We start from the raw sequence: 132,242 nt of genomic DNA, 5'->3' as shown, positions 1-132,242 counted from the left end.
GCAATTAATTTGTAGGTCATATTGAGGTTGTTGGTGATTACAATGTCAATCACATTGCAGTTTATAAAACTGCCCAAAGTATAAAGACCCAGCAGTTTTTTTAAGATCAACATCATCAGACTTGGCCACTGAACCTTTGTAACAATAAGTACAACTAGTAGCTTTCTGGAAGACAATGATAACTGAACATAGATGAAAATAAAATGGTTCAATTATAGTTGCGACAGATTTCTATTTGAGCTAAATGTCCGGGGTGCAGAGAAAGGATTACATAACATTGCATGGTCAAATATAAGAGAAATGTTTGCTGTGTTACAGCTAGGCCAGGGGAGGAATGAACATACCAACAAAGCCGCACCAGAAACATCAGAAAAGCTGCAATCTGCTGTGTGGACCACTGAACGTGCATGCTCCTGGATCAGGCAACTCAGAATGATTGATCTCCGTATCATCAAGCTCGTCTCCTGTTCACGTGTCACCCGGAGCTTCAACTCAGATACAAGTTGCTTCTCATTGCTGAGACACTGCTTAATTGAAACCATCAGACAGTCAGTCACACAATCGATCGATCATCAAAATTTAAGTTAGGAAAAAAACAAGCCAATCGATATAAACAAAAAATTAAACAGGAGCAGGATATAAAAACCGGTGGTTTGGTAAAGGGGCACGCAGGAGGTTTACTTACAGTCTCAGCGAGAGCAGATATGCTCGTGTCCGTAGTAACTGCGTGCACATTGCGACGGTGATACTCTTCAAGGTATGTGATATAGACAGAAAAAGACACGGAAGTCGCCTTTGGTAGCAGTCTGTCCCATCCCCATAATTTCTCCAAGAGATCTTTCCGAACAAGTAAATAAAAAAAATACACAACAAGAGGCAAGATGATTATTGAAGTTTGTCGAACAAATCCATATAGTACATAGGGAAATCTAACAAGTAATAATAATCAGTACAATAGCGAGTAGGGTAAAGGCAAGGCAACGTATGTATAACAGCAAGAAATCGGTTCCCTTCAATAATGAAGGACTAACGAATGATAACCAGCTATGGATCCTAAACTTTACCATGGTACTTGACAATCTTTGGCTTCGGCATAAAGTACTCCTCTTCCTCCATCTGCATCTGTTTCTCCATCTCCATCTGTTTGATGAGACAACTAAAATACTTCCTTTCTGACTCTTCTTTGCTGCGTTCCACCACATCCTCTTTCCTGGGCTTCGCCACGACCAGCTCGTTGAGACGCCCCGCTGAAGGGGAGTCGTGGGGCTCCATGGTCGTGGCCTGGGTCCAAATTTGCGGCGCCTCCCGGATGCAAATACGACCCCGATCTGATCTAGGGTTTCCTATACCGATGTTAAATGCAGGAACGAAAGGGGGAACGGAGACGGGGGAGGGAGGGGGATATACAGATTTTTCTTTCAGCTGTCAACCGTCGTCAAGAAGGGTTTAGGTCCAAATGCTAACAGATTGGTAGCTCGGTGGAAAAAAGAAGTAAGGGAGGGGGTTAAATCGAAACCAACGGTAATTGCTTCCCCCACCCTTCGAGCTGCGGCGGCGACGGTGGCTGCTGTGGACGCGGTAGCAGGCGGCCGCATACCTTGCGGCGGTCGACGACGGGCGGGTGGCATCGACGGCGCGGGTCGTGGTGTACTTCCTGGCCACGATGGTGACCACGGCGGTGTGGGTGGTGGTGATACTGCGGCTCCTACCGTGGTCATGCGAGCGCATCCGCCAGAGCAACATCTAGGACGCATGCTGGTATCGTCTGCACGATCCACGATGGCTTCTTAATTTGGTTCCCCTTGTTCATCCCATTTATAGTAATTTAAGCAACGTTTATCTTTCAACATCTTCCTAAAGGGCTCGTTAAGCTACTTATAGCAAAAACGTTGGCTGTATGCACCGACAGAGTTTCGGTCCTGTATTTTCTTGAGGTTTGTTCAGTTCCATGACATCTTTTGATGGCCAGTTCTATATTACTAGTACAATACAGTATTTTATTTCTTCCAAAAATAATATAGCTTCATAGCGAGTGCATATTCTAGTTCTAGTCATACAGACCGGCGTGCACGTATGGTAAGTTAGGAAACCGTCTGAAGTAACTAAACTTGTGGCCACATTTTTTTTTAATTGGGGCAGCTGTGGATCCCAATCAAGGTTGAAGGCTAGCTTTGAGCACCTCAAGACGAGGGGAATCTTCATCTGCAACCACGCATCGCCGCTGGACATCTTCCTCGTCATGCGGCTCGCTCCCACCGGCACCGTCGGCAACGCCAAAAAGGTCAGCCAGCCAGGATTGATTGGTATCCTGTTAGTCCCATGAATGATTTGGGCAAGCCTCGTCTGCGGGGAGGAACAGCACACTCACCGTGAAGGTCCTGCCGCCGATCAGGACCGACATGTGTTTCGATTCCAACCCATTACACAGGCGCAGTACCACTCTGTTTGCCAAGAATTGTACAACAGTAGATGCCCTATACAATCGAAAGGAGAACAGCAGTGAATGCCAGACCAAAATTGTTCTAGTGTCGAACATGGTTGCGTTCGGCAGTCCCGTTAAGCTCTGTGCACGGAGCTCTACTTGATCCAACTGAGGACCAAGCATTCCTTTAAACACCAACAATTCTATGACTTGTACACAGGTCAAATCAAATGTGGGAATATATCAGCTTACTGCTTCAGCAAACTAATCGCAATGTTTCTGCTTAACCATCGACTCCCTTTCCCACTGGAACAGGCCAGATTTTTCAACATCATCTAGTGACAGTACCGGAAATTCCGGCAGGGAGGCACTGAAGGCATTAGAAAATAGGATCAGGAGGCTTCGGCACGCCTGCTCCTCTTCCAAGCGCTCCATCTCCGTGCGCGGCGCAGCAGGATCCTTCCAGGGTTGATAGTAATGCCTGAAGATGAATAAACATTATTAAATTCTGCAACATACAGACGTCCAGCGCTTGTGTCATCATCAGAGAAGCGTATAAAAATTGAATAGTCTACATTCAGAGCCCATACCATCTCCATGAAGGATTAGATTCAGCAGGACACCGTATCTTTAAGCAAAGCATTTCAATCTTTCCATGGTTGTCGGCCAGGTGCTTGTTCACTGCTTCAACAAGGTAAAAGGAAAAAAATTGAATGAGATGCCTCGTTACTCCAGCAAGGAGACAACAAGAGCACAAAGACAGCCTACAGTTTATAGACTAATTTAGGTTCATCCAATCTCTTTGTGATCAGCATTAGAATGCAGCAAAGTCAGAAGTGTACCTTGCTTACTGGATCTGTCAAGAAGCAACAAGCAAAGAGCCATCACAACTGATGGCAAAGAATCACTGTTCTTTTGCACATGGTCTTGAAGGTATAATATAATGACAGCTAGCGTATCATTCGCACTGCAACTTTCTACCGTTTCAACCCTTTCATATGCATCGTTCAAGAAAGAATGAAGAGTTCCAAGACTGCTGGTGCTCCGTGCAAGATCTCCACTCTTTCCATGAGAGATGCTGGATATCCTCCCAAGTATTACAGAAGCCACTAACAAGCGCAAAAGCTTTGAAAGTGGAGACTCATTTATTGGTGACTCTTTTGAGGATATTTCCAACATAGACCTTTGGTTAGAGTACAACCAGAAGATGTTTGAAGTTGCCCAAGAAACAACCATTGATATTCTTGACTTATCCTGTCAAACAAAACAAAGATTTACATAACATCCCATATAATCCTTGGGCAGAAAAAACAACTGCTCGGTAATTTGTACGCATAGATAAGATTACATTTTTCATGATGCTACAGATACCTAATCATTATCTATATAAAACTTAAACATTCATGATATGTATACAAATAATTATAAATCTACGGAATTTCAAGCAGATCAATATTACAAAAAAAAAGGAACATAAGGATTACACAGTTTTAGATAATCAAAACAAATTAACAATGCTAAAAACGTGCTTTTAGTGGCTAGTGAATTAAAGGCAGTACACGAATAAAGTACCATTTCAGATAAAATTGGCATAGGACCATTCATAAGAATGGCATCGATACCAAGTTCCATTGTAAGCTTATGCTCTGCACTTCTTGAGCTGCCAACGGTAGCTTGGCACAGATTAAATACACCATGGAGGGACAAGGTAAAATGCGGTTGGTATATCTTCCTTTTCATAGACAACCTCATTGTTGATGTAATCACACTAAGCACTGAAGTCAACAAGGGAACATTTCCTTTCAATAATTTGGCATTGTTAATTAGAAGGACACAAAGGTCTGCTGATATCACCGAGAGTTGCTCAAGGGCAGATTCTTGGAGCCAATCTGTAATTAGTCTTGATGATATCAAATCATTGACTACCTAAAGAAAGCAAATCAAGTTACAGATTAATGATTTAAAAATGGCTTCGCAAATCTGCCCCAAACCAAATACCTTCAAAGCTAGAAAAACTTAAATTATACACAAGTAATGTCTCCAGACCACAATAAGATGTCTGACAACAGATGGAAGATTTATGACACACCTAGGAAGTCATGATGTTGCAGAAAAGCCATACACAAGAACAAGTCACTCGATCATTTTTATCCAAGGTACTTCTAGCATTCAGATGAAAAACACAACAATTGACAACAATAACACAGTTGTGCCAAACCTATCCCTTCATAAATATAATAATCAAAGAAAATGTGGGTTTCAGCAACTGTTTGCTATATAAAAACTGCTCAGAATTTTACTAGAATAGTTTGATTGCAACGTAGCTAACTGTCTCAAAAGACAAAAGCATAACAAACCAAAAAGAAACCTAATATGGAGCTGAAATGATTAAATCATAAATTTGGTAAAAAAAGATTAATGTCCATTAATCAATTAATAAGGAGGTTGCTAATATTCCATCTGTTCCAACTCTAATATGATGAATTACCCACAAGGGTGTTTATATAACATTAGCATAGTGAGTTTGACTAAATGCAGAAAATTTACCAAAATAACAGATCAATATGTCCTATATGATACATCAAACAGTACCTAAAGCAGTGTTCTGCATAAATAAAATGATAGTGTAATCCCAATGAAAAACAAGGTGAGATTCCGCGGTCGACTAGGCGCTGGGCGGAGGCCTCCAGTGGGGCCTAGGGGGTGAGGCGGACATCTAGGCGGCAGCCCGTGGTGGCGGCGGAGGCCAGGACGGGCGGTGCGGAGGCCAGGGACGGGCGGCAGCTGAATCAGGGACGTCGGTGGCGGAGGAAGCAGGGGCGGCCGCAGGTGCGCAGAGGAGGAGGCAGGGGACGGAGACCCGCAGCGGCGGCGGAGGCCGGGATGGCGGGGGAGGCAGGGGCGATGCAGGGGCGAGCGGCGGGGTCGAACGAGGGGAGGGGAGGTGTCGGGGTCGGACAGATAAGGTGGGAGGTGGGGATAAGTGGGCCGTTGAGATAGTTGGGCTGCTTTCATGGGTCTTTCTTTTCAACTCAAGGCCCACCAGTTTCCTGTTTCTCCTTTTCTTAGAGTATATGGCAACTATGAACAATTTGTATCAACTATCAACTATGAACTAAGCATGAACATCACTTTTGTATCAACTAAGGAATGTCTATTGGACCTTTTCTCTTTTTATAAAATTCACTCGGCTACTATATTTATGTAATTTATTCAGCTATATATGCTGAAATACAAAAAAGGCAAATTGCCTAGAAAACACCTAGGCGCGCGGCGATGGGTCACCGACTAGCGCCTAAAAAAACATTGTATAATCCTCATGTTCATCAACAGAACTTTCATGGAACAATTAATGGATTGCCAGTTGCAGTGAAGACTCATGCAAAAAGATGACAGATCATGTGTTTTATCCCCCCCCCCCTCCCTTTCTGAAGGGGCTTGCAGTAGAGCAGAAAATAATTTATTATCAGTGTTTTACCTCCAACGTTAACTCAGTTACTCTAGAACAGGAGCTTTCAGCACCATCGGATCCTTCAATTGAAATAACAGAGGATAACCACAACAGAAGGCCAGACTCCTTCGCTAGATGATGAGCTAGAACTGGCAGCTTGACACACTTCTTCAACATCTACAATGCAAAGCAAGCATATCAAATGGAAATAAATGTTCGAATATCTAAGCAGATGCCAGATCCCAGGAACTCAAATTCAAATTCACTAAAAAACTACAGAATTTACCTTAAGGACTAAAACCTTCGATTCAGAATCTGAAACAGGTGAAGAACAGAACGCAAGAGCAAGCTCTAAGACTCTTCCTCTCTTGTATATTTTGGCATCATCAGCTAGGTTTGATCCAGCAGATAGTAACCGAAGCATCCACAAACGTTCAGCTTTAAAATGAACTGAACTACTCTGCAACAAGGTTGGAAATAACGGAATGCTCTGCAAAAAAAAAAGAAAGAAAGATCATATACTAAAATACCATACTGTTCAATACACACTCCAAGATAGTTCATATATGCAAATAAAGAAAAGAAGAGTTACCTGCAGACTGGCAGAGGTGGAATGCATTAAAAAATTGCTAATGGCAGTGAATTGAGCATGTGAGCTATCCAGTAGCGTCAAAGATGCTTCTGCGGCAAAAACAGTAATAATGGAAGGTATCCTCTGCCACTGTTCGGATATCCCATTTTGAAGATATGTCAAAAGGAGCTGAAGCTGCCACGTTTCCTTGCTTCTCTGAGAAGTCTGTAAATATGTGAAAATAGCTTTAAATATATTTTTCATGTAAGGATAACAGATACAGAATACTATACAAGCGCCTTTTGCACTCAAACTGCTCCTAGAATGTTAATAAGAATAAATGTTTTGACATCATACAAATCAAATAAGCATAAAAGCAATTACATGTGAACAACATTAACCAACAAAGAAAATGTAAACTATGAATGGAATTTTAACAATACTGATACTAGCATGTAACCGTTATTACGAATGCTAGAATTTGAAACATACAGATACAAGCATGTAGATTAGCCAATAATACGTTCACTGCGTGAAGCTAATTTGTCACATACAAAATCTAACACAAGCAGATAGGAATAGTTGATAAGCAAATAAACCAATCAAGACAACAGGTAAAATTTCGAGATTAATGAAATAGCATGTACCTCAAGGGATTTTTTAAATGCTCCTAGGCATTCATAGCCCAACATCCTCAATTCTTGATCAGGAGATGCTATACTAACAAGTGTTATTGCAAGCAGCCCTAATCGAGCAAATTCGGCAGGCTCAATGTAACCCATGAGAAGGGTATGAATTGAGAACCGCAAGATAAAAATGGGATCATAAATCTGAACTGCATCCATTCTTTGAGACGTTTCCTGCCAACCAGAATCAGATTGAGGAAGGCAAATGAACGAGATTCAAATAACATTATTGTGAAAGCACAAAATCTAGAACGACGCCCAAAGTTCAGTTGACACTATTATTTTACAAAATTACCTCGAAGCTATCAGTAAAGTTCTCCCGTTGAAGCTGTTCCAGGGAGAAAGCAGAAGCCCTTGAAGACCTTTTATAGCAATATAGCAAAGCTGTCTTTGCACAGAGCTTGGAATCAACGGGTATGTTCTCCCGAAAGAGTGCCCTTCTTCTTTCAGTAATTTCTGCATTCTCTATGTTCTGTGTATCTGATCTTGAAAAATCAAGTTTCAGTTCTTCTCTGAATTTCAGAGCTGCAGATCCCCACAGGTGGTCCACTTCAGTAATGGTTCTGCACTCAGTTGATTCTATCTCATTCATAAGATGAAGTATCTCCAAATCTGTTTCACTAAGAGTTGCATCATAAATAGACAAAAGCAAGAAAACCAATTCTCTTGATTCCCTCAATTGGCTATTGTTCTGTTGCCGGCTCTTAATATCATACAGTACCCTTAGTAATCTGATGATTTCAACTCTTCCCTTTTCTTTGGTACAAAGTTGTGGTTTGTTTTCTTCCATGAAAGAAGAATCAACTAATTTCAAAATACTTGGAGCTGGCTGTAGCATCCCCCCTGAAGGGTTACAAGCAGATGGATATTCAGAAACTTCATTGCATGTTATTGTTGACATAAAATTGTAGTGACCCAGTATAAGTTCAATAATTTCATCAGCAGAGAACTTTGCTTGTGAGAGCACAACAAGAATAGATCGAATTGCTTTTATTGCGACAGGATCATTGAATCTATGCAGTAGGGATGATCTGATGAATTGACTAAGGAATGGTATTGACTTCAACTGGTTTAGATGATTTTGAATCTCTGAAGATAGTTCGATGATATTCTTGAGAATTACATATTCCAGAAAACGGATGACCTTTTGTTCCTTAGCAGAGTGTGATAAGATATTGTCACTTGAAGGGAGATTCATGAATATTTTATCCATAGTTCTGACCAATATGCTAATGAAATTGAGCTTTGCTTTGTGCAATCTCTTGGACTCCCTCTCCGAAGCTACTTCACTGGACAATGATTTTCTAGGAGGAGATAACAACAACCTAATTAGTGATATCTTCGCAAACAGTTCATTAGTAACCTTCACAATACGCTTGCATGAAGTCGGATTAATATCGTTAACATCAGAATCTAATAGCTCAGATGACTCTGGAAAAATTGAACCAACTATGTCCAAGCGTTCCTTCCTCGACATTTCTTTTGAAGAAAAGTAGTGGTGCAACATCATAACTGATTTCCCCAAGAGAGTGCCACTGAAATAAATCATTATATCTTTAACTGGTGTGGGTATAAAGTCACTAAAATCTTCCTCAAAAATGCTCCTGGTAACAAAGCTTTTCCAGCTTGAAAACCCTTTATCACATAATAGGAGTTCAGAATAAAAGATTGAAACTGGCTCAAGGAATTCGGCACACCGCCCATTGTCATCACTGTGACACTTCAAGCATGATAAAGCAGCAGGCAATAGAAGTATAGCACCATCTTCTTGAGGCCATGAAGCATTAGAATCAGAATCCTTGACTTGCAGAAGAGAATTGTCTTTTTTAAAAGTTTCCAATAATATCTTGCCAAAAAGGTTCATATGCATAGGACTTGCTTCCAAAAGCAACAGTAAGGCTTTTGCTTTAACCTTAGATGCGGGAAAGATACAGTGATGAAGAACATCAATGGGAGTATTGATGACCAATGTAGATAGTATCATATGGAACGCAATATAGTCGGTGCTCCATCCTGCATATCTTTCTGTGTGATGGATACGACCCAGCATCTTCAGCAAGCAATGATCAGCAAATTCAAGATTCCATTTAGTAGCAAAATGAAGAACAATGTGATAAGCTTGCTGAATGGTGGTGACATGAATCTCCAAGTTCCATAATAGATAGGATTCTGATCTCTGACCAGTTTTTTGTAGACAACGGCACAGCATTTCCATGGCGACATCAGTAATATATAGACACATCAAAGCAGCAGGAACAAAAGCAGGTGAACAACTGGAGCTGCAATCCGCCAATTTTGTGAACATCCAATTTGCAAGGTCCAGGAGTTTGACAGGAGAAACGAATTTTGACAGTGCACGAACCATGTAGAAATTTGGCAAAAGCAGTCCAAAGTTTACTTTGCCCATGCAGAGCTCAAACTTCTCCTTGAACAACAACAGTATGTTCTCCAGCAGAAGATTTGGAGCAGCAAACAGTGACTCGTGGGATGGGCAATCATCTCTAGAGTAGTTAGCTTCAAAGCTACCAACCATTAGTAAAAGGTCATACGATTTACCCAAAAGCTTTAGAACAAAACGATCTAAAAGGTGCAGATTTTCCTTTGAAAAAACAACCAAAGCCTCTTCCAGATGTTCCAAACTCCCATCTGATAAATTCTGGCAATTGGATAAAGAGCATGACAAAGACAAGGCAATAATAGGATGGTGAATAACAAAATCAACAATGTCTTGAATATGTTGAACTGGATAGGGCAGGTCTGCAGATTTTGACTGTGTGTCAGCAGCCAAAACTTGAATATGCTCAAATACTCTATCAACAAGAGCAAAGCACAAATTGCATAGCTGTTCAAGAACATTTGAAGACTTAATAGTATATGACGATAGCAGGTGATGACTCCAGAACAAGATGACTCTCAGATACAAGGTAACCTCACTGAATGTACATTCAGACAGCTTAACTTGAAGAAGTCTTAGAAGTGCATCCTTATGTGCTTCCCTGATTTCATCTGACACAGAAAATGCAAGGCTCAATACTGAAGGTAACAGTGCACAGAAGGGACTGACAATTAAAAATGTACTCAGCGGAGCTGATTCCGTAGAAACAGAGAGGTTTCTCCATTTGTCCTCAACAGTGTTTACATGGTCAGCATTCATATCATCCTTAAACAGTCTGATGCCGCTGAAGAATATATCTGGCCAACAACTAGCAACTTTAGCTAGATAATCATGTTGCAGAAAAAGAACCGACGACAAGAAAGCAAGATGACATGGAAAATGTGTTTTCACAACATCAAGAAGATCTGGAAAGTCACTGATAATATCTTTTGGAGGTGCACACATGATTGAAAATAAGAATGCAGTAGCCACATCATCCGGCGAACTAGTTTGTTCTTGATTCAACATTTCTTCAACATTTCTAGATACAGAGCACAGCGAGTTACCACCAAACTCAGAAGAATGTACCAGAGTGGTGAACAGACTATGAGTGTGTTGGTTAGAAATTCTCCTCAACAAATGCAGCATAGTTATTAATGGCCTCCATTCAGCAAGATAAATCGAAGAGTTCATTTCTTCAGATGAAAATTTATCAAATCTCTCATTTAGAACAGCACCTATAAGATCAGATAATAAATGCACGTCTGCCTGTTACAATTATCGCATTAGTCAATTCATCATGCAAATCCGTAAAATGTCATAGTATAGGTATGTCCAATATACCTGAGACTGCATAATAAGGTGGATCGTGTTGCACACATACAATGAAATTGTGGACTTCTCATGTAATTTCATACTTCCAGACTCAAGTAGCCTAAGGCATTTCTGAAGAACACAAATAATAAGAGGGCTGAAAGCTGGAGTGCCTACAAACCACAACGGAAAAGATTGAGCATATATATGAAGCTAAATCTCATAAGACAACATTTATAGCAGAACGGACAAGAATGAGAGGCATGAACAAGATGACACGGTGATTAAAAGTAAAAAAAAACTTGTAAAGTGTTTATAATAAGAAAATGTCATGGAGTGGTTTTAGGACGAACCGCATAAATCTAAATCCAAATCCAAAAGAAGAAAACAACTGCAATTAAATAAATGCTAACATGGCATAAGCATATCAACAAACATGTTGTTGAAATGGTCAGATGATAAGATGGAAGGACACACCCTCTAAAAACTTGGCAGCCTGACAGAACTACTAGGTTTCAGGTGATGTGCAAGTTTTTTTTAAAAAGTCAACTGCCTATTCTTGACATTCCATTTTGCATTACTGTTCTAAAGCATGAGTATCAGGTGGTGTAGTTGATATGATGGAACATGACAAGCTAACTAGCTTAGCTTGAACATACATTTGACATAATATAATGAAAGAGTAACTACAGATCTATTAACATTATGAAGAAAGTAATACCTTCAAACTGGCCTGATTTAGAGATAAGTTTGCGTGTGTGCTCTTGGTATTTGTACAAGTTGTTACCAACTACTGAAATAGCATCACAGAGGAAAGGAATCACAATGTATGACAATTTATTAGGTGCTCCAACTAATTGGTTCTCTCTTATACACCATTTGGCCTCATAACCAGGCAAGAAAACCAACCATGCATCAATCTCCGTGAAGTTCTGATCAAACGCACCAGAACTTGCCATAGCAGCTTTAACTAAAATGTATGCTTGATCACGGATGTTCTTAATCTGTGAATCCAACATGATGTAAAACAAAGGTTGTAGATACCTGTACATTGATTCCGGAACTCTTTCTAGGTCCCAACATCCTCCAGATTGGCCTGAATACTCGAGTAAAAGAGATAACAGGGACTGTTGCTCATCCTTGGATAGATCCAACGGGTTAGGTGGTATAATCCTAAAGAAGTCATATGATCCATCAAAAGAGCTGGGCATCACCCTCTGAAAAAAAATTAGATGATGAGAACGTTAAGGCTATAAACTGCCAATGAATCCCATCAATTAAAGAAGTGCACAAAACAAATATTCAGGTCAATTTCAGAGGAAATACATTCAGAACATGCAAATAAAAGGGCAAGTGCAAGCAAAGCATAATTGAATTTAGCTGCACCTTACCAAATAAAACCTGAGAACATCCAGCAACTTTGAGTGGAAGACATCTTCTACAACTTTTGCATCTTTCATCTTTGGATCTTGTTTATCTAAGCCCCATATCTCACAAAAGGTGGTTGTGTGATCTTGTTTGGACTCCAGGTCTTGGTCTTCAGATGTGTCCTTACCCTGCTCAGCATCAATCCCACCAATAATAATATCATCAACCTCACTGGAAGCATTGCATCTTCGTTTCTTTTGAGGAGGCTCAGAAAATTGAGCATTTTTCTTTTGTATACTCTGAGAGGAATTTTGATGCTTCTGACTGGCAGAAGAGAGTAACTTGAGAAGGACTTGAGGATCAGGCATAGCTCCATGAACTTCATCTTGGATGTATTCTCTTAGAGATGCCCACCTCTTGATCTGCGTTTCATCTCCCTGGTGAACCTCATCAACTAAGGATGCATCTGCAGCATCAGAACAGCTTAATACTGGGAAATCATCTATTTTGATGGTTACTTTCGTTGAGCCAATGAATTCTAAGTTTGCTCTCCCTCTTGATACCATTACATTGATTGCTTCAATAATATAGCATAACAGGTTAACTGACTCAAAAACAAGCCTCAGTGAACCATGCTTCACAAGATCATCAGAATGCAGCAATCCCCTATTTATCACTGCCCGGGAGCACACATTGGGCACGATGCACTTCAAGACTACTTGAACTTCTTCATCATCTACAGACACCAGACCATGTGAATTGGATGAAAGAGTATGAACGATGCTATCACATTTTGCTGAAGCTATAACATCAGCTGCAAGGGAGATGGCTGCAAACCTGCAAATAATAATTAGATCGACACGACAATATTGTACTATAAAAAGAATAAACATATAAATGCTCAGAAGAACTAACCAAGAAGGAGATGACCGTGGTTCAATATTGTAAGGGAATTCATTCATGTATGCCGAACAAAGAGAAACCCTCTTACTCACAATGGCCAGCAACAAACTTTTGTGGTGAGCAACCTCAGCAGCTTTCAACTTTTTCATGAGATCCAGCAAGCGTTTCTCATTACCTCTCAAGTTTGCTCCTGGCATTAATCCATTTTTTGGATCAGTGCACACCATGACCAATACCTCATGAGCAATGTCAGCCGCTTCCCCTGCATCCAGATTCCCTGAAATCAAGCTCAGCTGCTCCAATGTGGCACTTCCAAAGAGGACACTCCTGAGCCCTGGTGGGACGAGTGACTCCTCTACCAGGACATTATCTCGCAGAGTTGAGAGGACATACATGACAGTCTCGGCATCATCATTCCCGATTCCACGAAGCACCCCTGAGTATACCTCCTTCTGTTGAAGGATCCATCTTAGCAGCCTTGGGTTCCCAACCTCTAGAAATGACATGGCAAACCCAACAAATGACCGCCTTGTGGACCCAAATTCAGCACCCTTCCGCCGATTCCCTCCATCCCTGCTCCCTTTCTTCTTCATTGTCCCTGCTAGCTGTGGCAAAATAGCCATCTTAAAATCAAATCTCTCAGCAACCTCCGAAGCCAAACCCCCACCACGCCTGACGATTGCAGCCAGCAAATCCAACGCAGCATTCTGCCGCCGGAACTCTCCGCTGTTCAGCTCCATATACACATCCCCCATATTCTCCTTGTCCTCCAGAATCATCCTCGCAACACCATCCAAACTCTTCTTAACAGAACCATGTCGCTTCAGCCTACCATCAGGGTGGCCCAGGACTGTCGCAAAGAGTGAAAGTATGTACGCCATGCCCGGCTTCTCCCGGTGGAGCCGCCACGCCTCGACCAGCTCCCCAAGCTGCGGCGACTGCTGCACGTACTCCCGTAGCACCTCCTCACCGGATTCACCATCCAGTAGCTCAATGAACTCCTTGGATGCATCTGAGTAGATTTTTACCTCCAAGGTGTGGAGATTCTTGAGGATGTGCACCAACCTCACCTTGTGGGAAACTGCAAACGGCTGAGTCCAGGCATCCATCCCCACCCTCACTAGAAAATTTTGCTCCCGCTTGGGCTCCACTGCAGAGGAGGCCATACCGTCGCCCATGGGGTTTTAGCTCAGTTTTCTGCCAAATTAACTGCACCACAATCCAATGGTGTCAACTGAAATAGATTTTGCGTGCGTTGAATAAGAAGAAGAACCTGAAAAAAAAAGTGAGTTAGGGTTTATCACCAATAGGTAACAAAAGAAATCAATCCCCAAGTCCTAGCGCGGACGGAACTCCAATCCACGCCAAATCAATACCAGTAGGGGAGCGGAGAGCGGAGGAAGACGGAAAAGAAGAGGAGGAGGGATGAATTTCTTCGCCGCGGCTCGCGTGCTTCGGTGGAAGCCTGGAAGGAAGCCGGCGGCGGTTTCGGCTTACCTTTCGAAGCGCGGCGAAGCGGAGGCCGGAGGCCGCCGAGGAGAAGGGGCTAGTAGGGTTTGGCGGTCGGGGACAACGAAGCCGCCTGGACCCCGTTTGATTTGCCGTCGGGTCAGGAACGCTGCTGCTCGGCTTGCTTGACCCCGCCCGAGCTGGGACGATGGGTGGGATGATTATGGAAGTTGGGCCGCATTGGTCTTGGGCTCTTTGCCCACTGCCAGGGTGCAGGTCGCCAGGTCCCTCCGCGCGCCTTGGCGAGGAACAAGGCCGGCGAGACGGCGTAGTGGAACAAGGCCAGCGAGACGGCGAGACGGCGCCTTGGCGAGGAACCGAAGAAGCAGTCGAGGCAGGACATGACGACTCCGTCGTCAGGCCTGACCAGGTGGCCACATCGCTGGCGCTGGCAGGGAGGATCCCCTGCCGCCGCCGATGAGGTGGAGGAGCTGAAGAGGAAGGAATCCAAGAAGGTGCCCGTGCCAATCTCGTGGCCGGCAGCTCTGGTGAAATGGATGACCATCTCGTCCCCTACATAGATCCCTGTCAGATCCCTCAAGCAGCAGCAGCAGAGGCGATTGGAAAGGAGGCAGGCATGATTACCGTGGTGGGCGTAGAGGTAGGCGGCCCGCCATGAGTAGATGTGATCCCCGGCGACGAGGTCCTCCCGATCCACGCGGTTGGACAGCAACCCCGCCGCCATCGAAATTCTGAGCTGAATCTGAATGCAAGCAATCTGATTGTGATTGGCCTTAATCCCCCAACCCAAAGAAAGCAATCGCTTGCGTGCTCTTGCTTAGCGGTGAAGGCGGAATCACTGATGGATGCCAAGCAAGGTACCCACCCAAGGAAGGGCCTCAAGTTTGGTTTTCCCTCTCAATTCCAACTGAAGATTACTTTGCATTCGTTTTTGAATTCATGTAAAAAAAATTGAAAGCGTTTTTTCCTTTTTAGGGGGAATTGGCAAGCATTCTTTTTTTTTCATTAGGGTAATTGACAGGCATTCTACAGCACCGACAACATGAACAAAACAAGCATAACAAAACCCATGCACAGCGTGCAAGTTTGTTCCTACACCTCCAAACCTTACAAAACCAGTAACCAGAACATCATTTCATCATCCATCTATCCAAAGCATTAGGAGGATTTCACCAGAGCCCGTAGGCGCTGAAGTGCTTCACCCTGAACTTCCACTCTCCCTTGGCTGCGTCAAAGGACACGAACTCCGCGCCCTGCTCCTCCGCCTTCATCATCAGCATGCCCCTGTACCTCTCCACCCGCGGACCCTCTCGGTACTGCTCCCCGGTCTTCTTGTTCATGCATTTGATGTTCAAAAGAGTCACCTCCGCAGCCTTGTTCAGCCCCTCACCCACCGGGGGCTTCTTGCTGTCATCCTTGTACACGATCACCTCCCGGTTGTTGAACTCCACGATTGACTCCAGATCCAGGCCCATCACGTCTGTCTCCCCCAGGAACTTGATGCTGCCATAGCCATGGCGCCCCACAACAAAGTCTTTCACCCGACTGCAGTAGCCTGGCTCACCACGTTCTTTGGCAGCAAGCTCCTCCAGACTAGGCTCCGTGAAGTAATCTTCCTGCGGGAGCTTAGGCAACAACCTCTCAACTGAAGTACCCTTCCCATTCCCATGATGCCTGGGTTCATGCTGCTGGCCATTTTCCACCAGAGGACTGCCGCTTGGTGACTTGACAGTCTTATCACGCCCACTTTCAGTGGATGTATCTGCACAAGTTTACCAAATCAGCTGAATATGTCCTGAAATTTGCCCTTGCTAGGGACAAATCTAATACAGAATAAAAAAAAATCTAGTATGGTAATGACGCGATTTACCTTCATATTTGTCCAAATCAGTTGGATCCTTTGGAACCGATTGCCTGTTAATTGCACTCCGCGAAGGCCACTGCTCAATTGGACGGATTATCAGATTCCTCGGGTTCTCTCTAGGGATGAAAAAAGCATCCGCTTTTGGTGTTGCTGGAGATTCCTCATCGTCAGCAAAGAATGGAACCTACAGGGGTGAAAAGGAAACTCAGCACCACACTCAATGTGTTCTTAATGGCATTCACAAGCTCCATGAATAAATCACATAAAAGATCATTACCTTGCCATCTGATATTGGATTATATTTTCTTGGCAGCAATTTTATCCTTCTCTGTGACAAATGCCTGGGAACCGCCATGGACAATGTTCTAGTCGGAAGAGGCTTCTCAGCAACCTACAAACCACCAAAATGTTGCAATCACACAAACTCATAGCACCCTTAGTACCAAACATTTCCAATGCACAACAACCATCTTGCTACTGTAGCTTCCATCCGCTCTACGAAAACAGTTAGAAAAGCTGGGGGGCGGTGACTAACCGGCAGACTTGATATTCCATATTGAACTGAAGGAGAAGATCCGCCATTCCCAATGGACATCTGAGGCATTGCTGGAAGTGTCCCAAATGGATTTGAAACAGAAGCAGGCTGCATGACCATATTGGACTGGCTAGGAGATCTGTTTCAAAATGCAACAGGATACATTGAGTTAAAATAAATAATGTATTACGTCAGGAGAAAAACAGTCGTGTGTTGCAGAAACTCATTTGCAAATTCTGAGGGTAATTATGTCCAAGTTAAAACCATGTTCCTAGACTACAGATAAAATAACAATATAGCAGTTCCAAGTAATCACATATAAGCTAGTTGCTCAAAGAACCATTCAAGAACTTTTCTTCTTTGCCTACACCGTCCATCTCCACATTAGACTGATCGCAACATAATTCCTTCCCCTTATTGTATGTAATAAGTGTTTTCAACCATCAAGACGAAATTATTAAAAAAAGGAAAAAGAACATCATGCACATTGAGAAGTAGCAAAAGATCATACTGTTGTCCAATGAGGGCCTGATTAGCAGTGTTGGAAAAACCAGGGAAACCACCTGTAGAAGCTGCAGTATCCATGAAGGCATGCATTTGCGCAAAATTAAGAAGCCCAGATTAGTTTTCGAAGATAGGGATTATAAACAGAAGTGAACAATTTGCATACAAAATACTGACCTGGTTGAGTTGGAGGTTGGAAGGAGAATGTGTTTGGAGTTTGAACAGGGGCAGATGTCTGAAATGTTGGCTTGATAAGAAGCAAAAATGAACTTGTTAGACATTAAAAAGAAGAACTAAATATGATAAAAAAAATTATATAGTCAATAATATGGAAAAAGAAAAAAAACAAGAGATGCTCACCGTTGAAAAAAGTGAAGGTCCGCTGCCAAACAGACTGCCAGGTGGTGTGCTAAATAGGTTTCCAGAGGAGAAAGCTGGTGTACTTGATGGCTGTTGTGCAAATGCTGGAGCAGATTGAAATAGTGGGGCCGATTGAGTGTTAGCCAATGACGAGACAGTGCCGAATGGATTTGGATTATTCGTCGTTGATGTGCCAAACAACGATGATGAAGCAAAAGGAGTGGTATTTGCAAACAAAGATGGTGAGCTACTTGCTTGAAATGGGGAAACACCTGTCTGTCCGAACATTGTGGTACTAGTGGACGATGTGAATGGGCTCGAACTTGCAACTGTACTGTTAAACGAGTTGAATGGTGAAGCACTAGTTGAAACAGGCTTAGGAGCAAATGGATTGTTTGTTGGAATTGTGTTTGGGGTAGACTGGTTAAATACATTGTTTGTTGGAGCAAAAGCATTCTGTTGTGTACTTAATGATGGAAAGATAGGAGCCGCTGATGGAGTTCCAGAAGGGTTTGGTCCACCTGTGAGTCCAAATATTAAGAATGTTACACACATTTTACAAGAACAAGTCACATAGAGTCATGGACCAAACAAATCTAGCAACAATATAAGAAACAATTAATAAATGGAGTACCGAACGGAAGCATGTTTCATTAGTTGTATTCAGGCTTCAAGCTGTAGCATAAGCCAGGGCAAAACGATTACTGCCTCCATTCATTTTTAGTAGGTGTATTAGGATTTTAAAAAATATTTTACTGGTATACTTTGGCCATCAAATTCTCTTACAAATTTATCATTAACAAAATCAATGTCATAGTAAAAGATCTTTGAAATAGAAATTTATTCATACAACTTCTATGCACTAAGCATGCATGTAATTTGACTAATAAACTTATGAAGTTTGACTTTTAAAATCCAAATATGCTTATTAATTCCAAACGGAGGGAGTACTTGGTTACTACAGTTCATACAAAAACAAGCATCCTAAAAGAATACATGGAATTAAAGATATGGTTTAGAAGAAGGTTTGCAAATCAAGTAAAATCCTCAATTCTCAAATCATTCCTCACCCTTGTCTCCACGCTGGTAGTCTTCCCACCTCAATTCTTCATGACTCTTGTCTTTGTATTCAGGCATCGCAGATATGGAATCAAGTTTTGCAGCAGGTTGAGTAGCACTGGTAGCACCGTCAACATCTGGTGTTTGAGCATAAGGTTTTATTCTGGTTCCTCCAGCTTGATTACCAAATTGTGCTTGCCCAAAAGCTGGTGCTGCTGTCTGTGAGCCTGAAAGTTAAAGTGGACAAACAATTGATAAGAAGGATAAAAGATGACATGACCAGCGTAAAAACAGTGAAAAAGAAAGATCTGCAGTCGAATAGGACTGCTGAAGTAAGAAAAGACCATATAGTCAGTAAATTCTCGATTGCTACATCATATGGAATCAAAGACAACAATTGATTGATCATATATTACAGCTAAGAAACAACGCGAATATCCAATGGGAAAACCTACCAAATGCTGGAGTCTGCACACCAAAAGGTGATGTTGTTCCAAAGGGAGAACTACCAGAGGAAACTGCTGTTTGTGCAAAAGATGGTGAAGAACCAAAACTGAATGCATTGGTTGATGTGCCGAATGAAGGTGTGCTCGAAGATCCAAAACCTGGAGCAGTACCACCCACACCAAATGCTGTGCTCCCTGAAGTTCCAAAACCAGGAGTAGATGAACCAAATGCCGGGGTGCTAGAAGCACCAAATAAAGATGTTGATGTTGAACCAAATGCTGGGGTAGTTGCGGTGCCAAAGGCCGGTGTACTCGTTCCAAAGGCTGGCGCAGTTGCACCAAATGCCGTCGTAGTTGTGGTACCGAATGCCGGCGGAGTTGATGCGCCAAAAGTGCTGCTGCCAAATGTCGGTTGTGTTTGCTGGAACGTGCTACCAAAAGGACTTGACTGGCTAGGTGATGATCCAAAACCCCCAAAACTTTGCTTTTGTCCGAATAAAGATCCTACAATATGAGGAGAGCCAAGCGTGACAAAGACATCATATATGCATCACTGTTGGTCTAAAGAATAACAGATCCATGAATTGACATAATTTAGCTTGAGTAGCTATCTAGAACAATTGTAGAATGCAGTATCAGAAACTAATGAAAAAAAATAAAGAAATCTTGCGAGGCATGGGAAACACCGCAATAATGGAAGGTGATGTTTCCAGTGTAAGGGCTTTATAGCTTTGAAAATCTAGGAAAATCAGCACGGTGACTCCGCACGAAAGGAGACAATCAGCGAATGCATAATACATACCAGAGCCAAAGGTAGAGGATGTAGCACCAAAGGCAGGGGCGGGCGATGCACCGAACGCCGGAGTGCTCCCGAATGGAGAGGAGGACGGGGTGCCAAACGTGGGAGTGGATTGCTGCTGACCAAAGGCACCAGTGGATGTAGTGCCAAATGTGGGAGTGGACTGCTGCTGGCCAAAGGCACCAGTGGATGCAGTGCCAAAAGGCGAGCCTCCAGTCTGTGCCCCGAAAGCTGTGGTTGGGCTGCCAAACGGTTTTGGCGCAAAGGGGTTGTTAGCAGCAGGTGTAGCCTGGCCGAATCCCTGCTGGGTTCCAAATGAGTTCTGGCCAAATGGGCTGGTGGATGACTGCCCAAATGCTGCAATGAAGATAGCACACATGAGAGATGAGAAGATAAACAATCAAGAGGTACAACATTGCAAAAAATATACTCTCTAACCACATTTAAGGTATTGCATTGTATGAGCAAGCTTTATCATTAATAAAAAAAAAAAGGACTAGCATTGAGGCATTGGCTTGTTTGCAAGGTCCATTCGTTTGCTTATATACTGAAGAAAGAAGGAAAAGGAGAGTCCGGTGTGGACGAAATCCGGTTCCATATTTAGCACAGTATAAGTAGAAGTAGTGGAAGGATTAGCTTAGGAATTTACATGGATCGTTGCAAGTACGACTGCAAACCACCCAAGATCCTACCTGATCGGAATCGGGGCAGCAAGCCAAACCCTAGCGTGGGCAGGCATCCATCAACCCACCAGAGATATGAGTGGAAAGCGCAATAGAGCAAGCAATACGTACATATGCTAGGAGAATATAGAGGATTTAAAAGCGAAGGAGCAAAGCAAGCCGACAGAATCCAACCAATGTGATGGAATCGACAAGAATAGGAGGGGATGATGAGAGGGAAGAAGGCGGGGGTGCTTACGGTTGGTGGAGCCGAACATGGCTGCTGCTGAGCTGATGATGTTGATGATGCTTCTTCTCGCCCCTCGATCACCGGAGGCGGCGGCGGCGGCGTGCCCTCTTCTCGTTTATAGATGCACAATTGGCTATTTCTTGAAAGTTAGAACAACCAAGGGTACTAGTAGTGTCTAACAGAGAAGAGTGAGGAAAATCAAACTGTCATCACACATAATAGCACATTTCAGATTATGCCAAAGCAAGAACTAATTTAATGCAGCATTCCTTCAACTTGGTTAGAGAACCATAACTTCACGACCAAAAGAATGACACTATCCTAGCAACTAAGCAAGGTATTACTCATAACACCAGTTGAGTACAGTGCAGGAACATAGTTAGCTAGTTGCAAAAACATACCTTTATAGGAATGCAGCAGCACCTTGACTGAGATCCTGACGTGGAATTGAGAGACTTGTACCTGATGGAAAAATGTTCATGTTCAGTGGTGTTTAACAGTTTGTACATCTAGTGCTAGTGCTAGTCCAGAAGACTAGAACTATGTTCCTTTTCATTGTTGCAGGAGCTCATCTGAGGTGGCAAGAAGTGCGAGCATGCATGCTTAGTAGCAGCAGCAGCAGAACACGCAAATCATGAGAACAGCCTCATCTACGAACAGCCCAAAAGCACCACTGCAATTCCCAGATCTAGGACCTAGAATCCCCCACAAATCGCACGAGCACCACAATCTAAGCAGCAGAACCTATCAGATCTACACAAAATTCAACCTAAGCATGAGTCCTAACCATCGGGCCTATCAAACTAGAGGAGGGTGGGAGAAAGACCGCCATACCTAAGCCTTGCCGTATTCTTGGAGAGCTCGGCCGCCGGGTTCGCATTTGATTCGTCCTGCTTCTTGGAGAGCTCGGACCGCCGCCACCGGTCGTGGAGGAGACCGGAATTGGCGTGGCGGCGGCGTGGGTGATGCGTGGTGGCGCCGTGGACGAGGGGTGGGGTGGCGTGGGCGAGGCGAAGGCGTGGCTGGTCGTGACGGCGGTGCACGAGGCGGAGGTGTGGCGGCGGGGGAAGGGAGGTGAGGGCCGGGAGAAGATCAGAAGACGAGGGGAGGGAGTCTAGGCGCTAGGCGGTGCGGCCGTGCGGGGGGAGAAGAAGAACAGGCCGTGCGGCCGTGAGGATGGAGGTGCCGAGGGCATAGGCCAACAGGGAAACTGCTCTAATTAGGACCGGCAGCAGTGCCATATTATCGAATTACGAACAAATTAGATTTAATAAATTTGAATTAGCTGTACAATTAGTTTTATAATTAATTTACGTTTAATTCTTGGATGTGATATGACTAATTTTAGTCCGGCCAACTTGTAGCAACAATAGTTCAAGACCCTTTTAGCCAGCCAATGAGAGGCTCAAGTTTTCTACCCGCCAATCAAAGGTTGACAGCAAGAACATGGCATACCAACAGCCCAATCAGAGATAGACACCACCTTGGGGAGAGAGAGAGCAGTAACTATAAGGCTTTCAGTACAAGGCTGAGGAGAGAGAGCGAGCATTCCCCCACCAAGCTAAGGGACTTTGGCAATAGGGTGTTAAAATTTAACACCCGTCACATCAGATGTTTAGATGCTAATTAGGAGTATTAAATATAGAGTAATTACAAAACTAATTGCACAGATGGAGTGTAATTCGCGAGACGAATCTATTAAGCCTAATTAGTCCATGATTTGACAATGTGGTGCTACAGTAGCCATTTGCTAATGATGGATTAATTAGGCTTAATAGATTCGTCTCACGAATTAGCACAGGATTCTGCAATTAGTTTTATAATTAGCTCATATTTAGTTCTCCTAATTAGCATCCGAACATCCGATGTGACACCGTATCCAAACACCCCTTTGTTAAGCTCCTTGTTCCTTCGTGCAGCAGAGCACAAGAAGAACCACTTTAGAAGCACCCAAACCTTGCTTATGACTTATGAGGGACCCCCAGTAACCCCACGGCAGCATCATGGTCAGTGCCTCAGTGGAGCCAGTTAAGAGGAGTTCAAGTAAAGAGCAGGCTATTCAAGAACAAGAACCATTCAAGCAGCCAAGACCTAGGAAGGGCAAGGACTAGCGTGGGAGAAATGCAAGTCAAAAACTGCAGTTGAAACCCCATCAAGCTTAAGGTAAAGTTCAAATGCACAGCTTAAAACAACCTTGCTTCAATGAACTAAGGGGGCGTTTGGATCTTTAGTCCGGACTAAAATTTATGTCACATCGAATGTTCGGAGCTAATTAGGAGGACTAAACATGAGCTAATTATAAAACTAATTACACAGATGGAGGCTAATTCACGAGATGAATCTATTAAGTCCAATTAATCCATCATTAGCACATATTTACTGTAGCATCACATTGTCAAATCATGGACTAATTAGGTTTAATAGTTTCGTCTCGCTAATTAGAGTGCAATTAGTTTTGTAATTAGTCTATATTTAATACTCCTAATTGATGTGACAGAAATTTTAGGAGTGACTAAAGAAACAAACAACCCCTAAAATCATAGAACACCTGCCATTAGAGATTGATGTCTTTACTTAGCTATCACTACTGGCACAGCATGTCAGAAATAGGATAAGGTAATGTATTTTCCCAAGAACGTAGATGTTCTAGTTGTTTCACATTGCAAATTACTTACAAATATACACAATAATGCTAAGGCTCAGGCTAAAGCAGTAGCTTGAGTAACATCTGAATACTACAGTATTCAGGTTGTAGCCTTAGATTTCATACTAATTTAATTAACAAGGAAGATGCAAGAATAGGAGTACTCACTACAGGTTGTAGATGGAGAGCACTGCACAGCTAGCTCACGAGAGCTGCATCCACAAGATCCGGCACCGACGTACAGCTAGAACCCCAGCCTCCACACGCACCTCTTGAGTCCCCTCACAGCACTACAGATCGCCGGCCACGGCACCATGGCCAAGCAGTTCGCCGGCAGCGGCCCATCCTGCACAAGCTGCTAGGGTGAGGTGATAATCACAACAGAGGAAGAAATCGAAGGAGAAATGGAGTAATAGCAACTAGAGACCTTGGAGAATCACATTGGAGTAGTAATGATCGGAGAACCCCAGCCATCACCATGGATTTAGTGTAGCTTGCTTGAGCGCTGTAGGTAGCAGGGAAGGGACAAAGAAACAGAGGAGCAGGGAGTTGAGCGTGTGTGCCTGTTGGCCTGCTCGTACTGGTACTAGTGCTTAGTAAGCGGAGAGAAGCTACTAATCGTGTTGGTCCTTGTTTACTTGGGAAGTTGGGAGGTGCCAAATTGGCATTTTGCCATAAATGCGACACTGTAGCGTTTCGTTTGTATTTGTGAATTATTGTCTAAATATTGACTAATTAGGCTCAAAAGATTCGTCTCGCAAAGTACAACAAAACTGTGCAATTAGTTTTTGATTTCGTCTACATTTAGTACTCCATGCATGTACCGCAAGTTTGATGTGATGGGGAATCTTCTTTTTGCATAGTGTCAAAGTTAGGAGTTTTGTGGGAAGTAAACAAGGGCTTAGTCCAACTAGCTTGCGTGTTACGCTTAAATGGTTAGGGATATTAGTTTACTAACTTCTCTTAAACAAAGATATACTTTTTTAAACAATTCATTTCTTATTTGGGATTAAAAGAACTAATGAGGTATATCTTTGACCATAGGACGACCATACTGCCACACATATAAAACTTAGGCAGAGACACAATATATAGCTTGTTTTGCTTTTTAATTAAATCCATGTATACATGTTAATTTACTGAATTTTGGAGCATGGTGAAAAGCATTCCAGAGATGAACATTTTCAAGGAAGTCAAGGCAAGTCATGTAAATATAATGATTTCTCTTTGAAAAGTATTTCTAAAAGAAACCTAATGAGATGATGGTTGGGATGGATAAGGGTGGATGGATGATAGTTGAACATGGTGTGTAGGGAGGGCTCATGGAAAGTGAAGATGACTAGGTGCTCATACTCCCAAGCTGAAACATCAACAGTATTTTTTTAAAAAAAATTCCTATGTTGTTTCCTAACCTTGCGCAAATCATACCACTGTTTACACCTCTTAACTTTTGTTGGAGCATTTGTTGTCTGTCGAAGCGTTGCAGGGTTTAGGGTTTATAGATGCTCCACCAAGTGGGCCCAACAAATCTTCGTGAACGACGGGCCCATATGTGGTGCATGGAAAGCAACGGAGCTAGATTCAGCCAAGGCCCACCATATCATGGCGTGGCCCACCGGTGGTGAGTTTTCGATTTGGACCCTTCCCCAAGAATAAATAATAACAAAAAAAAGCAGACAAGAGGAGAAGAAGAGAAACGGCGGAAGGCGACCGACTGTCCTGGTGTGGTGGGCCCCGCATCGCATTGAAAAGTCCCATTCAGTTCGATTCGGTCCTTCCTTCCTTCTTCGTCCCCCCGACAGAACTCGTCGCCGCCGCCGCCGCCCTGCCGCCGCCGGGGAGATCTCGCTCTCCTGGATTTCCCTCCCCTCTCGCAGCCCGGTCTAGGGTTTCGCGCGGGTCCTGCGCCAGGTATTTCTTCTTCTCCGATGCATAGCCCATTCCGTTCGTTTCCTTCCCTCCCGTTGTCTTGTATTTGGGAGGGGGATTGTTTGACCTCCTTACACGAGATCTCATTCTCACCTCTCTCTCATTCGTCTGCTGAGCGAAGAGGGAGGGAGGGAGGGAGGTAGGGAGCGATGACGTGGTTCCGCGCCGCCTCGGGCGCTGCCCGCCTCGCCCTCCGCCGCAGCCTCGCCACCCGCGCGCCGACAGCCGCCGCCGCCACCCGATGCGCCCGCGGCTTCCACTCCACCGCCCTGCGGCCTCGCTCCGCCGCCCCCGCGCCCCGGGCCGTCCCGCTCTCCCGCCTCTCCGATAGCTTCCTCGACGGCACCAGCAGCGTCTACCTCGAGGAGCTCCAGCGCGCCTGGGAGGTCGACCCCTCCTCCGTCGACGAGTCCTGGGACAACTTCTTCCGCAACTTCGTCGCCCAGGCCTCCCCCTCCGCCGGCGTCTCCGGCCAGACCATCCAGGAGAGCATGCAGCTCCTCCTCCTCGTCAGGGCCTACCAGGTCAACGGCCACATGATGGCCAAGCTCGACCCCCTCGGCCTCGACGACCGTGCCGTCCCCGAGGACCTCCACCTCGGCCTCTACGGCTTCACCGACGCCGACCTCGACAGGGAGTTCTTCCTCGGCGTCTGGAGGATGTCCGGCTTCCTCTCCGAGAACCGCCCTGTCCTCACCCTCCGCGAGATCCTCAGCAAGCTCCAGCAGGCCTACTGCGGCCCCATCGGCTACGAGTACATGCACATCCCCGACAGGGACAAGTGCAACTGGCTCAGGGAAAAAATCGAGACCGCCAAGCCCAGGGACTATGACAAGGAACGTCGCCTCGTCATGCTCGACAGGCTCATCTGGAGCACGCAGTTCGAGAACTTCCTCGCCACCAAGTGGGCCACCGCCAAGAGGTTTGGCCTTGAGGGTGGTGAGACACTCATCCCTGGCATGAAGGAGATGTTCGATAGGGCTGCTGACCTCGGCGTCGAGAACATCGTCATTGGGATGCCGCACAGGGGGAGGCTCAATGTCCTTGGTAACGTCGTCCGCAAGCCATTGTCTCAGATATTCAGCGAGTTCACTGGCGGCACAAGGCCTGTTGAAGGTGAGGATGGGCTCTACACTGGAACTGGTGATGTCAAGTACCACCTGGGTACCTCTTATGACCGCCCAACTCGTGGTGGCAAGAGGATTCACTTGTCTTTGGTCGCCAATCCCAGTCATCTGGAAGCTGTTGATCCTGTTGTCATTGGCAAGACGCGTGCCAAGCAATTCTACTCCAATGATGCCGACAGGACAAAGAACATGGGTATTCTGATACACGGAGATGGTAGCTTTGCTGGCCAGGGTGTGGTCTATGAGACGCTCCATCTAAGTGCTCTCCCAAACTACACTACTGGTGGAACCATACATATTGTTGTTAACAACCAAGTCGCCTTTACGACTGATCCAAGAGCTGGCAGGTCCTCCCAGTACTGCACAGATGTTGCCAAAGCCCTGAATGCTCCTATATTCCATGTAAATGGTGATGATTTAGAGGCTGTTGTCCGTGTATGTGAGCTTGCAGCTGAGTGGCGCCAGACTTTTCACTCAGATGTCGTCGTCGATCTAATCTGCTACCGCCGTTTTGGGCATAACGAAATCGATGAACCCTCCTTCACACAGCCAAAGATGTATCAGGTAACCCTACTACTACTAGTTCAGATTTTTTTTTCTCATAGCCATTTTCCCATATGTAGTTTACAGCTCTTGTTCGGTTTTTTTTAGCTCACGTGCATCTTTTTTCTGTTAACTCCGTATTCTTATGCTTTTTCTTAGACGAAAACTAGATAGTCTTTAAGCTGGTCGTGTAGAAGGTTAAGCTGGTCGTGTAGAAGGTTACTAAATATGTTCTCTATCTTCCTCCCCTCCCTTTTAAATATGCTTTGTTTCTTAGCGCTTTGCTTGACCCTGGTGAGAATTGTCTGTGACAGGTCATTAAGAACCATCCCAGTTCATTGAAGCTTTATGAGCAGAAACTGCTAGGAACAGGTGAAGTCTCGAAAGAAGATGTCCAGAGGATCCATGACAAGGTGAACCGAATCTTGAATGAAGAGTTTACAAAGAGCAAAGACTATGTTCCCAACAAGAGGGATTGGCTCTCTGCTTATTGGACTGGCTTTAAGTCGCCAGAGCAAATATCGCGTGTTCGGAACACTGGGTAACAGCAATCTCTCTGTTGATTTTACTTTTTATGGTCTTTTATTTTAACTATTGGATGTTGAAAATGCCTTCTATGCAGGGTCAAGCCGGAGATACTGAAACGTGTAGGACAAGCAATTACTACACTGCCTGAAAACTTCAGGCCACACAGAGCAGTGAAGAAGATTTTTGAGCTGCGTGCAGCTATGATTGAGAGTGGTGAAGGAATTGATTGGGCTGTTGCAGAAGCCCTAGCCTTTGCAACACTTATAGTGGAAGGCAATCATGTTAGGCTAAGTGGACAGGATGTGGAAAGAGGAACTTTCAGCCACCGGCATGCAGTTCTGCATGACCAGGATACTGGAGCGAAGTACTGCCCACTTGACCATGTTGCAATGAATCAAAGTGAGGAGCTGTTTACTGTAAGTAACAGGTAAGTTTACTTATGGATCCGCCAAATTTCTAGTCATATTTCGGTCAGAAGGGTAGTTCTCCTTATGTTATGTATTACTCTGTTTGCAGTTCGCTTTCAGAATTTGCTGTCCTTGGGTTTGAATTGGGTTACTCCATGGAGAACCCTAATTCATTGGTTCTTTGGGAAGCACAATTTGGTGACTTTGCCAATGGCGCGCAAGTGATGTTTGACCAGTTTCTGAGCAGTGGAGAGGCAAAATGGTTGCGCCAAACTGGCCTTGTTGTTCTGCTTCCTCATGGTTATGATGGCCAAGGCCCTGAACATTCCAGTTCTCGTTTGGAGCGCTTCCTTCAGGTAACTCACAGCTGCAATATTTGTTTATTTGTTAGTGTTATTTAGCACATCAGCAGCAAGGAGGCCCTTTTTTTGCATCCTTGCTCTACCATCAATTATCTAACATGAGATAATTGGTTTTATCCGAATTATTTAAAATATATTATTCAATTTTTTTTGTCCGGATCCAAACAAATCTTCTTTTGTTTGGCAAAGTGCTATGCGAGTATACAGCTACAAATTCTTCTCTGTGAGATATTTGTTTTTTATTCAAACCATTTGAAAAGAAATTATGCTTTTTTAATGCATCTGTAGAATTCTTTTTTGTGTGGCAGCCAATAATCATGTCATGTATGTGTACATAGATTCGGTACATTTCCTTTTGGTTATGATCCAGACCTTCTGCTGGGCTGGGAATGTTTGGACCAGAACTTGAACTTGGTTGCTTACATGAAACTGGTAATTCTTTTGCACCAGATGAGTGATGATAATCCTTTTGTCATACCTGAGATGGAACCGACACTTCGCAAGCAGATCCAAGAGTGTAACTGGCAAGTTGTGAATGTGACAACTCCTGCAAATTATTTCCACGTGTTGCGTCGTCAGGTCAGCTTACCTCAATGTGCAGTTTTGTTTTTCTGATCCTAGCATTGTGATGCCATTTTGCTCACATGAATCATTCTTTCAATTCTCGCCTACTGTTTGTGGTTGGGATGCTCTAGATACATAGGGAGTTCCGGAAGCCACTGATTGTAACAGCTCCCAAGAACCTGCTTCGGCACAAGGATTGCAAGTCCAATCTTTCTGAGTTTGATGATGTTGAAGGCCATCTAGGATTTGATAAGCAGGGAACACGTTTCAAGCGGCTGATAAAGGACCGCAACGATCACAAGCAAGTCGAGGAGGGTATCAACCGTCTTATATTATGTTCTGGGAAAGTAAGTATGCCTGTTTCAATGTCAAATCAAGCAAATTACTGGTCCAGGAAATATTGAACCAATTGCTGCATTGTAGGTTTACTATGAACTTGACGAAGAGCGTAAAAAGTCAGAGCGCAGTGACATTGCAATTTGCAGGGTTGAGCAACTTTGCCCATTCCCGTACGACCTTATCCAAAGAGAGCTCAAGAGATATCCAAGTACGTGAGCTTTAATCTCGAGTGTTTAATGTTTCATTTTAATAGTTTGCCTAAACCATAGTATTTTTTTCCTAATTTCCTAAGCTGTTGCGACGCATTGATAATTCTGGACACATTTTGAATGTCATGTTTGCACGGTGTAGATGCGGAGATTGTGTGGTGCCAGGAGGAGCCCATGAACATGGGTGCATACAGCTACATCTCTCCTCGGCTGTATACTGCCATGAAGGCTCTCGGGCGGGGTTCATTTGAAGATATCAAGTACGTCGGCAGAGCACCTTCAGCTGCTACAGCCACTGGCTTCCTGTCGGTTCATGTGCAGGAGCAATCAGAGCTAGTAAAGAAGGCACTTCAGCCGGAGCCGATCAAATTCCCCTGATGAGATGCAGATCTTCACTTCTTAGTACAAACTATATCGAAATAACAGGACCCTAACATGCCTGTTTGCAGGAGGCTCAACATACCGAACCTGCATTTTGAAAGTTTTGCCATGTACGAGCGTTTTCTTTTTCTGTTCCAGTTTTGTGGCTTTTGTGCTCTTTGGAAATAATGACACATTATCAAGACATGAAGCCGTGTGAAACTGGTCATTCAACTTTGCTTTCATTCATAGTGGCTTTGTTCGCGCAGGTGTTTCCATGTCATTGAACTTTTATGCATTATGATGTTTTGGGGATTTTATCGCATGGCATTCGCATGCATGTCTCATGAAGCAATTTGCATCCACTGTCTTAACTACAAAAAAACAAAGGAAATCTAGCGCGACTTTCATTGGGCCGCGAAAACCACATTAGGCCCAATGACGCTCGCCCGTTTGTCATCATCAACCGCCATGCCCAGGCCCAGCCCACCGGCCTGCACCCATTCGTCGTTTCGCATCGCCATCGCCGCCATGCCGCCGCTAGCCGCCGCCGACGCTTTCCTCGTTCTCGAGTTCATCGCCGGCAACCGCCGCATCCCCCACGCCGTATTCACCGCCATCCTCGGCTCCCTACCCTCCTCGTCGCCCCGCACCTCCCCGCGCCTCCGCAAAGCCCTAGTGCTCCGCGCCCTCCACGCCGCCCTCCACCCTGAAGACACCTCCTGCTCCTTCACACTCCTCCGCAAGGCGCGGAGGGTCCTCGCCGACCCCGACGCCGCCGCCTGCTTCCCCTACCAGCTCTCTCTCGCAGAAAACGAACAAGAGGACGGGGCTAGGGCCGCGGTGGCCGATCTCAAGCGCCTCCTCGACCATGAGTGGGCCAATCTCCCACCCTCCACGCTCGAGCTCGCCGCCGACCGGCTCGCCGGACACAGGTCCCTCCACGCGTGGGCCGCCGCGGACCATGCCAATCGTACAAAGCTTCGCCTGCTCGGTACCTCCAAAAAAGAAAAATCTTGCATAATCCATTATCCTAGTCTTTTTTCTCTCGAAACAATTACCATGTTTATCTTTCCAGTTGTTGTTTTGAGTAAGTACTACCTAAGAATGAATTAATGAAATTTGTGGTTACTTCATGCAGTAGGGGAGTCCACAGAGCGTGAGATTTTAGCCAAGCTTATGCAAGATGATAACGCAAACAATGCTAATGAAGCTGATGTTGCTCAACGAAACCATGAGGCTGATCCTTCGAAGAAAAGCAGTGAAGCTGGCTGTGCTCAAGAAGGTACGGCTGAGCATCAAAATGCGTTGATAGGAGGAGCACAGGGTGTCCAACTTCCGGAGAAGTCTGTCCCTGCGTCTAAAAAGCGCAGTCTTATGGAGAGACATCCCAATGCAAGTACTTATGAGGTAATTCATTGTGCTTTTATTCTTGTTATGAAGGTTACATGTCACCGCCTACATATTAGATGACGCCAATCAATCCCTTATAGAAGTATCCATCTTCTAGTAACTTCAATTGCAGCTTAGCTTGCCAGCTTTGATTACCAATGTTTCCACACAAGGTTGCCTTTTTGGTTTCAGTATGTTTATGTGTATCTCTTGGTACAAATGCATCTATTTATGCATGAGGTGTTTGTTCTCTGTATGTATTTCTGGCAGACTGTTAGGGTAATCTTATTGCCCTCAACACATATTTCTTCTATATGTTTGTGCAGTATGGTGATGATATTTTGCCATCTTTTTGGGTGCAGTGGGATGGCTTGGATGACTCTAATGATGACAGGCCATTAGGGAAGCGTGAGTTACCCCCTTTCGAGAGGAAACCACATCCTTCCCCTACATGTGCACATAAGGTCAGAAAGAAGTGGATTGAGATAGAGGAAAAAACCTTGCTGGAAGGGGTTGAGAAGTGAGTAATATTTTCTGTCTTACTGTCTTAACATTTTGTTCCAACTTCAGTAAAGTGACCTTGTACCCTAATTTTGGTATTGTGACGCAAAGGTATGGCAAAGGCAATTGGAAAGATATCAAAATGGCATACCCTGTCATCTTTGAAGAGAGATCAACGGTATGCATTCTGGCTGGCATTCCATTTCTGGCCTTGGACGAAGACTTGGGATTGAATTTTTTTAGTCTGATGTGCAGATCGATCTGAAGGACAAGTTCAGAAATATGGAAAGACTCTCGGCTTGAGGCCTGGTGGTGCTGTGCTTCTGCTCTGCTCTGTAGATACTAGTGTAATAATTAGATCAACCTAGGAGGAGCTAGGTGATTTTTCATTAAGAAGAAGAAATATGCATCCAAATTTAAGCTAGAGGGGATTCGAACCTGGGTGGTTAGAGTGCACGACCACCCCTCTCATCCTAACCAGTTGAGCTAGGCACTTCCTATACTACTGTAGTAGGAAGTAAGGTGCGTGCAGACGTTTTGATTTTGTGTTGTATATGGAGTGCCTGGCCTGGAGGGTATGCACTATGCAGGAGAGGAGATTCAGTGTCCAAAGGAAAGACTCAGGTCCCGTTTTCTTCCACTGACTTATTTTTAGCACCCGTCACATCGAATATTTAGATACTAATTAGGAGTATTAAACGTAGACTATTTACAAAACCCATTACATAAGACGAATCTAAACGGCCAAATTTAAGCTAGAGGGGATTCGAACCTGGGTGGTTAGAGTGCACGACCACCCCTCTCATCCTAACCAGTTGAGCTAGGCACTTCCTATACTACTGTAGTAGGAAGTAAGGTGCGTGCAGACGTTTTGTTTTTGTGTTGTATATGGAGTGCCTGGCCTGGAGGGTATGCACTATGCAGGAGAGGAGATTCAGTGTCCAAAGGAAAGACTCAGGTCCCGTTTTCTTCCACTGACTTATTTTTAGCACCCGTCACATCGAATGTTTAGATACTAATTAGGAGTATTAAACGTAGACTATTTAGAAAACCCATTACATAAGACGAATCTAAACGGCGAGACGAATCTATTAAGCCTAATTGGTCCATGATTTGACAATGTATTGCTACAGTAAATATTTGCTAATGATGGATTAATTAGGCTTAATAGATTCGCCTCGCTGTTTAGCCTCCACTTATGTAATTGGTTTTGTAAATAGTCTACGTTTAATACTCCTAATTAGTATCTACATTCGATGTGACACGTGCTAAAAATAAGACAGTGGAAGAAAATGCCCCCTCAGTTTTCCAAATGCATATGAAGAATCTCGAGGACTGGGCATCTTCTCTCATCTCTCCACATGACCTCTCCTCTCTCCGGATTCTTTTAGAGTTGATTTTGAATCGCACCAGGTGTTCTCTCTTTGGAGAAGCAGCATCGATGGTGCCAAGTATGTTTGGTTGTCTTGCCTAACCTGCCTACTAACCTTGCTTGGCAAGACGAACCTTGCTAGTTGCTCTCTCTAAAAAAAGAAATAACATAGTTGCTTGCCCTCTAACCTTTTGTCTAAATTTAAACCAAGCAACGCAACCAAACACGCTTGTTTGCCGTTTTAACCTTGTTTGCCCTTACAATTTGTGGCTCAAGTCATCTGCCCTTATACCCCCACAACAAGCAAGGGCGAAGCTAACAGTTTTGAACAGGCCTTCCTCTTCCTATGGCGTATTGCGACACACAGCTTGTCATCAAGAATAAAAACACAAAGTAGATAGAGGCGCCCTATATGTTATAGATTTGATGAGGATGGAGGGGCATTGTTTTTTCAAGTAAGTTTATGACAAAAGTAAGGAGGGTTGCTCAAATGGAGAAGATTGGTTTAACGCAGGAGACACGATTAGAGCCCCAAGCTTAATGTACGCAAAATCGTAGCGCACACTTAGCTAAGCATGGAGTCAATATGCGGAATGGCACTTTTAAAATTTGGTTAGGCCATTTCCGTGAGTTTGTCATCGCAATGGAATACAAATATGTTCATTTCCTTTTTTTAAAAAAAAATAAAATGCACCGGAGGTCCCTAAATTATTTCAACTTCTCGTCTGGGCCAATGAAATTTCGAAGTGATCAACTAAGTCCTTTTAACTTTTCAGTCTGTTCATTCTAAGAGTCCTTTTGTTAAGCTGTGAAAGTGCTTTTGCTTCCAAGAAGCTAAACCAAAGGGGTGAGCTTCTAAACCCCTACTTCCACAAAAGCAGCTTTTTTGTAGTTCATTCTCCACAGCCCCCCTCGTGGTGCTTTTTTCGGCTATGAGGGCGGATGTTTCACGGAAATTACCCGCAATGACACCGTTTATGGGCGTACCTGTTCGTGTTTCTTCCGCCTGACGCCTTCTGTCGCTCCCCGCCCGACGCCTCCTCTCGCTCCCCGCCCGACGCCTCCCGCTAGGTTCCGCCGCACTTGCCCTCTGGCAGCGGCGCCCCTCATCTGCCTCCCCTTAAGCCAGCGGCGGCGCTCCACCCACCGAATCGAGCAACAACAGCCCTCATCGTCCTCCCCTCGGGCCCACAGCGGTGCCCCTCATCCACCTCCCCTGAAGCCGGCGGCGACGCTCCTCCTCCTCCTCCTCCCCTCGAGCCCGCGGCGATGCTCGTCGTCCACCTCCCCTGAAGCCGGCGGCAACGCCCCTCCTCCGCCTCCCCTCGAGCCGGCGGCCACGAAATCGAGCCGACGGAGCCCCTCCACCACCTCCTCTACACGCCGGACACCTTACCCTTCCCGATCTGGTGCTAAGGTAATATGTCATGGTAATGCAGTACTTGTCTCGCAAAAATAACCAACGCTAACCTGAAATGCATTGATCCTAACTGAGAAGTTTGAAGTTTCGAATCTTAATATTTTGTATAAGTCAGTGGCAATGAACAAACTGATATTCGGCATGTTGAATTATTGCCAAGGATAAAAGAATAAATGACTGACAGACTGATGCTATGCTTCGTATACGAAGTTAAGGAACCAGCAAATGTTTTGGACAGCTAAAGAAACAACTAGTTTTGTGTCAATAACCAAAATGAGGTGCATAGGCATGTTCAAGACATAGTGTTTTGTTTCTGATCTATACTGCGAAATTATCGTATGTGTATGTGTGTTGATAAATTGGTGGATGCATGACAAATTGGAGGAGGCATGATTATTGATATTGTTATGATTGTGAATTGAATGGATTTTTTTCTTTATTCAAGAATGACTGATAAGGCAGATTGGTGTGATGCCAATGTGAGGCATTTCATTGACATATGCAAAGGAGAGAGAAGCTGGGAATAGGCCCTTGGAAATGTTCACTAGAGCTGATTGGAAAAATCTAGTAACTAAGTACGAAGAAAAAACTGAGCTGAAGCAAATAAAGAAACAATTGAAGAATAAGTTGGATGGAAAAACAGAGTTCAAGAATTCTGCCACTGGTCTTGGATGGAATGAGGCAAAGCAAACTGTTGACTGCTCCAACGAATGGTGGGATGAACACCTAAGAACTGTGTACTGTCCTTTTTTCATTTATCATTTTGCATTTTGAGTATACGGGCTGATTTGTTAACTTTATCCATTTAATTTCAGAGATGCAACAATCCTGATAAAGGTATCAAATGCAATTATGTTAGGTTCAAAAAACAAGGACCGAAGTACCTTGATGATCTTAATATGTTGTTTGATAAGATACATGTTAGCGGGGCAAGTGCATCCTGGAGATATTTCCTCCGATGACTCAAGTGATGAGGATGTGGGTGAGATACAAAAAACTCCAGATAATGATGATGTCAAGTTGGCTGCTTTCAAAAAAATCGAAACTAGGAAAAAAAGAAACGAAAGGACTCCTCTACTGCTATTTACGAAAAGGATGAGAAGAGCCCATTATTTCGATTGTACAAGAACGAACACATGTTTGAAGATAGAAACTGTAGCAGAGAAGATCTCTACAAGTATTGAAGCATCATCTGCACCTCCAACCAGCCAAGTCCCTAGCATTGCAGAGGCTATGAAGATGGTTAAAAATTGTGGGGTGCAAGAGAAAACACCTCTAATGCATACAACCACCTTTCTGATTATCAAGCCTGAATTTAGGGAGATCTTTAGCATGCTGGAAACAAATGAAGGAAGGTTTAACTTGCTTGAGAGGGAGCATACAAAGGAGTTGATGAGGCGCATGTAGAAGCTTTCAGTTATTTATTTTAGTGTTATGTTGTGAGAATCATTTATTTTCTTGAGAACAATTTGAAATAATGTTGCCTGTAAACAATATTTTCTTTAGTTATTGCTTCCATGTTGAGAACTATTTATTTGCTTCCATGTTCAGAACTGTTGCTATCCACATTACTATAATTTGGTTGTGCCATTGTGGTCCACAATGGTTATGTCCATGTTTTGATTGCTATTACTGTCCATGTTTTGATTTATCACGTATCTTATATAGATGGATGGCAACATGGATGATTTGGTAAAAAATGGATAAAAGGGACTACTGCTTCTTGCTGAACTTTCACAGCAGGCTGCCATTACTAATGAAATGGGTTACCAATACACTGAGCGGTATTTGCACAAAGGAGATTATAGGGAAACACTAGAAACTGGACTTCAATGGGTTATGAGGTGCATGGGTTGTCCGAGGTACTTCTATAAGATGTTTCGAATGAGCACTGATGTTTTCATGGTACTGCATGACTTGCTAATCTCGAACTACGGCTTAACATCAACTAATAATGTATCATCAATGGAGTCATTAGCAATGTTCTTGTAGATCGTTGGAGGACACAAATTATTTTCACAAGCTGAAAATCATTTTACCCGGTCACTCTGGATAGTTCACACTAAATTTCATGACATACAATATACTAGAGTTTCGACTTCGTAATGGGCGTGCTCCTCATGGGAAGTATGAGGTGTTCAATTTCTTGCATTCATCTTTTCGAAATGTCATTGAGCGAGCTTTCGGGATCTTGAAGCAGAAGTGGTGTATTTTGAAGGGCATTCCAAGTTTTCCTACTCGTACTTAGAAGCAAATAATTCTAGCTTGTATGGCATTGCATAATTTTATTCGTGATAGCAATTTGCAAGACAAGTTGTTCGATAGATGTGATGGTGATGAGGAGTACCTAGTACAACACAGTGCCACGACAGAAACATAAAAAGATGACAATGTAGGTGGAGAGAATGAGGATACTATTCGCAGTAGGATAACCGATGCTTTGGTCAGTGCGAGAGGGAGATAGTTATGTTGAGGAAGGACATCATTACGTGAGCCATATGTCTTTTGTAATATTCTATAATTTTATTTACATGGATCATATGTCAACGGTGAATGCAAATCTTTAAGAAAATTACGTTTCCCTAATTTGCATGCGAATTAGTGAATAAAACGGTATTTTACAATAAATTTGAATATGAGCAGTCTCCTGGTAGCTCAATAGCATTACAGACATTTCTTATTAAATCTACAGTTTCACAGACATTCTAACCAAACAGCTTTCAACTTTCTCACAGCTCACAGCCCACAGCAGCTTTTCTCATAGTCACAACCTAACAAACAGACCTCAAGTCAACTTCACCTAAGGTCCAATTATAGACATAGACTTACACTTGGAATGAATCACTTGGGGGGGGGGGATCGCATCGCATCTCATGGCTGGAAAATCCAACGGTTCGGAAGGGTTCGCTTTCCCATCCCTCTCCCTTGTCTTCTTCCTCCTCCCTCTTGCGGTTGCGGCCACAGCCCACTGACAGCAGCAGCAGCAGCGAGTAGCCAAGCAAGCCACCCCTCCGGCCTTCCCTGCGACTGCGAGATTGCTCGGCTGCACGCGAGATGCGGGGGCACACTCGCCGCCGCGGTAGATCGCAGGGGAGCGACGACCACGGGCCCCATCCCAGTGTTGTCGCCGATCCCCATCTCGCTAACGGTATGTGAGTACACACGACATCTCTCCTCTCTCTTCCAGTGTTAGCCTAGGTTTAGCCGTTTAGGTTTGTTTCCTAGCTCCAGAGCTCCTGGAATGGATTTCCCTTTCCTTTCTTCCAGCCTTCGATCTGATTTGATTGTGAGTACACACGAAGAAGAGGAATTCGTTGCGGAGCTCGTTGCTTGCTCTGGATTTCATATCTCTTCGAGTCCCCGTGTTTTTTATCATTTGCTCACTTTTTTTCCGGGGAGGGAGGCATTGAGTTCACAAGAACAGGGAAAGCATGGGCTTCTTGCCTCTGGTGGTTGTCCAGGTTTCCCCTGTGTTGTCCAAAAAAAAAAAAGTTGGCCTTTTTCGTTCCCCTTTTCTGTTTTCTTCTTTTCCGTATGTAAACTCTATTTGCTTTCTCCTCATGGAAGAAATGTAGTGTCCCCTTTGAGTTGAATTTCCTTGTTCGTGGCATTTCTTGCTCCAGGCTAATACAGCGTGCATGACCACCTTAGCTCTAGAGACAGAGTCATATGCTTTGGATTCTTGTGCCGGGCTTCTTGGTCCAAACTTAAACTATCCCTGAAAGACGGATCGCGCAAAGCAAGCCTCGTTTCTAGGAACATGGCACCCTTTTTAAGGTCAAATGCTGGTACAGAATATGTCACGTTGCACTCCTCACATGTTGATTAAGCACCACGAAGGTTCACACACAAGGAGGCTTATTCTAATCACTAAATAAAGTTGAGTCATATACTCATATTAGCAGTTTCAAGTGATAGTTTACTGGTTGGGGTTGATTTACATTGTTTGAGGTACTAAATTAATAGCAAACGTTCAGTTTGTCTGGTTCCTCGTGTCGGATCCAAGTTTGTACTATGTGCTGCTGTTTGTATCTGTTGGATGGCTGTAGATAGGCTCTATCTTGGATATATTGAGCACATTATTGCTCCCCTGCAGTGATTGACTATGTTTTCCATTAACTTGGTATGTGCTGAGTGCAACGTTTGTCTAATTATCTATATGCAAGTGTTCCACTTCCATATAGTTCGAGGACGAAACTAAATTCCTTTGTCCCTGTTCTTTAATATCTCCTTTGATGGTGAAATTAGTTCCGTGTGAAGTTCCTCCATAATACTTACTCAGTGCGTTGTTCTTTTTGCCACTCTGAACTATGACCCACAGTATATTTATTCTGTATCTTAATCTTTGATTCAGATATTGGATCGTCTAGGAAACAAGGAACACCCAGAATACTTTCAGATTCATTGGTGAGTGGTGCATTCTTATCTTCAAAGCCTCCAATACTTCTATCCTATGGATTGTAGCTTGCACAAAGTCCCAAAGTTTAAGAAGATAGCCGTTGGCAAAGCGCCGGAGCTAGTTAGTATTAAACTTTGTTAAGCACGTTTTCTATTCAATCTTGCTTACACAGCATGTCATGAACCAGGCCAACTTATATAGAGTGTAGGTTTTAGGCAAATGCTTTGTAGTCGCTGCATTCTTTCTGTTGTTGACGTTATGCCTTATTGAATGTGCCTTGCCATTTCAAGGGCGAAACTAATAGCTTCAGATGTGTGGTTTTGTTGTTCTGTCAGTTTGGTGGGGACAGGCTTTGTTCATCCAAAGGAGTGGGTAGCACCCCAATGAAAATGCTGATAGATGATGAAGTCTCAGGAGATGTCAGGCATGCATCTCCAGGTATAGTAGGAAGGCTTATGGGCCTTGATACAATGCCTTCATTTGGAGCCCGTAGCCACAGTACGCATAGTGGGATCTGTCCACAGTTCATGTCTCCTGGGAGTTCTTGTGACAAAAATGGTTTCTCTGGAGATGTTCCACATAAGAGTAGCACTGTTGAGATTCCGGAATTCAAAGATGTTTTCGAAGTTATGGAGGCTGCAAGGATGAAGACTCAGAGCCTAAGTTCTGGATGCACAAACATCTGTTCTGGACTAGACAAGGTTAACAGTGCTGACATGAATTTTGTGAGGCAGAAATTTATGGATGCAAAGCATCTCTCAACCAAGGAATCTCTCCAGAGATCAAAAGAGTTTGATGGTGCACTTGAGGCATTGGTATCAAATAAAGATCTTTTGTTGGAATTTCTTCAGAAATCCAACCATGTTCCCATGAAAAACTGTACTGATCTTAGTTCTCCATTCTCTGCTGTAAACCATATTACAGTGTTGAAACCATCAAGAAGACTTAAGTTTGTTGATGCAGATATTATCAATCCACAAGAAGATACTAAAAGGTGTTGCCGTGCACCAAAAGGAGTGAAGCATCCTCCAAGGAATCCTTGTGCTGACCATTCTAGTCAACCTCCTGAAGAGGACGCTAGTTCTTTCAGACAGAAATTTTCAAGGTCAAGCTTCAAGGAAAGGATTGACACAGAAGGTTCTCCCACCTGCATAGTTGTCTTGAAGCCATGCCTCGACAAAACTGAAAACGTGGAAGGAGCGTATCCACTAACATATGAAATGTTTCAGTCTGGTTGCAGAAAGCCCAGAGCACCCCTTAATTATGGCAATGCTGCTCCAAGTCGACATACAGAAGAATACATGTATCAGATGTCAACAGGAAAATGTGATGTGTTAGGCCGTGGTGGGAAAGGGTCAATAGAAATTGCCCGTGAGGTTACAAAAGAAATGAGGAGAGCTGTCAGGGGAGGCATAGGTGGAAACCGGAGATTCAGTCCAGATATTGGGCCATTTAACGGGGATGCACAGGCATCTTTATCATTGTCCATGGCAAACCTAAAGAGTTCAGAGGAATATCGAAGATCAAATTGTTGCCATGATGCTTGGGATGGTCCCAACTCTGGTTATTCCCCAACATATTCAACTAAAACATCGATTAGGAAGGAAGCAAAAAGACACCTATCTGATAGATGGAAGATGGCTCACCAATATCAGCACCCGTCACAAGATGCTAATTCATTCAGTACACTAGGGGACATGCTTGCCCTCTCTGACAAAGAGGTATCAAAATTTACTTCAGGGTCACTAACTTGCTGCAAATGCCCAAAGAGAGAGTTGCATAGGGATGGAATGCCGGGGTCATGCAGTTATCCTCTTGGTATCAGCAGCAATGATGGTTGGAAAGATGAGAGTGTGCCCAATACGACAAGGTTGAAGTCTCTTTCTTCTTCATGCATCAGCCGGAAGAGTCTGAAGATGACCAGCAGAAAAGAAAATTCTACGCTTAGTGAGTTCTCTGTACTCAAAGACATTGTCAAAGTGGCAGATGAGCTAGTTCATGGAAGACCAATGAGGTCACTGGTCAGATCATCAACGCATCACTGCGATGAAAGTGATGTGCCATCACTGGGTGAAGATGAAAGTATGGTAACTGAGTGTGAGATACATGCAAATTTAGAAGAACCAGCTTGCAGTGTTGCTGTGCCAGATTCATCTGAAGAGAGACTTGTACAGCCTGCAAATTCTAAACATATTTTAAGCGCACAATGCTATTTGGATAGCAGCTGCATGGTTCCAGAATGGCAAGATGAGGCCCAGGCTTCTGTTGCAGGGAACCTGGTGATGCATCAAGAGCCAACATGGGTGCTAGATGATCATATTGCTTCCTCTAGCCCCAGCAACTCTGCAAATGAGGTACTTCAACTTCATTCTACTCACTTTGTACTGAACATGCTTAAACAGTCTATTAAAAACAGTTTTACATGATTTTCATGAGGTGCAATTTATGTTAATTCTGTAAGAACCCTTGCATGGTAGTATTAAAGTTTCATATTTGTCTGTGAATCTATCCTGTTGTTTTTTTCTAAAAAAGTTGAGTGATTTATGGCCTGATGATTCTGCTGCATTTTCAGACTGAGGAACATGTGCTTGATCACTGCAGAGGCAATGCATTCACATCCAAACCTATGGAAGAGTCAGCGTCTCACGAAGATGATCAGCCAAGTCCATTGTCAGTTTGTGAATCTTCCTTGGGCGCAGAAGATGGCTGTTCAGGAGGCTTTGAGAAAATAAGCGCAGACCTGCAAGGCAAGGATGCCAAATTCTCAGTTGGTGATATTCATTTTCCTCCGACTATGTATCTGATTGCAGGTTTTTGTTCTATTTGGTTGTCACAGAGCTGAGGATGCAACTCCGGCTTCTCAAGATGGAAGCCACAGGCAATGCTGATGAAACCGAGCTGGCTCTATCGAGTGATGATGGAGTTTCTGCCAGCTGCAAACCACTTGACGAGGCATGTCAGACATCCGACACCTTTTGGGATGCGGATGAAAGGGATTTTGCCTATGTCCTTGACATGCTCACTTGTCTGGGTATTAAGAGCGACGAGCAGGATTTTCAACTGAATGCATGCTATTTGTGGGAGTATCCTGCGGGCAGTGACGTTTATGACAGCCTTGAAAAGAAGTACGGGAAGCACATGGTGTGGCCGCAATCTGAGAGGAGGTTCCTCTTCGATCTGACGTTTGATGCCCTTATGGATGTGGTTACTTCTCTGACACATAGTGGGATGGCGAAGAAGTGGCACTCCAAGAAAAGTGATAAAGAGGGGTTTTTGGACGATGTGTGGGGAAGGGTGTGCCGACAACGGCGGGAAGCAGAATGCTTCCAGGAAGAAAGGTTGATGGGCGTAGGGTGGTTGGATTGTGAAGATGTCACGTATGAAATTGCGGGAGAGCTCGAGAGCATGCTGGGCGACGATCTCCTGGAAGAAGTAACAGCCGAGCTGCTGCTGTGACTGGAGAAGATGTAATGTAATATTATTCCATACACTGGTTTCCATATAGTCCATAGCTTGTGTTACTGCTTGCCTTGCTGGTCCGGTGAGTGATGTCAATGCACTATAATGTTCTGGACTGGGCGGCAAAGGCCACCTGCATTCTCCTTGCTGCCGAAGTATGATGTTTTGCCACAAATGAAGGCATGAGACGACCGCATAGCGCAGTGGATTAGCGCGTCTGACTTCGGATCAGAAGGTCGTGGGTTCGACTCCCACTGTGGTCGCGGCTCTTCGTTGTTTTGGTAAATTTTCCTTTTTTTTTGGTTGTTTATTTTTACCTTATCCCAAATGCGGTGGAAATAAATTAGTGATGCTACTATATATCCATATACAAAGCAAAAATAGACAGTGGCTCTGGATCCACTCATAGTCATAGGATAGGAGATGGTAGGCAGTGGCTCTCATGATGTTTGCTGAGCTATTGGTTTCTTTTCTTCATAAAGCCAGTATATGTATGCATGTAGTGGCACTCAAATAAAGTCGATTCAGAAAAAGGAACGAAGGCTTCCACTTTTCAACTGTGTGTGTGAGAGAGAGAGAGAGTGATGGGCTGCATGCGCGCCTGTATTTTTTTTAATATCTTTCAATGCGATCATCTGCTGCATGCGGCTTTTTATAAATTGCTGCCATGGCGGATAGCCGCCCACTTTCTACTTCACTTATTGTTAGCTGGTTGGAGGCCACGTACGATTGTGTTTAAGGTGCCTTTGGTAGGGCAACTTATGATGAAACTGTATCATCAAAATTAGGGATTTTGGATCATTAGGTCGATCTAAAATATTGTTAAATTGAACTAAAATGATATCATGCGTCGTAATTAATAAGTTGATCAAAAAATACCCGAATCAAAATGCACTATACGACTGCATACACATTGCCCCCTCACATTGGTAGCAAACTAGTAGGGATGAAATCTCAGTGCGTATATATTGTGAGAGAGAGAGAGATGGATAGAAAATAGTTACCTCCATAATAATCTTAATAAAAGAATGTAGGAATGAAGGAAACTGGAGAAGTAATACTAGAATTATATATATACGGTATATATAATATATTATACAGCGGCTGCAGTACTATATAATAAATAATTAATGGTAGCGCCCGGGATGGATCATATGACTAGGCAGCGGTGGTAGCCGCAGCAGGGGCGCAGCAAAGAAGGCGAGTCAGCAGCTGGGACAGCACCTTGCCTGGTTTCGATGCTTTCCTGCTGCTGCTGCAGATTGCACTTCCACCACCCACCATGCGGTCGTCGTCGTTGTGAGTCTTGCGGCGGCACCGCCGGAGCAGCATCGGCGGCAGCACGGCGTCGACGAGACCTCCTCTCCATCGGCTGGCCTTGGCCGCTTCCTCCTGATCCTCCGTGGTGGCAAAGACGTAGCTCTTGAGGTACACTTGCCGCCGCCGCTGGTCGTCGTCGTCCCTCCCGGGCGTCTTGTCGGCGATGGAGCGCAGGAACTCGGCGTCGGACGCCGGCCCGTAGCAACGCCGCCGCCGCACCTGCACGGCGTCCTCGGCGCACGACACCTGCTTGCACGACATTATCTAGCTATCACGTACTATATACGTACGTATATAGCTAGGATCGATATATATAGGAGTATGTAGCTCTTATCATCTCGACGACGATGACGATCCACACCAAATGAAAAATGGAGGAGGAGACGGACGGTGACGTGTTTGTTGTGTGCACGAGCACCCGGTTGGAGTCGGGCGACACCTAATTAAACCGCTCATTAATTGGACTGCTTGTCAGCTACCACGTAAGGTAGCAGTCCACTGTCCACATCATCGTCTTTAGCTTGCATCTCTCAAGGCTCAAGCTAAGTAATCTCTTCTTTTTCCCCCCCTTGCAACACTGATCTATGTACTGCTACTGTATGTACAACTGCTTGTTTACTTTGGAGGTGCTAATTTCAAATATACAGTGGTGGACTTCAAGTGGGAATAATACAGGTAACGCAGAACACATAAAATACTAGTTGTAATATATTTTTTGGGGGTTGCAAGAAGGGAGAGGCTATATATCAGGCTATGTTACAAAAAAGTTACTCCATATCTGAATATTAGTAGACTCCATATGCATTTTTGCATAGCGAGCCAGATCAACTGACAGTGTAGCGTGGTTGGAACGTATATAGACGCCGTTGAAGACCAAATATCACTGCATTTCCAGATGTTATAGAGCAAACAGTGATGATCTCGGAACATATGTAGTGCCATCCGGTAATAACTCAGGTAATAAATGTCGGTGTTTAGACCCGGTAACCTACCGAGAGGTGCCCGAGGTAGTATTTTGGTTGGTAGGACTCGTCAAGATCAGGAACTCAAAGGTAAATGTAGACACACGATTTAGATAGGTTCAGGCAGTTAGATTACGTAATACCCTACGTCTTGTGTGCTGGTTGGATTGAATTGCTTTGGAGGGGTCCCTACCTCACCTTATATAGTCGAGGTCTGGGTTACAGGTCGTTTGGTTATAAGAATAATAGTCGGACACAACTAGCAGAAGTCTACCCTATTACAACGAGTACTTTCCTAATCCTCGACATGTGGCACACAGCCCCGAGCCTTTAGCCGACTAGTTTGGTGGGTATAAGGGTCAACCTTTGGTCAACGTGACCATCTCTGGAAGGAGATCTTATCTCCTCCCGAAATAAAGGCAACTGTCAATCAGGTTTCTTGAATTCCGAGGATCCTTTAAATCAAAATTCATTCACTTGCACGGTTTTTACTCTGCCACTAATATAAATAACGGAGGAAGTTATCCCTTCCGTTTTACCCTTTCCATTCACCTTTCCAGCTCCCACACTGTAACCCTAGTGCCGCCGCCCCCCACCATGCAGCCCCCGAGCGTATGTGACTGAAGACGCTCGTGACATCAAGGATGGGGAGGAAGACTGCTGCATCCAAGCCTAACGAGAAGAAGAAAAAGACATCCGGCAAGGGGAAGGATCTTCAGTTGCCAGCACCCAAGTACGGCAAGACCAATCAGACCACGCCATCTAATGCCATGTGCCCCTGGAAAGAGTCGAAGGCAACCGAGGGTAACATCAAGGTTCTTGTCGCTGCAAAGCTGTTGCAAGAGCAATGCTATATTCAGTGAAGATTCGCCTTTGGAAATAACTGTCCATTGGAATCATATCCAAACAAGATGGTAACCTTTCTGCACTTCATTGAGCGAGGTCTTGGATTGCTTGCATATAAGTTTTTTGTTGCTAATTTCTCTAAGACAACCTTTGTTCAAAATGTGTTTTTTTCTAATAAATTATTTTAACTAACTTAAGTTTTGTGCAAAATTTTTCATCACAATTCGATCAACTAATAAACTTGTTCAAATAATTCAAAGTGATGGTCTAGCTAGGAGAAGGTTTTTTTTTAGTAGCTAGGAGAAGTTCTATAAGCAACAGGAAACGAGAAACATGGCAGAAGTGATGAAAATAATAAAAGGAAAATAAAGGACTGTTTTTTTAGTAACAAATAAAGGGCTGTTTGCGCGTGGACCGGACACGTATTTATTCATGTAGCTGTGGTTTTGTGCGGAGATCTGCCATGCCCATGCGGAAGAAGCGAAGAGCAGAGCTGGAGCTGGTGGTGGGCACGCAGACGCAGACGCAGCCACCTCCCTCCAAAGCCTCCTCCTCCAGCTTAGCTCTGCTCTCCTCTGTCTCAGCGACTCAGCCAAGAAAGGAGGATTGAAGGCGGCTCAAGGCATCTCCGAATTGGAGGAGGGCCGGGGGATCTGATCCATCGCCCGCCCAAGGAGCTCAGATCGATTCATGTCAAGATGCTGCAGCGGGCGGCGAGCAACGCCTACTCGTGGTGGTGGGCGAGCCACATCCGAAGCACCCAGTCCAAATGGCTCGACGCGAACCTCCAGGGTCAGTTCTTCCGATTCCTCTTCTTCTCCTCCGACCATCACAGCATGACCCCCGCCCCCTCCCCTTCCCCTCCCATGTGAATGTGAATATGCGATTGATTGGATTGGATGCTTGCAGATATGGAGAATCGAGTCAAGATCATGCTTAAACTCCTCGGCCAGGAGGCCGACTCCTTCGGCAAGAGGGCCGAGATGTACTACCGCACAAGACCGGAGGTGATAAGCCATGTGGAGCAAGTCTACAGAGCCTACAGAGCCCTCGTTGAACGCTATGACCACATATCCAAGGAGCTCCATAAGGCCAACCACACTATTGCTACTGCTTGTCCAGAGGAGGTGCAGTATGCAATGTTAGAAGATGACGAGGATGGTGATCTCCCCAGAGCAATCACACCAATCAACTCGCACAAGATACACAAGTCCACCGTTGAAGAAATTCTCAACAGAAAGAGACATGGTCGTCCATCAGGCTCCAACAAGCCAGCCTCTGCTCCGCGCATGACCACAGAGGAGGCACAAGACGAGATCAGCAGACTTCAGAAGGCTATACTTGTCCTCCAAACCGAGAAAGAGTATGTCAAGAATTCTTATGAGAGTGGTATTGCCAGGTATTGGGAGATCGAGAAGCAGATTGCAGATACGCAGGAGGAAATCTGTCTCGTTCAGGACAAATTCGACGCGCATGCAGCCATTCACGACGATGAGGCCCGTGCCTTGATGACAATAGCAGCTCTTAGATCTTGTCAGGGTACCATATCTCGGCTGGTACGCCATTTTGAGGACTTGATTAGGATTGCAGACATGGAGTCGGAAAAAACAAAGTCTCTCCGGTCACAATTGTATGCCATGAATGGCAACACTGACACATCTTCAAGAGACGCTAGCAGCACTGAAATGTCGGTGAACAGAAGAGCTTATCCAGTTACCCAGAGAATACTCGAGTTGCAGCCCATATATGAAAAAATTGACAACTTTTTTGCCAACGGATCTGAATCCTCTGCAGAGGAGATTGCAGACAATGTTGATGAACTTGTTGATAAAGTTGTCAACTTGGAGCTCAAGTTCCCAAAACAGTCAGCACAAATCAATCAACTGAAACAAGAGAATGAGAACCTCAAGAATAAATTGGATGACTTACAAGACGAGATGGAACTTCGTGATGACCAGAGCGACTTAAATGCACAGCTCAAGCTACTAGAGGATGAGTTCAATAGAGTCCGAATTCTTGATAAATCAATTATTGAGGAAGAAGTTTCCGTCAACAAAGGCTTTTCTGAAGTCTTTAGTTGCATAATTAACATCTCAAAGGCACTTGGATCTGTTGACCCTGAAGATCTGTATAATTTGTCGACTGATGTAGGAGATGGTGCAACGGTTTCAACAGATATGTCCCTGGAGTACTTTACGGAAGAGAGCAAAGGTGGGGAATTCAGAGACACAGAGGCACTAACTCTAAGTGATCGTTTGGGCCAAGATAGAGAAGATGTCTTGGAAGTTGTTAATGATAATGGTGATGATGGCATCCGTGGCTCTAAGAATGGCGATGAGGAAAAATTCTCGACAGAGAATTGCATTCTAGTCAGAAATAAAACGTCTATACATTCTGACAACCATATTGATCCATTTGTTAGGTCCGAAAATGAGAATGGTGTTGATAACTCTGGTGAGGGCAATGCAGATAGCTCATCAGAAGAAAAATGTCAGCGTGAAAGTGGAAACTTTGCTCAAGGGAAAATTTTGAAAGGTGAATATCCATTGGGAATAATCAGTCAGACTCATCTCCTTCACTCAGGTAGTATAGATACTTTAGACCAGAAGTATGACTATAATGATCAAGGTTCATCAACTGAAGCTTCCAAGTTGTCAGTGGAGGTTGCCGAGGGAAATACTGGTGACGGAAATGCTTTTACTGGGAGCAGTGTGGTACAGGAGGAAAGAATTGGAGACAGTAAATTACAAAATATCTATGGGCAGATTAGTCCAGTTGCTTCCTCTGACTTGAACACTTTAAAGGAAAAAGATCCCCTAGAAGAATCCTTACTGGCAGAAGCTACTCGTTTCAGTGGTCCTGATAAGACCTTGAACTCGCGGCATACAAATGAAGCAAAATCTGTTGAAGAATTGCCAAACCAAGGTGGTCATCTTAATGGTCCACAAAAATTTGAAAGTTTGAATAAATGCAGCCAAGTCGTAGCACCTAAAGAGGATGGCTGCATTTCGTTAGGTCATGTGGATAACATCCAGGATATGAAGAACAGGATTAATGCAGATGCATATTCCTCAGATGTGAGGGATGGAACTTCCCTCTGTGTGCCAGCTGGAGATTCTGAGGAAACTGAAGTATTGTATTGTCAAGTATCGAAAGTTCTGACAGATTCAGAAAATGTGGTCAGTGACATTCGCTATAGTCAGCTAGAGAAGAAGAGTTCAAATGGCGAAGAGCTTGCAAGCAAAACAACTACCTCGAACAACCATGGAGGAAGGAGTCAGGATGAAAAGGCTGCTATAATGGGAGAAGAATGTGTACCTAGCTGGCAAGAATTTCTTCTTGATGGGCTTGAAGGTAGAGAAGCAATACTACTAGCTGACTATACTTCAGTTCTGCGGAACTACAAAGAAACAAAGAGAAGGCTTACTGAACTGGAAAAGAGAAACCAGGAGCATCTTGAAGAGACAAAGGCAGTTATACGGGAGTTGAGGAATGCAAATTCCATAAAGTATGTTGAGATCCGGTCACTAAGAAATCTCTTGGACTCCTCAGAGATGCCACCCAGTAAAGCAGGTAGTAACTCAACCGCTTCCTCAAGTATGAGATCTTTCAGGGAAATTGACAGACCAAATTGCATTTTGGATGGAGAGATTTCAACTGTGGAGGAAAGCAGTTTTAGCAACATCGAGGCACCGGAGAACACATCATCTTTTGAAGCGAGGTTCAGAAATGACATTGACACTTTGGTGGAGGAAAATTTGCAGTTCCTGGTAAGGTATAGCATGGCCTGCCACCACATGCAGGAGTTTGACAGAAGATACCAGGAGGTACAAGAAGAAATGGAGGACACAGAAGATAAGAAGACAGGAGGATCTGATACTGCAGCAGAGCCTGAACCTGCTGAAAAGAAGTTGAGAGAGCTCCGAACTGAACTGGACGTATGGTTTGAGCAGAACGCGCTTCTTGATCAGGAAGTGCAGCTTAAGAGTGCGTCTCTTTGCAGACTGCAAGAGGAGATAGCCGAAGCCCTGCGTGGTAGCTCGGAGATGGCTGGAGCCAGGTTTACGCCATATGAAGCAGCCAAGTTTCAAGGGGAGGTCCTCAACATGCAGCAATCCAACAGCAAGATTGAGAGTGAGCTGCAGGTGGCATCAGAGCACATGAGGGGGCTTCAAGCAAAGGTCAACGATGCCCTGCGGGAGCTGCGTGATAGTTTTGAGGTTTCATCCCAGCGCTTGCTGCGGCCAGAGACTGAAAGTAGCTATGAGAAACAGTTCAAGCATTTTCCAAGTAGGACCAGAGTACCGTTGCGGAACTTCCTGTTTGGAACAAAGCGAAAGAAGAAATCGATATTTGCGTGCATCAATCCCACACTCCAGAAACAGTTCAGCGATTTGTGAGGTGTGTGAGTTTGATCTTCTTTTTCATCTCGAGTTCCAGAAACAGTGTCATTTCAGTAGCGGACATGATTCTATTGCTTGCGCTTGCAGTGGAAAAGAGGTCGAAGGATGCATGTGGTGGCTCAGCTCCGGGAGGTGAAAAGAGGAGCTTATTGGATGGGACGTACATAGGGCACAAGTAACATGACCATAGTTTTTGGAGATTTTATACCATTACACTAGAGCTCATTGTCGATCTCCTTTCTGAGTAGTTTTGTTTCTCAGAGTACAAGAGCAGGCTTGTGTTGTTTGGGATGGTAATTTATTCATGAAATTTCGTTTGATTGAGAATTCAGAGAATAAAACATGCCAAGTGGTGTCTTGTTTGATACTAGACGAGTACAAGCAACGCATACACCAGAACAAACTCTCTCCTTATTCCAACCCATACGGCATGAAACCGTCCAGATGTTGTGATGATGAGATGAGATGAGATCAGGCTACCGGGATTTCTAGCTGCAAACAAACACGGAGAGCAGGCGTCAGTCGGTCCCGTTACTGTGAATTAAAGAGCTAGCAGAGCACTGGGATGTGGAGAAGATGAAGAAGGGATGTTAGTTACCCCGAACTTGCTCATCATGGCGGCGATCTGCAGACGGCGATCCCCCCAGGTCGCTGCATAGGCGTCTATCTTGTTCAGCTCCTGCAGTTTTTTGTTTGTTTTTTGTTTAATTCTATTTTATTTATTTGTGCGATGAGTTTTGAGGTAATATATAATCAGATTCGATGCCTATGTGATGGCACAATCCGTACCTCTATCCACTCCTTGAGTTTGGGCCTTCCCTGTGTCATGTCGTACTGCTTCGCAGCAGCGAAGAAATCCTTGAAGCGTTCAACGAAGGGCGCATACACCATGTCGACCTGCATTAATTATAATATTCTTTCTTTTTAGATACCATGAGCAAGCAAGACAATCAGGCAGGTCAAGAAACAATTGGTCGATCACTGACTGCGCTCATGGACTGCCCCAGGAAGAAGGGCCCGTCAGAGAAACGCCCCAGGGCTTCCTCCACCTTGTCAAGAGCAGGCGCAACTAGCTCACCGATATCATCTCCTCCGGCACCGGCAGCGGCACGGCCTGCCCTGAACAAGGCTACGATGACGGGGTCGCTGCTGCCGATCAGCTCATCGGCAAAGGCTTGCTTTGCAGGGTCGTCCTGGGGAAGCAGCTTGGGGCCCTCAAAGTTGGCGTCCAGGTAGCTGAGCAGATCCAAGGACTCTGCTATGACGTTGCCATTGTGCTCCAGCACGGGGACCTTGCCCGGCGGGTAAACTTTCTCAAGGAACCTTGGTTAGTTCATCAGATGGATGCATCAGTTAATCGGATGGATGGAAAGAAATTAAAGAGAAACAAATAGAGACAGGTTAGTAGTAGTATAGTCAGTTAGTAGCAGTACTGGGTGCGAGTGAGTATAGTACCACGCAGGCTTGTCCTGCAGATCAATGGCAACCAGCTGAATCTTGTCTTGCAACCCCTGCCCAAGAACATTTTCAAGATTTTGATAGCGGAAGCATGAGGAAATGATGAGGCCGGCCCGTACACCTCCATCGATCGGTACCTTGAAGTTCCTTGCGATCCAAACTCTCTGCACGTATGGGCATATGTAGGAGATGTAAAGCCTTGTTGTGCCATCCAAGAGATTTGGCGGTTGGGAATTGGAAGCCAGGGTTGGGGGAAGCACCTCCTCCTTCATCAGTTTCTCTCTGCATACACCGCAAACGGCTGGATCGGTCAGGCCATGCATGATTGCCAAGCACATACAATACAAGGCAGCAAAGCCACAAGCCCACAAGAGAGGAGATGTATAGATGGATCCATCGCTTGCATACCCGGCGGCGGCGGAGCCGGAGCCGGAGGTTGCTGCTGGAGGTGCCGCCGTGGCCATTGCAGGAAGGCTCTTCTTGGGCAGCTGAGGTAGCTCTCCTTCCTTGCTGGTACTTTGCTAGAGTGGAGCAAGTATATAGGAGGAACAAGGACAATAATGGAAGGGCAAGTCCAGATCCAGATGCGCTACAGTAACAAGGAGTTCTAATCTAGTGCTACCTCGCTCATCTCATCAGATAAGGTTGCAATAGACGACGAGGAATGCACCTGGCCTTTTCTTGTTTCCTATCATGCAATCACTGGCAATTTATTGTACCCGTTGTTGACACACGGCTCCATAATGTATCAGGCATATTTACTAATATTTGCTAATGCGGCACGAGGTATAAGGGCGTCTCCAATGATATAGCTAAGAACTAGCTCAATCAATTTTTTACGAGTTAAACAGTGCAATAAGTACGAGACTAGCGTGGAGTGAAGAGCTAGTCTCGCTCACTTTTCGATGCACTTCTCTCTCATAGCACAAGCACTTTTCGATGTAGTTCTCTCTCACAGCTTCAAAGCTGCTATGTATATGGAACCCACGTCAACTATAAGCTATCAACTAACTTATACCATTGGAGACGCTCTAAGAGAGAAAAAAAAATTAATATCACCCTAAGAGTAAGAGTCCAATATATAAACTGAATACAATGTGCATGCGTTTCACGCCGAGGGCATTCAAATCCACAGCCACACGCAAAACTTGGCCTTTCTTATTAGAAATTTTCCTTGACCTGGACCATCATCCTCCATAACGACCACCCACAAGCAACGTGTATTTCTAAACACAGCTGAGATGAGCATCGGTTTCCTTCCTTGCTTGAATGATTGGTCAGGCCATACGCTACAAACGGGGTATAAAACATGGAGTAATAAAAGAGAGAATAATGCACTTATATATATAGTAAAGAGTGCAATTGTTTGTTCTGCAGATGGAAATGAAATACACCCAACTCGGACCGAGGGATCACATATGTACAGCACTTGTTCCCCCTTGCCTTTAATGAATGGAACGCACTAGAGGCATTCCCAGCTTTTTTAACATACTTCGTCATCTCATAGAGGAACACACCAGAGACCAGACCAGACCAGACCATCCATTTCTCTCCAGACTGGTGCCTTCCGTTCCAACAAAACAAATTTCTCCACGGGCACGCACCGCTAGCTCCTGCTCCCACACATCTTAAGATTAGATGCTTACCAAAATTCTGGGCTGTCCCAAACCATCCATCACCTTGCTTTTGCTTAGCTGCTTCCTCTCTGATCTACCGAGCCATGGCTTCAACTGCTGTTCTTAGTCCGTGGTGGCGTCCCTGGAGCCACCAAGCGTGAATTGCCATGTGCTTCCGGATCATAGGTCTGGGAGGCAAGGTAAGTGAGGGCTGTAACCACATCTCCAATCAGCGGTCTCATGCTCGGTTGCTCTTGAACACACATCGCAGCGACAGCAAGTGCCTGGTACAATCCCCTTGATGGATACTGACCCTCTAGTGCAGGGTCCGCCATCAGGGGAAATTTCCTCCTGTCTTTGAACAAGGGCCGGGCCTGAAATGGAGCATCAACAAGGTTACACAACTGGCATTGGACATATACATGTAGGGGTTCTAGACTTTTTCAGAGTGAGCAAGAGCTTCTTTAGCAGAAACATTGGCATGTCATAATTTTTTATTCAACAGCTTTACAGTAATGCATCTGGGAAACCAAACGGACCACGCCAAAATCTTTGCAGAAGGCCAGCAAAATTAATGCAGTACTGCGATGTAGTTTGTCGCAAACATGAAATGGTGAAATTGAAAAGAAATATAGAGAGGCACTGAAAATAACCTCCTAGACTTTCCCTTCAGGTGATACGATACCAAAGACTGAAGCGATAACACTGAGCTTACAGAACTTCCAAGCTAAGAGGCAGACATCTGGTCAATTTTTCCAGAATAAGTTAACAATCAATACTCGCAAGAGGCGGAAGATAGCACAATGTGCTGTTCTCCATACTCAGCATTTATACTAGTCTTAGCATGGACAAGGATCAAAACATAGCAAAAGAACAGCATCAGTGGCTTACCCATGCAACAAGATTTTGCTCCCCCGCAGCTCGGGTGTTGTCAATAGCCCTTCGTCCTGTAATGATTTCCAAAAGGACAACACCAAAGCTATAAATGTCTGATTTTAGGGTCAACTGTCCGGTCATAGCATACTCAGGGGCACAATACCCATATGTCCCCATCACTCTTGTGGAAACATGAGTTTTATCACCGACTGGACCGAGCTTTGCCAATCCAAAATCAGAAAGCTTTGGGTGATAACCCTCTCCAAGCAAGATGTTTGAACATTTCAAGTCACGGTATATGACAGGAGGACTGGCTTTGTCATGCAAATACTCTAGCCCTTTCGCTGCACCTGCAGCTATCTTCATCCTTGTACTCCAGTCAAGACGTGCCTTATCTGGGGAAGGATCTGGGAAAAATAAGAAGCAGCTGTGAGTAGACAAATTTTAACCGTCCAGTAACAGTGCTATCAATTCAATGTACAGTAGTTAATTTTAACCGTCCAGTAACAGTGCTATCAATTCAATGTACAGTAGTTCTGATTTCAATAGCATACCATGAAGGTGATCCTCAAGAGAACCTAGAGGCATATATTCATAAACCAAGAGCCTCTGATCGCCATCGGCACAGTAGCCAATAAGGCTGACAAGATTTGGGTGATGCAGCAAGCTCAGCATCAGAACTTCAACAAGAAACTCCCTGTTGCCTTGTAATCCATTACGGTCAAGCTGCTTTATAGCAACAACCTATCATGGTAAGGAATGGCATGCCATGTTAAAATGCACTTGCCATGACATTGCTGAACTGTTGGATGTGCATCAATGGAATTTTTTTTTTTCAGATACACATCGAAGCAATATCAATAGCAATCTGTTTCTAGTATATTCATCATTTGATCTTATTAGGGAACGATAATGTTTGAAGGTTTGTACTATCAGTTGCAGGGAAGCAAGAGATTCACCTGGTTGACACAGTTCAGATAGCCTTTGTACACTCGGCCAAAGCCACCCTCACCAAGAAGGCAATCGGGCCTGAAGTTCCTTGTGGCCACCGCGAGGTCCCTGAAAGTGAAGGTCTGCGCAGCGATTTGGTGGTGGTCAGATCCATTGCTCAAGATGATGTCCCTGTTTGCAGCTTCCTTGTTCACCTCGAACGAGTCCTGCTTCGTCACACTGGACGACGGGCCCAGTTTGGGTTTCTCTGCAGCAACAACAGGAACAGAAAGGAACAAAGTCATGAACGTGACGTGCACCATTCATTGATTCATTCCCATTTCCCAAGCCGAATTGAGAAAGAAAAGGAGGTTTTATATATGAATGGTTGGCCCCAAAACCCAAATTTTGGGGCGGGGGCAGGAAGAGTCGCGATGCAACGAATTATGGAGTCGAAATTACGGAACCAGCCGGGCAGCGCAGCAGAGACCCCCCAGGAAAGGGGCCGCCTTTCGTCGTCGGAGGAGGATCACCTCACCTGAGGCGGGCGGAATCTGCGGCTTCTCCGGCGGTCTCTTCTTCTTGGCGCCCCCGAGGCAGGGGAAGCAGCTTTCCATGGCCCGCTCGCTCCCGTTCTCTCCTTGCCGAGGAGAGGGCAGGGGGGAGGGGCGCTCCGCCGCGTCCGCGTCCGCGTGGGGAACCGAAACCCAAAGGGAGGAGGAGAAAGAAGAGAGGCAGAGAGGAAAGGAGGAAGGCAGCAGTCCAACTCCTTGCTGCTTCTAGAACGCTGCATCTGTTCCTGTACGTATGCGCTGTCAGGAGTGCAAAGTCACCACCCAACTGGGTGGAAACTTTTTATTATTATTTTTAACCCTTTTCAAAGAATATTTTAAAAATAAATCCTCCTAAACTATTTTACAATATGTGATGCTTTTGGTCGCGCTCGTCCATCTAATACGGAAGGAGAGAACAACTCAACATTTTTCGAAAGAAAGACCAACATTTCACAAGAAATGGTCTTCTTCCTGGGAGCGGCAGCAGCACGTGGGGACGGCAGTGCGGCCATGGGCGAGCAAACGCGCCAAGGCTCGAGCAAGCGGCGGCGGTTCAAACTTCGAGTTTTCTACGTATGCATTTTCATCTTCTCGAAGAAAATTGTGTATAGATCCGTATGTCCAGACCTATCAACTTTGTTCATCAACATAGGCTCCCTTGATTCTTACCCTCCTGATCCAAGGCTATATATTTTTAAATTATGTAAGAGCGATGAATAATACATCGGCTATATATATTTTTTTAAAAGTGATAACATCCTATCGGTTATGATACTTTTTCCGACCGAAGTTAGTAGGGAAGCCCCTACCTATTTTTTTTATAATTTTTTTATTCCAAACCCGTTTAATTCACTCCCACGGGGGAGTCGAGCCCGACCGTGCTGGATTCTACTAAGTGCTCTAACCATTAGGTTAGAGGCACTTTTGCATTGGTCACAATACTTGATTTGCTTAAGTTGACACCACATTGACCTTGGCGTTCGCTCCTTCTTGATCCGTGTTAACTTAGCTAGCTTCTCTTTAATTTGTTTCTCCCTCAACTCTTGCTTGTGCATTTGTTGCAACCTTCACTTTTGCCATTCTAGTGTTCTTAAGTTATCTTGTGCCTTTAATATCACGTGATGTAATGTTGAACTTGAACTATTGAACTTTTCTGAGCTGGTTGTACTCTTTTTTCCTTCCAAGGATTTTCTCACGAGGTGTAAGTTTTTACCTAGAAATGTTTTTAATGAGGCAGCCAACACTTGATCATATAAATCAAGTGTTGAACTAGTAACAGCTCTATTTATATAATGATGTCATTCTGTGTGAATTGTGAATGTGTGATGGACTGATTGTTAAATTGATCTTTATATCTGAGTTCAGTGTTGAATTTGAAGTTGGCGAAGGATTTTTTCCGATCCACGAGCTGCGGGTTGGCACGACACATGCAATTGGCCATGCTTTGCGAGCCGGCTCGGCACGAAAAAGACATTGCAAACCCGTGCTTGGGCCGCCGGCACAACCCGTGGGCCAGCATGGCACGACGGTGGCGTAGTGCCGGGCCGCACGAAAATGGCCGTGCCTTGCCGAGCTTGTGCCGGACCGGACCGGGCGGTACGAATGGACAACTATACCGGAGGCTACGTACGTCGCCTGAACATCGGATGCTTCCCCATACTACAGAATTTAAGCACTTAGAGAGAAGGTTTGAGCTAGCACGATAGTCACGGTGGGAAATGGCAAAACTGCAAAGTTCTGGCAATGCTCATGGGCACAAAGGAAAGCTCTTAGGGACATAGCTCCAAGGTTGTATAAGTTAGCCTGGAGGAAAAACAAAACTCTGAAAGAGGATGCCAGTGATCAGAATTGGACTCGAGGACTTTGGAGGATGTAGACAATGGAAGAGATGACTGAATTTGTGGTTCTTTGGGACATGGTTCATGAAATAAACTTCACTGATCAAGATGACCAGATAAAGTGGCGATGGACCAGTAATGGCCAATAAACTACAAAGTCTGCATATGAAGCACAGCTTAGAGGGACATATACCACCTTTGATGCATCTTCCATCTGGAAAGCTCACATGGAGACAAAGTACAAGTTTTTCGCATGGTTGCTCATACAAAGTAAAATTCTTACCGCTGACAAAATGGTGGCTAGGAACTGACAGTGTAATGTCATCTGTCCTCTCTGTGACCAGGAACTTGTTTGAGACGGCAATACACCTATGTCTACATTGTAGCTTCTCCAAACAAGTTTGGCATTTGGTCAGCGTGTGGACAGATGGCCAGGTGTGCACTCCGACTGATGAACAACAAGATTTGCAGGTGTGGTGGTCTATTGCTTTGCAGGCTCTTAACAAGCAACACCGACGATCCAAGGCGGCAATCATCATCATCACGGCATGGAACATTTGGAACGAGCGAAATAGAAGAGTTTTTCAACAGCTAACACTACGACTAGAGCAAGTGTTTCAGAGGGTTCAGGAAGAAGTTGCAATTGGCCGCCGAGCCCGTGCAAGCCTCACAGGGGGCAATGCATCTTAATATCGTTTTAGATGTTTAATTTCGTTGATGAGGACGAACTCTCGAGTTATGCATGTTATCTGTAATATCGGACAAATTGTAAACTCATTTCTCTCCTCTCTTAAATGAATTAGGAGCACTTAGCAGTGCTCCTGCTTTCTTAAGGTTTGAGAATTTTTCCTCATCTAGACCTTCAACACCGGATTGGATTCGACAATATTTGAGGCAAAAAACACTAATAGTCCGACGTGTAAATGAAAAATATAAAGTCAATCAGTCAGGTGCACTAACCAAGGAACAAAGCATGATCTTTTTGCAAGTAAACTTGTTAATAACCGAAGGGAAACGACCGTACGCAACGAGATATATATATTGACTGAAACTGACGCACCACACCAGCAGCTGCTCTGCTCTACCGTAAGCCAACGGCTGCTCGGTGCAGTTCTGTTGACAAACTGATCCAAGATCATACATGACAACACACAACAGTACTAGCGTTCAGACATTACGAGTACACTTGTACATGCATAGTTACATAGGAGCGAGCATGATTCCGCGTAGAATTACAGTCCATCTGGAGCCAAGACCTGCACTTGTTCTTTACGGATGCACATATGTAGGGGATTGATTGATAGGAGTACCTTGTTTATTCTTTCTAGGGTAGGTCGTAGTAGAGACTGAATGTGGAGAAACCAATGATGGAAAGGAAGGATGGGGTGTTGTCGATCATATCAGATCGAACCAGCGAAGGAAGAATCAACTGTCTAATTGTCAAGTGTTTGGAGTCCAATGCAGCCATGCCAGAGCCAGAGCTCGAGCCAGAGCCACACCAGGGGGGGTCATCTATCTCCAGCTCCTTCCCATCCGCCCTGATCTTGCACAGCTTGCTTCACAAACTGTCCTCGGACCCGGGGCCGCTGATCAGCCAACCTCTTTCTGCTCTGGTACCGCACCTGAAAATGGCAGACAGCCATCAGAAAGAAACCGGTCCTATCCAAAGCTTTCTCAAATACATCATATAAAAATGAAGAAACAAAAATATGGAATTCTTTCTTCATAGCCTGAAAAATATTGAGAGTAACAATCAATCAAAATTCCTAAAAAGACAGATTCCATAACACAGCCGTATCAAGAAAAAGTAAGTTTCAGGTAGGGAAGTTAGGCTTATATGTTCTTTGAGCACCTTTTTTTCCTAGCAGAAAACATAATGTTTATAATTCCTTTCAAATAACATGGTATATGTACGATATTCTATTTAGCCAACCTTTGAAGCGAACCTTTTATGATACACTATTTCTCTGGTTCATGTGAGTTGGAAATGAAAAGGTCCTAAATAACTTGCCTAAAGAAGCATTCAATTGAAAACAGGCTACCTTTTTCTCAAAGTTCCGATCTTTCTTTTTCTCTCTATATTTCATCAGCTGTGCTTCTCGTGGTGTCGGGGCCATCCGTTTCACATATGTGTCATTGCCGCTGACACTTCCACTCCCATTGCCACCTCCAGGTCCACTTTTGTTGATGGCCCCGTTAGCAATCTCCGTGTTTGTCCGTTCAGCATTTGCAGCAGCTGTGCTTCTATTCTGCCCATTGGTTCCATTGTTACTGCCTGAGTTGCTCCCGTTCATACCATAGTTGGCAGCTTGACCTTCAAGTGGAGGATCAAATACGTTGGAGGAACCACATTGCGGTGCTCCTGACCCACCATTCTCCCGGGACACATCAAAATGGACGTAGAGAATTGGACGAGGGTGTTGCACGAGGTTGCTCTGCACTTCACCAGGGTGACCATTCTTAGTTGCATTGTTGACCATTTCATCAGCCTTTGCTTTTCCTGCAGCATTAGCTGGAACCATCCAGTGCTGCACAGGATGAAATGCTGATGTGTGTGCATTAGCCTTAATAGCTGAGGGTGACATCACTCTCTCCTTATTTGTAGTAGGTTTTGTCACAACATTCTTTGTAGTGGAACCCATGTCATTGTTATTGCTACTGCCATTGGAGCCTTGTTTTATCATAGCAGCATCTGAATTTGACTTCATGTTGTAAGTAGAGTCCGTTTTCATAGCCTCAGAGCTGTTGTCATGCGGTGAACAGCTCCCCACAAATCCTGTCCCGCCTTGATTGGAAACTGCAGATGTATGGTACCTTGCAACAAAAGTAACAGTTAGTACGCAATGTACTGTTGCTTTCATAACTCAGTAATGACACTGATCTTATGTTTTGCACCTTGTGAATGCTGAGGGATCTGATCGTCTTAATACATTCCGCTGTTCATCTTGGATTGTATTGGCACCATCTGCAGATGATCTTGACCTCTTCAAACTCAATTCAAGTAATGGCAAAACATTACCACGGTTCATATCTTTCCCTTCTGGCACTTTGGAAGAGCAATTAGGGGCATCTGCACCTCTTGCTGCCTGCTGGGCATCCATGTTTTTGGCCATTGAACCAATCAGATCAGCAGCTCGAACAGTAGGCTCCTCTAAATTTTCCATCATTGACTCATTGGAATTGTTTTCTGGTGGGTACTCGCGACGACCATCTGCTGGCTTCATGGGCCTCTCATTTGGGGAACATTGACTATCCGTATTTAATTTTCTAGGGGCACCTATATCCAAGTCCTTCCCCTTAAAGTCATCTGAAATCAATCGACAAATTTAATCAATAATGGCCAAGGAGTTTATTTTGTAAAATTGCATGGTGAATCAGTTCAACATACCATACCATTAGTGTCTTTTTGCTTCTTGCAGTTTCTGTTGTTTGTACCTGGTAGCCATCTGTTGCTACATATCTCTGATTTTGGGTGGATCACTTGTGCACATGTGCTATCTGGTGGATCAGCTAACTGATCTGGAGACATAGCCTGTGGACTGTCGATCTCCACAGCACACTTAGTCCACGAGCTCCGCGCCTTTTAACAATTTGACAAGGAAACGAGTTAGATATAGCTGCCCCACCTAGTGCTGCTGTTGTTGAACAATTTGGTTTGTTGAACAATTTGGTCAGGAAAGTTGTGTTTATTGCCAGTTTACCAGGGGAATCTTTCACTGATACATAGGCCTAGACCTCACACGTCAGTCAGATAGCTTAGTACAGAAATAAAATAGAGATGGCTTTGTGCAAAATAAATGAGAATAATGAGATGCATAGGCTTAGTCACAAAAAGGGAAAAATCAGTTCATCACCAATTATAGAAAGAGGTATAGATCACTCATGTTCATAATCAATTAAAATGAAAATAATATGATATCAAAACATGAAATACATTAGTTCAATTGTACAGTAGTCCATGCATGCTTTAACAATTCAGGACCAATATTTTGTTCCTAGGTTTGGAGTTATAAACTTTCTTGAGTTGTTATCCAAATACTTTCTGGATCTAGTTATCATACAGATATACGCATACCAACCCACCGCTTTTCCCAAGAGTCTGGCATTTCAAATGCTTTGCTATTTTCACCTCGTAAATATGCACTTACCATTCTCTGATTGACACCCAACCCCATCAGATCATTTAAATCCCGTCAACATGAAAAAGTCATAGTTTATCCTAATACACATTTGTGGTTGCAAGATTTAACAAACACCCATCTAACTTTACATTTTCAAGAACTATAAAATTTGGAACTATACACTTCTCTTGCCTCATAAATAACCCGCACACCACAACACTGTTGTTTTTCACATGTTACATCCCCCCCCCCTCTGCTTATGAGGTATCCAATTATTAAAGGTTTGTCCAATGATTGTTTATCATGACCTGGTTATTATTTGTAATAAAAAAACCTTATTTTCTTGTCATTTCAGGTTATGTATGGTGGTGTGATGGTAGGATATGCAAATCGATCTAATAGGATGCAGTTTTGGGCACAAGCTTTGATTCTGAACAATATTATTCTCTCTCTGACGTTTTGGGCACAAGCCTAATCTAAAATTCTAAGTGCCAGTTAAACACAAACAGCAAAGCTATTTGTATAATTCAAAGATGAATTTGATTCCTCATATGAAGTGTTTCAGTAAATCTACAGCTGTCCAACTCTAACTCAAAACCAAAAATAACTTAAAAGAAACCATATGCAACTTTATGTAAATTCTGTTAGAGAACTTTGATTTATCCAGTGCCCAACATAGAGTTAGTATGCTGCATAATGAAATTTAATTTATTGCACAACCAGATCAGAGAAATATTTGATGTTGACCTTAGTTCATTTTGTAAATATGGTACAGATTCCCTAATAACGTTGTTAATCAGTAATAACTGCGTTGTATATAGGAGCTCTATAAATATTTGTATTTGTATTAAAAAGCAACAGAAAATACAAAAGAAGCAAAAGGGGAAAGGGAAAGAAGTTAACCCGGCCAATTGGAAATTACAAGTTTAACAAGAGTTGAAGTTCAACTTTAACGGATCCAAGTCTAAAAATGCAACCTTTTCCATTACATTTAGAAGTTACTGTACATATCACTCCCAAGTTACAAAATGTTGTCTTGTGGGACTGACAATGTGAATTTGGAAACGTGTTCCATTGAAAACCTAAGTGGCAAAGATGAAAATTTCAAACATGGCTGCTGCATCATTGGCTGTACATATGAAAAAAAATCATTTCTTTCCAAACCAAACAATTCATTCAAGTTTTGCACAGCCATATATTTCTAAATGGTCATTGACTATACATATGAAAAAAAAAATCATTTGTTTCTGAACCAACAATTCATTTTCAAGTTTTGCACGGCCACATATTTCTAAATGAATTCTGGACCATGAACTGGCTATATTATGTGTTTGCTACTATTTAAGCAAACTAGACTAACATATGCATGTATAACATACAAGGGGCACTTACAGTCAGCCTTTTGTTTGCCTAAAAGTAGAACAGAGGCAAGATGAACTTATGTGTGTTAGGTACAATTAAACCAAATCACAAGCATTCTCTAGTTTGTGTGCAAACTTTTAGAATTGCATGCAGATCCAGATGAAATCAATGCATAGCAGTGACAGGAATACACCGTCTTATTCTGTGGTTCAAATGGTAATTAAAATGTAGCTGCTATGTGAAATGACCTCTAGTACATTTCATTTGGTGATTATAGACAAGATCAGTCAAAAATGTTTCTTGTATTCTAATTGTTACTTTGTTCATACCTAAAACAACATGACAACAGCTAGTAATAAGCTTTATAGAGAAGTAAAAAAGCATCAAATCTCATACTTGAGTGCCACTGCCATTATCACTGCCATCCCTTGCATTAAGTCCCATGCTTGCCTCATTGTCATCGTCGTTGTCATTGCTACCACTGTTATCAGATTCATCACCATTTTTTGATTTGGCACACTTCTGTCTCTGAATGCCACTTTCACTTCCACTACCACTGGACTGAGTTCCAAAACAAGTATACATCAGAAAACCAGAAATAAGGTCAAAGCATTAGGATGAAACTTGAAACTAAGCAGCAAATTAGTACTTGCTGGACTTTCAAGAAAATATAATATGTAGGCCAGACCACTAACAACTTACGCTGTGGCACCGTCTCCACACATGCTGCCAAAGGTTCTTAAGTTCATTCTTACGTATAGGCTTGACAAAAAAGTCAACAGCACCTTTTGACAAACATTTAAAGACAGTACCCATAGCATCATTCGAAGACATCACTGCAAACAAATCACATCAGTGTAGCAGCTAAAAGCATTGGAACTAAATAAATGATGAAAGCAACATTTTATTCATGATAAGAATTACATTATAGAGTTGAGGAAAGTTACTTACTAATCACTGGAATATTCTTGCAAATATTGTGGCTCATGATCCTACTTAGCAGAGAAATTCCAGAAACACCAGGCATAAAAACCTCAGCCAAAACAAGATCTATGCTGTTTTGCATATCTTCAAGATAACTCCATGCTTGCTGACCATTTTCGGCAGGGATAACTGAAAATATCGAATAGCATAACTCAAGTTTTAAAGACATCAACAACATTACTCAAGTGCAGTTAGCTCCCAACTCAAAACAACAAAGTTGAATGAACTAAACAGTCACCAACATGGCTTATAGGTCTGGTTTCCATATAGCCTTTATGCTTATATTATTTCTCTACTTGCAGTTGAAATTGTAGTTAAGTGTTCATGTGCTCAGCTGAACTCAGGTATCCCAAATAGACCTGATCATGGGCCGCCCGACTTAGAGGGCGATGGCGCAAATAAGAGGGAGGTGTTGGGCTATCAGGCCAACCCATGCGCCGTCAGGCTGTGGCCGGGTCGGGCGTAGGCGACATAAACGTCGACCCCTGCGCCATCAGGCCGTGGCCGGGTCAGGTGCAGGCGAAATAAACGTCGGATTATGTTGGTGGTACCTTCTACTTAGTAGTCTTGGGCTGAGGAGTGAACTTCCACTGGTTATCACAAATAATAAACGAAACTAGACAACTAAAAGAGCCTATAGGAAGTAGTGCCAAAGATGAACATGGTAACACTATATCAAGATATTGATGAAAAGTGGGCTACAACGATGTCATGTGATATTCCACATTAGGGAAGGGAATTCCCCTACTCTACTTCCCTAAAGTTCCAATGCCATGTGATGACGAGTTGGCAGCTAATGTGGGAATAAAGACATCACAATATTCTTCTTTTATCTTTGCAGGGCCACTAGCTTGTCACAAAAACCTTCCATTATGTTAGTACCGTGAAGAATTGAGAGAGAGAGAGTCCATCAGTGGAGATATCCATATATAGAGGGAGAGCCTCATGGGCCATATGGGCCTATAGCAGAAGGACCTTTATACACTTAACACCCCCCCCCCACCCCTCTTCAAACTCAAGGTGGAAGTGGAGGATCTGAAGCATTGAGTTTGAGAAGGTGAAGCCGATGCTGCTCTCGAGTTTGTGCTTTAGTAAAGAAATCTGCCAACTGCAGCTCAGAGGGCACATACTGTAGAGCAATGGTTTTCTGATGACAATGAGACCGAGTAAAGGAAGCATTGACTCCGATATGCTTTGTAAGTTCATGCTTTACAGGATCATTAGCAATTTGTATGGCTCCTGTATTATCACAGAGAAGGGGTGTGGGGGCATCACAAGGAATACCAAAAGCAGCCAACAACCATCGAAGCCATACAATCTCTGCAGTAGTAGTAGCCAATGCTCGAAGTTCTGCCTCTGTACTAGACCGAGAAACAGCTGCTTGCTTCTTAGACTTCCATGCAAGTGGAGATGAGCCAAGAAGAATGCAGTATCCTGTGATGGAGCGACGACCCGTTGGGTCACTCGCCCAAGTGGAGATACATGGGATCGAAGAACAAAATATACCATGCAACATAGTCACTAGGAATCCAGGTCGACCAGGTCATGGGTCGAGGTTGCTGGTGTCTAGAAATGTGGGTCGAAGGGAGTAGTTTGGGACGATTGACCCCGCTTAATCCGGGGCGACGGTCCAGGTCAATGACACAGTTCATTGAGCTTCCATATACAATACAAAGGTAATAAAAGCGGGAAAAAAAGGAAATAAAAAGGATCAATTGGATTCCTGAATGTTTGCCCATAGAAATAAATAAAACCAAAAAAGGAGAAAAGATTACTTGGGCTGCCAAATTCTAGCCCAAACGGCCTACTACTCATCTACATGACCCTAAATCTCACAAGTTGATACACGTAGTAGCAGCCACCATCATCTCCCTTCTCTCTTTCTCCTTTTCACATGGCTTGAGTTGAATTTTCTTCAGCAACTAAACCCAATCCAAGAACTTTCCACGTCCAAAGGCTAGTAGGTCAGCAACCAATTGGAGATTGAACCCTCAAATGTCCAAGGAGAAGGCAAGAAATGAGGGCTCTACCCAATCGTGAACTCTTAGCTAAGGCTTCTAACACCTTGTAGGTCTAACTAATGGTTCATGATATCATAGGCCCATTTTTATTGGGTCGTGTACATCTCCTTTATGCGTTGTATAACACAACTCTTTCTCTAATAACAAGTTATTCCAATCAAGATACAATTGCAATTCAGCAATAGAAGTCAAGCATATTGCCGCTTCAAAAGTTGCAAAGAAAGTTGTTTAGGTCGGAAAATTTGTTCCTGAGTTAGGCGTGGTCGCTAGGGCCTCCTGCCCAATGGACATGTATTGCGAATAGTGGTGTTATTGCACAATGCAAGGAGCCGATGTCTCACCAAGAGTTCAAAATCATACTCCCTCCATTCCTAAATGATCGATGTTGATTAGTTCAATTTTGAAATAACCAACGTCAAACTTATAAGAATGGGTCATCACCTCGGACAAGAGATGATTGATAAAGGCGATGTGAAAAGATAAGTGATTTGCTAATGAAGCCTCCCCCACAAGCAAATCAAGACGCACACATAAGAGCAATGGGTTAGGCTGGCTTACTTCATATTGTTACTGGGTTAGGCTGGCTTACTAGAATAAGAAATAAAGATAATTAACTATCTCTACGGGTGTAGCGACTCTTTTTTGGTCTATTGGGTGTTGCCCTAATGGGTATTGTTTTTGAGAAAAAAAAAACAGTATCATTCCTTTGTGCAGGCTACTTACAGTGGTTGTGGGCATTGATGCTTGACAACAAGCTTGATACTAGAGGCCGTGGCCATGGACCTTTTTGCCAAGAATGGATGGACGAATAATAGTAGACTTCACTTCTTTTGATTTATTCCTTCGGTTATGTTTGTTCTCCATTTATAATAAAAACTGGTTGTGTGCGTTTTGTAGAGGCTGGAATAGTTTCCTTTAAAAAGATTGTTCCCCAACAGTAGTGGCTAATACATTAAGTAGTTACACAGTTCACGTGATCAGGCCGAGCCATGAATTTAGTCTTAACTGGGATCCTGGTATGGTGGGAATGATTCTTTTGATGAGTGGGCAGGCCAGTGCTTGTGATTGATCGGCCACTAGGCCATTGAAAATTATCATTCTGAACCAGAGAGTCTGAGACCCCCCTGGGCTTACGTACATTCATAACCCCCCCCCCCCACCCCACCCACCCCCCACCCCCACACACACATACTCACACATGCATCAAGCAGTATATATGAATTTATGAAGCATGGTAATATTAATAGACCAGGCATACGGTAGACAGTTTTTTAGTAAAAACAGAGCTGTTTAAGTAACAAATAGAGGGGTCGGAAGGATGGATTGGGATGAACGAACCTTCGTACATGCAGTGACGTAGCAGGGCACTGACCACCTGCCTGGTTGAATCATCACTCTCCACGAGCAAGACTTTGATAGTCTTCTTCTGGAGGAAGCGCTCCCAGCAGACCTGTTGCTGCTGCTGATTTTCCGTGTCACCCTGCTGCAGACCAGTGGTTGTCCCGCTGAGCAGGCCATCAGGGTCACTGCTCCTCAAGTCGCTGTCCCCTTGCTGGAGCCCATTGCCCTCAGCCACATCCACCGCGCCGTTCCCAAGCAGTCTGGCATCTCTTCTAACGGATTGTCCATCCACACCCGGTTGCTGATGGGTACCTCCCATCAGCCTGACTTGAAGAGGTAGACGAAAGTGGTGGGATTGATCCGAGGCAGGTCTTGAGTTAATGAATAGGTGGTCGAGCACAAATTACGCTTGCATCGAAGAGCGCCTCGGTTGCATCCAACAACTCAGAAACCTCTGCACGCAAACAAGAAGGTGGTTGGTTATTATATATGTTGAGGAGACAGAAGGTAGGTTCAGAGAATGATGAGTGAGGAGTGGATGCAGACGATCTGGAGGGTATATATTTCCGTGGAGTGAAGAGCAAGCTCTTGCTACGCCATGTGCTAGTTTGATTTGCTGCGAGTGACACAACAATGCATGATCTTGTCTCAAAAGGAAAATTGCATGCTCGTTCAGAGTGCGCTGTCAGGATGCGGGAGAAACAGATTTGTGCTCGCTCCAATGGTGCCCAAGACAGCATAAGAGGCATTTTTCATTAAATCGTGTCCTCTGAAAGGGGAAAAGAAAGACAGACAGCAGGCGGAGCAGAGCTGAGCTGAGCTAGCATACCTTTGTATTGTAGGCGAGTCAGCAAATGGGAAATGGCAAGCTGAAGACAACTCAGCAAGCTGCAAGCAAACACAGGAACCCAAATAAGGGCAAGTACATTGCTACACGTAGGCAGTCTCGTAGGTTGTCTTATGCAAAGCCACGTAGGATTTTTGATGATGTGGAGGAGAGAGACAAAGAAGAGAGAGAAAAGTCGTTGTCTCCGGAAACAACCGGCTCATTGACGAAGTTATCGGTCGATGGGACGACCTGGCCACTGTTGTACGCCGCATCGTTGCCTGGGAAGCCGATTTTTCCTCATCCTCGGATCTCCTGCGCGGTTTCCTCTTCCCCGCGCTATCCTTCCCTCCGGGCGCGAAATCTTTCTTCGCGCGAAGCTGCGCGCGCGCGGAACCTTCGTCGCGTGAAGCTGCGCGCCATTTTTCTGTTCTTTATTATCCATCTGCCGCCTCTCCATCTGAATCTCTTCCTTTGCTCTCAACCCAGGTCCTCCGCCGCCGACGGTCCTCCGCCACCGCCGGTCATCCCTCTCCGGATCTCTGGCGCCCCAGGCCACAGTGCCGCCGACGGTCATCCCTCTCCGGATCTCTGACGCCCCAGGTGACCAGTGAGGTATGGCTCCGACGATGCCTGCTGCTCCAAATGGTGCGCGTCCCCGACGGTCGAACCTAGCGCTCCCCTCGTCGTCCCTGCCCGCGAGCTTGAATCTTCAAGCAAAGAGGGCTGCAGCACCCCAGGGGGCATCTCCATCACCGGCACAAGCATCGAAGGCAACTCCAGGTTCAATCGCCACTAACCCTACATGGTTGTCCATGCCTCCTGCCTTTGTACCCAATTGTTCTTCCCCAATGGTCAACTCAGATCTGAATGCCACTGACGCTGCAATCCAAGAGGACAGGTATGTATTAGATTTGTAGTCAGCAGATTACAGTAATAATCACTAATTAGATCTGAAACTATTGTTTGTGGTTGCCCTCGTATCAAGTATTTGCATGAACAGGATACACGCCTGTATCTGACCATTGGGGCATGAATGGCGATGGCAGTAGAGTACAGGGGGCCCAAAATATTTGACTCCCAAATTACAGTTAATATGTGATTAGCCCCCATATAATTTTCCCCCTTGAGAATTGTCATCCTACCGAGTAACAACTTGTCTGAACTTAGTGTTGTTTTGTGCACCAGCATAGATTGCAAATATAACTTGATTACTAATCACTTTGTGATTTGCGTCATCATCCTGAAATAGTAGTTGTTTGAATTTTTTTTTATTTGCTAAGTGAGGCACCTATTCATTGTTTTCTCCAGTGAACTAGGTTCTCACCCACCTGGTGGTTTCCGAAGTTACTTTTAACCATCAGAGTACACAGCTTGTCTGAACTTAGTGTTGTTTTGTGCACCAGCATAGATTGCAAATATAACTTGATTACTAATCACTTTGTGATTTGCGTCATCATCCTGAAATAGTAGTTGTTTGAATTTTTTTTTATTTGCTAAGTGAGTCACCTATTCATTGTCTTCTCCAGTGAACTAGGTTCTCACCCACCTGGTGGTTTCCGAAGTTACTTTCAACCATCAGACTACTCTCTTCCTGAAGAAGTTCGACATGAAACACCCATGCCACCTAATTTTCTTTATGCTAGTGGCCCTACTCCGTATGCTCCATTCCAGGCACCACAACCATGGATGGACGAAGCTAGGACATCGCAATCAGCCCCTAAACAAGTCACTGCACATTCATCACTTGGCTCACAAGCTGCTCCTGTTATCGATGTTGAAAACATTGATGATAATGGAGTCAATCCAAGCACATTATCGAAAAAAGATGCTGGTGGAAGTAGGACTGGGAGGAGGATGATATGGACATCTGATGAGACCATGAGATTGGTAAATTATCTTTGTGCTTCCATTTAGTTCTATAGTTAACTCTCTAAATTATTATCCGATATTTTTACACATTATCTAAGTTTCTATATATACAATGCAGGTCAGTGCTTGGTTGAAAAACTCAAATGATCCAATTAAAGGGAACTGGAAGAGAAATGATCAATACTGGGGAGCAGTAACTGGCATGTTTAATAGCACGACCCCAAGTGATCGTATTAGAGAAGTTAAGCAATTGAAAGAACAATGGCATCGTGTGAACAGAACTGTGAATGCCTTTCAAGGTTGTTGGATAAAAGCACAACGTCTTCGTGCTAGTGGAGAGTCTGATGAGCAGGTAATGGACAAAGCCATGGCTTTTTATGAAGATGATTTCGAAGAAGGTCAGTTCAAACTCATAGCTTGTTGGAAGGTTCTTCGAGATCAACCAAAGTGGCATGCCTACAATGAGGACCTTAATGGTTCTAACAAAAGAAAGAATTCTGAGTCAGAGGCTGTGGACCTGACATCATCTCCTGATGTTCTCAATGATCTGCCGCGTCCAGTAGGGTGTAAGAAAGCTAAAGATGGAAGCAAAGGGAAAGGAAAGGGGAAGGGTTCATCATCAACTTTGGATGAGATTGACAAGTTGAGAGAAGGTCAAGCCAAATCTAAGGAAGATCGCATTGAGGTGCTGGAGAGACACCAACAAATTGTCGCGGACAAGAAGGAATCAGCAAGACTGAACCACCTTGCAGCTCAGGAGAAGAAGGAGGCAAAATTACTTGAAAAGGAAGGAAAAATGCATGATAAGGAATCCAAATTGCTGGAAACATATAAATCACTTCTTACTTTTGACACAAGCCATATGCCTGAGGAATTGAAAGCTGAGCATATGATTGCTGTGAAGAGTATGAGGGAGAGGATTTTTGCTAATTTTGCTTCGTGATAGGAGGTATGTTTTCTTTTTCGAACTGAAATTTATGACTAAGAAACCAATTTGCTTGAAGTCTTATGTAAGCAGGCCTTCTTTTTTTCAGGTTGTTTGAGAGGATGGTCCAGCATTGCTAGTGCCTTGGAGAGCTTGTTTTACTTTTTTTTGGTACGAGTTAAAAATAAAGCTGCACATTTAGGCAGCCTCGTATCAGGTTAGGTTACTGTTGCAGCTATGAGCTTACATATGTTTTGTTTCATCACTATTTGCTATCGACAATTCAATTGTTTCGGTTCAGTACAAGTTCAGTACTAATTTGATTGGCCTAGGAGCAATGTTGCTGCATTATTTGTTAGTCAAGTCCAAGTCGGACTATCGTACCTTGTGCACTTACGTCAGGTCCAAGTTGAGTCAGGATTGTTTGCCGGCTTTGGACTCTACATACGCCAGGTCCAAGTTGAGTCAGGATTGTTTGCCGGCTTTGGGCTCTACATACGCCAGGTCCAAGTTGAGTCAGGATTGTTTGCCGGCTTTGGACTCTACATACGCCAGGTCCAAGTTGAGTCAGGAATGTTTGCCGGCTTTGGACTCTAGCATACGCGTTGGATTTTCACTTTGCAATACAACTTTAGTATCCGAGTCGATTAAGCTCTGCTAGCTACTATCCTATAATTTACGGCTGCTGCGACGTATTATTCATGTAATCCGGTGCTACGAACAAAAGCACAAAGCGCAACCGTAAGCCTAGTCATAATCCAGTATGTCGCATCAATCAGGTTCATCTAGCTCCGATGATTCTGATGAGTCGCTTGAGTCATTGGACTTAGACGACGACTACAAAGATTTCATGGCCGAGCAAGAAGCTTTTGACTCTATCGCTGAAGCTATTGAGTCAAAATTGAAGTCACGACATGAAGAAGAAACCATTGAATCGTCTCGCCGTCGAAGAAGCAACACTAGGATATACATATTGAGGGATCGCGAACATGCCCATGAGGAGCTTGTATCCCAATATTTCTCAGAGGATCCCATCTACACCGACTTCATGTTCCGCACAAGGTTTCGGATGAGAAGGTCGCTCTTTCTACGAATCGTCGATGCCCTAGGTAAGTGGTCTCAATATTTCACTCAACGGACAGATGCCACTAACCGAAAAGGACTTTCACCATTGATCAAGTGTACGGCCGCAATGCGTATGTTAGCATATGGCACCCCCGCAGACTCGCTTGATGAGAACCTAAAAATAGGCAAAAGTACGACATTGGAGTGCTTAGGAATATTTGCGCAAGGAGTGATTGAAACATTTGGTCCAGAATTTTTGCGACCCCCTACAGTTGAGGAAACAGAGCGCATACTACAATTCAATGAGTCTCGTGGATTCCCTGGAATGCTAGGAAGCATTGATTGTATGCATTGGGTGTGGAAAAATTGTCCAGTTGCATGGAGGGGACAATACACCAGTGGTAAAGAGCATGCTCCTACAATGATTCTTGAGGCTGTTGCTACACATGATCTTCGGATATGGCACAGTTATTTTGGTGTTGCTGGTGCTAACAATGATATCAATGTATTAAACCATTCGCCCTTGTTCATACAAGCGTTGAAGGGTGAAGCGCCTAAAGTGTACTATTCTGTCAACGGGACGCAATATAATGCAGGTTACTATCTTGCCGATGGAATTTATCCGCAGTGGGCTGCCTTTGTGAAGTCGATAGCAGCCCCTCAAAGTGAGAAGGACAAACTGTACGCACAAGCACAAGAAAGTGCAAGGAAAGACATCGAGCGTGCATTCGGGGTATTGCAGTCTCGATTTAACATTGTTGATCGTCCAGCACGCAAGTGGAAACAAGTAGATGTTGGAAAAATCATGCAGGCTTGCATTATTCTTCACAATATGATTATTGAAGATCAAAGACAACCGGGCGCAACTTCTTTTGATTTAAACTCAACTCCAGGGTTATCATATGCTCTACCACCAGGAGTTAGTATAGGAAACAGTATGAGCTTTGCTGAAGTACTTCGACGAAATGCTGCAATCCGTGATCGAGAGACACATACCAAACTTAGGAATGACTTAGTTGAACATATCTGGCATTGCTCTCGCAAAAGACAGAATAGTTAAAACTTACTTAAGTGAGATTGTCATGTAATTTGTTTTGGTAATATGTAGAAAGTATTATGCAATAAATATTCTGTTTCAATATAACTCCACTCTCGTGACTGCTTTGCATATGATTGGCCGTTGTAGCTCATATATGGTTAACATATTTTATTCCAAAATAAAATAGCGTCAGAACACAATATGGTGACACAAATGAGTTACAAGGTGAAAAAGTGTAGTAGATCACAACATTAATTGAGCTCACCCATAAATTTAGGAGTCATAAGACAACTTATAGGACAACCCATTGTACAGGTTGCCTGTTAAATCGTCTCAAAATTACGTGTCAATGCATGAGACCGCCTATTAGACGACACCAATGTACTTGCCCTAACACTAGAGATGGTTAGAGATGGATGAGCCGGCCGAAACTGACTTGAAACTAAACACGAAACTGAGCTATCTAGCAGCTACTCCCACCCAGTGCGACCGCCTGATCCCAATAGCACGCCGTAGCCAAGACAGTAGGATTTTGAAACCCAATGGGAAATCGCGTCGATTAATAATTAATAAAATCTATCTACGGATGGATGGGTGGATAGGTAGATTGGATCGGATATATGTGCGACCGGCAGGGGAGGTACCTTATGGCCGGCGGCCGAGTCGTCAGGAGACGGAGGGCGGAGGGGAAGGCAGTGGCATGGCGGTCGGAGGCGGAGGCGACGGCGGCGGCGGCGGAGGAGGAGTCGTGTTGGGAGGCGGGCGGGGAGCCGAAGAGATAGATATTGGGAGGGGGGCGATGACGTGGAGCAAACGGAGGTGCTGGTGGCCCACCCGAGATCCGACGAAATCAAAATCCGCGCGCTTCCCAGAGATCCGCGAGCAGATCACCCCACGTGGCCTCCCGGGCCCGCATGGCGGCCAACCTGCCTCGGCCAGCTCGGCCTGCCGCGCGCCGGTGGGCCGGGCCCCATGCCATGTTGACATCGCTCGGCGCGCCGTTAACCCTCCTCCTCCTGCCCAACGGGCGCGATGGAGACGGCGGAACGGCTTGCCGTTTTGTTTTTTAGCATGGCAATGGGCAATGGCAACACTCACCCTTGACAAGGCCCTATTCATCTGATTTACCTGCTCCTCCTCTCTTTTAATTTCTATAAGGCAACAAACCGAAACTTAGTCTTTAATTCGTAGGTTATACTATATATCTATTTGTTTATTAGAATTCCTTAATAAGAAACTTGATATCATATTATATCCATATTTGGAAAATCTCACTTCAGTACGATTTCAGTCATGAATATTGTGACATATGAGATATCAGCAATCAAAGTACATACGACGCCGGGGATCATGTTAGGTACATTTTGAGAACCTAGAGAACACCATGCCTAGCAATATTTTGAGGCAATCATCAGCACGATATACACAGCTTGGAATATATGGAAGGAGCGAAAACATGAGGTTCTTCGAGGGGAAAGCTGAGCATCCACTGCGGATGGTAACATTGATCAAGGAAATGGAACTCCGGAAGCAAGCTAGCTTGTGGTAGGCGAGATGGGCTTTAGTCTTTCCATGTATTCAAGTGTCTATCTAGTTTTCCATGTTGCATGAGTTCTATGTAATCAAACCCATGTAAACTTTTTACCTCAGAAAAAAAAACTATGTAAACTTTATGCATGCTTCTTGAATATATGATATAGCAGTGCTTCTACTGATTTTTTTTAAAAAAATAGCAATGTTTTGAAGTTAGCAATAATCGGCACCTCGTCTAGCATATCCCAACAAATAACACCTCGGATGCTTCGCAATGATTATATATGGAATTACTTGCCCAGGAGTTGCACCATTATCACACATCAAGTGCCTGGATGGCATTTTCCATTTGGCAGCTCAAAGAGAGGAAGAATGTTAATAGCTATCCTTTATTCAAAAAACAGTCAGCACATACTGCACGACTTTAGCCTGCACTGCAGAAGGGAATGTTTCTTGCAGAAAGAAAAACAACAGGCAATGCAAATGCCAAAGCAAGCAGCGTAAATTAAGCTCAATGCTGGTGTCTGTTTTCAAAAAAAAAATTAATTTGTTTTTTCTTTTCTTTTCTTGCTCGATGGATTGGGGATTTGGAGGAAGAAAAACAAAAACAAAAGGAATTATACCTCTGACTATTATCTGTGCACCACCTTCCCCCATACACAAAAGGTGTAGCATCCAAAGAGCCAACCACAGTCCAGATATATATTCGGGGTACCCTACCATGTCCACCATGCATCTTCGTTCATCGTTCCGTCCATTCCATCTGTTCAAAGACAGTAACAAAAGCCAGCTGGAGAAGAGAATGCATGGTGGACTTAGCGCACGACTCTTGGTGGAACTGGTCCATCGTTAACATAGCCTGGGATTCGTCAGCCATGGCAGGAGCAGGACAATGCTGCGTGCCATCAGAGATTCTGCAGGCACCATCCTGCTTTCTCTTATCCTTTGCTTGGTGTGGCTGAGGAGCAGTGCTTTTGTGTGCCTTCCTTTGCATCTTCTTTTGCTTTCTCTTGTGTGGTTTCAGGTGAATCCTTTTGCCTCCTCATGCTTTATCTTCCTTCCTCGTAGTGCTTTGGCCTTCAGTTGGACTTGGGCAGCGAGCAACGGCCCATCCTCCATATTCCCCATCCTTCACACTTCACACTGATGCTTCATGCCTTTTTTCTCAGCTTGCTTCACATGGCACTGGAGATCCGGAGGGCAATGCAATCTTCTCACATTTTCTGTTCAATAATCTTCCCACCTCTTCCCCGATTAAAATAAGTCCCGATGCAATTTTCTTTTTTTTTAAAAAAATATATTTTTTGAAATGCAGCTGGAGGGCAAGAAAACTTGCTTCTTGTGATGTATGCAGTTGCAAGTAATCTTCTTGTTTTAGCGATGAGTACATACGAGAAAGGGCTCGCAAGTAAAGTAAGTCCAAGATTGACCGAAATCGGCCAATATGAGCCATGTATGTTGTGAGCAAGGATTTAAACTTCCGGTGACAATATACATTAATAGCCTGGGTAAACGGCCAATTAATCTCGTGACTTTGTGATGATAGTCAAAGTCTATGAACATTGCTTTCATAATCTGTAGTATATGAAAGTATTTGGGGAAGGAGGGAGTAGTATATATGTTTATCATATTTTTTTTTGCAAATCACTTTAATGAGTACATCGGAAAGATTGAGCCTACTATGAAAGCATAGAACTATTAATTCCTAAAATAAATTCATAAATGTGCGAGCACTCGTGCTAAATTGAGAACTTTCTAGGTGGACAGGTTTCACCACAAGAAACCTAATCAGCTAAGCTATACTTTGCATGTTTATCATACAAATTGGAAATAAAGGAACATCAAGCCTCCAGTAAATGTGAACTGCTTCAGGAACATACTCTAAAAAAATACATGGATTTTTTACCTGTCTTTTACTGACCAAAAGGATGTTAATTAGTAGATAAACAGGTGGAATATTTGCATCCCCAAGTGGTTTAATCCAAAACCCCACAGTTACTGATCACTAAATTGGGAGCTCACTTCCCACTTGTAGTTGCAAGTTTTTTATTGTCTGTGTAGCTGTAAACCAAATTAAAAGATCCAGAATGGGTTGTGAACTAAATGTAGCTCAATTACTTAAGTTTCTTATAGCGAAACCTATTCACCTAGGTTAAGTCTAAATATCACATGTGCTTGTATTTTTTTTAGATTTATTAGGTTTTCGCTATCACAATATAAGCTTTCCCTAATATTCCCGAGCATCAGCTGCATCCTTATCTCGGACGGAAAATGTTGTCCGCCCAGTGCCGTGCATGCACCTCGGCAGCAATATGCCAATATAGACAAAGCTACAACAAAGTTTACATGATGACGAATATTTCCTTAAAAACTACAAGGCTCCGACTCATCAAAAGGGAAAAAAGACTACAATGCTCTAATGCACAAAGGTAAGTCCTAAATAACGTCATCGTCATCCTAAACTTGAGAAGTTAAAACCAGAAGACGTTACTCCTATTTAGCTTCATTCAAAATCTCTCAAATCACAAAAAAAAGGCATGCTTCAACTGAAGAAGGCACTTCAATTTTTCGCATATGACCCAATTGCCGAGAATAATGTTCAATCACGACTCGGGTGCATGACATCATTCGCAGTCAAACCATGACCCTATTCTAGCTATCCCTCATTTTAATCAAGAGAAACGGCATCCCTCCAGTTGCATCACTGTTAACCAAAGGGATCAATATATAAACATGCTAAACAAGCTAGGGGCCAGAAAATTCACTGAGGTAAATAAGTTTATTACTATTTGTTGCGACACAATTTCAATGTCGCTAGATTTGTATTAATAAATATGGTTGTGATTTTTGGACCACATGGGGATATGAATGGAGTAATTCTCGGTCAAAGCATTTTCCTATAACTCAATGAAATACACCTTGTAATTTGAAACGGGTAGTGCATATGAAAGTCTCATGAAAAGTTGTTGTAAGAAGAGTAAGAAAATACTAATGATGCGTTTAGGTTCCTTGCTGGATTTTGCCTTGCCTGGCTGGGCAAGATTTTGCCTCTTCTGCTACTACACCGTTATCGTAGCCTACTCCCATGCACCGACATGTGCATGAACTAGTAAACAAGAGAGTGGGTCTTTAGAACCCTTTTCCCAGGAGCGGAGCTTCTCTATGGTCAGGGTAGGCCATGGCCCCTCTATTCAGAAATTTGCTTAAGAACAGCTCCTTTTTTTTTACCATTTAATTGGTTTGTAGCTCTATTTTTCTCTCTTATTGCCCCCCTCCTCTGCGCCCTCAAATCATTGGCAAGCTCCGCCACTGCCTTTGCCTTTGTGATCCTGCACCGAGAGAGGACTATCAAGGTTTTGGGGAAGTACTCTCCGCAACTTATCAAGTTCGTCACCATAGCTCATCTCCCCGGCCGTTTCTACGACTTCGTCGTTTTCGTTGGCTGCTGCGATCTATCGTTAGAAGAACACATCTGCATTAGTCATGACTTCTCTCTACGCACACCTGTTATCCAATTTTTCAATATATTTTATGAGATCATAATTAATTAATTAATTATATTGCTCGTGGTATCTAGAATTACATTCTATAGTTTATATTAGACCATTCCTAATGCAAGTTTATATGAGTTTCATATACATTTAATAAGGTGGCACAACAACAAATTAGATAAACATGACATAGTATTTATAAAGATGAAACTCGTCGCACACGACTACCAATGCCTTGGAAACTGTTCGAAACTCTTATTGAGAGTATTTATGTTTCATTTCCAAACATTTCATCAACTTTTAGTAGTCACTTGAGTGTAGCACTTAAATCATATGCCAGCCTATAAAACAGTGAAATAAAACCTTACATTGTGAGACATAATTTCATTCGTCAACTCAAATATCATTAGATGACATGGCTCTTGAAAACTGTGCAATGAAATTTTGTATTGCGAATAGCCTTAGTTATGTTTTATATTCGGTATTTAGGCCCTGTTTGGCATGGCTCCAGCTCTGGGTGGAGCTGCTCTACTCCAAAACTCCAGGTAGAGTCAGCTCCACTCCAGAACTCCAGAAATGAAATGGGGTGTTTGGCTAGATAGGTACTCTCAGCTCCAAAAAAAATCAATTTCAGTGTTAATTGCCATTGTTGCTCCCAATTCAGGCCCCACTTGTCATCCTCTTCCCCTCCTTTCTTCCTCCTTTCCTTTTCCTCTCTTTGTCGTTGCCCACTGGTCACCCGAAGGAAGAGGAGGGGAAGGCACCAGCAGGTGGGTGGTGCTGCCGGTGGCGGGGGGTGCGGCTGGCGCGGGCGGCGGGGGGTGCGGCCGGCGGCGGGGCTCGAGCGGGCGGCGGTGGGGCTCGGGCGGGTGGCGGTGGGGCGGCCAGCGGCGGGGATCGGGCGGACGGCGGAGGGTGCGGTCGGCGGCGAGGGTAGGGCGGGCGGCGGTGGGGGCGGCCGGCGGCGGGGCTCCAAGGCCGGAGCGCACGGGATGGAGGGGCCACGGCGGCCGGCGGCCGGCGACGCAAGCGCGGTGGAGATGAGCGCGTGGAGTCTCGGAGGAAAAATAGAACGAACCGTTTTTTCTATGTAACCAGTGGCATTGGTGGGTAATTATCCACCAACTCCACGAGGAGGTTCAAAAGAGTGGTTTCTGGAGTAGCAAAAGAGGTGCTCCAAAACTCCACCTCCATTTGCATTACAGCTTCATGGAGTTGGCAACTCCATGAAGTTTTGGAGTTAGAGTGTTTGGCTGAATTTTTTGATATAGTTGTTGGAGTTTAGGAGTGGAGCTGTGCCAAACAGGACCTTAATGTTGTAATTGTCTAATTATTCGACAACCTATGCGTACGTACTGGGGAGGCAGAAGAGGATCAATTGGCTATGCATCGTGGAGGGTTCCAGTTCCACGTTCGATACCAGCATCCCTGAACTGGGCTGGCTTCTTTATTTGGGCTGGACCGCTCTTCTCTCTCGGCTACTGACGATGATGGGCCTAAAGAGCCCATGAAGTTGGACGTGAGCTTCAAGAAAGAAGACGGGCCCACTCACCCCGTCGTCGTCCACCTCCACCGGCTCCATTCCGCCTCCGCCTCCGCTTCCATTGCTTTGCTTGCAATTGCAATGTGGCGGAAGACTTGAGTGAGAGCTGAGTAGAGTACAGTAGGCCGCCCATGGAGGTATCGTCGAGGCTCCAAAGCCTCCTGAGGCCCCTCCTCCGCCTCCCCTCCCGCACCACAAGCAGAGCCCTCCAAACCCTAGCCCTTCGCCCCCCGCCGCCTCCTCCCCGCCTCCCATCCTCCTTCCTCCTCCTCCGCCCGCGCCGCCTCCCGCCTCCCCATCCTGCCAGCGCCCCGTCGCGCCTCCTCCTCCGCCCCTTCGCCTCCGTCTCCCCCGCCCCGGTCCCCGGGAGGGACCACCTCGACTCCAAGGACCAGGGACCCCCGCCCGCACCCTTGCCCCCGCCGCCGCCGGAGGAGCTCGCCTCCGACGACGAGGCCTACTACCACGAGCACCTTCTCGAGGTAGCACAGGAGAACCAGACAAGGGTCGTCCCCGTCAAGGCGTTCTTCCTATGCACCAGGTATTGCAATTTCCCCTCTCCGCCAATCTGCTTGTTCCGGGCTCCGCGATGAACTGATGGTTGATGGGCCTCTCGCAGCATCGACCTGCGGAGCCTCCAGTCCCAGAATTCCTTCAATGTCATCCCACCCACATCGCGTGCCACCAACTACGTCGTCCTTAGATACTACGATGTCAAGGGAGACCCCGAGGTAGCTAACTAACCCAATCCTCCCTGCAGCCACATTTCCTTATCACGGTAGAATCAGCAGATGTTGAAGACGTATTATGGTATGCAAAGCAAAATCTAATATTCGAACTGCAGGCTCTTGATGAATCTATTGTCTGGGAGATATTTAAAACTGAAACCCCAAGAAATCTAAATGTGTCCTGCTCTCTACATTTCCTTTATCCACAACGTTGAATTCGAAGTTTGATTGTTTGAAACACCGTGCCAGGCTGAATTTTACTGTTCCCTGACCGAAAGGAAGCTAATGTGTCCTGCTGTCTACATTTCCTTTATTTGCAATGTTGAATTCAAAGTTTGAAACACTGCACCAGGCTGAATTTTACTGTTCCCTGCAGTCTTAGTGTCTGGTAGTGTAAATGGCCTTTTGGATGTTGTGCTTCATTTGTCATAGTGTAGGCCTTTGCAGAAGGCTATCTGAAAGCTCCATTCTTGATTTGCCTATGCTCACTGGAATTGCAAGTTAAGATGGAGTTGGGTCTGTCTTTTGTTGTTTCCTGACACAGCATTTCGGTAGCATATGATGATTGTCTTTGTATAATATGCTCATATTATGCTTCTGGAGAGCTCATCGTCTTGTATTTACCGTACAATGAGAACAATGCGAATAGTTTCAAGCAGATTATAGAATCATCGTTAGTCGTTGCATGATATACTTATTGCCTTTATTTTAAAGATCTTTGTCTATTTTTCAGAGATTGTCTGGTAAGGACCTGGCAGAGAGTAGATACTTACTGGATTTGTTATTATCATCATTTCACAGGGTTTTAAGTCTGGTGTCATAGATGAGAGCCATTGTCACTACATGGTCGTTTTCCAATATGGGTCCATCGTGCTGTTTAATGTTTCTGATCATGAAGCAGATGGATACCTAAACATTGTCGAGAAGCATGCATCAGGTTTACTTCCAGAGATGAGAAAGGATGGTAAGCCCAAGAGCACTTACCCTGAAGGAGTAGAGTTTCCTGTTCTTTTATCTGCTTTGGATGTTATCATTATTTCCTTGCATCAGTACTATCCTAATAAAGTTAAATGGGGAGATACCATTATAAGTAAAATATATCTCATGGTATAAGAGGCATCTATAGAAGGTTATACTCTATTGTACGTCTATAGCATCCTTCAATCAACAATTGCAGACAAAAATATCCCATGATACCTGGAGTTACTGATTTGCAGATTGTGATACCCAAGGTTTATGGTAAGTTTTGCGACAAGAACTGTTCTTGACTTATATAGATATACACAGGTTTACTGCCCCGCTGCATTACTTTGCAGAGAGCACTGTTCTTGATTTGTATTGTTGCTTCTTCTTTGCATCTATCATTGAGGGTGCTGTTGCGTCATCTAAACGTTAGCATGTCCGTGACACAACCTTAAAATCTTCCAACTGCAGATTATGCTGTTGTTGAGAAGCCTACCTTGGAGACATGGATGCAGGGTGGTCTTGACTATATTGTGCTTAGGGATCTGAGCATTGATGGAATCCGCACCATTGGAAGCGTTCTAGGTCAGAGTATTGCTCTTGACTACTATATCCGTCAAGTACGTATAAATATAATTCAGTAGCAGATGTCTTGTGAATTATGATTGTACGTTAAGAAATCTAACCAACTATCTTTGTTGATAGGTGGATGGAATGGTAGCTGAGTTCACAGATATCAATCGTGGAATGGAAAAAACTGGCACCTTCACTATGGAAAGGAAGAAGCTTTTCCAGCTCGTAGGGAAGGCCAACTCTAACTTGGCAGATGTTATTCTTAAGCTTGGACTCTTTGAGAGGTATGATAGCTTCATGCTGAGTAGTATTTGAGTTTTCCTAAATGCAAATAATCTATGAATATTCCTTGTTCCGTTCCCCTGACAATAAAGGTTAATATTCTTTCTTTGCCTTTTCAATTGTTTTGTTGCATGCAACATTTGACTGCCCTGTTGTTCTTTCAATTTACATGTGCATTCTCCTGCCAGAGAAGTTGATGTTGCATACTTGCATCCTGTAGTCAGACATGTACACTGGTGTCCATGAAACTGCTGCTTAGTGATATCAGAGACAAGCTTTTTCTATATTTTTTAGTTTACTTTTAATTTTGTGTGATGCTGTACAAGTTTGTAAAGTAGGTGGAAAAAGACTGAGCTCGCACAATTGTTGTAAAGAATGAAACCAAATTACTAATTAAGCATTGCATGAATGTCAGAGGTAAAGTTTTCTCTGAAATTTGTTGCCTTGTAATATTGCGGGGCACAAGGACGTGTTTCATTTGGCCTGCCTTTGGTGAGTTAAAAAAAGAAGATTACTAGTTCAGTTTCCATGTGAGATCTGAATTTGACTTGTCTGTTTCTTATAATTTAATTTCTTTTTCCAGTTTTCTCCATGTTTTAATGCTACCTGCCATAGTTGTTGGGGTTCTTTGACATTGAGATGAACTCTTATGTTTATTTTTGAGCACACATTTACACTAGACCTCTGTGGATTCCAGGTCAGACATAGCATGGAAAAACGCAAACTATGCTCAGATCTGGGAATACCTTCGAGATGAATATGAGCTGACCCAAAGATTTGGAAACCTTGACTTTAAGTTGAAATTTGTGGAGGTAAGGCTGGTGGTGTGATGCAGAATATTTGAAATTTGACTTTATGGTTGTGTGTCTCTGATGCGTGGTATATTTTTTGAAATTGGCAGCACAACATCAGGTTTCTTCAGGAGATCCTCCAGAACAGGAAGTCGGATTTCCTGGAATGGCTTATTATCATCCTGATCAGTGTGGAGATATTGATATCTGTTTATAACATCGTCCAGGAGCAGATGTAGCGGCTGTGTTACATCCTGAACACGGCAAAGGTGTTTTTGCGTTGCCCCAATGCCACTGGCAGCCTCAATCAATTTGTAAAGAAAGAGTACTAGATAGTGGATCCGATTGGGAATGGTAAACTTTGGCCACAAACACACACAGAGCATAGTCTCAAGGAGTCATTGCGTTTTTGAAAGTAGTAGAGTGAGTAGTTTGGGTGGTAAGTCGTGTTGGTTTGGTGACCGCGCATGCTGCCACTCACAGCCGAATGCCAATACCATGAGAGGCGTATGCAGGTGGTGAAGAAAACTAGGAAGTGGCTTTGGTGCTTTCTCTCGTCGTCTTGTCTCGTGTTGCCGATGCGGACCATGGATGATTTTGGCTGGGCAAACATTCAAGCAGGCTCTTAGCTTCAGGTGTAGCGCCTGCCTACTCGACCGTCAGCCATTCTTTTCTTTTCGAGAGGATGCATGATTAACTTTTTTTAGAGGAAAAAAATGCATGATTAACTGGTAATCCGGCGGAGCGGCAAGAAAAATGCAGCAGGGGAGGCGGCCCAACCGACGTGGGCCAACTGGGCAAGGTCAATCGGGTGCCCCCACCACCACGCGGCACCTCTCCCCGGAGGAATCTCCGCGCACCTGCCGTGTTCACACACACCCCTCGTCCCAAATTACCGGAATGCCCGCCCCGGATGCTCTGACTGGATCTTGGGAAGGGGCGCAACAGGATCCGGGAAAGGGGCAGAACCGTCCGAGCAGGCCAGCACGCCGGTCCAGTGGGCCCCCTCCCGATCAGGGCCGCACGATCGGCCGCCCAACGGCCTCGATGTCGCTACTAGAAGCTTCCCCAGGTCTACGCGTATATAACGCGGCCAGGCCAGGCCATCCATTCCATTCCCCGGCCGTCTCCTTCCTCACCCCCCGTAGTCCCCTTCCTGCGCATCGTGACGTCAGCCATGGTGAAGGCCTACCCCACGGTCAGCGAGGACTACCTCAAGGCGATCGACAAGGCCAAGCGCAGGCTCCGCGGCCTCATCGCCGAGAAGAACTGCGCCCCGCTCATGCTCCGCCTCGCGTAAGCCGCCTCCCCCAACCGCCCCATTCCCCGATCTGGCTTGTGCTTCTCACCTCCCACTCACCCCTCGCAGCTGGCACTCCGCTGGCACCTTCGATGTCGGCACCAAGACAGGGGGCCCCTTCGGCACCATGAAGGACCCCGCCGAGCTGGCGCACGGAGCCAACGCCGGACTCGACATCGCCGTCAGGCTGCTCGAGCCCATCAAGGAGCAGTTCCCCACCATATCCTACGCTGACTTCTACCAGGTTACCTGCCCGCCCGCCCGCCTGCTCAGATTGCGGTTTCTATTCCAGATCGAGTAACAACTTTCCCTCTTACGGCGCTGCAGCTCGCCGGAGTCGTTGCCGTTGAGGTCACCGGCGGCCCTGATGTCCCCTTCCACCCAGGGAGGCAGGTCAGACATATTCCTTCTTCCTTTTATCATCACACAAATCGTGCTCCTGCCCCAACCCAACCCACCACGACCCAGAGATTTTGCTAGGGTTTAAGCAAGCAGACCTTATTCTCTGCCTACCAACTGCACCTGCGTAGTTGACATATGCAGATGTGCGGGATTATTGTCTTTGTTCAAAAGCTCTGCATTCATGTGATGCTAATTATTTGCAATCCCATATTATGTTGGTTGGTTGTACTGTTGATAGATTGGCAATTCCTAGATTAAGTGTCTACATCACATTCCTTTACCCTAGGGCCTAGATATGACGTGTAAAAATTCTGGTGATGCTGTGTTGGTTTTGCCAAGCAAAATTGCCCCGATTACATTATCACTGCATTTCATGAGAGAGCAGTGATCATAAGGTGATAATGGAGCCAATTGATCTTCTGCGTAGGCCCATATGCTTTAAATGCAATTATTGCATGTTTGTTTCATGTATTGCTCATTCTGTCGATGTAACAATTATTCACTGGCCCAGGTTCAAGCAGATAATAAGCGTGTAATTAGTAATGAGCTACATCTCTTGTCTTATAACTTGTAAGATATTGTCGCCTAGGACTCTTGCCTTCCGTTAATAGTATTTGTATTTGCTCGTTATAGATGTTACATGACCTCAAAAAAAAAGATGTTACATTATCTCCCATTGGGAATATGTTATTATGCATTGATTTAGACTTGCTGTTTCTTTACTTTATTTTTCATCTAGATGTGGATGTTGATGAAATCATTGTTTTTATTCTGTAGGACAAGCCTGAGCCTCCACCAGAAGGCCGCCTTCCTGATGCCACCCAAGGTACAGTTAAAAAATACCTCTGATATTACTGAAATTCTGGCATCATATTATGCTAATTGTATTCTATTGACGTGGAAAAGGTTTCAAAATAATACCTTCCTTTTCAAATAGGACAATTTAGCAACTAGAGTTGCAGTAGCAAGTATTTGATTACGATTTCTTGCATTTTGTGATACAATTTTTTTTAATCTGTTTTCATGTTGGGTGTCTTGTTCCACAGCGTTTGCGTGCTTCTGGGTGCATTATGCGGCATCCTTCTTTTGAAAAAAGGAACACCTCAATTGATGCAAAATGCTTAAACGTTATCTAACTTAGTGTTCTTGGATTGCCTTCTTTGTTGTGTCAAGGATGAAGTGAGAAAAAATTTGTTACTTATATTTGTCATCAATTGGTAGGAATGTGGTAGATGGACTTACTGGTTGGGGTCTCTTGTATCAGGTTCGGACCACCTTAGGCAGGTGTTCTCCACACAGATGGGTTTGAGTGACCAGGACATTGTTGCGCTTTCTGGTGGTCACACCCTGGTTTGTTGAATTGTTCAACTAGTCTCTGTATTTTTGTGCTAGAGAACTTAACAGGTTGTGCTTATGCATAATTGACTATCTCTTGTAGGGAAGATGCCACAAGGATAGGTCTGGCTTTGAGGGAGCCTGGACTTCCAACCCTTTGATTTTTGACAACTCTTACTTCAAGTAAGTGAGGTGTTTCTTTCAAAGGAGACTCCTTATTTCTTGTCGTTCTGTGTTTTGCTGCTTAAACTGAAAGTTAATTAGCTTTTTTTTTTCCTTACTGGGAAAGTGAGGGCTCTATTGATTGAGTAATGGCCTTATTACAATCCTGGAGCACGAACTCCTTGACATAGGTGTTATTAAAGTTGAAATGTTGAATACTCTGACAGGGAGCTCCTGAGTGGTGAGAAGGAAGGCCTTCTGCAGCTGCCAAGTGACAAAGCCCTCCTTTCTGACCCATCCTTCCGCCCGCTTGTTGAGAAATACGCAGCGGTATATGTTTGATTCTTGCACCTTGTTGGAGATTTCAGCTCACCCTTGTAAGTTCTAACCTGGAAGATTTTGCCCGGTTTGTAGGATGAGGACGCCTTCTTTGCTGACTATGCTGAGGCCCACCTGAAGCTTTCTGAATTGGGGTAAGTCGTGGTGGAAGGTCCAGACCACGAAGAATGCTTGTTTGCTACTACTGCTTGAACACTAAGGCAGATGGCAGAGCAGTAATGTGGATATGTTTTCTTGATTGCAGATTTGCTGAGGCGTAAGGTGCTTCCAGCCAGACAAGGGAAAGGGGGTTACCATTCTGTCAATTTGGCACCCGAGACTGTTACGAACCAGAGAAGAGTGTGGTGGCTGTAATAAACATTGGTTCGGCCTTGTGAGGCAGACCATCTTTTGTGTGTTTCTGTGGAACGGTTAGCGTAATGTGATTTCTGAATTTTATTCAGCTGAGGGTGCAGTGTGTAATGTCATGGTTCTTTCCTTGCTTGGTCCAGCCTTTTATCTATCCATCTATTTATTAAGCGGGTGCCCTCTGCTCATCTATCTTTGATTGATGATGACAAACGTTTGCCTGGACTGATGAATAATCTTTGATTGGTGCGGAGGGTAAAGAAAGCAGCCGCAGGATTCGGAGTAAATTCAAATAAAAGCAGAGCGTCTCAGGATATGAAGAAAAATACTTATTTGTTTAAACATAAACATTCAGCTAATATAGCTGAAAAACAAAAACACTTTCTGATATGACTAAGGCCGTCTTTATGCTCCGGCTCCTGTCACGTACAAGTCGGGAGGAACCACGATGGTGGCTTCCGTGAACACAGGAGCCGAGCCGGTAAAAATGATTATGGAACCGAGGAAGAAGGCCACCAACCAACCCCACTTGCCTATTTCCGGAGTCCAAGAGAGCAGAGGGCAGAGCAGCAGCAGCCAGCAGGACAGGAATACAGGATGGTGGCCACGGCGTCCTCACCCCCGATCCCCCCCACGGGACGGGAAGGAGGAGCCCGCCGCCAGCCTCCCCGCACCCTCTCTATGCCCCTGCGCGCCAGCCGCCGCTCCATCTCCGCCTCCGCCACCGGCGATCTGCCCGTTCCGGCCTCCCGCGACCCCATCTCGCTGCCACGTAAGATCACCTCGCCTCTCTATGAACAATTGAATTCATGATGATGAAATGCGCGACTGAACCAAGCAGGGCCTCTCACCACCGCGGATCTCATGGAGCCGACTGGGGACGGGTTGAAGGTCGCATACCAGGTCCGTCGCCAACCTCTTCACCCCTTTCTCCATCAATTAAGGATATCTTTAGCATCATTGGAATTATTCATTACGAGTGTTTAGGGTTGCCCCGGAGCCTACAGCGAGGCGGCCGCCAGGAAGGCCTACCCGAGCTGTCACACCGTGCCCTGTGAGTACTTCGAGACCGCCTTCCAGGTACACACCCCTTGCTCATCTACTTACTTGAGGGTTCTGGCGTTCTGCTGATGATGCGATCCAACCCGATCTTCTCTAACACCACAGGCCGTCGAAGGATGCGTTGCTGATCGGGCAGTATTACCTCTTGAGAACTCCTTAGGTGGTAGCATACATCGCAACTATGACCTTCTACTTCGACATAGGTTGCACATCGTTGGTGAGGTACGTCTTGCAGTTCGCCATTGCTTGCTGGCAAATCCAGGAGTCAAGATTCAAAACTTGCGAAGCGCTATGAGCCATCCCCAAGTAATTAAGACCTTTCTCTTTTTTTCCCCTTTTATCTTTTTTCTTAAAGAAAAAAACTAATGCTGCACTCTCTATGCATCAATTATTACAATTAGGCTCTTGCACAATGCGAACAAACACTCACCAAGTTAGGAATTGAGCATAGGGAAGCTGTTGATGATACGGCAGGCGCCGCAAAGGTACATTTTACCTGATACGCTGAATCTATTATCTGGATGTTAGTTAATTATTATCCGTACATGCCTTTTCTAGCTTATTGCGGAACAGAAGCTCCAAGACACTGGTGCAGTTGCTAGTTCATTAGCTGCTGAGCTTTATGGACTCGATATTCTAGCAGAAAACATCCAGGTATACTAAGTTTCCTACTGAATTTTTATGAGACCATTCCTTATTTTCTTGAAAGAGCGACCTAACTCCTTGTAAAGGATGACACAGACAATGTCACCCGTTTTATGATGCTGGCTCGAGAACCCATTATTCCTCGCACAGACAAGCCATTCAAGGTACGAGATGAAGGAAATCTTTGACGTGTTCATGATCCACTCTTTGGTAGTTTAATGATACAAATTGGTGATCTCCAGACTAGCATTGTCTTCTCTTTGGAAGAAGGACCTGGGCAACTCTTCAAAGCACTTGCGGTGTTTGCTTTGCGGAAAATCAATCTCACAAAGGTATCTTTGAAATTTTCATTCCTAAACACTCTGATGGTTGGTTTTCCATTTTCGAAAGAGAGAATTTATCAGTGCTGCAACGTTATGTTCTGCAGATGGAAAGCCGTCCACACAAGAAAAGGCCTCTACGTGTAGCTGATGACAATTGCTCTGCACCGCTGAAGTAGGAACTAATCTACTCACTAAAGTTTCTTTGAGAATACAGAATCTGAGATTTTTCTGTAAACTGCTTGTCTAGATATCCCCTCCCCTCATATCACCCTTTTTTCACACTGATGAGCCAGGCACTTTGACTACCTCTTCTATGTTGATATTGAGGCTTCGATGGCTGATCCAAATGCTCAAAATGCACTTGGAAACTTGAAGGTATTGCTTTATCAGTTTTTATTTATGGCACTGTGGTAAGCAAGTGGTGAGTTGGTGACTCGGTTCATTTTGTTCCTCAGGAATTCGCCACTTTCCTAAGAGTTCTTGGGAGCTATCCTACAGATGTGAGTGAAGCTTGAATCGAACTACAAGCTTCCTGGCTGACAGCATAGTTGAGGAAGCTGTCCATTTTTTTAGGTAGCAGGGAAGAGATGTTATTGATTATGTTTTGCAAGTCCATTGGTGATTGTGGTTCGTACACCCGCTGGAGTGTTCTTTTTAATCCTCTCTAGTTGCCGTGGAGAAAAGGAGAAGTGTTTTGTGGCACTGGACTGACTGCATGCTGCGAACAGCACAAAAGGAAGGTTCATTTGTGGTTGAAGTATCTCTCTATGGGGAAGGTCACCTCCAATTCTTGTATTTCATGTCAAGAACCAAGTGTCTTGATCTGTGAAACCTAACAGAAAAGGAAAAAAAATGATGTGTGATGACTGGAGCCACCTAGCTTTGATACAATAGGATAGCTGGAGAATGAATCGATCAAATTATTGAGGATGCTACCGCGATGGTTAATGTTTATTGTTAATCATGTTATATTGTCACCTTTTGACAGAAAGTACTCCCTCCGTCCCTTAATAGCTGTCGCTTGGGCAACAGATAAAAAGGTTTCATTCTTTGGGTTGCCACGGAACTCGTGCAGTGCAGGTTTTGTGCACCCACTTCCACGCAAAGAAGCTTTCAGATGATGGATGGATGGATCCATCTCTATGGTCTATGGATGATTTCTCATCCATCCATCCATAGACAGCATTAATAAAATCGAAAGAATAATACTATACTAAGTAATAACAGTAATAAATAAATAAATAAACAGAAGAAAATAAAGGGAGACGGCGAGAAGGGCCAGCCCTTTGCTTTCTCTCTCCTCCACCTTCCTCCTCCCTGGCTCTCTTCTCCCTCCTCCGTCCCGGGTCCGGCCTCTCTTCTTCTTCTTCCCCCGCCCGCCCGGCGAACAATCTGAAAAACAACAGCAGGGCCCAAGTGCCGAACCGAACCCCCGGATCTGATAAAGCAGGGTCGAGGATGACCGGCGGTGGCAAGGACGGCGGCAAGGGCCGGCTCTTCACGGTGGGCCTCGTCACGGCGTGGTACTCCTCCAACATCGGGGTGCTGCTGCTGAACAAGTACCTGCTGAGCAACTACGGGTTCAAGTACCCCATCTTCCTGACCATGTGCCACATGGGCGCCTGCTCCCTCTTCTCCTACGCCGCCATCGCCTGGCTCCGCCTCGTCCCCATGCAGCTCCCGCGCTCCCGCCTCCAGCTCGCCAAGATCGCCGCGCTCAGCCTCGTCTTCTGCGCCTCCGTCGTCTCCGGCAACATCTCCCTCCGCTACCTCCCCGTCTCCTTCAACCAGGCCGTCGGCGCCACCACCCCCTTCTTCACCGCCGTCTTCGCCTACCTCATCACCGTCAAGCGCGAGTCCTTGCTCACCTACCTCGCGCTCGTGCCCGTCGTCACCGGAGTCATCATCGCCAGCGGCGTAAGTTGGCATTCATTCAATCAATCAAATTATTACACGAGATGAGATCCCCAATTCCCGGATCTGTGCTTGATTTTCAATTCTCAAAAAAGATTGACCTGAATCGTGCAATTCTCACATCACTTTGATCGCATTGCCTTGTTGGATGGACAATATGAGGAAACCATTCTGCCTGCCAATGCCATCATACACACATGCTTGCAACTGATGTAATAGAATCGTGCAGCTCTGATCATCATTCATCATCTCTAAAGCTGAGTCCGATCCTGAGTCGAATGACCTGGTCATCCTTGTGATTGCAGGGAGAGCCCAGCTTCAATCTGTTTGGGTTCATCATGTGCGTTGGAGCAACCGCCGCAAGGGCACTGAAGACAGTCCTGCAAGGGATTCTCATGTCTTCCGACGGGTAGGCAATCCACCACACCACCAGCTATCTATGTTCCCAACTTGCATGCTGTACTGAAGAAGCAACCCAACTCGCAGGGAGAAGATCAACTCCATGAACCTGCTCATGTACATGGCGCCAATCGCTGTTATTCTCCTGGTCCCTGCAACCATCTTCATGGAGGATAATGTCGTTGCCGTCACCATGGAACTGGCCAAGAAGGACTTCAACATCATCTGGTACCTGCTCTTCAACTCTTCCTTGGCCTACTTCGTGAATCTGACCAACTTCCTGGTGACAAAGCACACAAGCGCGTTAACCCTGCAGGTATGTGGATTCGTCCTTCCTTCTATTCAGTTGGTTTATTGGTTAGGAAGGAAATGCATGCAATGCTGATGCTGAGAGCATGATATAATCCGGCTGCAGGTCCTGGGCAACGCAAAAGGTGCCGTTGCAGTTGTGATCTCCATCCTCATCTTCAAGAACCCCGTGTCTGTAACTGGGATGCTGGGCTACACGCTCACTGTCATAGGGGTGGTTCTTTACAGTGAAGCTAAGAAGCGCAGCAAGCAATGAAACCGGCAGCTCATCTTTCATGGATCAGCTAGTGCCAATAATACCTGTGTTCTTTTTTTTTTTTTTGAAACGCCAATGGTATGGTGTGATCCACAGAAAAACAAAAGAAAAGAAATATAGTGATTCATTCTTTATTACGTGTTGTGGTTCCCGTATAGTAAAGCCCCCCTTTTCCTTTTCTCCTCTATCTGCTCCAAACAGTGCAATACGCGCGCCAATTTCATCCATGCATAAATACGATGCAGTAATTGTCAGGATGTTTACATTTGCACAACAATCTCGAGATAAAAATGAACGTCAAACAACGTCGCAACACAACACGCATCAAAAGCATGGTTGGTCACACTGCTGTAGGCCTGACTTCACCTTCCTGTACGTGTCCAAATTCCTTGCAGAATGCAGCAAACTGACGTACATAAACAAAGTCACCTTCTTGCTAACTTGCAGAATGGCAATGCACAGCAAGCAGTTGACCCATAAGACAGACACATTCAATAAATCAAGCATATACATTAAATTGGTAAATCGGACCTGTGGCTTCACAACGCTCAATGGCAGCACAACAAGAACACTTATCTTAAAAAAGAAGCACGCCCCTGAATAGTGCCTCTTTTAAGCGTGTGCACTCCCACCCGTATCCATTGTGCATATGCACTTGCATAGTAACATATCAGATATGCTTCAGCTCGCTCATCATGGAAACTCAAGAGCTACTTAACTAGCCTTGCACAATCAATAAGTAGCTGCTACTAAGGCACATAACGCACAATACTCTATGGGGATTAAAGCGATTAAGAGCCAGAAAAGGAAGCATATGCTGAAAAACAACATAATAGAGAGATCCACAGCTGTGCAATTACTAGGCAATACAAAAAGGATAAGGTGCTAACATAGAAGGAGGCGCATCACGCTACATGATTTACTCTACCATCTAATGATTTAACATAAACTATTAACTCCGATACCAAGCACACAACCAGTCACCTGGACGCATGCAACAGCAGAAAGCCTAAAACTTGCTCAGCCAACTCAGTGACTAATGTGACCTGGTCAGTGAGCGATCCTAACTCTAAGTCATGGACACCAATTAATGCTCCATTGCTCCAACCTTCATGGTGCATTTCCTGAATTCACCATATGAGAATTCGATAAGCAAATGAATCAGGAAATAAAGTTGGCATCGGTCAAACAACATGTACCTCTGAAATCGCAACATATCAAGTTCAGACTGCAGCACTTAAGAAACCTGAGGCGCAGATGGCATGCATTGAATTTCATATGTGACAAGCGATGGGCCAAATGCGCTATACTTTCCCGGACTGCTAAATGCCCGCTCTGCGTCAGCACGCTTAGAGAAAACTACTTTTGCAATCTTGGACTTCTTAGTGATCTCAGTCTCACCCTCCACGATAGGTCCATGTATGCGGAATATGCTGTTGATGTCATCCACAGAAGGAATAGCTTCTGGACTACTAAAATGTAAAATCAAGGCTGCTGGGCCATCTGCAGAAGGATCTGCAGAAGCCGGACTTTTTGCATCTGCGGGAGGATCTGCAGAGGCCCGATCCTGAGGTGTCTCCTCCTGCTTCATCTTCTTATTGGCACTCCTGTTGGTGTTCTGGGAGGGCCGCTTCCTTTTGCGACCTTCATAATCACTATCTCCGTCATCGAAATCGCTGATGATGATATCACACCAATACGAATCTTCTGCCTTCCTAGCTGAGTACAAGCTCCCCGCGGACTTTCTCCGGCCCCTCTGACCATCCGCAGCCATCAGTTCGTTATCGTTGTCGGCTTCTGCCTTTGTAGCTGGGCCCAAGCTCCCAGCCGACTTTTTCCTACCCTTCTTGCAACCGAAAGTGTCGAGCAGCTCTTTATCTTGGTAAACGCTCGGCGCTTCGTTGTCCTTGTGCTTTGAGAAGAAGCTAACAATGAGAGGAACAGAGTCGTAACTGGCGTTGACAGGATCAGCAGCAACCGACAAGAGTTGCAGCAGCATGTCAGCGGCTGACGGATACTCCAGTTTGTCCTCCATCTCCTCATCCTTGAGCCGCGTGTCCCTGCAGGCATCAGTTTTCCTAGGCCTCCCTCGAGGCCTCCCGCGCGGCGCACCACTGCCCCTGCCCCTGGAGCCCCTCTTGCGGTCGATGTCGAGGTCTGATTCGGAGTCGGTGGCCCCCTTCTTCCTAGGGTCCCAGTCCTCGTCGGAGTCGTCCTCCTTGACGGCTTCCTCCTTCCTCTTCCTGCCCCTCCTGCTGGAGGGGGCCTCATCCCTGGTGGTGGTGGTGGTGGATTTAGGAGGAGGATGGATAGGAGTGAGGGGGAGCAGGCCGAGTTCCAAGGTGTAGTGAGGAGGGTCCGGCAGCGCCCTGAAGGCGTCGAATGCTCTGAGATGCGCCTTGGCGATGGCCGCCTGCACCCTGTTGGTGAAGCCCATGCGGTCGGCTGCGAGGTCGTGGAGCGAGGCGAGGAAATCGGCGGGGACGAAGGGGCGGGCGGGGGTGGCGAGGGCGGCCTCGACGCGGAGGGAGAACTCGTCGAGGGAGGCCTCGACGGCTGCGTCGAAGTCGTCGCCGCCGTCGTCGTAGAGCTCGGCGACGGGGAAGTAGGGCTCGTAGGGCCTGAGCTCGGCGGCGTCGCACCAGGCGAAGGCCTTGTCCCCGAAGTAGGAGACGAGGAGCTGGCCGTCGTGGCCGGTGCCGTTGCCGCCGGCGGAGTAGACGAGGCCGGGCCAGGCTGCGTGGTTGAGCTTCTTGCCCCAGACCATGTCGCCCGGCGCGAAGCCGCCGACCCTGGGGGCGTCGGGATCCGGAGGGCGCGGGCGGGCGGGGGCCGGGGGATTCTTGCGGGGGCGGCCGCGGCCGCGCTTGGGCGGAGGAGCCAGGTCGGAGGAGGCGTTGTTGTTGAGGTCGATGTGGGCGCCGGACATGGTGGCTAGCGGTAGGGTTAGGGTTTGCTCGGCTCGATTTGGGGATGGAATGGAATGGGATGGGTGTGGAGGAGTGGGGAGTGGAGCCTGGCCTGGCCTGGAGAGTGGGGAGGCGACACCGCCCGCCGCCGCCGAGACGAGCGAGAGAGATGGGGAGAGAGAGCGCGCTGAAACGGGCCGAGGCCGACGGACGAACGCAGCCCAGTTCAGTTATACGGGCCAAATGCAATCCAATCATGACTGACTGGCCCAGTCGAGCAGCGATGCATGTGCGTGTACAGTTTGCCATCAATGAAACGAGGACGACCTGTCGTCGTCATGCATACACATCCCCATCCCGGCCGATCCTCATTTTATCAGTCCACTTCCACTGGCACACTAGCTCCGCCATGGCGTCGCCGAAGCACAATCCGACGACTTGCAAGCAGATCAAAAAGAAGCAGCGGCCGCTGGTGCTGCGGCGCGCGATGCTGCATTCCTGCGCGTGCTTCCTGGTGGGCCTGGTGACCGGCCTCGCCCCTTCCGACTGGGCCGACGCCGCCTCCCGCGCCGCCGCCGACGCCAACACGAACCTACTCTCGAGGGCGGCCCGCGCCATGAACCACACGGAGGCGCTGCTCACGACGCACTACCAGCTGCTCTACCAGCAGCCGCCTCAGCAGCAGCAGCAGGGGCAGGAGCAGGAGCAGCGCCAGGTGCAGGTGGTTGTCATCGTCATCACGACGACGGCGGGCTTTTCGTCGTCGGATCGCGAGCGTCGGTCGGCGGGTCTGACGCGCACGGCGCACGCGCTCCGGCTGGCGTCTCCCCCCGTGGTGTGGCTGGTGGTGGAGGCCGCGCGGGAGGCGGCTCCCACGGCGGCCCTGCTCCGGCGCACGGGGGTGCTCTACCGCCACCTCACCTACGCCGACAACTTCACCTCCTCCGACTCCGACGACGCCTGGGAGGAGGAGCGCCACCACCAGCGGAACGTCGCGCTGGCCCACATCGAGCAGCACCGCCTGCGCGGCGTCGTGATCTTCGCGGGGCTCGCCGACGTCTACGACATACGCCTCCTCGAGAACCTCCGCCACATAAGGTACAAACCCTGCTGCCTAGCTTACTGTTGGATGAATTGTCGGTGGTGTGTCGGCAGAGCAGCATGGACCAGGATAGATCTACTATGGCCGGGCAATAATGGATGTATGAATGATTGGGCATCGCATCGCAGGACTCTGGGTGCGTGGGCCGTGGCCACAGTGTGGCAGCAGCAGAGGAGGGTGGCCGTGGAAGGGCCCGTCTGCGTCCGCAACACCACCACCGCCGCCTGGTTCTCCTCTTCCACCAGCAGCACGTCGGACTCCGTCCACGGCTTCGCCTTCGCCAGCCACCTTCTCTGGGACCCTGCCAGGTGGGACCGCTTCCCTACCTCGGAGCCCGACCAATCGCAGGACTCCATCAAGTTTGTGCAACGCTTGCTGGTCGAGGACTACAACGAAACGACGCCCGTCATCCCTGCTGGCTGTTCATCACCGACGATCATGGCATGGCGTCTCGTCGACACTACGCTGCTGCTCTAGCATGCATCATCATATCCTTCTTTCAGATATATGCATGCATCACCGGCCACTGCAAACTATGGCAGCTTATTATTAAGTAGTTCCCTAGCTAGATCCACATATACGAGCTAGCAGCGAGCTCGATCAATCATCAAGGAAGATAATTAAAAAAAACCTGCATAATTACACGCTACTGTATTAATTAATAATGATGTACCCTGCAATATATATGCATGATTTTTATAAATATGTTGGATGGAATACGTGTACTCCCTCCGTTCCATTCCAAAATGCAAAATGTATGTCGTTTTTTGCTTTTCTAGGCTACTACTACATTGTTTGAATATAATAGGTGTCTCGAATAGTTGCATGCTCAGTCGTTTTTGCTGGCCATTCTCCTACAAATTAATAAATAGACTATATACATACATAAGCGAAAATAAAAGGTGAGGATATAAATTACTTCAAATTGGTTATGCTTATATATATCATGCATGTTGGAAATGATTTCGGTTCCAGATTTGCAATATATGGTTGGTTGGGCCAGGGCAAGCGGAATTGAAGCAGCTAATGGATGCTGCTGGTGCCTTCCTTTGGATGGTGATGCATATTATTCATTATGATGTCGACGGACAACTGAGTCGCATCAAGGCAACGTACCTCTTCTTTTCTTGCCCTCCCTCCATCCTAGCTTTTGCATGGTTTTTGCTTTTCTTTTTGTCAAGCACTTGTCCTGTCCATCCAAGTGATTTCTTATTTAGAAACTGACTTGTATCTGTCTCCTTTTTAATATATATAATCAGCACAAAAACACAAGTAGTAGAACAACACAAGTGCATTGTGGATTTGTGCAGACTCAAAATGGTAAAGAAAAAGGAAGCTTTGAAGAGAAAATAAAGAAAGAGGAGGGGAAAAGGACGGTTTGGTAGTTACTACTCCTTATAGCGCTGAGTCAGACGCGTCCCCTCCCGTCCCCTTCCCTTCCCTTCCCCTCCCCCGCTTCTTGTCTCGTCTCCCTCTCCTCCCAGGCTCCAGGCCTCCTCCCCCATCAAGTCAAGAACAAGGAAAGCTGCAGGCACGCAATCATGGGCACCACCTACAAGTGCTGCCTCATCTTCAAGCGCCGCTTCCAGTCCCGGGACGCCGCCCCGCCCGACGATGTCCGCGCCCTCTTCAACCTCCACTCCGGCGGCGGGACCCACATGGGCGCCGACGGCCTGCGCCGCTACCTCGACGCCACGGAGGACGCGCTGGACGACGGCGAGGTCGACCGCCTGCTCGACCAGATCCGTATCCAGCAGCAGCAGGGCCGCGCCCGCCTCCCCCGCCTCTCCCGCCCGCTGCTCGCGCTCGACGACTTCCACCGCTACCTCTTCTCCCACGACCTCAACCCGCCCATCCGACGCCCGCAGGTGCACCACGACATGTCCCACCCGCTCTCCCACTACTTCATCTACACGGGCCACAACTCCTACCTCACCGGCAACCAGCTCAGCAGCGACTGCAGCGACGTCCCCATCATCAAGGCGCTGCAGAGGGGGGTGAGGGTCATAGAGCTCGACATGTGGCCAAATTCAGCAAAGGACGACATCAACATCCTACACGGCAGGCATGTGGCCTTTTATTTTATCTACCTAGCTATCCACATTGTTACTCTTGACGACGATGCTCTTGCTGCTAACAATGCAAGTTGTTGTTCTTGTTTCAACAGAATAATGCTTATGCTAACTTACACTTTTCCTCTCCCTTCTACACACATATATAACAATATAGGACATTGACCACCCCAGTTTCACTCATCAAATGCCTGCGGTCCATCAAAGAATATGCCTTTGTGGCGTCCCCCTATCCTGTCATCATAACGCTCGAAGACCACCTTCCGGCTGACCTCCAGGCAAAAGTTGCCGAGGTACCCAATTGTGTTGCGTCTTCCCTGACTGCTTGTTGCGCTTCTCTAACTTAACATGTGCCTTTTGGAAACCAACCCTGTTAATTATTATTAGATGGTCCTTGAAGTATTTGGCGACATACTCTTCTACCCCGGAACCGATCATTTCAAAGAATTCCCATCACCTGAAGAGCTCAAGGGCCGCGTCCTCCTCTCCACCAAGCCCCCCAAGGAGTACCTTGAAGCCAAGGTTGGCACCATGAAAGAGGGTGACGCTGACCCACATCCTGGCAAAGGAGCTGCTGATGATGCCGCGTGGGGAAAAGAAGTACCGGATTTTCAGACTGAGATTCAGTCTGCTAATAAGGTATTGTCTATTCTATCGCCTTCCTTTCCTTCGCACTATGCAATCAATCAGTTGTGCGAGATTTCACCTACAGACAACTGTGGTTCCCTCTAGCAGCATGATGATGATGGCTCAGATCACCAAAGAGATGACGAAGAGGACGACGACGATGATGACGACGAGGAACAGATAATGCATCCTCATTCAGCTCCACAGTATAAACAGCTTATTACTATTAGAGCAGGGAAGCCAAAAGGCTCTCTGGCTGATGCCTTGAAGAGTGATCCAGATAAAGTTAGGCGTCTCAGTTTGAGCGAGCAACAACTTGCCAAACTGGCAGAGGATCATGGAACTGAAATTGTGAGGTATGCATAAAATAACTACTCTTACTAGCACCTTCCCCTCTTTGTATTTTAACAGCGGCGGTAGAAAGAGGGAGAGATCAAGATACCATATTCCTGCATGCACTGAACTCGTGTTACTAAATAGGTTCACACAGAGAAACATATTGAGGATATACCCCAAGGGAACTCGTGTTACTTCATCCAACTACAACCCATTTCTTGGTTGGGTGCATGGTGCTCAAATGGTGGCCTTCAATATGCAGGTATATTTTCTCCTTCTGAGCTGTTAATCCAAGTTCGAGAGGCTGCTTACACTTGTCGTAACAACAATCCGATTTTCTTTCTTCAGGGATACGGAAGAGCCCTTTGGCTAATGCATGGATTTTATAAAGCCAATGGTGGGTGTGGTTATGTGAAGAAACCAGATTTCTTGATGCAGACAGAACCAGAAGTGTTTGACCCAAGGGAACGCCAACCTGTGAAGAAAACCTTGAAGGTCAAGGTGTACCTGGGTGATGGGTGGCGGATGGACTTTAAGCAGACACACTTTGATCAGTATTCTCCTCCAGATTTCTATGCGCGGGTATGTATGCATATAGAATTAACTCAGGTTCAATTGGGCAACAGCTTAGAACTCGTCCACTGGTATGGTATGGTAGGTTGGCATAGCTGGAGTCCCAGCAGACTCGATGATGAAGAAGACCAGGGCGATCGAGGATAACTGGGTGCCAGTATGGGAGGAGGAGTTCACCTTCCCCCTGACCGTCCCGGAGATCGCTCTGCTACGGGTGGAGGTGCACGAGTACGACATGTCGGAGAAGGACGACTTCGGAGGGCAGACGGTGCTGCCGGTGTCGGAGCTGCGGCCGGGGATCCGGGCGGTGGCGCTCTTCGACCGCAAGGGAAACCAGTACAACCACGTGAAGCTTCTCATGCGCTTCGAGTTTGTCTAGTCTGAGTGCCGACGCCCTTTCTGTTTGCATTATATGTTTAATTTGTGTGAATATGCATAAGTGATTCTGGGAGTTGAGTGTGCTCTCTCATCGTTTCTTTGTACATAGATTGGAATTGGAATTGGATTGTATGGTTGTTCTGAATCCAGGACGCTGATCGATCACTAATACCTATTGCATTGATCCTTGATCCCATGGGAATCCAGTAAAAGGAAATCACTTGCACAATGTACACCCCGCAAGGTGGTTCAGAGTTCAGACACAGAAGAGCAGTGATTCTTGGCCGTTCAGGCATGTATGCAATGTAAGTGTGGCTCAGACATTGATAGAAAAGCAGGATAGTATACTAGAATGGGACATGAAATGTTGAAGTATTCGACTCACTGGCTGCGTAATATAGATCGACTAGCAGCACAAATCCTTTCCCTATCAAAGGCAATGTAACGTTCACCCCTTTGCTTTACACGGTCATTAAAATTATCCATCAACTAAATAAAAAAAAACTAGGTCTTGTCAGATTCCGCTATGGGTCTCGTCTTCATCCTCCCCTTTAGGTCTTCAGCAGTCAGAAGGACCACTCCAGATATGAGATGCTACAAGACACTGAATCAACGATAGATTTACCAAGGCCGATGCTAACTAGCAGCAGAAGACTCCTGAGTTACTTCTGTAGTCGTATCTGCAGCAGAGCTACTGGTTTCCGCAGCCTGGTTTTGGCTGCTCTGCGCTTGACTTACTGCTGGCGGGGGTGGTTGTTGATCTTCAGCAAGACCCAGAACCACCAAAGTAGACCTGCCCATAAAAGCAGATTCTCATAGCATATCCAGCGCCACATATTAGATGCATACCTACCACTTGATATTGATAAGAGCGAACAAAGAAAACCTTGGAAGAGTTGATCGGACATTTGGCTGCTCGGCGTGCTCAACCAAGGGTGCCTTCAGTGTGGGATTCTTACTCAAGGAATTCTCAAGTTGAGGAGCTGGTAACTGAATAAACATATGCCATGTCATGGGAAATATTGATACATGATTAGATAAAAGGAAATGGATACAAAACTCATTTGTCCATGGACCCTTGATCCTACTAAGAAATTAGCATATGCAGTGTAAAATAACTCCTAGATGAGGATCGAGCATAATGCATACAAGAACACAGATTATATAAGAGATGAAGATGTGCGCCAACCTGCAGTAACACGCCATATGACTGAGGTTTCGTCAAGATAGCACACTTCAGAAATCCTACCCATAACTTAGGATATTTCCAAATCTGCCATGGCAAGTGATGGAGTCCAGTTTCATAAATATGTAGAAAAGAACAGCAGCTAAAGTCATCTTCAACTAAAAAAAGAAAAACAATTAAGGACCTGCTTGCTCACAAGGCGTGACATGATCTCCATCACAAAATCCACCTGTTAGGAAGGTTCACCATTAGATTATAAAGTCCTCAACATCAAATCTACTATAAATGAGAGGTGATCCTCCAAGAGACTAAAATATTAACAACTTTTCATGATTATAAGATGCAAGCACTAGATTTCCACAGGATGAAGGCAATAAGATTCACATTAGCCAATTTGTTCTGGCAGGATTTCATTCCCGGATCCTTGATCGCCTCAACCATTCATCTCCCTTTTAGACAGGAAGGAGTACACATGGCTAGCAGGTTGTAAATATGGGTGTGTCTTTCTTGCTTATCCCCATCTAGCTACAATAAAAAAGCTATTGATGTAGGTTTTTCAATAGAATCTGGTGCATTCACCATTCACCAAAATCAAGAACAATCAATGAACTACTCTTGCTTCTGGAGAATGCGCCTAACGAATGTGATGATAACACCATCCTGGTCACATCTACAAATCTCTTTCACAACTAGGCTATATACAAAGATCATGCCATCCATTTCACAGCACCAAATATTGGGCCATTGCCATAGTTCACATAATGTGGGTTAGGAGCTAACTCACCAATGCAGGAAAAACACCTATTGCTTGCATGACGGTCCTCATGAATAGCAAAGGAAGAGGAATCTGTTCAACCTGTGGAAAAGTTTACCTAGATCAACGACTACATCATATCATAAGGCAGATACTCTGAAACAGAAATCAGGCCCACCAGTTGGTTTAATGTTTTCGCCAAAACTTGCTGAGTGAATATTGTTCTTTGCTCGAAGCAAGAAGAGCATGCATCCATAACCTATGAATCCTTCAGTTGATTAATTAGGTTGCCAAATGGTTCAAAGACCTCATTCTAAAACAAAGCGAGAAACTAACAGACCTTTTTTAGTGGTATTCCTTCCTTATCAGGATCTATTACATGAATTGCAATTAAAATTTCTGATGGATCAAGAGAAGGGCCATTCCGAGATGATCCCTGTGACAAGTAAAAAGTGATGCTGTGTGATTAGTATGCAATGCTAAACTGAAATGAATAGGTAAAGTAGATCCAAATCTAAGTTACTTGAAAAGTTCAAAGTCGTAAAGAGGTGACAGCAACTTGTTCTTTAACAATAAATATTTACCAGGACAATAATACACTTGTGAAGTTCCATTCGTCTCAGCCTACATGGCCAGGACTGAACTCAAGTCTCAAGCTAGTGCTTTATTTTCAAGTCACACTTTGACTCAAACAAACATATACTGTCATACAAGGATAAAAACTAACCTGCAAGATTCGTGAAAGGGCTGTTTGAAACTTGTCCATAGGAAGATTAACTATGCTGGGGAACACCGGCAGGACCTGGGAGCAAAGAATTATAATGAACATAACAAATACAAACATCTCAACAACAAGAATGCTGCTATACATCTGTATCGCCCAGCTGCCGTACGACGCTCATCAGGCAGCAAATCAGGGGGAGCCATTGCTCTCCCTGAGGGGACTAGGGAGCAGTAGTTTTCCTCAGCTGTGCACAGAATCGTACGGCGGTTGGAGTTGGACAATAGGGTCAGATCCATAGATGTTTCCCAACAATAATGCATAAAGTATAGAGTTACTCCCGTAAAACACTGGTTCATAACACTGGTTTGGAGAAAAATACCACACCCAGGCCACTGGCCTGGTACCATGGTGTTTTGTCAATCAATTGAAAGGCAGTACACTTACACTAGGGTGACAATTTCAATAGAATAATATGTGAGCAGTTTAACAGGCATGTGTAAGTGCAAATAATTGGCGGTACTATAGGCAATAAGTGACTGCAGAAGATTCCAAATTATAAGCCACTGGCTAGGCGCACAATACGATAATGCTAACTAGTATTTGGTATGTAGTGGGAGGGGGAGAAAACCTCATCTTTTGGCAGATGAGCCAAGATTGCAAAAAGGACCTCAACATCCTGCAAAATGAGGCTGACATTTTAGAAACTGAGAATATCCAAGCTAACTCTGATCTTGTAAAAAAGTAGGTAAGAACTCTGCGCTTTCTTAAAGCAAGCAACGACCTTTGTTTTAGAATATAAGTTCTTTATGGAAGAAATCAGTTCTTTGGATGGCACAGCAGCATCAGTGAGGGTTTGTAAGACCTGCAGGGTGCAATACCATGGGTTATAGAAATTCACCCAATACAAGAAGATAGTCTTATAAAACATAAACCCTCTTTTGCATGTATCTTGTCACTGAATTTTGATAAATAGAAGAGAAAATATCTTAAAAAGGAAAACAGAAGTCCAAAGAACAACTTGCACCTGCATGAGGAGGTCCCGGCTGTCACCTGGTGGATCTGAGATGATCCCAAGAAGATCAGGAGAGGAGCCTATTGTGCGTATCAGAATTGGTACTTGTCGGTGAACTGCCTGGAAGAAATACAATTACATGGTAGATATATATTTGCTGCTAGAACAAAAGGGAAAAGAATATTTGGAAGAGAATAATAGGTGTAAGGACCTGCTTGGCAGCTTGCGGTAGGCTACCATATATTGCAAATACATGTCTGAGAAGGGAATGTTTCTGGTAAGAAAAAATATATTTTGCTTGCTGTTAGCAGATATCATATAACTAGACTAAAATAGTTGCTAAACAGTAACCACTGACCTTGGTGCACAATGCAAAATACAGCGACATCAGAGTTTGAGCATTTGCCATTGAAGCTGATAAATTTTCTAAACCACCATCCTTCAGAAAATATAAGTACAACAAATCAGCAAAAATGCAATCAGTCAGAATATACAGCACAAAAATATATGAAAGAAATGAGAGCATGAGACAAACATTGTGTGCTTCAGAAGTAGCCATTTCAGTAGCTGCAGAATCACCAGAAGGAATCACTTCTAGAACTGAATTAAGTTTTTCATTTGCAAAATCTTCAATCTTTTTGGAAATGCTTGCCATGGGAAATAACTTATTTGCTACCTGTTTATCAGATGTAAAATAAAAAGGTGAGCAAACCATGGAAGTGCAGATTTCTTAGAAGCAGGCAGGATTTGCAATTACCAAACGTATTGCCTTCATGCGGACCTCCTCTAGATGATGAGTTGAACTCTGCACGAAACACTTTAGTAAGTAACGTATAAAATGATAACATAAGTCATGTGTGTGTTGGGTGTAGTTGGTGGTGCATATGCACCTTATCTATCTATGTAGTACCTACTTATTCCTAAATTACCCCTGCCTTATCTCTATATGTAACCCCCCCCCCCCCCCCCCCCCCCCCCCCCCCCCCAAACTGCTATCTATGTGTGGTTAATGGAAAAGATCATTTTGGGCCAACATAAAAAAGGCACTAAAGGTTATACGAATCATGAAATATTAAAAATGAACTTTGAACGATAACAAGATTCAAGGTTTTATCCATTAGTAATTGAATATTCAACTGTTCAGAGATTGCCCCATTTCAGAGCAAGCAGAATAATACTCAAGCATGTTGGATTGCTTTAATGCAATGTGCAGATACAAAATCCAGTATGTAATAATCTACTGAAGAACTGGAAAACAAGTCAAAGTTGATATTCATGTTTAAATTGGCTCTGACTTGTGCTCTACCCCATATGAGAAGTCAAAATAGACTACATCAAGTTGTCACTGGCATTGTTCCAGACATTTTAGGAAATTTTGCTGCCAAGGAATCAAAATTACTCAAAAGGCACATATGCATGTAAATATATATTTGCTCACTAAAAAATATAAACATAGTAATTTCCTGACATCAGAAAAGCACCTGCAAAGCAATCTCCAGACATCTGTCCCGATTTGAAGGTCTTAACATGATAAGGTTCCAGACAGCACTGAGACCTTGAGTTACCCTGTCACCACTCTGAATATCCTTGTCCTGCTTCTCATTACTTCCAGGAGAACATAAACCTTCTAGCAGTTTGAACACACCTTCTGGTAAGTATGGTATCTCACAAAGCAATTTGCCAAGTGACTTATCTGAAGCCGGAAACATGTCTCGAAGATTTTCAGCCTATGCAGCAGAAAATGGACAGCTATGATGCGAGAGAAATAGCATTTGTGACAAAGTTGCATCAATTTTAAGTAGACATACTACACTCAGAAGAAAGGATTCGTAAACTGATGTAGCAGTTCTAGATGAAAGAAAATCTTGATCCTGCTCGGCCTCACGATATAACCGGTTCAAGATGCATAGAGTCAACTCGTGTCCCTGCTTAAAGAAAACTTGAGTCAGGAAACTCTGAAGAAGCAAGGAGAGTGGAACACTGGACTACTAAAAGTAACCACAGAAATAAATCAAAAGGCAGGACTAAATTCCTTAATGGAATAACCAGTCCATTCTAATTAACAGCTATGCAATCAAACCACTCCTAGTTTGATTCATACAGAAGAAAGTTGATTACTAATCAGTTACAGGAGCTAAACAGGACACATTTTTCTAAGTTTCTCAATATATACGCCACCAACAAATCTATTGAAAATATAAACTATATACCAATTGTACTAAATGGACTAAAGACCACCAACTAATCATATGATGTTGTACATCGGTACCTCATTATTTGCATAATCAGAAAGCACATGCTTCTGGAGAATTTCCCAAGGGTCCAATTCCAGAGGAAACTGCAACGATAAGTAACACACATTAAAAGAACAATGTAAAGCGATAATGAGTGCATGACTATAAGATGATTAGACAGTACATAAGCGGGATAAGAATCAGAAATGCAAAAATTCTAATAACTAACACATGTTTCTGAGAGGAGCTATGCTTTACAGAAAATCACCAACCGAAGCTCAAGCCAAAAGTATCAATTCTACTGGAGATGATAAATCCATATGTATACCTCAACACCCAAGTGAGCAAGCAACGGAAGGCGAGCAATTGAACCACCAGATCCTTCTTGCTTATCACTCTCAAGAATCCGCAAAAATGACTCTTTTTGAAGCAGATCTTTGGCCTCATCACTGAGATCAACATTATTGACAACCAACTTCGGAAGAACATATTGTGAACCAAGGGAATTCAAAGATGAAAGCTGTGAGTGGTTTGCTTCCACTGTCGAAGAGCTTGGGCTGCGAGTTTCTGAAGATTGTGCCAAACTAAGGCCAGCTGAGGAATTATCAGCATGCAATGAACTGATATAACTGCTAGCATGCTCTTGGGTTCCCTGAGGTTCTGTCGAAGCATGGGAGGTTTCTGATGATTCTAGAATATCAATCAAACTATTGGCACCTGCACTGGTTACTTTGACCTCTGCTGTTTCTACACATAATGGAACAGTTGGACTGCTACTGTTCTCTTCCATAGGAAGATTTACTGAACTAGGACCAGGTGAACTAGCAGGAACTGTCATGATATCATCTGCAACAGATGGCACTACTGCGGATTCCTTAGTTGGAGGCACTTCATCTTGATCAATTTGATTCACCTTCTGAAATGCAAAAGATCAATAAACCAAAAAAGAAGAGAATCTAACAGATCAAACGATGAAATATAAAGAAAAAACCTTCAGCAGAGATGCCAACAGAGGGAAGGAACTTTGAAATGGAATTCCATCTCCAGAGCTAGTAGAAGGAAGCTGTTGTTGGTCAACTTCAGGACGAGACATAGGGATATGTTGCATGTTAACCATTACAACCTCCGCTAATAAGTCACTAGCGATACTGGATGAAAGGATTTGCAGTGATCCAGCAGCTCTGTCACCTTGTGCAGCTAGTGCAGCAAACATACCAATTAATTGATACACAGCTTCTGAATTCTCGGTTCTTATAGAGATGGGCTGGCCAGATGAGATATCAACAGAGGTTGACTCAACATTTCTCTTGTTTGCCTCTTCACTATGTTCTTGAGCATCAAGTGCATGTCTGACTCTTTTATTGGAGTGACCATCATCTTCTATCATCTGATTCATGTCCTCACCCAAACTACGCTTGTTACTACTGTCATTGCTTCTCTCCTACATCAAAGAAATATAGCCATTTTGAAATAGTTATGAGAGAGGGAGAGAACAGGCTTCGAGGAGCACGTACATACCATCGGAGGCAACGATTCTTCCATGTTTGATGTGTCCCCCAGATTCTTAGCAGCATTTGCAGTATCTTCTATTGAGTCCTGGTTGATAATATTTTGAGCTTCCAATAGACGTGCTCGCCACTGAAAATACAATAACAGCCTTGAATTAGTATAGAATGTATCTCAAACCAAATACATGGGATAAGGATATACACTTTCTCAAACAAACGGAGCACAAATATTTATATCATACACATTGTCATGAACAAAAGAAACCAATGGTGACATAAAATACTTAGCAATTAATTCCGAAGATGGACTAAATGGTGCTGATTGATTGCATTCATGCAGCTTATACAGACTGGGGTTAGTGCACATATTTTGGTTGAGGATGGTGAGTTCTCAAATGATTCACTAACACCAAGGAGTCTCAATCAGAAAAATAGTTCTAGGTATAGCAGTGAAACATGGGAATCAAGTGTAACATATGCCTAGGTTCGCATCAGGATGTATGGTGTACAGGACTTCATGGAGTGTTAACACCACCTCTCTCGCATCCCCTACTGTACACATCTCTGTGCAGTTGCGCAAATCTGTGGATCATGCTGCTAACTCAAGTCTGTCGGAGTGGCTGATATTACCCAAGCCCACCTTTGCCCTCCCTAAGCCCGGGCCAGATTTATTTTACCAACATACTGAAGTGCAAATCGTATCTGGCTGATGCTGAAAAACTAGCCTCTCAAACCTTTGATTGATTTTCTCTCTAAGAAACCCCTGATGTGATCACAGTTGAAACCATTGTATGAAAAACTGGACCGGGTCCACCGGTTGAACCGGAAAACCAGGAACTCATTACCTCACAGGTTCAATTCAACTGGAAGATCAGCCATGCAGTTAGACCAGTGTGAACCGTTCAGAATTGGGCCAAACCAGCGGGAGCTGCTACAAAATGATGAAAAATTTATTGTGCTAGCGGGGAGAATCGAACCCGCAACCTCAAGTGCAGCACATAGTAAGCCCATCAAAACCCACAAACCAACTGCGCTAAGTTACTTCTGTGATGATAATGCGAAAACAATTCCATTTTACCTTAAATTCCATGGGCGTGTTACTTAAAAATCATTTATTTATTTTTTTAAGAACTGTTGGTTCGACCGGTGAACCAGCAAACTGTAAGCTCACCCAAAGCTTTGAATTTATGATGCTGGCATGCAGCATCGGAATGAATTGATCTACTTGGAAATAGGTATCCATTAGTCTAGCATGGGAAGAGATGGGGTAGAAAGAGAATAATAAGAAACTTCCTGAGGGCATTCCATTTACGCATTTTCCATGTGGGATTGGTACTATACCAGCACCCACATCAACCCGCATAGCTCACGGTGCAGCCAGCAAGATTAAGCTGGTCGATTTTGAGAGTTTGCTGAAGCAATTAGTTGCTTTGTTGAACCCAAGTGGAGATTAGACAAGATTGGTAAAGAATAGAGATATGTCCCAAGGAAGTACCTAAGTATCTCTTTGCCCTACCCCAGCAAGCCCCTCCCCCTCCTACACGTTCCCCTTCTCTCCACCTCATCACCTCAACTTTGGTACATATCTGTCGAGACCCGGGCAATGACCACCATCACCACTTAGTATGTTCCATTAATGGACACGAAAATATCCAACATAAAGGAAGTTTTGTTTATTTTTCCCTACATGTCAATGGCTGAAATGACACAAAAGGGTCAGTTAGTTTAGTTTTCTTCTTGCCACTCTGGTCCACGTCTAATACATATTTTCAACTATTCAAACAAATACCCAGTCATCCTGCATCTGTTACAACTAACCCAACTAACCGAACAACCACACACCAAGAGAACAAGAAATCAAACACATTTGCACCTCTAGGGTCTAGAGACCAGTCAAATCCATCCAGGATGATTGATACGGGCAGGATGACCGGCGCCCAGGAAACAAATGAGCACCAAACTGGCTCAAAATTGATAGAAGGAAAAAAAATCCTAATTAGAGAGTGTGTCTACAAAACATAACACAGCCTTCCATACATAGCAAATCTGTTATCTCCAGTTGTTGAGCACGTATTGAAATAAGGGCAAAGGGACACATCTCGAATGTACAGTCAGTAGAAAAAATGTATCTAGAAAGGTTGAAGCTAAAAGAAATACCGGCTCAGCACTTGAATGTGTACATTTCAGGCATGCAGAGAAGGCACTCTTCAAAGCATGGAATGCACCTGGGACTCGCAATTTAATAATGGAACTTGCTGGGTCCAAGGAGAGTAAAACTGGCAGTATGCGTCCGTAAAAGGAAGGCCTTCTTTGGGCAATAGCTGAGAGACTGGAAGAAGTTTATGTTAGGAGAGTTATAAAAATAATGCACAAAGCAGGGGGAAGAAAAAGGAGAAAACTCATGCTGGATAAAGATCATCGTAGCATGCAATTTTTCAACAGACGAAACAAATAGATGACACGGTAGCGAAAGGAGACTTATTTTCTCACAGCTGGTACAAACTGTAACATACAGAAAAGATAATGGAACACAAGTGGACAAGAGATAAACCTAGTAACGAAGACAATGATCATGGAAGTACTGAGTGATTTTACTTTAGGAGACTTGAGCTGCTCTAGCAACAATCCGAGGTTCTGGCTGGCTTCCATGGCTAGATCTCCGACATTAAGCAAAGAGTGACCTCCTCGTAACCATGCTACATTGAATCCCATATCTACAAATGGTTTACAGATGGCCAAATTAGAATGCACCCAACGGGTGCTAAACTTGGAAGATATTATCATTTCCATATGAAGTAGAGCATAAGGTGTACCTTTTGTAGCTTTGCTTGGTGGATCTGATGGGATATTAGGATCTGGTGTGTACATAAGAACTGTTTTTTCAACAAACTTAACAGCCAGTAACCGGACACCTTCATTGCCGGTGGTCTGACAGACAGATTAAAATGTGAGATAGGTGCAGGCCAGGAAGATTGGGTTATTTGGTTGGAAAGGAAAGGAGAGGGGCTCGCCTGAAATGCCATGAGCGAGACGGTGGATTTGAACTTGAGAAGCCGTTCCCATGACAATTTAAGTGCATCATCAATCCCTCCAGTGGAGAATAATCCCTGTAACAAAAAATGAGCAAGCTGAGACGGAATTTGCACAGGAAGGCAGGTCCAAGAGCAAGTGCTGGAAATAAAGCTACCTGGATAACTAGGTGTTGAAGTAGTTGGGCAAACAACACGGTTCCTGTTTTGATAGCTTGCCTGACGACTGCAGGCACCTCATCATTCAGAAGGTGCAGCAAACAAGGGATGATATCGGGTAGGTACGCCATGTGTTTGGACCCAACCTCACCAATGATCCTACAGCAGGAGAGCGTTTGCAAGGTCAGAAGCATTTTTCTTTTCATATTGGTTTGTTTAACCTAATTCCGCCTGCTGCCAAGACCTTGCGCTAGCAATAGTCACTGCAAGCGCAGCTAAGTGGTGCCTTAGTTTCAATCATTCATCAGAAGCCGAGGAAAACTGCGGGTAATCTAAGGTGGAGATGGTGAAATTGGAGCAGGAAAAAGGGGAGCTCACTCGGCGACATGCTTGCGCACGGGGCTGGCCTCGTCGGTGTGGAGGTCGGCGATGCGGGCGAGGCGGCTGGGGAGCGGCGCCCTGCGAAGGTCGCGCAGGTGGCGGAGGCGCTCCGCGATGTCATGTGCCGGCGGAGGAAGGCGGTCGTGCGCGTGGAAGCTCGGAGAGGGGCTCCGGGCGGCCAGCATCGGGAACCCGTCGTCCACTGCTGCTGCTGCTTCTGCTGGATGATGGGATCGAAACCTAGAAAGCACGTAGCTGTCCCCGGCCGACCGACCGGCGGCGACGAGCAGGCAAGCAGTTTGAGAGCCCGCCGCCGTCCGCTGCTGCCCTCTCTTCTCCTCTCGAGATTGAAGGAAGCTGCGGGGACCGAACCGGGCTGCTGTTGATGGGCTTTTTTGCCTCGGGCTGGGCTGCCGGCCCAAGAGAGGTCATTCTGCCCCGCCGCCCACCAGGCCGCCACCACCACCACCAGCACTCCAGCAGCAGCAGCAGGATCTCGACGCCGCCGCGCCTCCGTGTTCCTCTCTCCACCGACCGTCGCCGCCCCGCCCTTCATGGCCGGGCAGTCCGACCCGCACCTCTCCATCTTCTCGCCCTCCGAGGTAGCGAACCCCTTCCACCTAGTTAGTATTCACCTATCTGGCTGTCTTCAAAGAGAAGAAGGGGAAGGGATGATGCCGAATTCCCTCAATCTATGCTGCAGGTGGAGTTCGCGGCGGAGGATGAGATCGTCGACATCGTCCCCAACATCCGCATGGAAGCCCTCAACATGATCTGCGTGCGTCGTCTCTGTCCACCACCCATATCCACTGTCGATCCCCCATTTCTACGTGCATCTCACACTGCCGCTGCCGCTGCCGTGCAGGGGGACTTCGGGCCCTTCTTCCCTCAAATTCCGACCAAGGTGCCGCTCTGGCTCGCTGTCGCGCTCAAGAAGCGTGGCAAGTGCACCATCCGCACCCCCAACTGGATGACTGTTGGTCAGTGCTTCCTTGTTTATGTTGCTTCTTTGCCTTTCTTCTAACCCCGCCTCCTGCTCAAGCAAAAGCATTGCTCCCTCTGTGAAAGCATTCCTCAGTAGTAGTATCGTATCAGTAACTGATTCCATGTGTGGTTGCGTATTACCCCTGTATCTACTAACGCGCCCCCTTCTATGTTACTAGACCGTTTGACACAGGTATTGGAAGCAGAAAGAGAGTCCCCTCGAGAATTCCAGCCATTACCATTCCACTATATTGAAATTTCCAAGCTTCTGTTTGATCAGTAATCACTGCCTCACCCCATATTCCTTGATGCTAAAACAGACTGTGAACCTAAACCTGATTCACTCTCATTTTTCTCCTGCAGTGCTCGTGATGACATATCAGATGCATACTTGGTGAGTTTAATCAGTCTCGGTACAAATTTGTTTCCTGCATCCAGCAAGTCCTAATCGTATTGAAAAAATGCTCACTCCTAGTTGTGATCGTGACACAGGTGAGATCTTTGATTGAGGACATCAGAGATGTCAGATTCCACAAGGTTGAGAATGGATTAGAGACAATATCGGGACGCACTCATGCTGTAAAGGTAAATTTTCCTCCTTCAGAATTACAGACTCTAAATCAACGGCCTTTCTTGGTTCCTCGGATTCTGTTAAAGTTATTATTGAATTGGATGTGATTTACATTTCCTTGTATCTATCTGTGTTTCGTACTAGCTTAACTGCTTGCTTCATTGGTCAGGCACCAACGGTACCTTACACATCTTGCTTCCATTCTCGCAGCTCAAAAATCTGTCTGCAATGGAAGTGAACATTGTCCGTCCTTTCATGGTGAGAACTTTGCAGGCATTCTATAAGCACGATAGTCCACAGATGATTCAGCAAGCAGATAATACAGGGAGCAGGCCAACACCAGTTACAGACCGTGGTCCAAGAGTAAGCCTTCACTTTTAGATTTGGTTTCCGCTTGCTCGTGGCTTCTAGGAAGTAGAAATGCACTCTTAAGAATCTAAGATGTTGTGCACAAAATGATTGGATGATAGAAAATTGGTACAAAATACTTACCCGCTATAATTTGCTAGCTTAATACATAGCAGTTTGAAGTGGAAAGAAGACTATATATATATATATATATATATATATATATATATATATATATATATATATATTATATTCCTTATTCTGTCAGTATATTTTATATGAGCCCAGTATCTTCAAACTGTGATACATTATTTGTCAGGAAAAGTTCCATGCCTCGAACTTACAGTTCCTCCGTTTTCCTTTTGCAGAGAGATCTAAGACGCAGGTAATGGGCTTTATATGCATCTGCCTGTCGCTTGTATTTACAGATAATTGGCTGTATATCTGAGGACGGCAGTAGTTGAAGGTATTGGCATTGCCTTGGTTGCAATGTTACTAGCTAAGAATATGTTAATGTCCTGACCCCTGAGATCTATTAGACAGTAAAGGCAGCAGTGCATCGTCCATTCATTAGAAGGTTTTTTGGACTGTTCTATTTGACCTGGTTGGATCCTGTGACCAAGAGGATACTGTCCTTGAATGATTGAACAACTGTATGTCGTAGTTTGTTAGTTATTACGCTTAAGCGGCTGGTAACACATGCCTCACGGCCATGGCCAGGCATTGTATTCTACTGCTTATCCTGGAGCGGTACTAGATGAGATGGATGTATCCATGCATGGACTGTCGGATAACACAGTTTCTGCCTTAGTTGGTTTGTTCTTCGCAGTTAATTATGTTGTAGGTTCCTTTTGCCCAAATAATCACTTGACTTGTTTCTCACTATTTCTGCAAGTATTGCTACACTACGCATACAACCATTTGAGTACAGCTTTGAGTGCAACTCAAGATCGAACAGGCTAGCAAAATGAATCAGATACATGGTTGTACTCGAGGTACTCTCAAAGCAAGCATTTCCCATGCAAGTTCGTGCCCCCATGGATGGATCCCTCGAGCAGCCATCAATACTGTTAGCAGTCAGTTCCTTACAAGCTCCTTTTTTTCTTTACAGCAGTAAAAACAAACAAAACAATGACCCTTTGCTTAATACAGTGCACACCATAAGATTGCGTGCTGCTGATGCTGGTATTAGTATACAACTCAGCACGACGTCCCTAAGCTAGCTACCGAATAATAACAATGAAACCTCTGCAATACCTGCTGCCAAGGTAATCAAGCACCTCCACAGGTAGCAAACAAGTGATGATACTAATGTACACAGCACCTGACTGATGGCGTGCAAGTGCAACACAGTAATTGCGTTTGTCCAATAATATACACACGAACTATCTCTTTGTTGGATTATAGCTTCCACCACTTCTTGTTCTCCATCGTTTTCGCAAGCTCCTGCGCCAGGGAAGCAAAGTTTTCTGCTCCGTTCTGAAGCTCCGCGGTTTGCTGGCTTATTCTCTGTAAAAACAAAGCGAAATACAGCTTCATAGAATTGCTCTGAATAAGGGCTGCAAGAAACAACATAGCGACTGTAATGAAATCGAACTATTCACCTCCAGTTTCTCCTGCCTCTGCATCAGCTTATCCTTTGCATGAGCCGCAGCTGCTGCCGCATCCTGCAATGGATCTACATTTAGCTCCCATACACGGCAAACCATGACCGATTGCAATGTTCATGACATTAATTACCCCGCCAAATTTATATTTTGTTAGAATTTCCTGCGGAGTTCTCATTCTTGGTTTACCAATATCGCTTGACCCTTCAAATAGCTTCTCTCTCTCCTCTTCTACAGCCAACAAAATCATACAGAGTTTACACAAGTATAACCTTCAATAGTAGAAACAAAAAAGATGCACAAGTATTAGGTCCGACCTGCTGTTCTCTTGTTCCCGTGAAATGTAGAGGAGGATGCTGGTGCCTGGGCTACTGGTACTTCATCATCAATTTCTATGTCATCTGCATTGAATACTCTCAAGTTAACAGGGAACACTTCAGATAAATGCTCATGAGGAAGGGGAAAGAGAACCTATTGACAGTTCTTCTATCGGGTCATCAAGATTGGGTATTGATGGTTCAACAAATGAATCTTTCAAGAAAATTGACTCCAAATGTTCGCTGGGGGTTTGCACAGTGAAGCTTTCTCTCATTTTTGCATTTTCTTCAGCCTTGCCTTTCATTCCTTTAATGATGCCACCAAGGATTCCTGCTGCTGGATTCTGCACCGAAGTGTTTCATGTGAAGCCAAAATGTACAGCAGCTGCCATATCGATAAAAGAGATCAGAAAAGAAATGGATACCTGCTTCCTTCTCTGGTCAGTTGAGAAACTAATAGCTGCTTCCGCAGCTGCTGCAAGAACTTTGTCATGAAGGCATGGCAGAGATTCTGGAATCCTATTACCACAGGGTCAGCAGTCAAACCTATTACTTCTCAATCTGAATAGCATCTCAGTGCAACAATGCAAGAAATGTGAAGTACCTGAAGTCATTCTCTAAGGCCATGAGAGATATAATTCCAAATTCAGATCCATTTACCTGTGGTGGAGTATATGTTAGGAAAATGAGCATTTTTCAGTAAAATCTGAATATATATGAAATCCAAATGGTCCAGGCGGCCCCTAGTTTCCTTTAAAAATTGAATCAACTGGTAAGTTGTAGGTTTATTGGTGAACAAACTCAACCACCTCTTCAAGCATGCTTGCCACAAAGAAAACATGACACCCGTTTTAGGTACCAAAATTCCAGGAAAAAAAACCTGCTCTGTTTGGATTAAATAAGCTCGATATGGATGTGGCAGCAACAATACAGAACTTAAAACCAAAACTACTACACATACTAGGCACTAAAGTTCACTATACTAAATCTGAAATCCACCAACCAGATCCTAAGGACTAAGTTAGAAGGGCAAGTGATAAAAGTTACCAGAGTAATTTGTCCGTTTGAGGAGCTCATGGATTTATCCATGCCTGCCTTGTAACTCCATCTCAATAACGACATCAAGGAGCTCTCAGCAACAATAGCTAGATCTGGCACAGACCTGCCCATAATAAAGTCAAATTGCCATGGTCTGAGCAAACTTCATCAATCCCTAGCACGGATATGTGAATATATGCCAGTACGTAAAATAGATGAAAGGGCTTAGTCAAAAATCTACCTTTTAAAACCCAATAATATTGACTACATTGAAAATCAGTATTATCTATACTTAAAACATTCTCATGTGATTCTACATGGTGAAATTTGGTTCAAGTGGTGAAACAAAATACTTGCAGTAAGCTATTTTTTTCTGCTTCAAAGCATATGTTTAGATGTAAACAGAGGACACATTTTCTAATATATATAAACTTTTAAGTCAATATATCAAAGCTGCACTGATTATCCATATCTTGTATGACAAGGCAAAGAGATGACAAAACTACCTTAATTCTATAGTGCCAGTCTGATAAGCTAATATCAACCCACAAATTTTGCCATCCATATTCTTGAAAACTGCTGACCAGCAACAAGGTTTTGCAAGTTTTGTCTTATGTAGATGCTTGTTGTTTCCCTGATAGGAAAAGGAACGTCACCAGTAAGATATGGAAGTTTGGAAAGTAACAAAAAGCAGTTCGTACCAGCTATGTACACACCTGAACCAATGGTGCAAGGGATAACAAAAGCAAAACATCCTCACAGCAGACCAGAAGAAGTGAATCTGAACCACCATTCTGTGAAAGGTGGGAAGCATTTTTCAGGTGCTTTCCAACTCCTGGTGCTTGCTTTTTGTCAAGATCGTTGCCTTCTTTTCCTGTCTGACCTTGACTTCCAATTGTGTCCTCTGATAATTGGGTTTGCTTCTCATCTGAAGCTCCATCTACATGCAAAAGCTTGCAAAGTTAGGTAATAATCTAAAGGAGGTACAAGTGCCACCTTAATGCAATGATAGTAATCACTTGCCTATGACATACATGGAAATAGCAGATGATTGCTTCAGATCTAAGATATGTGAATTTATCATCACACCCGTTGTGCAGTCAAGTACAGTAACACGGCCATCCTTTGTCAAGGAAAGAAGAATATCTCTGAGTAACATAGCATTTTGAGGACTCTCTTTTTTTGATTCATCTGCTTTTGCAGCAGATGGCGCAACACTGTAAATACCCAAGGAAACAACAGGAGAGTTCGTTCCTGATGCACAATCTACCGTGAATAGAATTGATAGCTGACTTAGATCTAACATTGCCACCTTCAAGAAGACAAACCAGAACATAATGATTAACTGATATAAGTTGGTAATTGTAAGTTTCAAGCAAATAGTGCAATAATAGAAATCTAAAGGACAGCATCTATTATAAAAATAGGTAGAATATACCTGACCGTTCTGATAGCCAGCTGCAAGTACCTCCCCTGAAGCTGTAAATAATAGAGATCGCACTGGGGAATGTGATGCCAAAAAGGCAACATGACAATGAAATCCTTTCCCTTGATGAACAACATGAACTGTAAGAAAGTCAAACGAAAAGAGTATTTGTTGTTAATGAAAATATAACGAACCATATTCAAAGAGAGAACTTTGTAATGCCTAACATGAGTTTCGCTAATGGCCTACTTCAGTAGTTTTTTAGCACGGGAACAAATAATTTCAACCTTCAGTGAAAAACAACATTCGCAGTTTCTATAAATGTGATATGGCGGCTAAGCAGTTTTTTGTCCACTGATAAGTTGGTGGGAGATGTGCCCTCACCACCTAGGTTTGAGTTCTCTTCAACAAGAATTTGGGTGCCTATTTCCTCTTATTTACATAGCCACCTAGTTTCTCCTAGGTCAGTCGAGTTTTTTGTCCACTGGTAAAAGCTCAATCATAATCAACGGTTCAGTTTTCGTTTCAGTAAGGAACCATTCAGACATGCCAAGCATCTTGTATGTGCTAAGAGAAGGAAGTAAAATTGGCATAACACTGCCTTAACAAGGCAGCAACATTTTCACATGGGAAACTGATCTGACATTTAAAGGGGTCTGGGGGGATTTAAATAGGCCATTTCACCAGCTGAAACTTCCTAGACATTTCCCCCTGTCATAAGGGTTCATAATGACACATATAGCTTCCTGAAATAATTACCTTCTTGCTTAGAATCACTCACAAAGTGAAAGCTTGAACCCCCAGTGTGCTCACGAAGTTTATAGATGCGTACCTACAATGAGATATAAAAGGGGTATTAAACAAGGTATCAACGACCAACAACAACTGATCCACAAATTTGACAATAAGATCTAACCAGGCCACTTGTTGTCCCAACAGCCAAAGTCATGTTTAACGAACAAAAGGCCAAAGATGACACAGAAGCATTTGCCCCATCCAAATTAATATCAGCCACCTGTGGTAAAGAATCATTATCACTGTATTAGTTAATCTGTTAGGCCAAAGAGGAATAATGCAAGTAATCATGCAAATATAAATGAGACTTACCTTTCCATCCAGGACGAACATTGGCATCAGAACAGGAAATGTTGCATCCCATATTCTCACAGAACCATCTTGATATCCTGCAATGTATAGTCTTCCAACAGCATGATCTTCATTCAGTGACATCTCACTTGGAACCCCACCAGTCAAAGGCCATTTCATGTTCCCTGATATGAATGGTCCAGCATTTTGCCTAGCACAAAATTTCTACAGAAAAAAGGTCTTACATAAGTAATGATGCTGTCTTGATAGAGTAAAATATCCAAATCCAAGCAGAATGCACCTTCAATGAAATATTTGAAAGCTCTCTTTCGGTTAGTGAACAAAGATTCGTGACTGTTATGTTGGGATCAATGGTAGGAACGGCAACTGGAAATTTTTGTGCTTCAGGCAGAGCATTTCCCTCTTTTGTATTTTGCACAGAAAATAGAGAACCGCCATCATAAAAATTCAGTTGTCCAGGATTTGTCAAAATGAAAAGTGCAGAAGTTTTGCTTTTATCAGGAACCCCAGTATCAGGAATAAGAATCATATCAGCAAAGGATCCATCAAGTTTGAGGTCCATCCGTGACATGCATCTTACTGATTCTAATCCAGCAGACGACTCCAGGCTAAGAACCTGCAAGAAAATGAGCATTTTTGTCATTGATAAAGGTCTAGTTTTCTGAAATGCAAAGTTTGGGAAAACAATTTAAAAACAAACAAACTGTTTTTTCATGTTTAGGATAGTCATCCTGATAAGTATGAATACATCACTTTAGATGAACAATTAGATATGGCTGCTGAGACCTGAACCAAGAGGATTGTCCAGACTTGTTTGGTTCTACCTGGGAAAAAGATCTTTATACGTGCACAAAACTCTCATGGTAGGTCATATTTTCTATACACCCATGTGGGCTATGTCACCATGCCAAAGCCAAACTAGTATTGTATGTCTACACTAAACACGTCTCACAGCCAGGTGACATCAATGAGCTAGGAATTCACTTCACCAAATTTGTTAAGGAGCAAAAAGGTACAATTGAGTTCACCTGAGAAGAATCAATTGTGCTCAGCAATGCCTTTTAAGATGGCAGGCAAAAGAAAAGGAAAATCGTAACAATGAGAATGAAACAAGAGGCAAACCGTGAGAACTTCTTCAGATCCCATATCATCACCACCATATACAAAAAGATGCCCTCCTTTATTAGAATGAATTGCTGACCCAGCAGACCAATGCAAGACAATAACAGGAAGCCTACGACTCCCTGAAGCCAGCTGCAGCTTAACAACATTAGATGAAACATCGATTTGCTTGTCTTGTCTTGGGAATCTTGTAGTCATATCCCATAGAAGTATGTCTCCTGTTATATAGCCAACAGCAACAATTGAGCCCCCTCTCGATGCCCAACAAAGAGAGCAAATTTCTCTTTCTTCTTCAGTTTCATCAATAGCATCATTCAATTGATCTTCACCAGCGTCCCTCTGAGAACCAGTGATTTGACCCTTCATGTGTAAATCACCATAGCCTCTAACAGAAACTGCATTGTTATCAGATACATCCCAAAGAACCAGCAACCCTTTCTCATACGCAATTAGCACCCTGCAACATTTACCAGCAGTCATTCTTAAGTGTTCCAGGTTCACAAAATAGATCTGCCTCAAAATGAGAATAATGGGGTGAAAACAAAGCTATTATTCTTCTTTTTTTCTTGCATAAAAACCTTTTTTATGTTATTCCAAGACATGTGGTAGATCACATAAATGTTTTAACCGTAACAAAACAAAGTGAGGAACTGACAATAATACCACATGTCTACAGGTCACATAAAATGAAAGAACACACCTTGTCCCAAAAGTTTCAGGTTGGATCAGTATTCCAACAATAGGTTGAGGATCCTGTAAGCAAACACCAGCTGTTTCTGTGGGGAAAAAAATGGACCATGGAATATTTAACTTTGAACCTCAATGGGTAAGCAGTATATATTAATGATCACACTCAATTTCACCAAAATTTGTACTGACTCAAGTCATTTACTTATGCAGTTGTGCCTAACATCTTATATTTTTGTGGATTGACTATAATCATCTTTGCTCAGAGTTGGAGTTTTGTCCACCATATATGGAAGGATATTTTGTACACCAATAGAGGCCATTGGAAGAAACGTTCTAGTTGCAGTTAAGATTTGGCGAGGAAGATGTAAAGGTGTACCGGCTAAAGATTGGATAGGAACATTGTATGGCATTCTTTGAACCTTCCCATCATCTACCTCATACTTCAATACAGAAAGAAGACCATTCTCATCTCCAAGGTACCTTAAGGCAAATTTTGAATACAAAAGAAGAGTTATGAGTTTCTGCAAACAGAAATTGCAAAGCCAAACTAAGTAAATTTTTAGAATGTGGAAAAAATGAGTAGCCGTGTCAATAGCTTACATCAGAAAGGACCCCTCTATGACTGCAAAAGCAGTAATGTTGACATCCCACTGGGATGAACAAAACAGTTGCCTGAACTCAAGATTCCATACCTACAAGACAGGCATGTATCATATGCAACAGTCACTAACAGCGCTAGATATCATGCTTGCAAATTTCAGGGTAGAGAACAGCCGACACTCTTATTAGATAAACAACGCAAGGAGTAAAAGAGAGTTCAGATATAGGTGTTACACTATATAATAGGGAAAAGTACTTTTTCTCTCTCAAGAGTTTCTTGCGATGCTCTTGTGCAGAGTTCCTTTTCGTGTATGGTGATTGAGACAAAAGTGCCATATGGCTTTACAATATTTGTAGTTTACATGATTCAGCACTATATTGGAAGATACTTTCCTTATGAGCTATTCTCCCCCTAAACCATCCATTATCAGAGCTTAACTCAATCTCTTCCCATGATATTTAAGACTAATAGTAGATGTGTCCTTGGCATTACAAAATGACGAGGCTATACAAGAATGTTGACAGATTGTATTCAAGGTAGTTCAGTTGGTGGGAGGCTATATGCGAGTCCTCTTCAACTCAACTTAAAGTGCCCATTTCTTCTTCTTAATATCAAAGCCACCTAGTTCCTCCTAGGTTGGTCTAGGGGTTTATTTTTGGCAGGTCATATTCAAAGTACATGTAATGAAGAAAGTTGGAGTATGAACCAACACATGAGCAGCCCACAGCCGATGTTAACATATTTACATATATGAACTCCAGCGATACCCAAAGTAGGAATAAAACTCCAAAAAGAAAGAAGAGTTTGAATACAGAAAAAACTTCATCTGTCAGTGGCTCACCTGAATTTCATTTTCATTGGAAATTGCAACCAGAAGCCCCTGGTTTATTATAAACTGTAAAGAAGCAACCCATTAGTTGGTTCAAGGAAAAAGTGCAAGTTGGACATGGTAATGGTTGTGAAGAGAAGATATTTTAGTCAAGAGGAGGCAAACCTGCAAAAACTTGTACGGCACACTCTTTGGTGATATAAGCAGGCCTTCAATACTATCACCCCCAAATATTTTTATCCTACCATCCCTACAGTTTGATTGAAGTGCAGAAAGGCTATGAGCATCTACTCGACAAGAGACAGGGTTAAACTTGTGACGAAGATATCTCATTTCATACAATTAACATCAGCTTTGTTACTGAATTGAAATCAGGGCCAAGTCTTTTTTTTGAGACATATACAACAAGAGAAACTGAATGAACAGCTTGTTTCCATGGTTATGTAAAGTGCATTTTTATATATGCTATACTATAGGTAGCATGCATGAAGAAAGACAGAAATTAGTGAAGCTCTAATTATTTCAGTGACAGCGCAAGGCACACGGTTGTTTTGTTATGAAGCAAGCATAGGTAGCTGCGATACAGATGAAAGTGATTAGGAGGCGAGGCTGACAGCGTTCCGACGGCGAGGAGGCGCTGGACTGGATCGAAGGCGAGCAGCGAGGCTGTGTAGGGCACCCCGTAGTGAAGCGCGATCTGCGCGTCCATTTGGGGCACGTCCCCAGCAGCTCCCTGCAGCAAGGGCACGCATAGAGTAGAACGGGAATCAGAAGCAGAAGGTGAAGCCGCCACGGTAAGCATGGACCGGGTCCGCAATCAGAGCTGAGCGAGCGAGGGAGACGAAGAGGGGAACAGGGCAGGAGAGCTGACCTGGTGATGGTGCTGGAGTGCCTTGTGGAAGAGGCGCTTGGCGAACATCGCCGGGCGGGCGGCGACGGCGAGGTCGTCGCGTCGGACTGACTGATTTGTTGCCGTCCCTCCGACGGTGGCGTGGAAGACGAAGAAAGAAGATGGTTTAGGTGAGCGGGCCGGACGGAGGGGTAGGTAGGTAGAAACAGGCCCACGGCCCACGGCCCAGGAGGCCTAGGCCACAACTAAGAAGCCCATAATGAATGAATGATCCGTCGTCATCCTTGGAGATTGCCGCAACCGCATCGGACTCCATCTTCACCTTCCCTCTCCGACTCCGACGCCTGGTGGATGAGATCCGAGCCGAACTCCAACTCCGCCTGCCTGCACCACGGCGACATCTATAAATCTACAATCTACTACTACTTGTATGCAATGCAAACCTAGGAGGTTGACACATTGGCAGATGACCACCATGACGACGGCGGCGGCGTGGCAGCCGGTGGCGCTGGACGCCGAGTTCTCGCCGGAGGTGGCCGCGCTGCTCATCTCGGAGCGCGGGCGCCGGCAGCTCTCGTCCCGCCTACGCAGCAGAAACGAGGCCCTCAGGACCAAGGTCAGGAAGCACCTGGTGGCGCTCGGGTGGACGATCGTGTCCAGGCGCAACGCCGCCATGGCGCCCAGGCTCCGCTACGAATCCCACGACGGCAAGACCTACTGCTCCCTCCCGGACCTCATCGTCGCCGCGGGGGCCACCCGGTCCCTTCTTGATGACCAGCATCCTCCACCTCCACCACCAGAAACCAACAAGATTTATAACGACGACGACGACGATCCGGCGCCAACGCCAACGCAGCAGGAGGACGCCAACGCCATTGCCGAGTACGTGGCCCTCATGGCGTCCAATCACCGGGCCACGGGCCCCACGGCGGACCGGCTGCGCGCTAGCGCCAAGAGGCAGCTCCAGGCGTCCGGGTGGAGCTTCTGGATGAAGCTCAAGAGCGACGGCCGGGAGGAGCTGCGCTACAAGGCGCCCACCGGCCGCTCCTACCCCTCCCTCCACACCGCCTGCCAGGCCTTCACCTCCACTTCATCGGAATCCACCACCGCCCCAACCACCGGCAACAGGAAGAAGAGGAAAATATCCGAGCTACTACGAATCAGTTCTGGTTGTGGCAGCGGCGGCGGCGGCCCCGTGATCAAGAAATGCACCACCATCCAGAAGAAGAAAACATGCCAAGCAGTAGAGGGTGCCGCCGATGGCAGCTGCCTGATCAAGCGATGCACCACCACCACCACCACCGTCAGCAGCAAGAGGAAGAAGAAGAAAGCCGCCGGATCGTCGCGCGTGCTGCGGCCCAGCTGCGAGGCGGCGGCGGCGACGTGCCCGCGCCGCGCGAGGACGCTGCTGTCGGTGCTGATCGACGAGGGCATCCTGGTGCCGAGGGACAAGGTGACGTACAGTGCGGCGGCGGCAACAAGCAGCAAGGTCGGGCTGATCACCGGCGACGGGGTGATCCGATGCACGTGCTGCGGCAAGGCCTTCACGGTCGCGGAGTTCGAGGCGCACGCCACGCGGGGGAGGCGCACGGCCGGCCGCCCCTGGGCGCGGCTGTTCCTCAAGGACGGCAGGTCGCTGTCGCAGTGCCTCGTGGAGCTCATGAGGCGCAACAACGACAGGAATAACAAAGGCATGCGACGAGTGGTGAGGCTCAAGGAGGCATGCCTGGACCCCGGCGGCGACTCGGTGTGCTCCATCTGCAACGACGGCGGCGAGCTGCTGCTCTGCGACCACTGCCCGTCGGCGTTCCATCACGACTGCCTCGGCCTGCCGGCGGCTTCTGCTTCTCCAGAAGAAGAAGAAGAGTGGTTCTGCCCGTGCTGCAGGTGCGCCGCCTGCGGTGGCAGCGACTTCGACCCTGCTGATCCTGACGACACGACCCGGCGGCCATTGACGGACAAGACCATCATATACTGCGAGCAATGCGAGCATGAGTACCATGTCGGCTGCGTGGAAGGGGGCCTCCAACTGCAGCAAGGGCCGTGGCTCTGCAGCCCCGGGTGCGAGAGGGTTTTCCGGTATCTGCAGGGCCTCGCGGGCACCTCGATCCCGACCTCAGCTGAGGGCGTGTCGCTGGCCATCCTGCGACGACGATCCGACGACCAACAAGGCGTATCCTCAGAGGAAGCCATGGCCATGGAGCACGGGAAGCTTCGCGCGGCGTTGGACGTGCTCCACGAATGCTTCGTGCCCCTGGTGGAGCCCCGCACGCAGAGCGACCTCAGCGCCGACGTGGTCTTCAACCGGGAGTCGGAGCTGCGGCGCCTGCAGTTCCGGGGATACTACGTGGTGGGCCTGGAGAAGGGCGGCGAGCTCGTGACCGTGGCCACGCTCCGGGTGTACGGGAACAAGGTGGCGGAGCTGCCGCTGGTGGGGACTCGCTTCGCGCACCGCCGCCAGGGGATGCTCCGGCTGCTCATGACGGAGCTGGAGAAGATGCTGGCCCGAGACCTGGGCGTCCACAGGCTGGTGCTGCCTGCGGTGCCTGAGCTCCTGAGGATGTGGACGGGATCCATGGGCTTCAGGGCCATGACGCACTCCGACAAGCTGGAGGTCGCCGACCACACCATCCTCTGCTTCCAGGGAACCACCATGTGCCAAAAGTCCCTCCTTGCTGCTGCTGCTGCTGCTTCTTCCGGATACTTGTGTACATGATTGCCAATGTAAATGAGACATAACCACTTGCTTGTACCCAGGAAATGAATACTTGTATGTTTTTAATCACAGGATAGCTTGGCTCCACATATAGATGACGACATCGATCAGGGGAGACTAGCTAGCTCCTCGCAAAAAAAAAAAAAAACGGAGACTAGCTAGCTACTGGATGCATGCAAAAGGAGTAACGCGACCTTGGCGGCAGCCGTCTTCAACTGATTCTTGAGTCGGCGCGTCTTTTCGGAGAGCAGATCGAGCTCCTTTAGAATCACGCTAGAGTTTCCCTTGCGGAGGTCGGCCATGGTGGTGAGCAACTCGTGCTAGTCGTCTTCGCGGCTCCATTCTCTTTGAGCCGCCAGCTGGTGACAGAGGTCGCCGGGGCCGCGCCGCCCTCCTCCTCCTCCTCGGCTGCCTCGTCACTGTCGAATAACGCTCGGACGTTGGCGACGGAGGACGGGGACGACGGCACGGAGATCCCGGGCACGGACACATCAGAGCCCAATTCTTTCTCAGCTTTGTTAATCATAAACAAGATGGGAGAGACGAGGACTAGACTCGGCGCCCCATCTCCGCAAAACGCCAAAACTGCAGCGGTCACTCTTCCTCTCTGATGAAATGTGAAAAGCCCATCCCGAGCAGCCAGCCAATCCCCTCCCTCCGCCGCTCATCGGGGCTCCGATGGCCCCCAAGCGCCGCACCCGACGACTCGGAGGAGCTCTGCCTCGACGGGGCCAAGAAGTCGACCAAGACCGCTCCGCCGTCGCCGGAGGACGAGGGTTCCGAGAAGGAGCAGGACGCGGAGGCGTTGGAGTTGGAGTTGGAGGGGGAGAGCATCAAGTCCGGCGATGCCCGGCCTGTGAGGCATGCGCCGGCCGCCGCGGCTCCCAAGCCCAACGAGACGCCGAAGCCGCAGGGCCGCCGGACGGGTGACCATGGCCGTCGGCTGTTTGAGCTGTCTAACGTTCTCTGGGGCCACGTTGACGACGATGCATGATGTGCAGGTTGGTGCAACATGTTTTACTAGGGATACGGAGCTCGCTGAGGAGGTCAAAGCCTATGCCGAAAAGCACAGCTCTGGAAACTTGATCATGGCAGCATTCGCTACCATAGGTGATGATAACTTGATGCTATGTGCAAGAACCAAAGACGTGACGCGTTTAACCTCTTGATGTTATGTAGTTAGTCACTTACTACTTAGCCTGGGTACCAGTTTCTATGTATGGATGTAATTTTATGGATCGGTGTTTAGTTCAACATTTAACTTGCAACATCTATCTGTATAGTACATGTCCCATTGTTTCCTAGCTTATTGCCATCCCCTAAGCATCCTGAAGTTACAATCGATTGATTCCAGCCTTATGGATAGGTGAGATGTAGTAGATCAATACATTTTCATCATGTGGCAATCAAAAAGTTAATTTAACGCCAATGGTTCCAACTAAGGTCATTCTTGTGCTAAAAACTATTCCTTGTGAATCGAAGTTGTGGGCGGATGTAGAGTAGGAGCTGCACCTGCATCTGTGCTGTGTTAGCCGCTTGTTGATACATCCATACCAACATTTTCGTATTGGGTTTGGAGGAACGCCCCCGCATCGCTCTCAGGCTCGGGCGGCAAACCCGATCCCTTGCCGCCGCCGCCCCAACCTCCAATCCTCCGCCTTGCCGCCGCCTAAGCTCGTTACCGGAAGCCCGTGGGCGGGCTATGAGGGTGGCGGCGGGGCTTCTTTGCTGGCTCGGGGTGTGACTCGGTCGGATCTGGGGCATGGTGTCAGTGAGGAGATGCCCACGGGTGCAGGTGGCGGAGGTGGGATGGGGCCGACGTGTGGCGTGGAAGCGGCAGCACGGAGGTGTGGCGGTGCAGCGCGCGTCTTGGGTGGCTCGCGGCGGGCGCGGCCATTCCGACCCCCTGAGGGAGCTCGCCGGCGCAAACGGCCTTCTGGCAGGGGGCCACGGATCCGGCGCTGTTTTGGCCGGATCCGGTGGCCACGCGTCTAGGGCACCCGTGCGTGGAAGTGGAGGTGGCGGCGGTGCAGCGTGCCAAGATTAGCAACGATCCGGGGCTGCGAGGGCGTCGGCTGAGGCCCTGGGGGCGCGGCGCGCTGGGTGCGGGTCAGAGGCGAGACGTGCCGGCTGCGTGTGGCGGGATGGCGACGGCTGGCCAGATCTGGGCTGGTGCTTCATGGCAGTCAACGAGACGCTTCTACATGGTAGCTCATGTGTCTTCAATTGTGGCGGCGTGGTGTCGCGGCGGGGGTGGCTTGTGCAAGGCGTGCCAACGACGCCATGGAGGCGCGGCAGGGACACCTGGCACGGGAGCACACTGGCGGCACCAAGGTGGTGCCGTGAGCGTTGTCATGCCACCTCTCCTCGACTGAGTTGCGGAGGCAGTGACGAGAGAGGGAGGCGTCTAGGCGCTGGTGGGGGCTCGCGCGGCGAGGCACGTGTGTAAGGTAGTGACACCCCGAGGAGGCGCCAGTAACATCTGCGGAAATCACCAACTAAAATCACCCGTTAAAAAATCGCCTTCAAAATCTTTTTACCGCTGAGCTCCCGAAAATCTAAAATCTCCCCGGCGATTTCGCCGTCTCGGCACCCAAGCTGACAGCCATCAATTTTTATCCGTGCCCGTAACTTTCGCCGCGTGCCGTCGCCAGACGCCGCGCGCGTGCTCCGACCGCGTGCCGCAAACGCCGCCGGTCTCCCTCTTTTTCTTCTCTTTTTGACCTCCCCTTTCTTTTTTTTCTTTTTCCTTCTTCCTTCCTTCTTTTTCTTCTTTCTTCTTCCTCCTTCCTTCTCTCTCCTCCCTCCTTCTTCTTCCTGGCGCACCGCACACCGGCTCCTGGCGCCACTCCGTCTGAACCGCCCCCCCCCACCATTACTTCGGCCGGCCCCTACGGCGCCCGACCCCTCGACCGCCCGGCCCCGCGCGCACGCCCGCGCCGCCACCGGCCCTTACCTCTCCTCCGGTGCCGCTCGCCGCACGCCACCATTACCGTGATGCCTTCCCACGCGACGCCCTCCTCCGGCACCCGAGCCCCTACCGCCGGTCCGGCCTGCCCGGCCCCCACCCCATGCCGCACACCGCCGGCCGCCCGGTCCCCCACCGCCGGCCGCCCCTCGCCGGCCTATAAAAAGGGCCGCCCGCCCGGCCTCGCTCGCCACACCACCACCGCCCAGCTCGCCACCGCCGCCACCTCCCGCCGTCGCCCGCAAACCGCCGCCAACCGAGCCGCCACCGGCCGTCCCTCCCCATCCTCAACCCCCAAGGTGAGGGGCAAAACGGAGCCCCCTCCTCTCCATCCGCCTCTCCGGCCCTCGGCTTGCCGCCGGCGAGGCCCGCCCGGCCGGCCACCGCCGGTCAACCCTCTCCCTCTCTTCCCCTCCAAGTTCCTGAAGGAAGGGATAAGATTGCTCCGGATTTTGGATCTGACCCCCACCTTTTCCCAAATTACCAATAAGTCCTTCCACCACTCACATAACCCTTCTACAGATAAGCTCCTCCACCTCCACAAATAATTACAAATAGGTCCCTGGGTTATTATAAATCAGTCCTAAATTTCCTGTTTAAGCCCCTAATTCATGCTTAACCCGTCATTTCATGCGCCAAACTTCCTCCGATTGATCCCAAATTTTACCACGTCATCCTCCGGAATACTTTCACCGATCCATATCCAAATTTCCCAAAAATAATCTTTCTACCTATTTTCCGTTCACGTTTTCTGTTCGGAGCTCACGGTAAAAAACTGACCCTTCTTTTATTGATTTGTGTGTTCGTTTGTGTGTGCCGTAGATCGCGGATTGCCCGAGGAGGAGTTTGACCGCGAGCCCGAGCCCGAGGACCAGAAGCACGAGCCGGAACTCCCGGAAGGCTTTGAAGACGGCAAGTCCAATCTCACCCTTTGATGCATATTTAATACCTAGTTTTTCAAACACAACCTATTGGCCCGTTTTACAAAATGCATATTATTTCATCGCAAGACATGGTTGGATAGCCACTCCTTGATTGTTATGAACATTCCTTGTTACCCTATGGTTGTCTCTAAATATGACTCGCTCTATTTAGCCGATAATCACCGTTAGAATGCTTAGGAAATTGCTACTTAACTACAATCATTATTACAATGGTGTATTCGGAAAATAAATGTGTGTGTGTGTGCAAGTGAGAGAAATGGCTTTCTGGGCTCAAAGGAAAAGGAAGTGTAGACAGGATGGATGGGTATTCCTTGTGAGGGATGCCAGGGTGTTGTGCTCGTACCTTGGTGGTTGAGCAATGTCGGGAGATATCCATCTTGTCGTGGTTAAGGACCGAGTTGATGTGTCATCTTGCCTAATTCAACCATCGTGCAACCACTCGACCGTTGTATGGGCAACGGCTTAGCATAAATCCCACTAGCTGAACTGTTAGTCTTCAGGGGTGCTGGTGAGCAACGGGAGCCCTTGGAAAAGGAGTAAGATCTTGGTGACTTAGGTCCCGGTCACGGTCTCGTGAAAGAGCCGTGAACCCCTTGGGTGTTTCCGTGAGGGCTAGCCAGTCTTAGCTAAGGTGGGTAATGGTTTGTTAGGATCCGCACCGGCACTAAGGTGATCGTGCTGCGGTACTGTGACGACCGACCCCAAAATCTTTCAAGTTAATCTAATCCAAGTCCATGATCCCCTACCTCAGCTTTACCGAGTTCAAGTGCTTAACCTCCAGTCCGGCCCCGACCCCGGGAACCCGACCCCTCTCCACCGTTTCCCGGATCCGATCCCTGCCGACCCCAACTCACCTCACCTCGTCGGATCCTTCTAAGTCTTCCCATAGTGCCTCTTTTCAATCTGAGCAGTGGACCAACCGAGACTGACCGGTGGACCCACAAAATCTTTTCCCCCGATCTCCTGGTGCAGACGCACTCGAGTGCCATGCCCGCTTCAGAGCTTCTCCGCCGCGTGGCTCGTTTCCTCCGACACCCGCCGCTCCGCCCCGTCGCCGGCCACGACCGGATGGATATCCGCGCCCCCTTCCCCAATCGCAGCGGAAGCCCCCTGCAACCCTTTCTGCAGCACCTCGCAGCCCGCGCCCATCATCACCTCGCCGAACCCTCGGCTGCAAGGCCGATGCCGCCCGTCTTTTCCGCCGCCTCTCCACCGTCACGCCACCCCAGATGCGCTACGCGACGATTCCTCATTCGCCAACCCCGACCTCGGTCGCGACAGCTCCTTTCCCGCCTTGTCAGAGATGCGCCCGACAGTCTGTTGCTTCGCGCTCGCCCGCGCAACCGCAGCCCGCCTGTCTTCTCACCTGTGCGCCCTCGCTTCTAGCGTCGTTTCCCCTATCACACCCATCAGATCCGCCGCACGATGACGCCCGCCTCCGCCAAATCTCAACCCCGGCAAGTCCGCGCCTGCGCCGCCCGGTCTCTGATGCCCAATGACCGACGGTGTCATCCCGAAGTCCTGCTCCGCCGCCCTCGTTGCTCTATCGCCGCCCCGGCAGCGCACTCCATCGCTTCATCCCGGTCTTCATGCTGCTCCAGCTCTCTCTCTTCCCGCACAGCTATAAAAGGGAATGCCAGAGCCCCGCCGGATTTTCCCTTCGCCATCGCTGCCCTCCCGCCTCGCTTCCTGTTTCGTGCTCAAGCGCTACTGCCTAAGTCCCTGAGGAACTCTACTCTCCGCTCAACACCCGCCTTCCCAAACCACCCAGCCGCTTACTCCTCCGCGCTGTGCTAGAGCTTGCTTGTTGTCCACAAGAAGCACCGACACCGCCGGAGCACCGCCGGACATCACTGTTGCCCAAGTCTTAGTGCTTCCATCCTTCCGCCCAAGTCTGCTCCTTTTCCGACCCCAAGTTTCGCCTGCGAGCCGAAGGTAAACTGCCGACCCCTTGTCCACCTCGTCCGACCCCTTCTGTTCGCCGACCCCTTCTCCGCCTCGCCTGAGGGCTCGGCTGTATCTCTTTCCTTGACCCGAGGGTATATGTGTAAAAATCGGGGACTTCTCTGCATTAAGTCTGAGGACCCCAGCACATCTATTCCTAGGGGTCAGACCATAAGTTTCCTTCCATCCGACGTTTTTTTCTTTGCTCTCCACCAACCCAAGCGAACTTCCCCACCCTTTTTCCGTAGCTTCGCTACTAGTCTCTAGGCTAAAACTTGCAAGTGTTGCTGTTGAAATAACCGTCTAAATGCTAACTCTTGCATTACATTCGTGTAGAGCTGCGTCTCACCGACGGCATCTACGAGTTGTACCCGGCGCCAGAAGACGAAGTTGTAGCCGAGCTCCGGCTTCCAGAAGCTGAAGCCGCCCCAGCAGAAGACCCGTTCCCTTCCTCGCTTGAAGGCAAGCCCCGGATGCATGCACCCCATGTTTTTCCCCAAACTTGCGCATGCCTTCTTCTTCACGTTTGTGCATTTACGTATAGGAGTTGTTTGGAACCGTAGATGCATGACTTAGATCCCTTGATCTGAACACTAGCTGTTGGACCGAGTAGTTGCTATGCTTAATTAGGAAGCGGTAAAAGCCGAGTGATTTCCTGTCACTCGCGAGTTGTAGGAGTTGGTTGTTCTCCTTCTGTTACAACTATAAGGACGATGGACGGGGCAGTGTTTTGGTTAATTCTTTGGTGGTCGGTTGATCGCCCCGTCTGTCTATGGAACTTGCTAAGGCCCGACAGTGGTGGTGTTCGTGATCAAGTGTTTGAAAGTACTAACCTCATACTTATTATGGGATGAGGAAGCCTAGTACCGGATTGAACCTAGACGTGAGCGGTCGCCCCATTATCCTTGGAACGGAGTTTCCCCTGCGGCCGCACGTGGTGGCAAGCGTGGTCACAGAACGGTAGAGGCCGGGTCTGTGGAACCTTGCACCAAAGGAAATGGGCCCGACACGGGTTAGGGGATTGATGGGGAAGGCCGACACAGGAAGTGACCCTCGGTGGTGCGCGGATGTCGTGAGGTTAGGTTCACCATGCATGGTTAAAGAACTCGAATCGATTCGTCTGCCTCTCACAGTTTGAGACTGCTTGATCGCTATGCTACCCTGAGTAATGATGGAATCTGGTGATAACTTGGTCTTGATGATGTTATACACCCTTTGGTTGGTTCTATGTTTGCTTAGAGTAAGTTGCTAACTTAGACCGGATAATGAACTTAGAACCTGAGCTAAAACTTTGAATATAAGGATTTACGTAGTGCTTTTGGCAAACCAACCCCTCAGCCAAAGAGCCTTGCATGTCTAGAAGTGGTGGAGTAGCTTCCTCCTGTCGGTTAAGTCTTGTTGAGCTTAGTAGCTCAGCCTTGTTGTGGCTTTTCTTTTTCAGGTGAAGTTGCTGCTCCCGAGCCTTCTTCTGTTGGCACTTGGCCGCCCCAACTCCCTCCGGGTTGGACGGTCGAGTGGGATCCCTCCTCGGACGGCGAGGAGAGGG

General features: G+C 45.6%; 22 protein-coding genes and 1 non-coding gene across 42 annotated transcripts in view; 14 read left to right on the top strand and 9 right to left on the bottom strand.

Annotated features, from left to right (window-relative positions):
- The window catches only part of LOC117845105 (uncharacterized), a 5,272-nt gene extending 3,475 nt beyond the window's left edge, over positions 1–1,797 (bottom strand). The window contains exons 1-3 of one of the 4 annotated variants that reach the window (XM_034726016.2): positions 1,598–1,797; positions 686–837; positions 345–524 (exon numbers count right to left, since the gene is read on the bottom strand). In XM_034726016.2, coding sequence (XP_034581907.1) covers positions 345–524; positions 686–837; positions 1,598–1,754 — 489 coding nt within the window. In that variant the 5' untranslated portion in view covers positions 1,755–1,797. Of the gene's footprint in view, positions 1–344; positions 525–685; positions 838–1,064; positions 1,568–1,597 lie in introns of those variants that run through there. The other 3 variants (XM_034726015.2, XM_072291711.1, XM_034726017.2) reach the window with 3 other exon arrangements.
- Positions 1,798–2,455: 658 nt separating this feature from the next.
- On the bottom strand, positions 2,456–14,724 carry LOC117845102 (uncharacterized). 4 transcript variants are annotated; one of them, XM_034726007.2, is made up of 14 exons: positions 14,587–14,724; positions 13,102–14,362; positions 12,210–13,023; positions 11,540–12,035; positions 10,849–10,991; positions 7,426–10,773; positions 7,092–7,304; positions 6,466–6,669; positions 6,160–6,363; positions 5,901–6,050; positions 3,995–4,348; positions 3,265–3,676; positions 3,013–3,103; positions 2,456–2,903 (listed from the first exon to the last, which is right to left on the bottom strand). In XM_034726007.2, exons 2-14 carry the CDS (start codon positions 14,265–14,267, stop codon positions 2,687–2,689), a joined length of 7,812 nt encoding a protein of 2,603 aa, XP_034581898.1. In that variant the 5' UTR covers positions 14,268–14,362; positions 14,587–14,724; the 3' UTR covers positions 2,456–2,686. The 4 variants fall into 4 exon arrangements, with proteins under 4 accessions (XP_034581898.1, XP_034581899.1, XP_034581900.1 ...); XM_034726008.2 differs by having other exon boundaries at positions 14,466–14,599; XM_034726009.2 differs by lacking the exon at positions 3,995–4,348.
- An 816-nt stretch (positions 14,725–15,540) lies between these two features.
- On the bottom strand, positions 15,541–22,218 carry LOC117845103 (nuclear pore complex protein NUP98A). Of its 4 annotated transcripts, none has more exons than XM_034726014.2 (13): positions 21,873–22,218; positions 21,440–21,500; positions 21,048–21,213; positions 20,130–20,483; positions 19,337–19,831; positions 18,893–19,108; positions 17,823–18,343; positions 17,640–17,697; positions 17,470–17,530; positions 16,959–17,097; positions 16,701–16,814; positions 16,430–16,607; positions 15,541–16,321 (listed from the first exon to the last, which is right to left on the bottom strand). In XM_034726014.2, exons 3-13 carry the CDS (start codon positions 21,064–21,066, stop codon positions 15,729–15,731), a joined length of 2,748 nt encoding a protein of 915 aa, XP_034581905.1. In that variant the 5' UTR covers positions 21,067–21,213; positions 21,440–21,500; positions 21,873–22,218; the 3' UTR covers positions 15,541–15,728. The 4 variants fall into 4 exon arrangements, with proteins under 4 accessions (XP_034581905.1, XP_034581903.1, XP_034581902.1 ...); XM_034726012.2 differs by having other exon boundaries at positions 17,640–17,709; positions 21,048–21,241; positions 21,873–22,217; XM_034726011.2 differs by having other exon boundaries at positions 17,640–17,709; positions 21,873–22,217.
- Positions 22,219–25,427: 3,209 nt separating this feature from the next.
- LOC117843936 (uncharacterized) lies at positions 25,428–30,318 on the top strand. The gene is made up of 9 exons (XM_034724719.2): positions 25,428–25,593; positions 25,733–27,302; positions 27,596–27,822; positions 27,904–28,236; positions 28,326–28,572; positions 29,029–29,157; positions 29,274–29,489; positions 29,566–29,689; positions 29,833–30,318. Exons 2-9 carry the CDS (start codon positions 25,761–25,763, stop codon positions 30,066–30,068), a joined length of 3,054 nt encoding a protein of 1,017 aa, XP_034580610.1. The 5' UTR covers positions 25,428–25,593; positions 25,733–25,760; the 3' UTR covers positions 30,069–30,318.
- A 135-nt stretch (positions 30,319–30,453) lies between these two features.
- LOC117843937 (uncharacterized) lies at positions 30,454–32,583 on the top strand. 2 transcript variants are annotated; one of them, XM_034724721.2, is made up of 5 exons: positions 30,454–31,044; positions 31,192–31,460; positions 31,805–31,962; positions 32,055–32,121; positions 32,199–32,583. In XM_034724721.2, the coding sequence occupies exons 1-5, from the start codon at positions 30,489–30,491 to the stop codon at positions 32,244–32,246; spliced, it is 1,098 nt and encodes a 365-aa protein (XP_034580612.1). In that variant the 5' UTR covers positions 30,454–30,488; the 3' UTR covers positions 32,247–32,583. The 2 variants fall into 2 exon arrangements, with proteins under 2 accessions (XP_034580612.1, XP_034580611.1); XM_034724720.2 differs by having other exon boundaries at positions 32,187–32,583.
- Positions 32,584–37,673: 5,090 nt separating this feature from the next.
- On the top strand, positions 37,674–43,150 carry LOC117844997 (uncharacterized). The gene is made up of 5 exons (XM_034725868.2): positions 37,674–37,883; positions 39,090–39,142; positions 39,470–41,488; positions 41,707–41,881; positions 41,971–43,150. The coding sequence occupies exons 1-5, from the start codon at positions 37,790–37,792 to the stop codon at positions 42,588–42,590; spliced, it is 2,961 nt and encodes a 986-aa protein (XP_034581759.1). The 5' UTR covers positions 37,674–37,789; the 3' UTR covers positions 42,591–43,150.
- Positions 42,783–42,856, top strand: TRNAR-UCG (transfer RNA arginine (anticodon UCG)). Its single transcript has one exon. It is a non-coding gene; the product is annotated as a tRNA-Arg (tRNA).
- A 2,992-nt stretch (positions 43,151–46,142) lies between the features above and the next one.
- LOC117845590 (protein NETWORKED 2A) lies at positions 46,143–50,491 on the top strand. Its single transcript, XM_034726654.2, has 3 exons — positions 46,143–46,513; positions 46,631–50,122; positions 50,212–50,491. The coding sequence occupies exons 1-2, from the start codon at positions 46,420–46,422 to the stop codon at positions 50,119–50,121; spliced, it is 3,585 nt and encodes a 1,194-aa protein (XP_034582545.1). The 5' UTR covers positions 46,143–46,419; the 3' UTR covers position 50,122; positions 50,212–50,491.
- LOC117845592 (protein IN2-1 homolog A) lies at positions 50,461–52,263 on the bottom strand. Of its 3 annotated transcripts, XM_034726659.2 has the most exons (8): positions 51,991–52,261; positions 51,843–51,864; positions 51,720–51,746; positions 51,580–51,635; positions 51,111–51,447; positions 50,914–51,021; positions 50,723–50,803; positions 50,461–50,616 (listed from the first exon to the last, which is right to left on the bottom strand). In XM_034726659.2, the coding sequence occupies exons 1-8, from the start codon at positions 52,044–52,046 to the stop codon at positions 50,596–50,598; spliced, it is 708 nt and encodes a 235-aa protein (XP_034582550.1). In that variant the 5' UTR covers positions 52,047–52,261; the 3' UTR covers positions 50,461–50,595. The 3 variants fall into 3 exon arrangements, with proteins under 3 accessions (XP_034582550.1, XP_034582549.1, XP_034582548.1); XM_034726658.2 differs by having other exon boundaries at positions 51,580–51,746; positions 51,991–52,263; XM_034726657.2 differs by having other exon boundaries at positions 51,720–51,864; positions 51,991–52,252.
- A 637-nt stretch (positions 52,264–52,900) lies between these two features.
- On the bottom strand, positions 52,901–55,786 carry LOC117845591 (probable serine/threonine-protein kinase PBL7). Of its 2 annotated transcripts, XR_004638091.2 has the most exons (6): positions 55,543–55,786; positions 55,034–55,272; positions 54,629–54,818; positions 54,090–54,481; positions 53,852–53,940; positions 53,434–53,572 (listed from the first exon to the last, which is right to left on the bottom strand). XR_004638091.2 is itself a non-coding variant. In XM_034726655.2 (5 exons), the coding sequence occupies exons 1-5, from the start codon at positions 55,619–55,621 to the stop codon at positions 53,309–53,311; spliced, it is 1,164 nt and encodes a 387-aa protein (XP_034582546.1). In that variant the 5' UTR covers positions 55,622–55,783; the 3' UTR covers positions 52,901–53,308. The 2 variants fall into 2 exon arrangements, 1 of the variants encoding a protein (XP_034582546.1); XM_034726655.2 differs by lacking the exon at positions 53,852–53,940 and having other exon boundaries at positions 52,901–53,572; positions 55,543–55,783.
- Positions 55,787–58,417: 2,631 nt separating this feature from the next.
- On the bottom strand, positions 58,418–73,754 carry LOC117842219 (two-component response regulator-like PRR37). 4 transcript variants are annotated; one of them, XM_034722588.2, is made up of 11 exons: positions 73,597–73,754; positions 68,268–68,933; positions 68,055–68,113; positions 67,223–67,679; positions 63,831–63,992; positions 63,582–63,715; positions 63,276–63,440; positions 60,790–60,976; positions 60,292–60,703; positions 59,439–60,210; positions 58,418–59,018 (listed from the first exon to the last, which is right to left on the bottom strand). In XM_034722588.2, the coding sequence occupies exons 4-11, from the start codon at positions 67,542–67,544 to the stop codon at positions 58,905–58,907; spliced, it is 2,268 nt and encodes a 755-aa protein (XP_034578479.1). In that variant the 5' UTR covers positions 67,545–67,679; positions 68,055–68,113; positions 68,268–68,933; positions 73,597–73,754; the 3' UTR covers positions 58,418–58,904. The 4 variants fall into 4 exon arrangements, with proteins under 4 accessions (XP_034578479.1, XP_034578480.1, XP_034578481.1 ...); XM_034722589.2 differs by having other exon boundaries at positions 68,304–68,933; XM_034722590.2 differs by lacking the exons at positions 68,055–68,113; positions 68,268–68,933 and having other exon boundaries at positions 73,597–73,753.
- On the top strand, positions 71,009–72,973 carry LOC140221756 (uncharacterized). The gene has a single exon (XM_072291710.1). It carries the CDS (start codon positions 71,612–71,614, stop codon positions 72,971–72,973), a length of 1,362 nt encoding a protein of 453 aa, XP_072147811.1. The 5' UTR covers positions 71,009–71,611.
- Positions 73,755–79,545: 5,791 nt separating the features above from the next.
- On the top strand, positions 79,546–83,232 carry LOC117842940 (protein RETARDED ROOT GROWTH, mitochondrial). The gene is made up of 7 exons (XM_034723469.2): positions 79,546–80,060; positions 80,139–80,250; positions 81,049–81,211; positions 81,682–81,830; positions 81,916–82,067; positions 82,763–82,877; positions 82,967–83,232. The coding sequence occupies exons 1-7, from the start codon at positions 79,651–79,653 to the stop codon at positions 83,093–83,095; spliced, it is 1,230 nt and encodes a 409-aa protein (XP_034579360.1). The 5' UTR covers positions 79,546–79,650; the 3' UTR covers positions 83,096–83,232.
- A 730-nt stretch (positions 83,233–83,962) lies between these two features.
- On the top strand, positions 83,963–86,912 carry LOC117842945 (L-ascorbate peroxidase 2, cytosolic). Its single transcript, XM_034723473.2, has 9 exons — positions 83,963–84,152; positions 84,226–84,400; positions 84,484–84,549; positions 85,336–85,384; positions 85,823–85,908; positions 85,997–86,076; positions 86,283–86,385; positions 86,470–86,528; positions 86,639–86,912. Exons 1-9 carry the CDS (start codon positions 84,034–84,036, stop codon positions 86,652–86,654), a joined length of 753 nt encoding a protein of 250 aa, XP_034579364.1. The 5' UTR covers positions 83,963–84,033; the 3' UTR covers positions 86,655–86,912.
- Positions 86,913–87,061: 149 nt separating this feature from the next.
- On the top strand, positions 87,062–89,707 carry LOC117842941 (arogenate dehydratase 2). Its single transcript, XM_034723470.2, has 11 exons — positions 87,062–87,514; positions 87,584–87,645; positions 87,730–87,822; positions 87,910–88,110; positions 88,206–88,289; positions 88,363–88,458; positions 88,536–88,613; positions 88,692–88,781; positions 88,877–88,944; positions 89,066–89,147; positions 89,228–89,707. The coding sequence occupies exons 1-11, from the start codon at positions 87,340–87,342 to the stop codon at positions 89,285–89,287; spliced, it is 1,089 nt and encodes a 362-aa protein (XP_034579361.1). The 5' UTR covers positions 87,062–87,339; the 3' UTR covers positions 89,288–89,707.
- Positions 89,708–90,034: 327 nt separating this feature from the next.
- LOC117842943 (probable sugar phosphate/phosphate translocator At3g11320) lies at positions 90,035–91,711 on the top strand. The gene is made up of 4 exons (XM_034723472.2): positions 90,035–90,689; positions 90,992–91,095; positions 91,173–91,401; positions 91,501–91,711. Exons 1-4 carry the CDS (start codon positions 90,231–90,233, stop codon positions 91,648–91,650), a joined length of 942 nt encoding a protein of 313 aa, XP_034579363.1. The 5' UTR covers positions 90,035–90,230; the 3' UTR covers positions 91,651–91,711.
- Positions 91,712–92,441: 730 nt separating this feature from the next.
- LOC117842938 (uncharacterized) lies at positions 92,442–94,754 on the bottom strand. The gene is made up of 2 exons (XM_034723467.2): positions 92,850–94,754; positions 92,442–92,774 (listed from the first exon to the last, which is right to left on the bottom strand). Exon 1 carries the CDS (start codon positions 94,577–94,579, stop codon positions 92,888–92,890), a length of 1,692 nt encoding a protein of 563 aa, XP_034579358.1. The 5' UTR covers positions 94,580–94,754; the 3' UTR covers positions 92,442–92,774; positions 92,850–92,887.
- A 153-nt stretch (positions 94,755–94,907) lies between these two features.
- Positions 94,908–96,510, top strand: LOC117842942 (probable glucuronosyltransferase Os03g0287800). Its single transcript, XM_034723471.2, has 2 exons — positions 94,908–95,657; positions 95,790–96,510. Exons 1-2 carry the CDS (start codon positions 94,969–94,971, stop codon positions 96,136–96,138), a joined length of 1,038 nt encoding a protein of 345 aa, XP_034579362.1. The 5' UTR covers positions 94,908–94,968; the 3' UTR covers positions 96,139–96,510.
- A 154-nt stretch (positions 96,511–96,664) lies between these two features.
- LOC117842937 (phosphoinositide phospholipase C 2) lies at positions 96,665–99,816 on the top strand. 2 transcript variants are annotated; one of them, XM_034723466.2, is made up of 7 exons: positions 96,665–97,726; positions 97,891–98,026; positions 98,121–98,372; positions 98,469–98,716; positions 98,841–98,958; positions 99,045–99,278; positions 99,355–99,816. In XM_034723466.2, exons 1-7 carry the CDS (start codon positions 97,203–97,205, stop codon positions 99,646–99,648), a joined length of 1,806 nt encoding a protein of 601 aa, XP_034579357.1. In that variant the 5' UTR covers positions 96,665–97,202; the 3' UTR covers positions 99,649–99,816. The 2 variants fall into 2 exon arrangements, with proteins under 2 accessions (XP_034579357.1, XP_034579356.1); XM_034723465.2 differs by having other exon boundaries at positions 98,466–98,716.
- Positions 99,817–99,970: 154 nt separating this feature from the next.
- LOC117842935 (uncharacterized) lies at positions 99,971–110,985 on the bottom strand. Of its 2 annotated transcripts, none has more exons than XM_072291709.1 (27): positions 110,632–110,985; positions 110,253–110,412; positions 110,077–110,172; positions 109,879–109,993; positions 109,617–109,779; positions 109,223–109,394; positions 107,076–107,195; positions 106,549–106,998; positions 105,886–106,470; positions 105,593–105,661; positions 105,132–105,248; positions 104,805–105,050; positions 104,081–104,128; positions 103,859–103,999; positions 103,682–103,762; positions 103,535–103,597; positions 103,336–103,443; positions 103,093–103,173; positions 102,940–102,987; positions 102,315–102,389; positions 101,928–102,023; positions 101,766–101,846; positions 101,618–101,689; positions 101,018–101,062; positions 100,837–100,920; positions 100,534–100,637; positions 99,971–100,440 (listed from the first exon to the last, which is right to left on the bottom strand). In XM_072291709.1, the coding sequence occupies exons 1-27, from the start codon at positions 110,817–110,819 to the stop codon at positions 100,284–100,286; spliced, it is 3,765 nt and encodes a 1,254-aa protein (XP_072147810.1). In that variant the 5' UTR covers positions 110,820–110,985; the 3' UTR covers positions 99,971–100,283. The 2 variants fall into 2 exon arrangements, with proteins under 2 accessions (XP_072147810.1, XP_034579352.1); XM_034723461.2 differs by having other exon boundaries at positions 105,886–106,473; positions 110,632–110,983.
- An 89-nt stretch (positions 110,986–111,074) lies between these two features.
- LOC117842946 (DNA replication complex GINS protein PSF2) lies at positions 111,075–113,347 on the top strand. 2 transcript variants are annotated; one of them, XR_011897460.1, is made up of 8 exons: positions 111,075–111,236; positions 111,338–111,412; positions 111,500–111,614; positions 111,798–111,897; positions 111,982–112,012; positions 112,111–112,203; positions 112,359–112,552; positions 112,906–113,347. XR_011897460.1 is itself a non-coding variant. In XM_034723474.2 (8 exons), the coding sequence occupies exons 1-8, from the start codon at positions 111,189–111,191 to the stop codon at positions 112,924–112,926; spliced, it is 636 nt and encodes a 211-aa protein (XP_034579365.1). In that variant the 5' UTR covers positions 111,077–111,188; the 3' UTR covers positions 112,927–113,347. The 2 variants fall into 2 exon arrangements, 1 of the variants encoding a protein (XP_034579365.1); XM_034723474.2 differs by having other exon boundaries at positions 111,077–111,236; positions 112,400–112,552.
- A 158-nt stretch (positions 113,348–113,505) lies between these two features.
- LOC117842936 (uncharacterized) lies at positions 113,506–122,300 on the bottom strand. The gene is made up of 24 exons (XM_034723462.2): positions 122,146–122,300; positions 121,889–122,007; positions 121,440–121,524; positions 121,287–121,340; positions 120,445–120,536; positions 120,221–120,324; positions 119,855–119,930; positions 119,155–119,611; positions 118,313–118,648; positions 118,033–118,236; positions 117,842–117,940; positions 117,685–117,757; positions 116,938–117,065; positions 116,523–116,811; positions 116,216–116,439; positions 116,006–116,133; positions 115,509–115,623; positions 115,066–115,121; positions 114,887–114,980; positions 114,616–114,805; positions 114,462–114,545; positions 114,278–114,375; positions 114,142–114,204; positions 113,506–114,046 (listed from the first exon to the last, which is right to left on the bottom strand). Exons 1-24 carry the CDS (start codon positions 122,191–122,193, stop codon positions 113,939–113,941), a joined length of 3,324 nt encoding a protein of 1,107 aa, XP_034579353.1. The 5' UTR covers positions 122,194–122,300; the 3' UTR covers positions 113,506–113,938.
- A 299-nt stretch (positions 122,301–122,599) lies between these two features.
- Positions 122,600–124,906, top strand: LOC117844516 (increased DNA methylation 1). The gene is made up of 2 exons (XM_034725209.2): positions 122,600–123,402; positions 123,487–124,906. Exons 1-2 carry the CDS (start codon positions 122,600–122,602, stop codon positions 124,838–124,840), a joined length of 2,157 nt encoding a protein of 718 aa, XP_034581100.1. The 3' UTR covers positions 124,841–124,906.
- Positions 124,907–132,242: the final 7,336 nt, after the last annotated feature.

Source organism: Setaria viridis, chromosome 2, assembly GCF_005286985.2.
Source record: "Setaria viridis chromosome 2, Setaria_viridis_v4.0, whole genome shotgun sequence".
NCBI classification, from domain to species: domain Eukaryota; kingdom Viridiplantae; phylum Streptophyta; class Magnoliopsida; order Poales; family Poaceae; genus Setaria; species Setaria viridis.
Note: the sequence above shows the minus strand (reverse complement) of the source record. Positions and strands in the feature narration are given on the sequence as shown.

Excerpts from the sequence above, each read along its gene's own strand:
- LOC117844516 (XM_034725209.2), top strand. The coding sequence starts at position 122,600 with ATGACGACGGCGGCGGCGTGGCAGCCGGTGGCGCTGGACGCCGAGTTC. Across the intron at positions 123,403-123,486 it reads GATGGCAGCTGCCTGATCAA|CTGCGAGGCGGCGGCGGCGA; the intron begins GCGATGCACCAC and ends GCTGCGGCCCAG.
- LOC117842946 (XM_034723474.2), top strand. The coding sequence starts at position 111,189 with ATGGCCGGGCAGTCCGACCCGCACCTCTCCATCTTCTCGCCCTCCGAG. Across the intron at positions 111,898-111,981 it reads TCCAAGCTTCTGTTTGATCA|TGCTCGTGATGACATATCAG; the intron begins GTAATCACTGCC and ends TTTCTCCTGCAG. Across the intron at positions 112,013-112,110 it reads ACATATCAGATGCATACTTG|GTGAGATCTTTGATTGAGGA; the intron begins GTGAGTTTAATC and ends ATCGTGACACAG.
- LOC117843936 (XM_034724719.2), top strand. The coding sequence starts at position 25,761 with ATGACGTGGTTCCGCGCCGCCTCGGGCGCTGCCCGCCTCGCCCTCCGC. Across the intron at positions 27,823-27,903 it reads TCGCGTGTTCGGAACACTGG|GGTCAAGCCGGAGATACTGA; the intron begins GTAACAGCAATC and ends CCTTCTATGCAG. Across the intron at positions 28,573-29,028 it reads GTTTGGAGCGCTTCCTTCAG|ATGAGTGATGATAATCCTTT; the intron begins GTAACTCACAGC and ends CTTTTGCACCAG.
- LOC117842945 (XM_034723473.2), top strand. The coding sequence starts at position 84,034 with ATGGTGAAGGCCTACCCCACGGTCAGCGAGGACTACCTCAAGGCGATC. Across the intron at positions 85,909-85,996 it reads TTTCTGGTGGTCACACCCTG|GGAAGATGCCACAAGGATAG; the intron begins GTTTGTTGAATT and ends TATCTCTTGTAG. Across the intron at positions 86,386-86,469 it reads TTGTTGAGAAATACGCAGCG|GATGAGGACGCCTTCTTTGC; the intron begins GTATATGTTTGA and ends CCCGGTTTGTAG.
- LOC117842942 (XM_034723471.2), top strand. The coding sequence starts at position 94,969 with ATGGCGTCGCCGAAGCACAATCCGACGACTTGCAAGCAGATCAAAAAG. Across the intron at positions 95,658-95,789 it reads GAGAACCTCCGCCACATAAG|GACTCTGGGTGCGTGGGCCG; the intron begins GTACAAACCCTG and ends ATCGCATCGCAG.
- LOC117845103 (XM_034726012.2), bottom strand. Across the intron at positions 19,109-19,336 it reads TGTGCAGACTCCAGCATTTG|GCTCACAGACAGCAGCACCA; the intron begins GTAGGTTTTCCC and ends TTTAACTTTCAG. Across the intron at positions 17,710-17,822 it reads GACCTTCACTTTTTTCAACG|CCAACATTTCAGACATCTGC; the intron begins GTGAGCATCTCT and ends CTTCTTATCAAG.
- LOC117844997 (XM_034725868.2), top strand. The coding sequence starts at position 37,790 with ATGCGGGGGCACACTCGCCGCCGCGGTAGATCGCAGGGGAGCGACGAC. Across the intron at positions 37,884-39,089 it reads CGATCCCCATCTCGCTAACG|ATATTGGATCGTCTAGGAAA; the intron begins GTATGTGAGTAC and ends TCTTTGATTCAG. Across the intron at positions 39,143-39,469 it reads GAATACTTTCAGATTCATTG|TTTGGTGGGGACAGGCTTTG; the intron begins GTGAGTGGTGCA and ends TTGTTCTGTCAG.
- LOC140221756 (XM_072291710.1), top strand. The coding sequence starts at position 71,612 with ATGTCGCATCAATCAGGTTCATCTAGCTCCGATGATTCTGATGAGTCG.
- LOC117845102 (XM_034726007.2), bottom strand. The coding sequence starts at position 14,267 with ATGGGCGACGGTATGGCCTCCTCTGCAGTGGAGCCCAAGCGGGAGCAA. Across the intron at positions 7,305-7,425 it reads ACTTTACTGATAGCTTCGAG|GAAACGTCTCAAAGAATGGA; the intron begins GTAATTTTGTAA and ends TCTGGTTGGCAG. Across the intron at positions 6,364-6,465 it reads CCACCTCTGCCAGTCTGCAG|AGCATTCCGTTATTTCCAAC; the intron begins GTAACTCTTCTT and ends TTTTTTTTGCAG.
- LOC117842936 (XM_034723462.2), bottom strand. The coding sequence starts at position 122,193 with ATGTTCGCCAAGCGCCTCTTCCACAAGGCACTCCAGCACCATCACCAG. Across the intron at positions 121,525-121,888 it reads CTCCTCGCCGTCGGAACGCT|GGATGGTAGGATAAAAATAT; the intron begins GTCAGCCTCGCC and ends ATCAAACTGTAG. Across the intron at positions 115,624-116,005 it reads ACTGGCACTATAGAATTAAG|GTCTGTGCCAGATCTAGCTA; the intron begins GTAGTTTTGTCA and ends TATTATGGGCAG.
- LOC117842941 (XM_034723470.2), top strand. The coding sequence starts at position 87,340 with ATGGTGGCCACGGCGTCCTCACCCCCGATCCCCCCCACGGGACGGGAA. Across the intron at positions 88,111-88,205 it reads GCGCTATGAGCCATCCCCAA|GCTCTTGCACAATGCGAACA; the intron begins GTAATTAAGACC and ends TATTACAATTAG. Across the intron at positions 88,290-88,362 it reads ATACGGCAGGCGCCGCAAAG|CTTATTGCGGAACAGAAGCT; the intron begins GTACATTTTACC and ends TGCCTTTTCTAG.
- LOC117842219 (XM_034722588.2), bottom strand. The coding sequence starts at position 67,544 with ATGGGAGGTACCCATCAGCAACCGGGTGTGGATGGACAATCCGTTAGA. Across the intron at positions 60,704-60,789 it reads GAAGCAAAAAGACACTAATG|ATGACTTTAAGGGGAAGGAC; the intron begins GTATGGTATGTT and ends GATTGATTTCAG. Across the intron at positions 60,211-60,291 it reads GATCCCTCAGCATTCACAAG|GTACCATACATCTGCAGTTT; the intron begins GTGCAAAACATA and ends TTTTGTTGCAAG.
- LOC117843937 (XM_034724720.2), top strand. The coding sequence starts at position 30,489 with ATGACGCTCGCCCGTTTGTCATCATCAACCGCCATGCCCAGGCCCAGC. Across the intron at positions 31,045-31,191 it reads TACAAAGCTTCGCCTGCTCG|TAGGGGAGTCCACAGAGCGT; the intron begins GTACCTCCAAAA and ends TACTTCATGCAG. Across the intron at positions 31,461-31,804 it reads CCAATGCAAGTACTTATGAG|TGGGATGGCTTGGATGACTC; the intron begins GTAATTCATTGT and ends TTTTGGGTGCAG.
- LOC117842940 (XM_034723469.2), top strand. The coding sequence starts at position 79,651 with ATGGAGGTATCGTCGAGGCTCCAAAGCCTCCTGAGGCCCCTCCTCCGC. Across the intron at positions 80,251-81,048 it reads ATGTCAAGGGAGACCCCGAG|GGTTTTAAGTCTGGTGTCAT; the intron begins GTAGCTAACTAA and ends ATCATTTCACAG. Across the intron at positions 82,068-82,762 it reads AAGCTTGGACTCTTTGAGAG|GTCAGACATAGCATGGAAAA; the intron begins GTATGATAGCTT and ends TGTGGATTCCAG.
- LOC117845591 (XM_034726655.2), bottom strand. The coding sequence starts at position 55,621 with ATGGAAAGCTGCTTCCCCTGCCTCGGGGGCGCCAAGAAGAAGAGACCG. Across the intron at positions 55,273-55,542 it reads GCAGATTCCGCCCGCCTCAG|AGAAACCCAAACTGGGCCCG; the intron begins GTGAGGTGATCC and ends TTGTTGCTGCAG. Across the intron at positions 54,482-54,628 it reads TCTTGAGGATCACCTTCATG|ATCCTTCCCCAGATAAGGCA; the intron begins GTATGCTATTGA and ends TATTTTTCCCAG.
- LOC117842943 (XM_034723472.2), top strand. The coding sequence starts at position 90,231 with ATGACCGGCGGTGGCAAGGACGGCGGCAAGGGCCGGCTCTTCACGGTG. Across the intron at positions 91,096-91,172 it reads ATTCTCATGTCTTCCGACGG|GGAGAAGATCAACTCCATGA; the intron begins GTAGGCAATCCA and ends CCCAACTCGCAG. Across the intron at positions 91,402-91,500 it reads CAAGCGCGTTAACCCTGCAG|GTCCTGGGCAACGCAAAAGG; the intron begins GTATGTGGATTC and ends ATCCGGCTGCAG.
- LOC117842938 (XM_034723467.2), bottom strand. The coding sequence starts at position 94,579 with ATGTCCGGCGCCCACATCGACCTCAACAACAACGCCTCCTCCGACCTG.
- LOC117842937 (XM_034723465.2), top strand. The coding sequence starts at position 97,203 with ATGGGCACCACCTACAAGTGCTGCCTCATCTTCAAGCGCCGCTTCCAG. Across the intron at positions 97,727-97,890 it reads ATCAACATCCTACACGGCAG|GACATTGACCACCCCAGTTT; the intron begins GCATGTGGCCTT and ends ATAACAATATAG. Across the intron at positions 98,373-98,465 it reads AGATTCAGTCTGCTAATAAG|CAGCATGATGATGATGGCTC; the intron begins GTATTGTCTATT and ends GGTTCCCTCTAG.
- LOC117845590 (XM_034726654.2), top strand. The coding sequence starts at position 46,420 with ATGCTGCAGCGGGCGGCGAGCAACGCCTACTCGTGGTGGTGGGCGAGC. Across the intron at positions 46,514-46,630 it reads GCTCGACGCGAACCTCCAGG|ATATGGAGAATCGAGTCAAG; the intron begins GTCAGTTCTTCC and ends GGATGCTTGCAG.
- LOC117842935 (XM_034723461.2), bottom strand. The coding sequence starts at position 110,819 with ATGCTGGCCGCCCGGAGCCCCTCTCCGAGCTTCCACGCGCACGACCGC. Across the intron at positions 107,196-109,222 it reads CACATTCAAGTGCTGAGCCG|TGGCGAGCACGTCTATTGGA; the intron begins GTATTTCTTTTA and ends TTGTATTTTCAG. Across the intron at positions 103,174-103,335 it reads GCCGGGACCTCCTCATGCAG|GTCTTACAAACCCTCACTGA; the intron begins GTGCAAGTTGTT and ends TGCACCCTGCAG.
- LOC117845592 (XM_034726657.2), bottom strand. The coding sequence starts at position 52,046 with ATGGCCACGGCGGCACCTCCAGCAGCAACCTCCGGCTCCGGCTCCGCC. Across the intron at positions 51,022-51,110 it reads TGGGGCAGTCCATGAGCGCA|GTCGACATGGTGTATGCGCC; the intron begins GTCAGTGATCGA and ends TAATTAATGCAG. Across the intron at positions 50,617-50,722 it reads CCATGATGAGCAAGTTCGGG|CTAGAAATCCCGGTAGCCTG; the intron begins GTAACTAACATC and ends GTTTGTTTGCAG.